We start from the raw sequence: 144179 nt of genomic DNA on the forward strand, positions 1-144179 counted from the left end.
GTTTTTTCATTCTCTAACAAAATAACTACAGAAAGAGATTACTCAGCAAGGCAGCAAAATCCACCATAGGAGCTGGTCCAAAGCAGTCCATCTTTACTGAGGTCTGCTGCAGTGGCTGATGGGTTCTCCGAGTTCTCCGAGTAAAATGTGTTCTGCAATTTCACAATATGTGAAATGCCTGCTGCTCCCTGTCCTTTTTATTTTCAACATGGCCATAAACCAACAATGTGTTACATTAAGAATATGTACAAATGTTTATAACACAGTGAATAATAAAAATTACGTGTCATAATGCTGTTAACCCAGGGGCTTCTATGCTGTAGCAAAAGTTCTGTTTATCCAAGTTCTTAAAAACCAGTGTCTGTTTTTCTTTTTACTTGTTATCTTAGATTTGCACTTAGGTGGGGAAAAAGCGAAAAAAGAATTCAGTATTATTACTTTTCAGACCAGTGGTTAAGAAAACAAGTATTTCATGTAGAAATAGGTTAGCAGATTAGAGCTGATCTGCTGTGAGAAAGATTTCTGTGGTTTTCTTTTTAAAGCCTTATGTAACTTACTTTTCACTGTACTTTAAACACTGAAACCTTTGCAGACAGAAACAGGAGGTAAAGTCCTGCTGCAACTCTATCGTGTTAACTTTGCAGTAGTTGTTTTTTGAAAGCTCACTTTTCCATGAAATTAACAAATACCATTGCAAAATAGACTACTCTGTGCCTTGAAGTGGATTTGTAAGCTTTCTTCCTCAAGAACAAGAACAGAGATAGTACAGAGATATTGTGCTACATTTTATTCATGCTGAGATTGTAGATATGTAAAAGGCTGCATTAATATTTACAAGGTTTGTTCTATGTCACCATCAGAACTGTAGCTGAAGATAATCTTTGTCTGGCTGTCTTGCACTCTGAACTTTTTTTTTTCTAAGATCTCCATCTGAAAATCTCTCTGCCAGATTTGGAGTTGTCAGATTCATTATCCTCAAAATCTGTGTTAACTTTCAGAATTGTTTCTCTTTCTGCAGACACAGAAGCTGTGTTCGGCACAGATGCCGGCCTTCTCCAAGAGGTGGCCTCTTCATCCCCAGTGACACCAGCTCCTGCTGCTACCATGGGACCAGACAGCAGCTTCCTCAACAGTGGACGGGTCCACGTCATCCTGTGGGGAAGCTTGGCAGCTGTAACAACACTCTTATTCCTCACCTTCCTCATCTTCCTCTGCTCTAGCTGCAACAGGTATGACTCAGGGGCTTAGGAAGCAATAACATTTCTCAAGTAATTGCATGGACTGAAATAGCTGCACTGGTAACTAATTAGTGAGAAACAGTGAGAACAGAAGTGAAGAAGTACCTAATTATCACATTGTAGTAAGTTAATGCAAAGTAGTCACTTGCATTTTTGGAGAGCTAAGTTAATTCACACTACCCTTTTCCATGATGTGCCCACAGGTGTGTCTGTGGGTTGGCTTCCCGTAGTGTTTTACCCTCGGGGTAATTTATCTGGGAGCTCATGCTTGACAGTATATTTGTTTTCAAGCAAATCTGAATTTGAGCAGTTCTTACTGTTTTCTGCTGCAGAGGAGCAATCTAAAAATGTATTTTCATTGTGAAGGAGTAATGCTGTAATGCTTGCTAGGTGCTTTCTCATACCCTGGGGAGACTGACTGTAATGATGTGCTGGGAAAGGGGAGCAGTGGTAGTACTAGCCCTTCTCTAAGTACCATCTATCCTGTGCCTCGCTTACAGATTCCCTTGACATATCTTGGCTTTCTGCATTCTTCTGGATATCAGCTCACACAACGCACAGAAAGATCTATCTAAAAATATTTTTTAAGTTAATGCTTAAGTCAAAACCTTGATAGGGTGAGAGATAATGGCATCACATTTTACCAAAGGAGGTTCAGGTGGGATGTTAGGAAAAATTTCTTCTCAGAGGAAGTACCTTGCTCTGTTTTCTCATTTCACAATCAGGTAGAATTTTAACTGTTGCTAATGTGGGAAGTATGGTACATTGTAGGCTTAAAAGTATCACAGATTTAATTTCATCAGTATTTTCTCCCCTTTTTACTTGCCTTTTCACCTAGGGGGGGAGCATTATTATATCAAGTTTATCATTTATTTACAGTATTTCAAAATAAGAACCTATAAGAAAGAAGGGGGTGGACTCTTTATCAGGGTCTGTTGTGATAGAACAAGGGGAAATGGTTTCAAATGAAAACAGGGAAAATTTAGATTGGATGTAGGGAAGAGGATTTTTAAAGTGAGGATGGTGAGGTACTGGAACAGGTGGCTGCCCCATCCCTGGATTCAAGGTCAGGCTGGACAGGGCTCTGAGCACTTCATCTGGCTGTTCATTGCAGGGAAGTTGAACCAGAAGACCTTTAAAGGACCTTTCGAACTCCAAGAATTCTATGGTTCTGTTTCCAAAGTTACAGAAACTGGAAACTCAATCCAGACCTTGAGTACTGCAGAGTTCCTGTTGAAGCAGAATTCATCTAAAAGTGAAGTTCAAGGCCTCTGCTACTATGCAATTTGTAGGCTGCTTGAACTGCTCATGCTCTCGTGCTTATTAATTGTAGCTGACATCCTGAGTAGAAGTAGGATGAATTTTGTGGGTTTCTTCTACTTCTTTAGAAGACAGGCATGTTTTACTCATGCATTTTAGTGAACCTCACAGGTCATCTGTTGTCAAAAGACATGTATCATGCATCTCTGAATGTTTCAGATATAATTCAATTGATGATAATAATATTGTGATTACTATCAGCAACTCTTCAGTGTGACCTTACATTAAACAAGAAAAAAGTTTGTGTGTGCTCACTGTACCTCCTCAGAATATGTTTGCCACCACCCTGTCTTGCTGATGACCTAATGTTGAAGCCATACCTGTCCCTGTAATCATCTTTAGTTATTTAATTTGTAACAATGTTGTGAATCAGCAGCTGTGTTCAGCTCCCTGCAGCTGAGTAAAAGCTATTAATGATTGACTTTTGAAGATCAGTGTAATCTGTAGTAACGTGTTGTATTTCTTCGCTAAGGGAAAAGAAGTCCAAACATCAGAATGGAGATCATGAAAATCTGATGAGTGTGGTAAGTGTTTGTTTCTGGCAGCCTATGTCTTCCTTGGGGTTGGTTTGCATCAGGCTCCTTGCAAAATACTGCAGGTTGGAAAACAGATCAGGAGTTTGGAGGCTGTTGAGTAAGGGAAATTTAGAAGTTTTGGAACAATAAAAGAAGGGCAACTTAAGTCAATCTCAATTTTTTGTTGTTATTCCAGATCTCCTGCTTTCCTTTTGCTCAGGTTGCAGTGCAAGTGTGGTTTACTCATTTGTCAGCCACTGTCTTCTAACTGTTTAAGTGGTGGTGATTTCTGTTCACGCAGAGTTTGGAAGGGAGATCACCTTGGGCGTACTTGCATCGGTTTGTTTTAACATCTGTAAACATATAAATAACTCTTGGAGAACAGTGTGCGTGAGTCGACCTTCCTGGCAATAAAACATGCAAGTCAGCACTCCTGAGATGAGAACGAAATTCATTATGTATCTGTTCTTGGAAACGAGTGTTCTCGCACATCAATGCAACCTACCTGCTTTGTGTTGCAGCCTTCCGAGAAGGAGGTGTTCAGCCACTCCATCACCAGCTCCGCCACGGAGCCGCCGCCCAGCAGTGAGCAGAACGGCGTGCTCAGCAACGGCGATGGTGAGCAGCACTGCTGTGGTGGGCGGGATGGCCACAAAGTGCTCTGCCACACTGTGAGCTCCCGCCTCAGCCGCGCTCCAGAACTTTTGCAATTTGTAATCGTGTCTTAGGTTTCCAGCCACCTGCTTTCCTTGGGTGTAGTCCTGTTGTTTGCCTGAATACCCTTTGTTTCCCCTTGGCTCCCTGGGGGATCTGGCACGAACGCGGCTGCTGCGAAGCTACAGGTGCAGATAGACCCAGTCACCAGACACAGCCTGCTGGGTTCCCATCTCAGCCAGCTGTGGAGCTGGGATGCGACCAGAGGTGTGGCTGGACCTTGGTGCTTTAGAAGTGCTCCTAATGTCTGTGGAAATATTTCAGGTCCTCCTTCAGGGACTACAGGTTTGGGTCATAGACCCGTGCTGTAGGAGGCTGTCACTTGTGTTTTTGTATTTTAGGAAACAAGTACAGTTTCTTTTTTTTCTTATTCTTTGTTTCGCTGAACACTCAAAAAAATTCACACTCATTGGAAGTCACATATCACTGGAAAATACTTTGCTCAGCTGTGCCTAAAAATAAATGTGCTCTTGGTTCAGCACTGGTGAGAGCCAATGGCTTGCTGTGGCAGGTGCGCTGTGTCCCTTACTTGCAGCTCACTGTGAAGCTGGAGGGTAAGCTATTAAATCTTTAACCCCACGAGACAAATAACCAAAGGAGTTTCTAAACATTGCCATTGCATTTCACTGCAGTTCCCATGGCTTGTTGCTTTGTTTACATCTCTCAGTGACTCTTTGTGCAGAGCAGAGCCCTGTGCAGGGAAGCATTCCTGCCTACCAGCAATCACCATACATTCAGCTGTTGGAATCTACCGCTAAGAGTTGTGCTGTCAGCTGTCAGGCAGATTCTAGACTGTTAGGTAACATTCAGCTTACGATGTGTATAGCAACCCTTTCACATAACAGGAACCGATTTACTTTATTTTATTATTTATGTATCATTTCTGTTAATATTTCTTTCTTTTGCTGTTTGTGCCTTTTGAGGAGAAGGAGCACCATCAAACACGTTATTTCTTTTGCCCAACCTGCCAGCACTGTGTTGGTGATGCTTATCTACCCTTATCTACCAACCCTTCTACAGAGCACAGGTATCCCCAAGGGCCAGATGGCAAAAACATGCTGCACTTTCTCCAGGCTGGTTTCTGCTGTTCCTCAGGAAGCTTGCAGGGAGCATGGGGAGTGAACTGGACACCTTGCATGTGTCTTACTCCTCCCCAGGTCTGCACAGGAGGCAGGTGAATGGAGAAGGATGTTTTCCTTTTCTTCTCACATTTCCCATTCATGTAGCAATTACTCACACCTTAAGTTTTTTCCCGGGTTCTGTTGTCAGATTATGGCTCCCAGGGGAGTTGGCTGTGTGAGTCTGCATGCCAAGAGCACAAAATAAAGAAGCATACTCATCAACCACCAAATCAATGGCACTGATTGCTTCAGTAACACTTGGTGTCATAATGTCAAACACTCTAAAGGAAATAGAAGACTGGGTTGATTTTTCCAAGAGGATGACATAGGAACTGTACTGTAAAGCTATTCAGAAGTGATCTTTGAAAGAAATAGTGTAAAGTAGCATTCCCTGTACTATCTGGAATGTGCTCGTATGTGCGTGTGTATTTATACATCTGTGAACACAGGCAAATGTCTTATGTGAGCACTGTAAGATGAGAAGTCCCTAAATTTCAGTCCTCAGTGCCCTATTTGTGACAGAGACATGTGGCCCATTCTGTGACTTAAACACATTCTACCAACACTACTCTGTGAAGTCTGATCTTCTCTTGTGCATATGGCTGGCTCATTAGTAGGTTGTCAGCCTACATTCTGTGCTGCAAGACTAGAAGAAGTTTGGCACAGCCAAATACATAACTTGCTCTCAATGTTGTGAGCCATGAGGCTGACTTCAGCAAGGTTGAGTGAGGTGTGGGTCAGATGAGAATTTAGCCAGCATATCAACAAGGTGAGGCTGGGTAGGGAGAGGGCAGCAAAAAAGTATTTGTTGACTGCAAAATAAGGAAGTGGAAAGAGGAAAATATCTTCAAGATATTTTAAATGCAATTGGTTTGAGGCCTCCTGCCAGTGTTCCCCTTTGGAGATGACTCAGCAGTCTAAGCATTCAATAGAACCAAGTACGAGCCAGCTGAACATACCTGTGCCAACCCACCCCTTCTTACTGTGAATGCTGCTATGTAAAGTGATGAAAGGGTGCACAGAGCATTTAAGGTGTTGTCAGAATAATGCTTTAACAGTGGAGTGCAGAAATGTCCATAAACTAAAACTTGTGGTGAACTAAAAACATGATGACTTTTTCAGGCATTACTATCATTTATCCTTTTTAATGAGAGATAAAACTGAAGTAATGTGGAGAGTACAAAACCAGATTTGCCTTTCTTAGTCATGCAGTTGTTTTAAATACTTCTTTAATCATTTTCTGTAGTGCTCTCAGAGGACAGTACAACTGCCTGTATCCAGCCTTACGAAGAAGTACAAACATCTATTTCTGATCTGCTAGAACAGGATAGTCTTGGGAAATCCTTAAAATGTCACCAGAGCCGGGAACTACCCAGTATTCCCCCTAACAATACCATGGAGACCATCATCTCAGCTAGAAACGCCGAAAATGATCAAGGTCTTGGAATGGAAGGGCCTTACGAAGTCTTGAAAGACAGCTCCTCTCAAGAGAACATAGTTGAAGACTGTTTGTATGAAACCGTGAAGGAAATCAAAGATGTTGGAGCAGCAGCCAACATGGAAAGAAGCTGCAACAGAAAGTCAGCGGCTTCAGTGATGGTTACCGAAGGTCAGGATCAGATTCCTGAGTGCAGAATTGAATCAGCAGAATATGCATCTGTTGACCGAAATAAAAAAAGTCGCCAGAGTGCTAATTCAGAAAGCCCTCTGGACAGCACACCAGATGTAGAGGATGAGCTTCCTCCTCCAGTGCCCATGAAACTTCTTGATGAAAATGAGAATGTGCAAGAGAACGAAGTGGATGAAGGAGAAGGGACAGAAGGAGCAAGTAAACCAGAGAAGGTAAGTACCACTTGACCATGTCCAACTGCTAGACAATAGCTAGAGAACTTGCAGGGCTGAGGAATTTTTTTTAAATAGCAAAAAAATGCCAAGAAATAAAAAAACACTTAACATGAGGCAAGACTAAAATAGGAAAATGGGGAAATGCATAGCACAGCTTCTGTATTAAAGGCATGTGTTTATTTTATAGGAACCTATAAGCAGGACACTCACAGTATGCTTTTCATAAAGCTTTTCCCAAATATTATCTAGAAATTACGTAGAAAGCCTCTGCTTCATTATTTAATGGTATTATATTTGTGGGTACTATTACAGTAGTAGGTGGTATCCGTAGGTATAGTATAGTTAGGTAGGTATAGTAGGTATCCGGTGCCTTTGTTAACAGCTGTATGTTGTTCAGACTCTCAGCCTTGTTTTGTGTTGATTTTTTGTTGTTTTTTTTTTTCTAGTAGAAGCTAAATCTGCAGAAAGGGGATTGAGGGATTGAGACATTTTTGGTAGATGCTGTAGCTTTAGATGTGCCTCTTGTGTTGGGCCACATCAGCCTCGCTGTGTGACTGCTGTGCCACTCAGTGCCACTCATCTGCTCTCCCTCTGTATGAAATGATAGGGACAGCAAAAGAGACGAAGAGAGACTGCAGTAGTAGACTTGTAAAACGTAAAATCTGCTTTCAGTCTTGTAGCTGCTATTCAGCAATTCCTATGTACAAAGGATCACAGGAGAGAAGTGCTAAATTAAATATCCCATTAAGCCAACCATAAAGGCTGCAGAAACTCTCTAAACCCATAGATTTTGTACTTGTCAAGTTCTGTTTGTCACACATAATAACTCTTACCTCAGCCAAACATTATGTTCTCTTAGAGCTCATTCTTGCTCCCAGCCTTAATGGCAGACCCCTTGAAAAACAGCAATGATGTTTTCAGTGATCTTACCCATTTTCCTTTTTCACCAGAATCACTGCTAAGAATCCTTTCAAATAATCACAGAGTTGTCACAAATTGTTGAGTTTGCATTTTTCGGGACTGGTTTAGAAAATTTGTAACTGTTAAAAAAAAAAAAAGTTATTTTAGCAGGTTAATATAGTTCTGGATTCTGATATTGATGAACCTTTCCAAAAATCCTTGAGATTTGATGTGATGTTTAAACGTAAACATTTACCTGAAAAATGGTAGGAGAGCTGAGGTGTTATTACTTGCTTCTCGTTGTCCGTGTGGTCGACATACTTCAGTAATGCAGGCAGAGGGCAGAAAAATACGTGTTTAATACATGTTAGAATGCCCCCTCCCTGGAAGCATTCAAGGCAAGGCTCGATGAGGCTTTGAGCAGCCTGGTGCAGAGGGAGGTGTCCCTGCCTATAGCAGGGGGTTGGAACTACGTGGTCTTAAAGGTCCTTTCAACCCAAACCATTCTTTGATTCTGTGTTTAACCGTATAGTGTATAGAACCCCAGAGAGCCAGTGTGAATACAGAGAAGACTTAAGATCTGAACATTGTTCATTCAGGCTCTTCAGTGTGCGTTCTTACAAATAACAAGCTCGTTAAGTAGTAAATTAATACAGTGTGTTGCTCATAATCCACCAACACTCCCCTCTGTCGAATTCAGGTCGTATGCAATTTCTAATTAATTTTTTAGAGAAACAGCTCTCAGAACCAGTGACGTTTTCCTTTCTAGGTGTGAAAAGTTTCCAGAAAATCATTGTATTTCCCCATCAGTGATACAAAGGAGGCATGTTTGCTGCTCGGGAGCTCCCAGCACACTGTGTATACAATGTCGGTGTCTGCGATGACTGGGAATTGATTAAAATGGTTCAGGTTTTGAAGGATTAATCAAGAGATGGCACATACAGTTCCCTAAGTGCCAGAAAAAAGGTGTTTGTCTAATTAAAATTTATTCAGAGCTAATGTCATCCTGAGTTAAGCCTTGGCAGCATCAGCTCATTGGTGAGCCCTCTGCTAGGTGCATGCATTATGCATTGAGGCGTGTGCCTGTCCTGTCCTTGAGAGCTACAGCTGCAGCAGAGTTGGAAATGGTAATTGATTGAATATATAAATGTCATTATTGTTGGCATTGTATGTGGAGGTGGGTGCAGGAGTGCTTTGCTATTGTGGTGATAATTTTTCCCTCTCTTCTGCTTCTTCAAGCGATGCACTGCGATGCCTGTGTTTTCTGATGTGGCAACCAGGAACAAGATGTTCATGGAAATAAGCTTTATGTTTGTAATTACTTTAGTTAGATGGACTTCACAGCTGTGTCTTTATGACTGGACTACAGCATAGGCATCCAACCTTCTGGTTTGCCTGGTCTGCATCGAGTGAAGAGGAATTGCACTGGGCCACGTAATACAAACATTGCTCCAAAAGTAATGCCTCCTGTTTATTTCCATGAAAACTACAACAGCCACAAAGAGTACAATAACAGTGTTTGATAGAGCAGATTCTTATCTACAAAACTGTTTTTTCCACATAGTCACCACCATTAGCTATCCATTTTCACCAGTGATGAACAAGAGCCTGCATGCTGTGCTTGTGAAAATCAGCAGAGGTGACCCACTGTCACCACTACTGAAACCACTCACTTCCTCACTGTGCTCACATCCGCAGTTTGGTCTGTACAAACATTCAGCAAGCATCAGTGAATGTCAGTGAGTGTGATTTTTTCCACATGGAGGTATTCATTGCCACACTTCTGTTTAATTCATACTTCCATGCAGATGCCATTGTGTCAGACTGCCCCTCTGCTGCCATCAGTTGCGTGGCAACAGCATGTAATGGAATATTGGTGGGAAGGTTCATCATCTACTGCCACACCACCAGCATCCGCCTCTGACATTGTGGGCCATTATTTTTGCATAGGAGGCTTTATTTTTGCACCATCCTGGGGCATGCCTGGCCTAGATGATCTTAGTGGTTTTTTCCGACCTTAATGATTTCATGATTTGATGATTCTTGCTTCTTGCTTTGGAAGAGAACTCAGTGTCCCAAACCAGAGACCACTCTAGCATAATGTTCATGATCTGCATGAAGAGGAACCCCATGCAAATGGCAGTCCATGGTGCTTTTTCCTTTTCCAGGAGGTGTGCTCCTGATAGTGCTAAATGATCCAGCCCTGCCGGGGCCCAAAGGAGCTCACTGCTTGCTCAGGGCTCTCCTGTGTGGGACTGCCAGGCAGTGGTTGGTTGAAGGATGACAGATCAGTGCCAGGGCTGGGTGAGGAACAAATGACATTTCATTCTGTGAGTTGGTTGTTGGCTGTGGCACAGACAATACCATTGGAAGGTTTTGGAGAAGAAAGGCAAATGTAGTAGCGCAGTGCCTCTCACAGGACTTTGCAAACTAGAAAAACTTGGGTGTGGTTCTTCTATTAAAACTGGAGGGACAGAATACTTTTTCTAAAGTTCTTTTTAATCAGAAAAAGCAGCACAGATCTCTCTTTTCTCCCAAGTCTCTCCAGAGTGAGCAAATACAGGAAGAGTGGTAGAAATGCTCTGTGTGCGTTTGGCTGCTGCCCGTCTGATTTCAGACCAGCACAGCATGAGGATGGGCAAAGCATCTCGTGCTAATGCACCACAGGAGAATGGTGTCCTTGTTCTGGTGCCTCAGTCAGGAACATAGCCAAGCCAACAGGCACAAAATCCAGTGCTGTCGAGGAACTAAAGGAAAAGGGATGGAGAACAAGGATGTCTTGTGTTTGCATTGAGGTTTCAAATGTGATTTATAATATTGCTAGGTACAAACTGTTCAGGAGCGGGTATTTTTTTCAGTTTCCAACATGGTGATATCCTTCAAGACCAGTGTCATGGGTTCTGTGCTTAGAAGAAAGAATGCTACTCAGTATGAAAACAAGGGCTGTCAGCACGTGGGGGTATTTCTCAGGACTGGATGGGAAATTGCAGAAGTGCCCACAGATGCTCTAATAAAAAAATGACTTCACTGCAGAATTTTGCTCACACACATTTGTTTTAGTGGATAACAGTGATAATATTCAGCTACTCCTCTGGACAGAAAACATCCTACAAGTAAGAAAGAATAAGCCAAGTTGCTGTAGTGTAGCAGATCCAGTAAGGGATTTGGCTATGCCAAAATGAATTCGAACTTCTCCTTTTATTTTTTGTTTTATCAGTGAGTAAACAAAGCCCAGATTGAGGAGCAGGTCCATCAGCCAGCAGGTCAGCAGCCAGGAGCCCCAGGGTTGACTTCAAAGTCTTCGTCAGACCTATCTCTGGGGCTTGAAGCTTGGAATTGATTAAAAGTAAAAGCACCAAGAAAGGTGGAAGTAGGAAGGAATTTGCTGTAAGGAACGTGTAGGGAAAAAGTTTTGTGTAACTTGTATACATTTCTGGAAGCAATGTTTCTGTGACCATGCTAAAATGGTGGAACTCTATTTCTCAATCTTGGTCTGCACTGGAAGGCATCTGATATTCAAGGTGGAGAATGTGCATAAAACTCCAAAACGTGGCCTGTTGCAAATAGTGCTGAAGGCTCCCTCCCAGCCACCATGAGCAGGAGGTCCACCAGGTGTGCTGTGGTGGGGAGGAATCCCAGATCTGCTGGAAGGTGGCCAGGGTAGAGGACCTCAGACATGTTTTGTAATAGTCAGATGGTTTTTCCAGTGTTTCATGTTTCTTTGTTTCTTTCTTCCTTTTTTTTCCCTGTGCATTCCACTTTGGATTCTTGAAGTTACACGAAGCCTCTGTTCTTAGGTCACTTTGGCACATGAGCTGGACCAGGCAGACCTCAGAGAATGTAGCTTCCCCTTTCAAACCGAGTTGAAGCAGGTTGTGTTCACATGTGTGGCTCTGAGGCCGAGGGCACCTCTGAGCAGCAGCTGCATGGTGGAGGGATTGGACTGCCTTGCGGTGCTTCCAGAGCTACTGAAGGAAGGGCACTTACCACAAGGAAGGCACCAGTTCATGTAGTCCTTTTGTATTCTGGGAACATACCTGAAGATGTACCGTAGCTCACTTTTAATTGCTCAGAAACCTTTGCAGACTCTTTCTTGCTTCATTGGAAGTCTGAAGGCAGGGATACAGCGCAGCAGAGTTTGTTTTAAGCATTACATTATATTTGCTCTTTTCAGGTCAGCGTAAGAGCAGATACATTAAAAAGCTCTACTAACCTCAGGGCTGTTATCTCCAGAGATGTACGCTGGAAATTAGCTCCGTGAAATGGAACTAGTGAGCAAATGACCATAAAATACAATGTATTGATTGTAGTGTGAGGGTTTTATTGTAGGTATCACACTGTTGACTGGTAATGAGCCTTTTTTTCTTTCTCCTTTTTTTTTACAGAGGCTTAGTTCGATGTCTTATAAGTCTCGAGAGGAAGATCCATCTCTTACAGAAGACGAAGTAGGTTTCTTGGATAAAATTCAATAATGAGCTACAGACCTTTTTTCAGGCAGAAATTAGCATAAGCTCTGCATGATTAAGCAGAATCTGTGGTGAAAATTGTCTAAAGGGAAAATGGAAGCCTAAGTTTTTCTGTATAGAATTCACACTGCCACATTCCTGAAATCAGAAGCATTATAGCATGTGGTTTTATCAGGCCAATAGGTTGATAAAAAGAATCAGAAAATAATAGGAGTCCCAACTAGCTGATGGTTAGGGCAGCAATTTGGTTTGGATTCCGAGTTTAACATGTGCCCCACCTTTCTCCTGCAAAGTGTTCAGGGCTCTGAAGCACATATATTATTTTAAGTGTTTATCGGTCAAATTAATTGAAGAGATTGAAACAAAGATGAAAAAATGAAACAAAAATTGCATAATATGTAATCATATCCAGTGCTCCCTTACAGTTTACCAGTTTACAAGTGTGTTCTCTGGACATAAAGCAAACACGGCCCCGGCGGTGAGCTGGGCGATCTGGTGCTTGTTGCTGGGGAGGCACTCCCACATAGGGATGAGCACACTGCTCCTTCTGGCTTCATGCCATTCAGTGCTGAAAAGGGGATGAAATACAAATGGGCAGAAAAGTACTGTTTTGAGTTTGGTTAGCTAGCTGCTACTATTAAAATACAAGAGGCAAGATCTGAGAGCATCCTTCTGCGTTCCAGCAGCTAACGCTGATCACCCATCTGATGCTGACTCCTCATTTAGCCAAAGTTGGTTCCAGGACCATAGGAGGGCTTTCAGGAGCTGACAAAGCTGGTCCTTTTCGTCTTGGATCTGATTTGCCTTCGTTTCTGGAAGGAAAGAATCGCTGCATAAATGCATGCAAGACAAGCAGTTTTGTAAGAAAGGATATGTTTCTATTGGCAGGTCTAGTAAATAGTCAACATGCTGGTGGTGGGAGGGGTCAGACTGACACACAGGTTTTACTACGTGTAAGTACTCAGCGGGCATCTCCTTTTCCCAGATCTCAGCCATGTACTCTTCGGTGAGCAAGCCAGGACAGGCCATCAGGGCAATGGATTCTCCTTACACCTGTATACAAGAAATCACATCTCAGAGGTCCCCGTCTGTTTGCAGCGGCCTCTATGCGAGCGTGAAGGACTTTGAGAACACCCTCAGTACTACCAGTGTGCCTCAGTCGGCGGGCAGGCCCAACGGGGAGCTGGAGCCCGACTACGAAGCTATCCAGGCAGTGAGCCAAGACGAAGACAGGACCTTGTCTGTGCCTCACACAAACCACATTGCTCTGTCGGGAGAGAATGACTATGAGAGCATAGGGGACTTGCAGCACCACAGGGATGTCACCAGACTTTAACTACTCCGGCATCTGGGTTTCAGCCTTTGTGTTGTGTGCTGGTGTTTCAAAGGAGCATGCGAAACAAGGAGAGGGAAACGCTTCTCATTTTGAGGAGCAAAGCTAAGTGCAGAACAGGTGTGAAGAAGCCATGTACGTTTCAAGCCAGCGAGTGATATCTGTGGGTGATTCTGGGCGGTGGACAGAAGCTTACAGGAAGGTTAATTTATATTGTTGGCTTTTTATTGTTAGTTCCTAGACGGCCAGAATTCAGGAAGGGGCGCTGTGTTTGTCATCCTGATAGGGTTACGTACCAAAAAGACTGCCTTTACGCAAAGCTAGCTTTTCATTTTATTTTGTGTCAGTTGCTTCAATGTGTTCTTCGAGAATCGTTTTTCATCCACGTTCGGGAATCCACTGAGCAACTTGCAGACCACCATGCCTCAGTCAGGTGGACTCTGAGGGCTGGGAAAGGTGTGTCAGCATCTCTTGGGGAGCTCTAATTCAGCCTGGTAGGACCGTGAGGGTTGAGGTGGGGTCAGAATTCCCATTCCATTGTCATTGCAACTAAAGTGTAACAGTAGCAACAGTTACTCCAAGTCACAAGGGTCATAATGCAAATGTACTTGAATTAATTCCATAGACTTTTTCCCCCTCCCTGCCTTCCTCCCTTCCTTCCTTCCTCCCTTCCTCACTTCCTTCCTTCCTCCTTTCTTTCCTTCCTCCCTTCTTTCCTTCCTTCCTTCCTTCCTTTTTTCACATCAGGGGCTGTAGAATGTGTACTTGCAGTATTTGAGATGTGTACTGGTATTTTTAGGATTTCCTGTTTAATTATTTGTGAAATACTGTTTTAAAATGGCAAGCAGCACCCTTAGCATTCTCGCTCTATCCCCCCAACATGCAAACATGTACCTGCACATGCACATGCAAGGCATTGGTCATGTTGCAGAAGGTTGTACAAATGAATATTACCATAATGTTTAGTCTCACTTTAATAGTGTTGACTCATCTTTTGAAAAATTTTGCCCTTTTTTTAAAGACTTAAACTATTTTAGTATGTTTGACTAGTGCATTATATAGGAAAATTTCTGTACAGTGTTGAGTGGATGATGTTCTTCATTTTTACAGCACATTTTCATCTTCAAAGCTTTTGTAGGTTAACTTACCGCTTTATATAATGAGAGGAATCCTTTCTTTGGGTTTTATTTGTTTTTGCTTTATATCTTTTTCCTATTTTAGAAGTACATAAAAGAACAAATCCTATTTTTTTTTTTTTTTTTTTTACATCTTCTTAAGCAGGGTTGTGGAGCACGCCTTGCTATTTTTAAGCTCAAAATAATGGAGTCTGTATAAAAGAACACTGACAGAAGGCCAAAAAGAAGGCAGGAGAGTGTATTTTGTGTGGGTTAGCCACTGGTCATCCTTGTTCCTCACTAGGAGGAGCAGGAGAGTCAGAATTGGTAGGACCAAGAACTTCTTGGGGTTCTGACAAGCAGTTGGAAAGCCACAGTCTTTCCAGAGATATGAAGTTTCTCTGTAACTGCTGAAAACAAAGTACGGTGCTGAGATGAAATAAGCAGGTACTGGACTGATACTCTTGTTTTCTTCAAGAATAGTACAATGAACGGTACAGTAGTACAAGAATAGCCCAACAGTAGAGAATGTACATTATATTATATGCATCTGTACACAGTTATGTGTACATTTTTGTGTGTCCCTGTGTATGCTCACATACACAGGTGCTTTGTAAACAGGCATAAACTGTGGTCCGGACTGGGTAGCCTTCACATAACGTTCACATAGGTACTATTGGCATGTGCTTGAAGGGTAGTTTATTTTAATGCAAGATAAACAGTATTTAAACAGGGATTGTCTCATTCTGTATCAGCCTAGCATGTGTTTAGCATGGGTTCAGTTGGTACTGAGGTTTGATGCATGAGATTGAGTCCTTCTCAGACCACTGGCCAGTGCACAGTGCTTGGTACTATAAAGGGCAAACACAGCTCTAGATACACACGCTTCCTAGAAGTAAGCTTACAGCTGGATGAGGTGCAGTGGTTTATGAACACTGACTGTACTGAGCATGGCTTTGAGGAGCAGTGCAGTTGGATGCCCACAGAAAAACACGGACATCATGGAGCCCATCCTCACACACAGTGAGGTGACACACCTGGGCCAGGCTTTTCTTTAGAGTGAGGCCATGCAGTCCAGTCTGCATCTGACTTGTTCTTGGTTGTGCTGCTGTGCTTCCACAGCTGCAGCCTTTGCTTTCACCTCACTGCAGTGCTTTTTAAAGCTGACTTTGGTCTTCCTTTCCTGTCAATGTTCCCTTGAATGTGAATTTGTGAAGTTCACTTTTGACTGTTCTGTCCTTCTGCTTCACATTGTTTCAGGCTAAAGAGAAAATGCCTCGCATTTCAGAAGATCTGTGCCGATTTTGGAGACTCTTTGGAGACTTGGCTCCGTGTTTCCTCTTTGCTCCATGCTCTCTGTATGTTGTCCTCAGTCTGACACCTACAGCATAGTGGGAGCCATACCCCACTCTGTGGTTTCCACACACATCTCAGGATGCAGTTATCCTTTAAGGACTATCGTACTTGTTATATGAATTACTGCTTTTGAAGAAATAGTAGCAACGTGAGGTTTGTCAGGTTCACAGATGCAATTTCATCAGCAGTTTAAAGATAAAAAAAATAATAGCAATTAACGGTAGCAAAGAAAAACTTGGAGGTCTTGCTTGCAGAATTTTAAGCTGCAAAAGAGAAAATAAAGCATAAAGCATCACCCTTAAAGTAAGCCTCACCAATATCAGTGAGTCCAAGGAAAAAGGGCCTGCCTGCTCATATTCATTCTCTTTCAGAGCAGAACCAGGACTGCTGGATGGGAAGAAGGGCAGTGAGGCTCAGCCCGTTCTTTCCTTTCTTTCCCCTGTTGGGAAATGCTTTGTCTGCTTCCCCACTCAGACTCCAACTTCAGGCAGGTGACGTGATAATACAACCACTGTTCTTTACAGCATTCAGCCCCAGCTGCCATCCCTGATCTGTTTGTGATCAGGATTCAGGCTCTGGCCAGGCCAGTTTCCTCTGAACTCCCCACAGGAGGACTTGCTTACAGCCCCGCAGACCCTCAGCCCGCTCAGGCTCGCGCTCTGGGCTGCTGCATGCATGGCTGCCCTCACTCCCAGACCCAATGAGCCATGAAGGGAATTACCTCCTGAACAAGGGCAAGTAAGGACTTACATCCCTGCAATCTCCATTATGTGGTCTAATGCTAAAGAAAAATTATTTTAGAATTTAGTTCAAGGTTCTGAAATGAATAGTTACATCACTTGACAAAAAAACCGTTGTTTTCGTTTCCTCTCGCCGGAAGTAAGATCTGCTCTTTGGCTGCTGTTGCCATATTTCTTTTTCACTAGTATACTGCATGGAAAGATTTTCCTAGCAGCAGTCTTCAAATACGTGAATTTTACTGGAAAGAAAGGGGAGTTTCTTCTACTTATCTCTTCATTGCCATTTGTTTCACTTTCGTCATATTCCCAAATAAAGTCAACATGCCGAATGAAGTATTTGTTACGTGATGATCTTTTCTGGGACAGCTTCACAGGTGATTTCTTTACCTCCATTTGTTAGCATAACTGTTCAAGAAACTCAACTTTTCTGTAGTAAAACCAAGTAAAGCCGCAATGTCAGTGTACTTACACTACTGAAAAGATCACTTCTGATTCCCTTCTGGGGACAGGTAGAAATAAGACGTGCAGTTTGGATGAACTTCCCTGAACCTGTCTCCTGTGGGACTTCCAGCCACACGCTGAAGCCAGCAGTCCCTTTCTACAATGACGAGTTCAGAATCGCTTTCTCAGTCACAGTGAAACATTTGTTTAAGGATACCTGTGCACGGGCACGAACATAATTGCAGCAGTTAGATCAGCTATAGTGCCTTTTTTACCAAGTACTTCCATACTCTTTTTCCACACTGTGTCTGACACAAAACCAAAAAGAGTGTTTCCTCCATTTTTTTGTGGGGGAAACAGCTTTGGAAACAGTTGGAAACAGCTTTACAGTCACATCAAATGCACTGGACCTCAATTAGCCTCAGTTTAGCAATAGCCTCTCACAAACTTCCTCTAGCAAGCCCAGCAATGTAGCTACGATAATTACCTTTGCAATAAGAATGATCAGTCTTCTTTTGAAGAAGCGATGTTGTTCAACAGTAAGTATTCAGGGAGATGTGGTCTGTGTCCATATCAACTGTGAACAATTGGCAGCTTCAGTCTTTGTACTGGCATCAATTACAGGCTTGCTGGTATGCAGCAGGCCTTGCAGGGTGGGGGAACTGCAGAGAGGAACGGGTGCTGGGGCTCGGGTCCATCAGTCACACAAAGCTGGGCCATCCCACAAAGCGGCTGGCTGAGGGTCAGCTGCCTTGTTCTGTAGGCTCTCGTGTACTGTGCCTCCAGGGAGAACCCATCTTGCCAGGATTCCTCTGGGCTCTGTCCTTCTCCATGGCTCCCTGAACAGCTCCTCTCGCTTGTCTTGATCAAAATTCTGTATACACGGTGCTCTCTGTTCAACCTTTCAATGGTGCTTTTATACAATGCTGGATAAATAGGTTCAATGTGCTTTCTGAAAGCTGACATGTAAAGCTGTGACACAGAGTGTTCTCTCTAGCATTTTCTACTTCACAGAACTTAGTGTTAACTGTGTTGCTTTGCAAATGGTTGTCAGTGCTTCCCTGTTTCTCGCTCACCTTGCGCAGAACTGTCATGCATAGCAAGCCCAGGTTGGGTGGTAGAGTACAAAAGCAGCCGCTCAGGTGGAGCACCTTGGCCTAAGAGCAGTTAGATATGTGGCAGTGTGCAGTGTGAGGCTGGAAACAGCACAGATCCCAGCTGAAGGGCTTTATTCTCTCAGCATGTATATAAATTTGTTTGCACAATAAATATAAGAATTCTATTTCAGCAACAATCAATTTAATTTGGACCAAATGCCAAACAGGGATTTCTGCTCTTTGGTACTTAATAGCAGGTATTTCAGAACAGTGTTATTTATTTAGGTTGGGACATGCCTTAATAAGGCTGCTGTATGCTTCACAAGTAACTTGGTGAGTGTGTAGTCTATGGAGAATTAGAATGCTGAAAGGTATTCAATCTGATGGCTGCTTCTGGGGTGACATACTGAAGACTTCCAAAAGCAAATCTCTTCCCAGGAGCAGGGTGCATAATTGCTATTAATATGTTTTTCTGCGCTTGTGCTGAAGTTGATTTGCAGCGTATCTTCTGAGATGATCCAGGCTGAAGACAATGCCAGAAATTATCTCAGCCTCAAAAATTAAAACAAATAAAGAAACAACAGAAAAGTATTTTTCTATCCCTTGCTACTCAGCCAGATACCAACTTGTTGAGGATTATGCTGAGAACAAGCGCTGTGGATGGAGCATCACAGAGATGAAAGCAGTGAGTTCCTTTTCTTCAAGGAGAGAGAACCCCATTTTGTTGAGTGAATATGAAAGATCCCATGCTCAGCATTCTTATACCCTCAACAAAAAGCATTAAACAAATCAGTTGCCTACTTCCCATCAGTTGCATTAGGATATCATGTACCCTACACTGCTCTTCCATATGGACGACAGAAGGATGAAAGCTTTTTTCTGATGCAAAGTTCTTGTAGTTGACTTGATTAAACTTACTTTATGTGTAAGCCATAGATCAGCAAGAGAGAGTCTTCACAACGTAGATACATTTCACCTAACTCTATATGATTAGTTGTAGGCAGAATCACTACAGCATCTTCAGGGTCTACACTTGCTTTGACCTGCTCATATATCTGGCTTGAGCGCTGCAATTTGCTTAGCAAAGGTATGAGTTATCACTGTATTATGTATCCATTAGCTTGCCTGATGTTTGGACGACATAAATCTTACCATTCTGATTTGCCAAGCTGTGAGGTTTGGTTTCTGGAAGTCTTCAGTTTCAAACTGGCCAGAAGGACAGTGACACAATGGGGCTTTGGGCAACCTATTCTCATGGATGGTGTCTCTGCCCACGGCAGGGGCTTGGAATGAGGTGGTCTTTATGGGCCCTTCCAAACCAAACATTCTGTCATTCTGTGATAGCAAAGTGCTGAAAAATAAAGATGTTTGTGTAAAGGTAAACATGCTCACTGTTAACTGCATAGTAGCTTGTCAACTATATGTGCTACTCCTTTGCTGCACGCATTTCTAAATATCAGCTTTCATTTGTGATGTTTGTTCATTGTTATAAAAACAGTCTGATAGATTTTCATTATCTAATTTTAACTAGAATATTTGTTATACAGAATATAAAATGAGATCTTTGTTCGGTCTAAAAGGCAGCTGTGTAATTTCTTATAGTTTATGACAATGAATCAACATGCTTAATGTATTTACAAAGTACATAAGTAAGATGTGACTTTAAAATGCTTTGTTTTGGATTTCAGAATGCCTCCCTTTCACTTCATGATAATGTTACCAACTTTGTAATTTTAACCTCGTAACATTGGAGAAGTGTTTTAAAAGCTTACAAATCTTGTTACTTCAAAAAAGGAAAAAAAGCACTGGTGTTCAGCCTTCTGAATGTTATGAAGAGATGCTCTGATTTTAACTTTGAGCGTAGTTTGCATTTTATTTACGTAACTGCTCCTCCCTGCCTTGCTTAGCTGTCTCTGTCAGTTTTCTCTTTTGTCCTTGATGAAATATGGTACCTGGCCACTGTCCAGTGGGCACAGAGGCTGCGTTGCTTCTCAATGCTGCAAGGGATCTTCCTGATGTGCTGCTGGGATGTAGAAGCCTGGACTCGCGCTCTGAAGTCATGCATTTTGGGGCAACCACATCCTGTTTTGCAGACTTCTGTGGAGGTCTTCACTTTCTTTCAAGTTCAGCCGAAGTTGTGCAGCTTGCAAGCACTCAGCTGACGGGTAAAGATGTACAGTAAGAGGTGAATTACTGCAGCATTTAAATGCATTAGTAAAAAACACCTAGGAGCACAATAACCTCCTTTCTCACCTGTGTGAGGACAACATAACTTGGTCTTTACCTCTGACTCTACTGGAGAATGGCCACAGAACAAAGCTCCTCTGGATATCCTACCAGCAGGCTGTTCCAAGCAGCTATTGCTGACTGTGAATGAGCATTTGGATCACCCGTGGCTCCCCATGTACCACCTTCATGCTTTCCGGTAGGCCTGTGGTGATGACACCTGAGGAGTGATGACAACTCTGTGGTGATGACAAGGAGGAATAGTCCTTGGCTTGACAGGCCTGAGCCTTGGAGCTGAATGTGTGCTCAGAGTGAGCCTGCAAACCCAGGGAAGAGCATTTAGTGGCAGGGCAGGGCAGGTATTTCCTAGTGTAGCAGCTTGGAAGAGGTCAAAGGAAAAATAGCTGAGCGTCATTTGTGCTGCATCCATCTTGCAGACAACCTATTCATAAAAGTAGAAGAGATTGCAGTGAAGTTGCCAAGAGTCACATAAGGGATGGGTGGAATTGCTCTCTCAGTATTCCCCCAACTCAGAGGCAGTGTCAGGTCCTCTGTGCCCCTGATCTTTCAGCAAGCCTCCAGGCAGCATAAACAAAACGAAAATAAACTGTATATGCATGTGCTTTTGTCCCATGATAATCCCCAGTGGGCAAATGTAGGTGGCACTCATCTAAGTACCATCAACCATGTGCAGATTTGGACTTCCACAGATGCTTTCTCAGCCAAAAAAAAAAAAGTGAAAACTGAATGATTTCACTGAAAAATAATTTGTATGAAATGAAGGTGCAGGATTAGAACCTAAAAGTTTGGGAGATGTTTGGTTTGGTGCTAGCTACTTTTCTTTGTATTTTCAGTGAAATGAATTTTCTTTGTGGACTGATATGACCTCCATAGGAACAACAGAAAACACAGAGTTTGGTCTGCAGGTATTTATCTCCAATAGCTGTTACTAAAAGCCCGCCTCAGTAGAATTCACTTAAAATTGGGTGCTATAGGAGCTTCAGCACACAGTGTATGGAACATTGCCTACTTAGAAGATAGTGGATAAGTATTTGCAATTACAGGCACTTGTTTATTTTAACCATTGTTTTATAATGGAAAAAGTATTTGTTAGCAGAGTGGTTTTCTAGCAATATTCTCTCAAGGAAAGTTCTAGCAGCAGATTGTGCTTTCAGGACAGCTATTTGATTTTCTGGTCACTGAAGAAGAACTTCAGACATCCTCTAACCAGCATGACCTTCTGAACAGAGAGGATTAGATCTGGCTCTGGCTCTCACAGAGCAGATACAGTTAAATAAGCTGTGCAGTTCAGCTCTGAAGGTAGCAAGAGCAGTTCAATGAAATGACTGTAATATATAAACCTGGAGTCAGTGCATGCAGACTTCCAAGCTGGCACTGCTGAGCCTTGTTTGCTACATGATTGGTTATTTGGCTTGCTACCTTTTTGAAATCAATATGGTTTTATTAACTGCACTGCAGACACCAAAATGCTGTAGTACTGCAGAATGTGTGCTCCATAAATTGCAGCTTGACCGTAATTGCAGGGCTTATGCTACTGTCAGAGCAGCTCAGAGCCAACACTAAGTTGCATTTTGTAAAGTGATAAATGCCGTGACGTTCCCTTCGATGTTTTGTAGGAGTACACACAAGTTGATGTAATTTAGTCATACCCTTATTCAAAGAATCTTCATCTGATACTTCTAGCCAACCCAGCTTTTGGCTGCCGAAAGCACAGTAGGTTATTATGGTTATTTACAGTAAATGTAGATGAGTTTTATGTAAATATGTCAGGAGAAAAAAATATGTTACTGAAACGTATGAGGCCGTTATCTAAAAGTCAGAACATAGGTCAATGATATAAAATGCAGCTTTCATTTATGTACAGCAGTATCCTAATATTTGCTTCTTTACATGGGGGAAAAAGAAATTTAAGATTCTGGCCTGCGTACTCTGAAAGCATTTCAAATTGGCTCTGCTATTTTCTCCGGTTAATGTATTTACAAATGCCTTTTGAATGGATTGGAAATCCTTGTCGATTATGTTGAATGAGAAATGCTACATTGCAGTGAAATCAGTTGAATTAAAAAATCCTGGGAAAACAGATTGGACTGAAATCTATATAAAAATCCAGTCACCAGATGGAATAAAACACAATAAATAAGATTTGTCTTTTTTTATTATTATTATTCTGTGCCTCTTTTTTTGCTGTTGTTCGTTTGTCTGTTTTCTTAACAAATGCTTTATTTAGTCCTTGCAGACACTTGCTTTTCTGCCTCCTAAAGTCTGCATTATTTGATAGACTGTCGCTTGTTCTGATTTCATTATCTCAGGAGAACTTTTAAGTGTTCTTTGTGTTATGCAGCACCGTCCTGCCCCCAAAGCCACAATCCTGTCAACATTCAAGCAGGCACTGTGCAAATTTTAAATTGCCTTTAGAATAAAGCAGAAGCTCCTTCAAATAAGGTGGTACTGTGCTCTTTAATGAAGGTTAAAACATTGGTCTTGAGCCTGTGAAAGTTACATAGCTCTCAGCATTTTCAAAGAGCAGCAATTACCAGCTTAATGGGTTATTTTCTGAACTAGCTATGGCCTTCAGTTCCTTTTTCTTGGCTGAAGATGCTCTCCAGGTAACATTCCAGCCATTAGCAGTGCTGCTCCGTCAATAGCAATACTCTCCTTTGTGCAGAAATACTTGCAGAGCATCCTGAACCATTTCAGAGACAGCTGAACCAAGTCTGCAGCTGAATACATAACACAAGTCTGTGTTCTGCACCTAAACAACACAAGGAAGTATCTTCTTTGAAGTATTTCACTGGAGCCGAGGCTTCTTCATACACTCGAGAATGAGGTTCAAGTGGTGCACAGCCTGCTGGGACTCAATGTCCCCTACGGGTTGGGCCCTTACCCTCAGTATCTTCAATTACAGATGAGAGAAGAGCAGCTTTACCCAATTAATGCCACCCAATACCGATGAGTGAGCTCCAGGAAGATTCACCGTGCAGCCAGTGGTTAGTTATACTGAGATGGGAGGCTGAAAAATTGCACTCACACAGGAAAAGTGTCTGATCACTGTCAAGATAATGGTTCTTTAACCTGTGTTGGTACATCTTAATATTGAAAGATACAAGCTTGTAGGTTAAATAGAAGACTTGTGAAAATCAGGAAAATGTGAAAAATTCAGTATCTGAGAGTTTAATAAGCTGCTTTTTAGTGAACGTTTTTTTCATGAACCAAGAAGCTGCAGAATACATAACCTGATGCAATCCTTTGATGAAATAACTTGCTGAACACCTGATACCTAAAGAATGCATACATGATTCTGTAAAGAGAACTGTATTACACACATGTATTTCTCTTGACAAGAATTAACATGTATATATAATATATATCTGTATGAGTGCATATATGTATACACACACGTGTATATATATAAATTCCAATTGCTCTCAGCTATAAAATAGCTACATTACAATGGCTAGCTTCAGGTTTGAAGACAACTGTGTAAAACTTTAAATGTGTCTGGTTTAAATGCTGAGCAATTCCAGCTAACCCTGTAGCTATGCAAACATTTGGGAAAGGAAAGTAGGAGCCGTCTTTGTTCTCCACTCATCTTTGACATTGCTGAAACCAAGCAGGAGTATGCTGCAGTGACACCTGGTGTTTAAAATAGAATTATTCCCTGTGAAGTGTGACAGTCAATTTGCTTTTAATTGGATACACTCAAACACTCATAGTTCACCCCGTGTTCCTGTATTGAACTAGAAAATGTTGGAGCTGAAGAGTGACTTGACATTACTTCATATAAAAAGCATCTGACAGATTTGTTTCAAAAGCCAAAAATTGCAGGAGCATGATCTTTCTTGAATGGCTGTTCTTCCTAGCACTTCAGCTGACGAGGTACTTTATCACTACTTCTCAGCTGATTATTTCACAAAAGGGGCTGACCCTTACTATAACTCACACAACTGGAATTTCCACGCAGCCTTTGTGGAAGGGCTGATAGACAAGAACAGAGAACTGCCAGTTCAGACTGAAACCGGGAACTCCGCATCTGTTGCAATGCCAGAAAGGGTATCAGAGCCACGACAGATGCTTCTGAAGTAGTCCTGCCAAAGAGCTCACTGACCAAAGTAGTGGAGACCTGTGCATTTACAGATGCGACTGATGTGGAATGCAAATCACATTAACAGTTAAGGTAATTCAGGATTATTAGGATAAAATAAGATCATAGCAATGGTAAGGAGCGTTATTATCAAAGGAATGCCATGAGAGGAAGAAAAATTAAAGATCTAGCAGCAGTGTGTATAGAGTGCTTGACAATTTCTATTATGTACAAGTTTGTGTGATTTGCTTTGAGCCGCACATACAAGCTCCACATTTATGTAGCTAATCTTTGAAATCTGGCAAGGACAAAGCCCTCAGGCTAGCATTGTATTTTTCACTTGTCATACAAATTCTGTAAGGGTTTGTCTGAACTGCAAAAGCCATATTTCCCATACTGGGAAATGATGAGACATGAAGTGTGTACCTTGTATCCCAAGTCAAGCAGCAGAGCACCAAGATTTCTCTAGCACACACTCCAAGGCAAGCACTCCAGCTAGCATTCAGAGCTCTTTTTCCTCTCTCGCCTGCAGCTTATTTCTAGTAGCAAAGGACAAAATAGAAAGGAGCTGCCTCCTTGAGATTGAGCCAAGGTGGCATCCGGTACCTCAGCTTTTGCCATGTCACCTTTAGCAGCAGGCCCGTCTTTTCCCTAATTAAACTGACAGAAGCTGTTCCTGTTGCCATTGATTCCATTAGAGTCATTTAGATTAAATTCCAGTTGAGCTTTGTCTCTGCATGCACAATGTCTCAGTGTCCCTACCAGGCTACCTGTCTCTGCTTCCGCTTTCTGCGGGGTTCCTTCTTGTGTTTGAGTTTGGCCAGGAGCACCTTGTTCACTAGGCAGGCCTCCTGGCAGTTTTGCCTGATTTCTTGTGCTTGGGAAGCACAGCTTGGAGCAGGTGATTCTAGAACACTAATCAGCTTTCTCAGACCCATCTTCCCTGCAGGCCCTTATCCCATGGCATCTATCAAGCAGATCCCATTCAGCCACCTCACCAAATAAGGGGATTCCTGTGGAAAAGAAGTACTGTGATTTTCCTGCCAGCGTCCTTAATTGCATGATCAGGTTTGTTAAGTTTGTTTGTTTGTTTGTTTCATTGGGGTATTTTTTGTTTTAGTTTTAGGTTGTCTTTGTTTTTGTTTTTGTTTTTTTTTTCCATAAAAACAGATTCAGTGAGTTTTGAGCATAAAAATAGCAAGAAATGGTACGAAGTAGGTGAAGGTAGCTGTAAATCTGAGATGTCTTTCCCTCCAAATTTTGCAGCCTACATACCACTTAAAGGTTTGCTACATGACTAGAAGATGGTAATTGCCTCATGTCTGTGACATATCTTTAGGGGACAGTGCAAGGAGCACTAAATGGAAAAGGGGGAAGACAAGGATCCTATCCTTAGTAGTCTGCAACTAAAATATTCTTTGGGCAATTGAGTGGGAAAAGTCTCTCATGGCACATCATTGCCCAAGGTTTGTTTGCACAGTTTCCAAATCTCAGCTAGGTCTTCTTGGGTTCATGTACAGGGCTTTCCAATGGATTTGGTGTCAGAGCCTCCTAGCTCAGCCTGCCTTTCCCACACGTTGACATTGACACAGCGTAATGTGCTCTGAGCTGCCCCGGCCTTGGCCAGCACCAAGCCCCACTCAGGAAACATCCTTGGAGCCAAGCAAGCCTGTGCAGAAGGAGTTAGTGTGTTTCTGGACCAGCACTGTGGTTAGGCCATAAATTAGGTAATTACCACACACAAAGGAGATAATTATGTGATTTTATTTGTTTATGTAAGTGTGTGTTTGTGTGTGTGTCAATGGGGAGAGTCCAGAGAATCACACATTTGATATCATGTAGCATTCCTTTTCAAAGCTCTCCTTATGTACCTTTCACTTTGAATAGCACTGAAAGCCAGGCAAGACAAATAATGCCATCTGAAGTGCAGTTAATTCACCTGTTCCTCTGTAAAAAACCTTGTCAAAAAAGGAAAAGGAATGAGGATGCTATCATACCACACAGGGGTTCTTGCTACTGCTACACTGATTCATCACAGTTTGGAGCAGGTGAGTGAGCAACAGGGATTTTCTTCAGCCAGAATTTCCCTACATCTGCTTGATTTTTATGTATGTATTCATTTATGTTTTCTTAAGCGCACATATACTGGGTGGGGCTGCTAACTTGACTGCTCCTGCTCTTAGCTTGAGAGATCCAGTTTGGTAGATCTGGGGCATGTCAGGCTGGAGGCTAAAGCAAAGTAAGGACTATCAGCATATCAGAAAATCACACAGAATTTGGAAATGTAATCCAGATCTACTGCTCCTTAGCAGCTGCTTGGTTAGCTCTAAAAAGCCCTCCACAGGGTCCAGATCTTCAGATGCTCTTCCCAAGTGCACCCTGAAGGTGGAATTTTCCTTGTCATGTTGGTTTCAGGGTCTCCAGGTAGCTCTCCTCATATATTGGATAGGTAGCTTAGATGTCTAACTCATTAACTGCCATGAGTTTAGGTGGCTTTAGTGTACTTTATGTTTACACCACATGCACCTGTGCACCTTTTCATTTAGTAATAGAGCTAGTGAACAACTTATGGTCCTACCCATATTATTGTGAGCAGTATTTATGCTGCAGGGATGTACCCTTCAGTCCACCAAGCATAAGAGATAGCACAAGTCCCAGAGATAATTCTGGACCAGCATGGCCATGCAGGGAGACTGCCGTGTCTCCTGACCCAAAGGGGAAGAAGGTGGGTGCTGCAGGGTATAAGACAATGTTTGTGCCTGATAGGATGAAAAGCTAGGAGGGGAGGAGAAAGGAAGGATAACAGAACATGGGCATGATTCATTCTTATTTCTAAGATTCTAGAGCTGAATCCATGATTAAAACTTCAGTCTTGCTGTGTTCTGGCAGATAGGCAGGACACTCTTCACATCTCCGAGCTCTGGGTGTTTGGGTATGAAGTGCAGAACACTGACTTCAGTATTCAATAGCCTTGGCAAGTGTTAAGAGGAAGACTTTGGCATAAGGTTAAGAAACTCAAAAAGCAGGGAAAGAACTGCCGCCAAAAGCTGTAAGTTTCACACTCAATTTCTCTTTGAAACTTTGTTTCTATTGCTGTTTATTAAAGCTGCTATTCCTACACCTGGAAAAGCAGAGACAAACGAAAGGGAGATGAGGCTCTTAACCTTGAACAACTTCTTGTGTTCCCATCCCTAGGTTTTTGGTGGTATATTTATAATTGAAGTAAGTATTCACCATGCTTCCCAACTTGAATTTGGTTTGGGCAATAACAAAGGCTTTTTGGAGATGGTCTTAATCTAGAAAGTGAGAACACTCAGTGTCTGTTAAAAATAAACACTGTTCTGATTGTTTGTTGAAGTTTGAGGTTTTTTTTTTTTTGTTGGTGGTGGGTTTTTTTGTTTGTCTTCTGTGGTGCTATTTTGAGTTCTAGCACATCTATTGTATGCAGGCTGAAGAGCACACTCTGGTTGTTTACAACAATTTTCCTTGCATTGCCAGGCTTTTCTTCCATGAAGCACAATTTTACAGCCAAATTTAAAGAAACAAGCCACAACGTAAATAAAAGGAACATGTGTGCAAAGTGTTGGCTCAGTACTCCTCAGGTCTCATCTCTAGCTCTAATGCTATCACGAGAACAGGAAACATAACGAACTTCAGGTTGGATTCAAAAACTTCAGTATCTACTGGCATTCGATGTTAAAAGATTTATTGTGTTATTTGAGAAAATCTGGAATTGAAAAGATTTATCTAATTTCAGTGTTGCTGGGTAGGATCTGGTGGTTGGCCAGATTTCATTCTGGCTCTTCTGAGCTCACTGTGGTCACAGCTGCTGCTGCCACTGAGATGACTAAGAGTGCTGCCTGTAGGGCCGAAGGAGACTGGTTGCAATAGCAAAAAACATTGATTTTCTGGTCAAATCTGTGAACTAAGAGTGGATGGAAGTGCTTTGTTCCACTGTATTTCACGTGCCCTACAAATGGTCTGTCTGGCTCATTTGATGTACACCTGGAACTCGCTGACGTTTTTTTGTTGAACTTTAGTGGGAGATTATTAAGCGGCACATTGTCTCATGGTGACAGGGGTCCACCAGAGAAACAAGGGAAAAGTTAAGTAACAGGGAGTGCCCTATGTCATCCTCAGTGAAGGCTCAGTAGGTGGAGACAGCACAGCACCAGAGCCTCTCCTCAGCAGTGTAACCCATCACACACCTCAGGCACTCCCACTGGCCCAGCGGTCTCCTCATCTGACAGCACTTCTGCAAGAAAAACAAGATTTAAGAACCATTATCTGAAGGAAAAAAAGAAAGTGCATTTCTACAAGGTTTCCCAGTTTCACAAAAGAGAACAATGCAGGTGCAGAAGATAAGAATCTGCCAGGGCTACCAGCACAGGCATCAGTAAACCAATTGCTTGTGGTGATGGAACTCCTGTGTATCCCACAGGTGGTCTCCAGGGACTGAACAGGGCATATCATGTAGATATACACATCTTAAGCTTCTGTTTTCTATCTGTTTCATGACTACAGCTCTAGAGGATAAAGGTTTTCATGTGGCTTGCAAGTTTCCTATTGGGATGGACACCGTTGTCTTTAAGGTACGAGCTGCCCCTTGGATCGACACACAGGCTTCTTCCAGAGCAGTTGCTGAATGCTTGGAAGACACTGCTGCCAGAATGGCCTCCCGTCTGATCTGAAATGTTTTGGCTGGCCCTAAAAATGGTGGAGTAACTCAAATGGCATTTTGGTAAACTGTGATCAGGAAAGTGGTCACAGAAGGGAATATCCCTTTCTATTTGTGCTGCGATTTACTTTCTACGTACATTTTCCACTTCCATACAAAGCTAAAGAAAATGCTTTGCTTTGAGAGAGGATGAAACTTTCCAAGAGGGAACTGCAGTAAATTGCTCGAGGAAGCAACTGGCTTGCCAACCTGACAATATCAAATGGGAAAGAGAAATAGATTCCTCCCCTTCTTTCTTCTTTACTACTAAGTCTAAAAAAGAGAAATTTCTAACCACGGTGAGACGTTGATTTTAAAGGTCTGTCACTGAATCATTTTCCAGTGTTTTCAGCTGTAAGAGCTGCTTAACTAGCAGTGACATAGCAAAAGAACTTTATTTCTCCAGGTACTTAACACTTGGGGTGGTCGAAGAATACAGTAGAACTGAGACTAATTTGCTGTGAATGCTAGTGCACTAGACCATGAGGTTGGGTGTCAGTAGAAAGCTGCATGTGACGTGCAGATTATAGGCTATTTTTTACTGTCAAACTCAATCCTTCATTTAAATGAATATGTTGTCAGAACCCTAATTATTTCTGTTAGAAACGCTGCAGCTTGTTAAGAAAGGGGCATAAAAGTCCTTCTCTGTAAATTCTTGATCATCGCATTACAATTCTGAGCCATTTATGAAATATTCCATCATTTAATTTACAGCTTGTGTCTCTCCATGTGGGCTCTGATTACAGAATCATCAATTATTATACAGTATTAGCCCCGTGATGAACCAAGTGCTTTTTTTTTTTTTTTTTTTTTTTTTTCCGCCTTCCCCAAAATAATGCCATTAGTTTCTTCCTCATTATCTCCTTTTCCTTCTAATTGCTGACAGGCAAACTGGAAAACCTTTTACTCAATCATCTTACTCTTCCTCAACAGTGAGAATTTCAGGCAGACTCTGTAACAATCCTTCTGCCTTCATCTAGTGCTATCAAGTTGCACCGACAGGTTTTTCAATGTGGCATTACCAGTAAAATGTTTTGTGCCTCATCCCTGATTGTAGTTCTGTATGGAATTAAATCAACAGAATAATTTCAACAAGTCCAGCCCTTTGGTGCATGTCTAGAATCATAGAATGGCTCCATATCTAATACTAGACCAGGCTGCCCAGCTGGCCTTGGGAATGCAGGTAAAGATAGTGAGTAGATCTACAAAGATTTGCCTCAAAGAAGGGTCTGAAATGCCATGAATAAATTATATCCTTTGCCCTGTATTGATTGGGAGTAAAGCAGCCAAATCCTGAACAATTTCCCTCTAGAAAACTATGAACACTTACTTTTATTTTTTTTCCTCAGCATGACTTAATAACTTCTCTTAAATTTCTTTCGGTGGATCTAGGTTTTCTGTGAACTAAGAGCTCTGAACACTTCTGCTTTTAGTTTCTGAGCAAGTTATTTTAGTTCACTTTGTTACTTTAATATAGGATTCACTGTGCTCATTCATTTCCTGAATCCACAGACTGCTGTTCTCCTGGAGCAATCAAAAGAGAAGCCAACAGTTCCACCTGGCAGGAACACAAGGCTTTAGAGGTCTGCCTGTTTACAGAGATCTGAGTGTTTTTGAGAGGTTTACAATTTTCTCTCTAAAACTTTGAGATAAAATAATACACCTTGTCTTAGGGAATTTTGGGAAGGAGAAAGATGCTGATCACCTTTCACAGAGCAAATTTAATTTTTTTCTTGCCAGAATCCTGTTTTTTTACAGAGATTTGTGTTCAGTGATTGACAGAACTCGTGATAAACCTAAATACAAGATATTGTGAAGCCACATGGTATTTCTTAATAGCAGAAACGAAAATAAACCTGAAATTGCAAATATTCCCTCTTTGAAAAAGCATTATTCCTGGTTCTACATCTCTAAATTTTCTTCTAAATTTTCTAGATCTCTTCGATGGAAATAAATGAGCAACATAAAGCCTTTCCACAAGGAAAACTGTCCTCATAAAGTAGATGGTAAGAGCGGTGCCCTGCTCCAGCTGGAGAAAGGGAAATGCACAAATGCAAAATACACTGACCTGCACCATTGCTACCCATTAGAAAACCTTACGTGTATGAGTGTTTTGCAACAAATAGTTTAAAGTTGGGATGAGTTTACCTGTCACTGCTTTATTTTTAAATGCAAGCCATCCAGAACCACTGAGCTCTAACTACAGACCAGCACTTTAAAGTATCTTCATTTCAAAAAAGAAAGACATTCTAGAACTGGGGACAAGGAGGGCTTTAAAACCCAAATGTTCCAATGGTCAAGAGCTTCTGGAGAACATCAGAGACGAGAGGTATAAACAAAAGTTGCTGGAAGTGGCAGCATCTGCTGTTGTTCATACCCATGACTGTAACTGGAAAATTAGAAATTATGATGATGGCTGCTCTGTTTATAGATTTCACTGAATGTTCTTTGTGATTACATCATCACAAATAAATTCCCATCTCCTTCGGTTATCTCCTTCAGTTATCCCTCTGAGTAGCTCAGAAAATGTTGAGCTACATGTCAGGGGTAAGCAGAAACGCACTTTTTCTTTTATGTTACAGCAGAATTGAGAGAAACCTTTACAAAAAACAATACTGAAAAAATGATTTGAAGAGAAATGATCCAAGTTGAGAAAGCGTTCTTGTCACACATACATCAGTCAGGCTTAACAGCTCGGTGAAGTCTGTGAGTGTTGCCTGCCAGAAGCTGAAGAGGTTAATTGAAGAACTGGTTTGAAAAAATAAATGGTGTGGCTGATCTGATACATCTAAAGCACTGAAACCAAATGGGAGATATGGCTACAACAGGGCACGTAACTGGGATCTCCCTCCTTTAATACCACTTGCCTCTTCCTGTTCAATCAAAGAACAACTTCTGTCAGTCATTCCTCGAGAAAGAAAGCTCAATTTGCTTCTACCCAGAAGAGGGAGGTAACATACAGATATTTGCAATGTATTTGCCTAAAAGAAAATCAAAGAGGTAAAGGAAAGCTGCATTCAAGGATTAAACACATGAACAAATGTGTTTGTGTATCTCAAAGAAGCAACATATGAAGGAAGACTTTTGAATTAAAATATTTTTGAAAGGGATGGAGAATCAGGCAGCAATGGAAAGCAGAACTACCAAGGTATTATCCATTCAAAGGCAAGAACGTGCATGAAAATGACTACTAAATCCATTGTCACAAATGTCTTTGAGATCAGTGAAGCGAAGATATTTAGTGAGTTGGCACTGCTCAAAACCTACTAATCTCCATGAACAGACTGAGATTCAAAGCAAACCAGAGAGCAACCCTTTGTTAATCATAATAAAGAATTTGCTGTATTCAAATGAAGTTACAGCAAAGTGGATGCGTGCCAGTGCAACACCAGTGTTCCAAGAGAAAGGCAAGCTAGGAAATTATAGACCTTTCATCTCAATGCCTGCAATTTGCAAAATAAAGAATACAACAGAGGAGTAAGTTTGCAAAATGCATGTGGCAAATGCAGTATCATTCTCTGTAATCTAGTTGCAGAAAACTAGTAGGGATAGATGGTGTTGGTTAACTAATCTTTTTTAAACAACTGTGCAGCGCTTTTGTCATTAAACTTAAAATACTCAAATAATAATTCATATGGCACCTAATGCTCTGTGGTAGAAGAGGTTAATTCTCTGCCAAAAGCAAAATATCTTTTTCTGCAAGGTGCACTTTCTGATACTGTAAAAAAGAGGTAATCTAGATCCCAAACATTAAAGTCTGGGTTTGCAGCCAACCAAATTTCCGAGCAGAAGGGCGGTGTGACCACAGACATCGAAGTACAGAATAAAAAGGATCCAAATATTTTATCGGAAGCTGTATCCAGACATCTTCAGGATATTTAGCCATGTCATGAGTAACTTGCGGCCTCCCATTGAGGGGCATGATGCCCATTTGGTTACCTACTTCTCCTCTGTCCCAGTAAACTCTACCAAAGAGTTGTGTTCAAGGGAAAAATATAGCAGAAAATAAACATTAGAAACGAAATTTTTTGTTTCATCAGCTCTGCTTTCCCTAAGTGCCTTACAGCTCCTCTCTTTCCATCTGCTTGACCCCTCTTAGCCTCCTTTGAGGCTTCCTCTTTTGCTGTCCTTCCTCTGTGACTATAGACAGACATCTTTCCTTTCTGTGTCCTCCATCTCTACATTGTATTTTATTCTTTTTTTCTGCTTTGAGATTGTTTATCTAAGTAACGTGTTCCAAATGATTAACTCAGCCAAAGCAGTAGATGCTTCATTAAGTTGTAGCTCAAGAAAGACTCATTATCTCTCCATCTACATCAGACTTGTTTCCACTTTCTGACCCACCAGAGGCAGGTGGCCTGCGGGGCTGCTGGGCACAGCCTTTCCTCCAGCCCAGCCTCCCTCTGTGCCTCCCACAGCAGAGCCTGCAGCAGCAGCTCATTCAAATTCTAACCAAAAAAAAAAAAAAAAAAAAAGTTTATACACAAATAAGTTTGTACTGTAAACACTGAAAAAGAACTCTTTGTATCTATAACACTTTCCGTACCCGCAAGGTTTCCTTCTTGCCCACACAAATCACTCATTACAATGCAACACACCACTAACAGAGGAAGCCAGCAAAGCAGGATCCTTCTGGTGCTTCTAAACAGAATGTTGCACTTGAAAATGTAATCAGAAAAACTCTACACAAATGCTTCAGAATTCAGTGTTTTCATTGTATGAGACTGACCCTCCCAGGACTAAGCCAAAGCCCCCAGCAGCCAGGGAAATCAGTGAGACGCAGCACGGCTGTGTTGGACTGCAGCACTGTGGGAGCTGAACTTGCCACAGCTGTGGCCGTGCCGTGCCCTCAGGAAGTGTATCTCCCCGAAACCCACAGCATGTTCCATGTCATGTGTTTACATGCGTTTTATGTCCGTAAAGCACCTCACTACGAGGCTACAAAATGCCCCAATCTAAATGAGATCGTAAGCTGAGCTTCCCAGTTTTAGCTTGAAAATCACAAGACGTGCGCGAGCTGAGCTTTGGTCATTGTTTGTATTTGCTGACTGCTGAACTGTTTGTTTATATCGACTTCCCAAACTTTTTTTTTTTTTCCTCGCAGAGAAGGGTTACAAAGGTTCTATTTGGGTGGTTTACTGAAGGAAGCTGAAAGTCTTACACAACCCTGGCTCCATTAACTGGGGCTTTCAGATGTTTATTTATAACCAATTATAAAACCGACTCCGGCCAACAACTGAGCAGCGGTTCGCCGAGGCGCGGTGCGTTGGGGCCAGGGCGCATCTCGGCCCTCACCGCCGCCATAGCGTAGGAAATGCGCAGATACGTCGCGGGGGCCTGCACCGAGGGAGGGGGGTAGGGCGGGCACAGCCGCCTCTGAGGGAGCCCAGGGCCCGGCTCCAAGGCGGGCACACCCGCTCCGGATGCCCGGCCGCCGCCTCTGCCCGCGGCAGGGGTCTGCCCGGCAGCCGCCGCCATCCCGCGGCGCCGCCGCCTGCCCTCAGCGCGTCCCACACAGCGCGCGCGGCGGGCGGGAATGGCGGAGCGCGCTGACAGGGCCGCACAAGTTGACGGGCCGCGCTCTGCCGGCGGGAGGAGGAATCTGAGGCAAAAGCCGAACAGGATCGCGGGCGGGAGCATGGATCGAGGGCTGCGGGGGCTCGCCGGGCCGTCGGGCGGCCAGGGACAGCGGTACGGGCGGCGGGGAGGGGACACGCGTGGGAAAGGCTGCGCCTCGACGCGGGGCGTGCGGCGGCGGGAGGCTGCGGGCTGATGGCCGAGCGAGGCGGCCGCGTCCGCGCCTCGCAGCCCAGTGAGGAGGGGTGGGTGGGTTTTGAATGGAGGAGAGGGGCAGGGAAATCCAAAGCCAAAAATCTGGAGTGCCGCTATCAAAGAAAAGGGTCCATCTTCAATATTAAACATTGATGTGAATAAAACGATACTATCTTAATATAGTAATCAGTGCGATCAAAATTAAAATGTGTCTGTTGCTTAATGTGTGGGGTGGAGTATTTTCATTGGTGACATTGAGTGACAGCTATGTAATGACATACTTTCCTTGGTTCCACCAGATTCACTGTGGAGTTTCCATGTAAAAAGTGAGTCTGTAAGTACTGCTTTGTGCCGTCCTGTAATATTTTAGGTTGGATATCAGGGAAAACTTCTTTACAGAAGGGGTTGTTAAGCACTGGAATAGGCTCTCCAGGGAGGTGGTTGAGTCACCATCCCTGTGTGTGTTTAAAAACCATTTGGATGGTGCTCAGGGACATGATTTAGCAGAGGGTTGTTACAGTTAGGTATGGTTAGGTTGTGGCTGGACTTGATGATCTTGAAGATCTTTTCCAACCTGAGCAATTCTATGATTCTAGTCATGTTTTCATGAGTGCTCGATCTCATTTGTTCTTTCTGAAAGGAGCAGCTAGTTATTTTCTTTGTAATTGCTACCTCTGCAAATTCAGCGTTGACTGAGGATCAAGCTAACTTCTTTGACACTTCACTGAGAAAGAGGAAGTTGATGTCCCAATCTTGCAATTTTTAACATGTTTAATTTAACCTACCTGTGAAGTTCCAACTAGATTACGACAATGACAACACTTACTTAAAATAACATTTGAATACTACCATCATTCCTTTTCTATATGCATCCTTTATATTCTGGTACAATTTTAGGAATCATCATTCACACGTTGCTGTTGTGCCTGGGTGAGCACAGACCACTTTAAACTCCCCCAAAAGATTTTTGTGTAAAATGCATATCCAGATAGAGACATTTCTTTCTTGTATGTCACAGACATTTGCATGCAAGGCCTATATTTTCCATGTTTCTATTCTCATTGTGGATAGGGATAGGTTTTTTTTATTGCTTTTGTCCTGTGCTGATTTTGTTAAGAAAAAGTGTTTTCTTCTTTTTTTTTTTTTTTTTTTCCTTTCCTTTGATGGTCTGTCTGGACTAGTTAAGAAGGAAAACATTAGTCTCATAATTTTTTTTCAGCTTGGTGGCTGCCCTGTTTTTTTTGGGTTTTTTTTTGGTTTTTTTTTGTTTTTTTTCTGGGAAACAAAGCCTTTTGAGAGATATAAAAGTGTAAGTTTTGTGAAATTACTTGTTGGAATAGTTAATTACAAAAACATTGGTGAGGGAGTTTAAAGAAGCCATACCTTTCTCATCAATATTCATTCCCTCACAGTCCAAGGATGGAACATCCAGAATTCCTTTCCAGACCGGTAAGATTTATTCAGAACTCATAAATGTTTCAGAGCAGTAACCGAGAGGAGCGATGCTTAATAGCTGATGGATTTTGCTGCTTCATTCCAATGCATGGCTGGCATTGGAACCTCCTTCAAGCAAAAAGCATAGCCCTGTCTGCGGGGTGGAATTTTACTGCACAACAGCCAGACACAGAAGTGACCTTGTGCTCCCCACTCAATTGATGATTGGGGCAGAGGGATGTCACAGAAGCGATGATTGTGCTCATTGAAAAGGGGGTCAGAAGGTTGCCACCTCTCCTTTCAAGCAGCATCTGGTAGAAAATTTTCCGCCTAATATTGTCAATCATTCCCTTGTTCTTGAAGGTGGCTGACTGTCCTCCCAGCTGGAGTGAGAACTTCAGTGATCACTATAAAGCAAAACAAATGCAAAGTTTAGAAAGGGGGTGTGGAGAAGGCAGGTTCCCAAAGAAAGAAGTTGGCAGGGTCTCAAATGCCTGGGATTATGAGAGAAGTGGAATGCACGTGATTAGTGCACGTGCTGGTCTGAATACTAAGGCTCAAACAAATAGATTTGTTGCACACTAAAAAATGAGAAGTGACTACTTGAGCAGGTTGTGTTTTGAAAAATGTGATTAAGTGAGCAGAAAATTGAGGGCTTCTTAGCACCAATTGGTGCTAGGCTTTTTTAAAGGCAAGGGAGCGAAGCATAGCATTGGTCTGGGGAGGAGGTGGGAGCAGAGGGGATCTTGCCTCTAGTGATAAGAAAAAGCTGGCATTAACAGACAAAACTATTCAGAGACTAAAGAAAATAAACCAAGAAATGCATTCTTTCTTTATGGCTGGGGGGGGGGGGGAGGGGGGCAGCAGGGGGAGGGCGGAAGAAGAAGAAATCAGAATGCCAAGGTGAGGATTACAGGCAGTCCAGCAAAATACACTGTGGAATGTCTGCACACTGCTGCTGTCAGCCCTGCTCAAGCGCACCCTTTACCAGTGTCTGTGTGCAGCAAGTAGTGCTTGGTGCTGCTGGCTGATGGCCCTGATGGAAACAGGTCTGAGACCAACAGATGAGGTGGTCACAGAACAGTGCCTTCCTGAAGCCTTGAGGAGGAACTTGTGGTTTTCCAAGCAGAATAGACTCCCCAGCTTTGTGTCAGGCAAGCTTTGCTTGCAGTCACGATCAGGGTATAAAGCAGCAGAAGCTGAATAAAGCAAAATGTCAAATATTTTAGTAAATAATTATATAAGAAGAATACTTAGGTAAAAGGTGGACTCTATAAAATGTATGTTAAAAGTATATATAATAAGAAAACTCCACCGGACTTTGATCAGTATAGACTATTTGTGTGGGTGCCAGGGAAAACCAGAATTTTCCTGTGGCTAGTGCATAGGGCTGCCCACTGGATTTGCTGGAAGAAATTAAATGACTATTATTCAATACAGCCTGAAAGCTGACGCTTGTAATTGACTTCTGCAGATAATTCTAGAATAACTTCTGGAGGAAAGATACCTGTTGATGGAACTGTTTTTCATGGCTTTCTGTGGTGAGATACTCATTACTTCCTTTGGAAATGTGAACCGATTGCTAAGATTTGACGCACAGAAGCATCTGAAACATTTCTTATGTTTTGGAAAGCTGTATACATGAAGAGAGTGTCAATGTGCACATTAACTTTTAATAAGCTAGGAAATCATTGACATGTAAACAGTTACTGCTACAGCCAGAGCCTGCAGTTCTGTCAGAAGCATATTATGCTGTAGTCCAGTCAGCAGATTACTGTTTAGTTAAGTGTTACCATATTGTCCTGTGTATCACGAGGATTTTACTAGGTGGCAGGATGTGGCTATGGGCCAGAATTGTTCAGCAGTTCATCTCAAGTGCTAAGACTGAGTCTGAGGGGAAAAAAATGTAATGGGCAATAGTGGATTATGGTTTGTGTTTGCCTCTTTCCTGTCTCTGAATGTAGCAGGGTAAAGATATTGCAGAGTCCCGTATCTAGAGCTCGCTGTCCTTTGAAAAACTTTCTTCAGAAGTTAACTCCTGTGGGAAGTGCTGAAAGGGCAATTCAGGTTCAGCTTCAGTTCTATTCATGCTGCAAGTCAGACAGACTGGAAGAAATTGAACATTTCAGTCATTTCTATCGTTTGTATCAAGTACTGGAAGAGAAGTTATTCCTACTACCGCTCCAACCTGGCACGCCTGGGAAGTGCTAGAAGTCTTTTAACCGATCTGTTACAGAGTTGTCAACGCTGGCTTCTTGTCTCATGTGCTAACCCAGCAGGAGTAAAAAGCATTAGCAGCTCAGCTGACTGATCAAAAGTCAGTGTTCTTTTGAGCCCCTTCTTGGGATTGCCCTGCCTGTCTGCCCAGTGAACTCTGGACTTCCTTTTCCCTCCTAATCCCTAAAGTATTTTCCCTCCTCTTCCCCCACGGGGATTTGGTGACACTTTTCCCCTTTACCCCGCCCCGTGTTTCCAGGGTTTGTCTGCATTCCTGCTGTGCCTTGAGAGAGCTGCAGGACCATCGCCTATAGAGTCCTGAGAGGAGGAGGTGGTGTGCTGGACGATGGAGCAACCTCTGCACAAGGAGAAACACCACATCTGGCAGGCTGGCAGGCAGGCCTGGTCTTTGCTGTGTATCCCTAAGGACTTTTCTCTCTTCTGCCACTATGCTCCCAAAACAGAACCTGGTTAGTAACTGTAGAAACAACTGTTGCAGAACAAACAGCTGAAAGGCTGATTGTTGGTTAACAATCCTTTGTGCTCATGCACTGAAACATCTCAGCGAGAGGCATCAGGTCAGCCTTGCCTTGGAGGTAAGCTGACCAGAGGTCTGAGTGCAAAGTGCACATACAGGCTGACCTGTGAGGTTTCACTGAAGTTAACAGAGATGTTTGTGCAAGCCTAGCTATATAATCACCGCTTTTTACATGAGATTCTATGGGCTCTGTGCTATTACTTGGGGTGTTCCTGCTAGCACATGTCATCCAATTTTGAGATAATGCATTTGGTTTATCTATCATCTCTTATTTTTTATTCTGCTTTTGCTACAATTAAAAGATACAGACCTTGGAAAAACTCAGTGAAGTCTTTCAGGATCCACCCTAGTACATACCAGGTAGGAACAAGACCTTCAGTAACACAGTAATAGTTTAGATAACTGAACATAGGCCACTGCAGAAGATCAAAATTAGATTATGGTGCTATTCAAATGATTTGAGGATCTTTGAAATACTTTGAATACTGTGAGGTAATGGAATGATTCTTTCTCTAGAGACCTATGCCTTTGAGGCACAAGCATGAAGGCACTGAGAGTGCCATTTAAAATCATGGTGGAATCTACAATTTAAGGCAAACCTTAAGCGTAATTTTCATTGTATCTTCAACACAGAAATAAAGCTCTGAAGTGTTGGCCCTGTTTTTTTTTTTTTTTCTCCACAATTCTGTCCTTCCATCGTTACCCTCATAAAACCAGGGCAGACCCTCTCAACAGATGCCACGTCTGCTGTGACAGCTGCAGCCACACGTGAAGCTTCAGGAGGACGAATTGCCACTGGGGCTGGTGGCAGCACACCACAGCTGTGTGCTGTTCTGCAGCAAGGTCGGCTGAGCCGGCACTGCGCAGCCAATAAGGTTGGAAAGCCCAGAAGTGTGGGAAAGCCCACCCTTTGCAACGTGTGGGGAAATGCTATGGGAAAACCAGGTACAGTAGGATTTGCTAGTGAATCTGTTACAGATCTTGTCCAGCAATACATTGTCTCTGGAAACCTGGGAAAGAGGCTGTTTTGTGAAGCCAGGTGGAGAAAATTGAAACAACTTCCCTAGTTAGACAGGAAAAGCATTTTCATTATTTCTGTAAGAATGGTAACTGTATTATCTATAATTTCCTGCCTGCACTGTGTGTCGTATTCCAAAGTGAATAAAAATCATTGTGTTAATTTGTCACTGTCAAAAGTAGTCGTGGAGGCTGAGTTCCATGCTGGTACATTATTTGTGCATGTGGCATGTGAATGTTTCTGTACAGCAAAATGCATGTGGGGACGGGTACTAAACACAGCAAATGGAATTACTGTAATTTGCTTGTAAATGGGAGAGAATATATATATGTAGATATATGTGGCTCAGAAATAGCAAGCAAAGAAGACTTCAAAACTTAGTCCAAGAAGAAATGGTGAGGAAAAGGATGAAACAATTCTAATCATAATTTAATAGGGTACGTCAGTAAGTGGTAGAGAAGCCTGTAGGAAACGTCAGTAGTTACTGCAATGTCACGAAACTCTCCGTTTTGAAACATTTCTTTCTAAAGTCTCTTTCGTGTCCCAAGGTTCAGTTCCTGCATTTCAGACGCGCGTGGGGAGAAGTGCGCTCCCGTCACCGCCGCCCAGGCCCGAGCCGCCCCAGCTCCGTCCCACACACCGAGGGCTGCCGCTCCCCCCGGCTGCGGGCGGTGCCGGGGCCGGGCCGGGCCGCAGCAGGTGGGCGGCGGGCGGCTGCGGCGGTACGCACGGGAACCCGCCCGCGGCTCCGGGCAGCGCGGCCCCGCGGACGGCGGGAATCCAGTCCGGGTTTTGGTGCCGGGGACCGGCGGCGGCGAGGAAGGGCCGGCGGGAGCGGAGCCCGCACCGCGCCCGACAGCCGGGCCGGCCGGGCAGGACAGGGCGGCGGGCGGGAGCAGGTGGGCGAGCTGCGGGGCGGCCGCGCCGGCTCCGGGCCCGCCTCGCCGCGCCCCGGGCCCCCATGGCCGCGGCGCGCCCGCCGCACACACCCACCGCCGCCCCCCGGTGAGCGCCGCCGCCGCCGCCCCTTCGGCTCTGCGCTGCCGCTGCGCGCCCGCGGCGGGGCCGCCGCCCGCAGCCTGCGCTGAGCGGGCCGGGCCGGGCGGGGCACGATGCAGGCGCGGCGCCTGGCCAAGCGCTCCAGCATGGGCAGCCGGCGGCTGAGCGCGGGGCCGGCGGCCGCGCAGGCGGACGGGGCTCGGCCCCCCAAGCCCGAGAGCGCCTGGAGGCCGCCCCGGCGGGAGGGCTCGGCCGCCGCGGTGGAGGAGGAGGACGAAGACGAGGACGTGGTGGTGGAGGTGGAAGAAGAGGAGGAGGAGGAGGAAGGCGGCTTGGGGAGCCCACCACCGGCGCTGAGCGCCCACGGCAAGGGCCCCCTCCGGGCGAGCCTCAAGGTGCGTCCGGGCGGGCCGGGCCGGAGCGCGCGCTCCCCGCTGCCGGCGGGCGGGAGGGCGGTGGGAGGCGGCGGTGGCCGTGGGGCGGGCAGGGCCCGTGCCCCGGGGCGGGATGCGGCGGGAGCTGCCCCTCCGCCCGCGTCCGGCGCTCAACAAGTCCCGCACAAAGCGGCAGCGGTGCGTGGGCTCCCGGAGCGGGGCCGGAAGGGCGACGGGCTGCGGGCGTCCCTGGGAGGGAACGCGGCGGGAGGGCGGCGGCGGAGGGGGCTGAGCCCGGCCGTGTGCTGTGCTGCTCCCGGCGGAGGGTTGCCGCCGCGCGTGTGGGCTGCGCGGTGTGCGGCGCTGGGGGTCGGGGCCGGCTGGGACTTCGGGAGGGGGATAACGAAAAGTTGGACGGGCCGGAGGGCAGCGCAGGCCCCGTTCACAGCCGGTCCCGGTGTACGCGGTCGGGCTGTTTGGGGAGCGCCCTGCTGAACGCCCTCACGCTGGGATCCCGCGGGCTTTGGTTCAGGTATTTTGTTAGGAGTTCTTTGCTGTGGGGGGGTTTTCTCTTGGGATAACGCAGGTAGAACAGTTAGGTCCATGTGCAGGTCTGTAGAGGATTCACGTGGTAGGAATACAGGGAGGATCACAAATAATTGTGCTTGAGAGTTGAAGCTGTATCCATCTGAATTTTTGTTTTTTTTAAATTCTCTATAGAGTGTCTTACTTAGCAGGAGGGGAGGAGCGATAGAGTGGCTGTGCTGTATTATCCTGTGGTCTCCCCTATAACCCCAGGAGAAGCACAGCTAAGGAGAGAAGCGGCTACCACACGGTCCTAGCAGGATTGGTACAGCCAGACACAGTGACTGCCTGGGTTCCATGAGCCAGTGCCTCAGTGATGGGTGTGATCCTGGCCTCTGGGCTGCTCAGTGCTGCGGAGCCCTCAGTGCTTCGCTTGGTAGCCAGGCATGATGGCACGCATGCGGCGTGCTGCTGCTTACCAGGGCTCTTGGCTGCCATGGCACTGAGTGCTGGAGAGTGTTTGGGGAGGGCAGCTTGGGCTGGCTGCATGCATGGTTCCCTTTGCCAGTCCACAGCACACTGTTAGTATCTGTCTATCAGTATACATTAAGGCAGCTGATATTTGTCTCGCTTAATTCAGTCTGTATGTTCGTACAAGAGTGTTATACTTGTGTGTATTTACCTCCCTGGAAAGTTAATCTGCTTCATAGATGAGATTGCTGCTGTTGGTATACACAACAAACTCTGAGGTCCTTGGCAGTGCTGTGTGGCTCCCTAAGTTAGGTATGCACTCACTTACGGCTTTGGAAGAGTATTTCTACCTCTCCTGACCCACTTCATTTCTTCTTTCAGCACTTACACTTCTAAGTACTGTAAACTAAGAAAAATACAATAACAGGTAAAGAAATTAAGTTGTCTTTATTTCCACGCATTTCTTTAGGGGTTGATAGGATAGGCGTGCATAAAACTCAGGGTCTTGCAAGTAAGTTTGGAGTGACAGATTAAAAGTGGGAGAAGCAGACCAGAAGTGAACGCAGGGAACTGATCATGGGACTGTGAGAGGGTAATGGCCTGGCACGACACACCCACAGTTAGACAGAGTTGGGTCCCTGGCAAATGGAGAGCTGGCATAGGGTGAGGGGTATCTGCCTCCTGAGTTGGCCTTTGGAGGTCAGCTTCTAAAGACTGATCTTGGATTTCTGCTGTCCTGGAAAGAGACAATAAATGAGAGAGAGGGAATAAGGGGAGGGAGAGATCGCTTCTTTATGTCAGCATAGCCACAAGGGGAAGAGGCTGGGCACTGGAGAGGGCTCCCTTTTTTCTCCTTTCCTGTTTCCCTGCTGCTCCAGCATGATGCTGGGAGAGGTGTGAGCATGCTTTACCAGGCTAGCGGTGGCTGGCAGGAGGACAGCCCAGGAAACCTTCTGAGCCTGTAGGGCCATGTCAAAATTGCCAAGATTGCTGATCCTGCCAGAACCAATTCATTCATGTGGGTCAGAAAACAAGCAAGACCAAGGTGCTGTCTGCGCCAACTCATCTTGTATGTGAAACTCTATGTAGTCCACGTTTTGTGCCTTGGCTGCATCTAGATCTCCAGCCTTTTGAGATTAGATGAGAAAGAAAAGTCTTCTAACTTTGGAAGAAGTTAGTTGCCCCTTATTTACATGCTTTGTTTTATTTCATTGAATTCTCTCACCTTCTTTTCTCTACCATCTTTCTAAAGCCAGGTTTGAATTCATTGTCATCCTTTAAATCAAACGTCCACGTTTACTCTTTAAACAGATTATAGGCTCACCTCAGGCAGAACAAACCTACTTGTTGCTTGATTATTCGAGTGCTATTTAATTTAGCTTTCCTGTGTGCATGCCAACATATTTGAACTGGCAATTTACAAAAAGCAATTTGTCATTAAATAGTGACTTCACTTTCTGGTGGATAGGTCTCAAAAGCACTTTGGGAGCTTGCATGCTAACCTAAGAATGAACAGTTTTCTCTGGGACTAGTATTGGTAGTAACAATTGCTTCTGTAGAAATATCTGTGTAATACAGAACTCGCATCGTGGCCTGGGAGCAGGCTCCTGCTATGCTGGGCTGCACAGGGCAAGCACAGTGCTGCTCTGTTTGCTGCTGTGGGGTTGAAGAGAGAAAAAAATGGGTACTGATAGGCTGTGGAGGATAAGCAAATTAAGACAATACAGATTTATTAACACCAGCAGCTCCATTGTGTTTTTCTAAGTATAGACTTTGACTGAAAGCCTGGCTGGTGACTGGGTGGAAACTGCCCAGGTAGACTTGGCTTTTTCCTCTTTATTACAAATAGAAAAGCTTGTGTGTAGTATGGATTAGTGGAGGCAGGGATGAGAGTGGTGCAATTGTAAGGTGGTATTCTTTTTCTTCAATCTCCCATAATGAAGAATAAACGGGAGCAATTTGCTGGGAATTTTTGTTTGTTTTTTTGTTGTTTCTTGGACACTGACCAAGGGTAATCACTTTGCCTTTAAAAGGAATTGTGTGAGCAAAGTGTAACTATGTGTGATGAATGAGGTGTGCTGGAGCCACTGGCAGCTCTAATCCATGTTTGTGGGACCATTCTCAGCCCCCAGTGAGGTTGGTTGGAGTGACCATGAGTTCCTGTCAGGGACACAGCGTTTACTGCTGGTGGATGTGTGCTGCTTGCGCTTTGTGTCTGCAAACTCAATACTGAAAAAGTGCTTTTCGTGATGTGGTCCTCAGTATGTGTAATGCATCCCATGAGAAGTATGGCCGCATAGACTTATGCCCTACCAGAGGGCCCTGGATGGACTGGATCAATGGGCCAGGATAAACTGTATGAGTTTCAGTATGGCCTAGAAGGTGGCCAAGAAGGCCCAGGTGGCCAAGAAGGCCAATGGCATCCTGGCTTGTATCAGGAATGGTGTGGTGAGCAGGACTAGGGAAGTAATCCTGTGCCTATACTCACCTCTGGTGAGGCCTTACCTAGAGTACTGTGTTCAGTTTGGGGCACCTCAATACAGAAAGGACATTGAGGTGCTGGAGCAGATCCAAAGAAGGGCAATAAGGCTTGTGAAGGGCTTGGAGAACATGCCCTACGAGGAGAGACTGAAGGAACTGGGGCTGTTTAGTCTGGGAAAAAGGAGACTGGTGGGAGACGTTATTGCTCTCTTCCAGTACCTGAAAAGTGGTTACAGCGAGAGGGGGTTGGTCTCTTCTCACTGGTGTCAGGTGGCAGGATGAGGGGAAATGGCCTGAAGTTGCTCCAGGGTAAGTTTAGGTTGGATATCAGGAAACACTTCTTTACAGAAGGGGTTGTTAAGCACTGGAATACGCTCCCCTGGGAGGGGGCTGATCACCATCCCTGGATGTGTTTAAAAACCGTTTGGATGTGGTGCTCAGGGACATGATTTAGCAGAGGGTTGTTAGTGATAGGGTAGTATGGTTAGGTTGCGGTCGGACTTGATCTTGAAGGTCTTTTCCAACCTGAGCAATTCTATGATTCTACCAGTTTCTGCACTGCTCAGCCCTCTGTAAGCATTGCTGTGGGTCGAGCATGGATGGTGTTTGTTACTTTTTCTCCGCAGTAAGAAAGTGCCCACTAGCTTTCTCTTCATTAACCTTGAGTATTCATAATACTTTCAAGTGATTTATTGAATGACTTAACTAAAAATAGCAAGCAGCTTGACTATTCCTTGAGGTCAGCCAGAAGGAGACTGAGGACTAAAAGAGAAACTGTTATTAGTGTTTGTATTTATTTGTAAAGACTGAACAGGAAATAGAAAGTGAATAAAAAGAGTGTGAATAAAGAGTATGTGTTGCGTTCTGTGGTGCTCAGCTTAGAGTTCCTGGTCTGGTGGTGACATCTAACTGCAGAGCGTTGCAGAGCAGAGCATATAAGCATTGAGCAGTGCCAGTGCTGATGAACAATCTGCAATTTGATCACTTTCACCTTTTGGGCACTTTGCCAGACTTTCTAGTCTGAAGTGGTGGCTGTGGTGACGTTTTCCTCATTGTATGAGAAAGTACATGTGTGGGTGGTATTTGTTGTTTGACAACAAAACTAACGAAGACAGGAAACTGAACAACTTCTGTTGCTCGAACTTGGGATAAAAATACACATCTTTTCATTGCTGTTTTTGCCAAAGATAAGAGTCAAACTTCCCTAAAACCCTGACTCCGATGAAGCTGATGGAAAAACCCTGCTAGTTTAAACAGACTTGGAATTAGAGCCCAATTACATAACCACGGGTGTGCATCCATTAGTCTCTCAAAACCTCTCTCCATCAGTCCCACTGATCTTTATGTACGGCTTCAATCTACCAGAGGCACTTACCATCACTGGACACAGAATCGGAGCAGGTAAAACGCCTCAGTGATTGGATACTGAAGTGTGAAATTACACAGCTCATCGTTTTACCATCTTGAATGTATTTTTTAACGGAGTGGATAAAAACTTACTTGTACTTTAGATAGGCAATGCAATTATGACAAGCAGTCATGAGATGGGCTGGTTACTTAGGAAATTTTCTGCTTCAGCAGATCAAGTGGTAAACGCCTGCATCATACTGACAGAGAGAATGTTGTATGGAAACCTTCAGTGAACTGGGCTTTCTGAATTTGGTGAGCTAAACATTTGAGCCAACTTGATCCTTTATACATACATGCCTACGCCTTTGAAATGGCCAGAACAGTCTTTGAATTGAAAATGTTTTTGAAAACCTATTTTATAACAAGTCTCTTCTTTATGTAATTGTGTCTAATGTAAGTGCTACCTAAGGAAAGAAACAGAACCAGCTTTTTTATAGCCCACTGTGGTGCAGTTGTTGCTCTGACAATCCAGGTGAGCAGTGGTGCCTCGCTAGCTCATGGTTCGCTGCTGCACAGGGCTCATCTGGCACAGAGCTAGATGGGAAAAGTAGGACAGTAAATAATGGTGAAACTGAGGCTGCTAGGGATTTGCTTATGGGTGTGTGGCCAGGTGTTGTAGACATCTGTCCTTCTTTTCTCAGGGCATGAGAGAAGTGGCTTCTTCTGCCCATTTTCTTCCCAATGCTTCCTTTGGGATGAGGCTCTGGGTTTTACCTACAGCTTGCCATGTCAAGCTGACCTGTTTCATCAGTATGAAAAAGGGTAAAGAATCCCTATTCCTTCTGGCCTTCCTTCTTCCAGCTCCCTGTGATGCACTGGACTCATTATAGAACTTGTTGCATGCTGCAGTGGGCTGCCGGAACTTGCCTGAACTGCTTGCGTAAAGCTGGCAACCAGTACAGCATCCTGATAGTGCGAGGGAAGAGGTGATAATGTCCCAGCTAGTACATGAAGGAGGAAAAAGAAAGGGAGGGAAGGAAGCAAGCCTTCCTCCTTTTGGGAACAGCATCAGTTTGGCTGGTTGATCTTTGCACAGAACTTCGGGATTCATTCTTCATGTTCTTAGTGAAGGCTCTTCTCCTATGAGGCATGTTCAGTCCATCCAATTTGCCAGAGGATTTGTGTCTAGAGACACTGAGGAAGCAGAGGTCACTGCATGTTTTCACTTGTGTTATTCCTTTGCCTGCAGGGGTACAGAGATGAAACTGATACCACTTTGCTGTGTAGTCAGACCCAAAAATAAGCTTCTCTGCTGGCACCCCTCCTACTCTGAACAGGAAAACTGTTAATGTTTTTGTCTGGAGCCAAACATAGCTCTGAGAGAACATCTGAACTGGTGGCAACACTCCTTATGTGCTCATCTCCTCTGGAGGGCCGTGCTGTCCACGTCCTGACTTGAAACAAGTTAGGGAAAACAAGAATGTGTGTATAATGTAAATGTGTCCTCCAGGCTGTAAGCTCTGGGGATCAGCTCTGACCCTTGAAGCTTTTATCCTCAGTGCCTGATTTCATTCAGAAATTGGATACATCTGTGAACTACCATTGTCTGATTTCACCAAAACATCATCATTTAAAAAAAAGGCAGAGGTCCTTATTTTCCACTGTGATGCTTAGGCAAATGGATTACATTTTTGCACCCTTTTAAGAGATCTGTAATCTCAAGTCTCTTATTTCTGCTGGCTGCTCCCAAACTCGGGCAGTCGATTTTGGCCTTGGAAACCTCACACCTCTTTGTATCTGATCTGCAAGAGATCTTGAAAGTAAAGCTGATTTCTTTTTTCATTAGAGACACTGTGGACACATCTTGGTCCACGCAAAGAGCTTTCAGATGCAGACAGATCAGATGAGTGTTCTTACTTAGGAGCCAGTGAGGCGGCATTTCCAACATCTTACTGTTGCATGTGGGAAGTTCTCTGCTGCCTCTCAGATGCCTGGATTGTGGGAGTTCTATTTGCTTAACCCTGAATGAGATTATAGGAGAAGTGATGGTGTTTCTGCATTCTGCTTGCAATCACTGCCATTCTTACTGATATCAAACCAGGAGAAAATGGAAAGAAACAGACCTTCTTGTACATCTTCAGTAGCGTTCTTCAAGTTGTTGAAATCAAAAAGATAAAACATTAACATAGATTATTAATATGTCTTTCACTTACACTTACAAAATTTGTTGAGTGCAGAGCAGGTGGATATTTCTGCCCATAACAGAGTCCATACACAAGGCTGTATTAAAGTAACCTAGAGCTGTAGTGTGCAGCATCTTAATGTAGACAGAATCAAAATGAGGGTCAGCAAAGACAGCGGATACTTTTTCATTAGCTTCTTTATATCTCCTACAACAGAAGAAAATGGTAATTTCAGGGAAGATACATGTTCATAGGAAGACTGTAGAAAATACCCTGATGTGAGATTTCAAAGCTTCAGCCACTGCAGTATCAACTCCTGATGTGATGGCACTCAGTAATTGCAGCTCGTGATTACAGTTAGCAATATAACAGAAGTAACAGCCAAAATTGCCTGTAGTTTAATGAATTTACCTGCTGCCTTGTGTTATCACACTTGTTTTTAACTGTTTTTTCAGGCTTTCCCAGAGCTGGGCAGACAGACATGGGTGTGCCCTGTTCTTCTCCTTTTCTGCTCGGCTGCCCTCCCCTGTCCTCTTCCTGAAGCTCATAGTGTCTCGCAGGGACCTCCGACTCGCAGGGCCAGGCACGTATGCCACCTCGAGAAACGTGATAATTGTCTTAGTTAATTTTAAACCCTCCGTTTGGGAAACCAATAATTGGAAAAGCAATTATGGCTTCCCATTTTGGGCCAACCTGCTCCTTCTTAATTCGTGTCTGGTGGAAACCTGAGCGGTCAATGGTGGGCGTGTTTTGCAGAGTGTAACGTGAAGTAGCAGGATTGCTGAATGAGAAGTGAACCTGTTTTGCAAATACAGTCCTCTGCTTTCCTCCTGCTTGAGGCCTTCCCTTTGTTCCTGTGATCAAGGAGGAAAAGGCTCCAATATCTCTGAATAATTTTTGTTTAGAACTGGATGTGGTGTATGGGAAGGGCCGTGGTTGTTTTCCATAGTATCTCCTATAATCTTATTGGCATCCCTCTCTCCAAGTTTAATAGCACACTTCCTGCGTCAGTTATTGCAGGATTTCAGATGTCACAAATTGATGCCTGTTCTGTATGGGACAGAATGGGTGCCTGGGTGAATGCTAGATTTTAAATGTGGAATGTGCTTGTAAGTGTGTACAAGTACATGTCTAAGCCCACGTGCAAGTGAACATTTCTGGCATTCATCTGGATGTTTGCTGATGGACAAACATCTCAGATTGGGTTCTACACTTGCAGATGAATTAGGTTTAGCTAGATAACGTGTGTGTGTCTACTGTAACAGTGAAGTGATGGAAACTTCTTGGTGACTCCAGTTCTTGCTGCCTAGCACCATACTGTGCATCTGTACAGCAAATATTCAGATTCGATTTTTAATGTTTAGAAAATAAGTACTTTGGACACTTTCTATATTCAGACAAATGATGAAGATATGGACTTTGTTCTAGCTAGGTTGAAAACAAATACTACGATCACATTGATATATTGGAGAGAACAGGTACAGTGACCTTAAGATGCTACATCTTAGGTGTTAGAGAGCAGTGGTTTACAAATGCTTGGAGTGATTAGATTAACACGGTTTGTGTATAATGAGCAACCGCTGGTGAAGCAAGTAATTAAATGCAAAGTATGCTCCAAAATGTAATGATACATTGAAATTCAGGGCAGATTATTTCCAAGCATCATTACAAGAATGTCTTATCTCTTTGTATTCCTGTATGAATAGAGGTTTCTGGCTAAATGAAAATTCAGTCCGCACAACGTGTTCTTTCCTTGTGGTGAGAACGCAGTCTCAGAATGGCAAAAATGAGATCCTTCTTACATAAAGAATGCTGCTAAAATAACTCAAACTGCAAATACTGTATGAAGTAGTAAGAATAAACCTAAACCTTTGTCCTCACAGGGATTCAATTTAAATATTTTTTACTTGTATGATGTTATCTTGGTAATAAGTTCAGTGTTTCTCATTGCTGCTATTCTGTTTGCTGTCAACTCTGCTCCTGATTTCTTTCTTGTTCAGAAAAATGGATAGGCTTATTGTTGTCCCTAGAACATAGCCTGCTGCTCAGGCTGTGCTTGAAAATAGTCTTGCAGGTATTGATCTCTTATTTTAGATGAACGTGTATCATGTCAAATGTATTCATTTCATTGTTACTAATTGGCATGCATTTACACCTTCCATGTTAGGCTGAAATATATTGATTCCTCCTTTCTCTCCTCTGTTGAGCTGTGTATTTGTTCAGTTGTGAGTCAAAAATGGTAGAGCCTTGTATTAAAAAAAAATCCTGTGACTTTGGTTTTTTCACCAGATGGCAGCTATAGTGGCGGTCCATAACATGTAGCATGCTTGTATCTATTTCAGAATGTGGAAGAGGTGGCCACAAAGCTGGAATAGAAAAATAGCTTGTGAAATGCAACAGAGCTATGTGGCAGGTTGGTGGCACTAAACCAACTTGTGGCTATCAGTGCTTTTCCTGGGAATTAGGAGAGGGCTTTCTGGTAGAATGACACCAACAGGTCTCATAGGCAATGAGATGGCATTCCAAAATCCCCATCTTGAACCATGCTTTCTTTAGAAGCTGTACAGTGTTACTACTGTATGTAAACCAAGGATCTCAACATTGAGTTGAAATCATTTATATGTTGACAATACAAATTTATCCAGAACTGGGGCAGTGAGCATTGATGTGTGGTGTTGATGTGATTGGTGGCTTTTTTTAAAAGAACTTCTCACCCATCTTTTCTGGAAAGCAGCCAGGATGGCTTGCAAGGGATCTTTGTTTTAGAATGAAGTGGCACTGGGGCCAAGTCTGACTATGGTGGCCTGTAGTTGAAATACTGCAAGTGCGACTTTGAGTTGAGGGAGAAAAGGAAGTTTGTATGAAAATGATAATAGTGTCAAGAATCTTAAGTTATAGTGATGCTGATTTTTTTTTATTTGAGCAGCTATTTTCCCAAAGCACATTTCCACTCGCTTTTTTTTTTTTTTTTAATCCAGAGGTTTGAATGAAGTCAATTTTTGTACACTCTTCATCCTCATAAAATATTTCAAAATGTTTTTTTAGAGGCACTTTTATTTTGTTGTAATATGAGCTATTTCATCTGTCGGGAAAAAAGTAAGTAAACACAAAATGGCACAAATTGGCAATAGTGCATGGCTATTTTATTTACCCCAGCCTCTAGGATGCAAACTATGCACAGAGGGATCTTGCTCAGGTGTCTTGGTCCTTGGGGAGTCCTGGCAGACCCAAGAGGACAAGTTGGTGTTAGCAGTTGTCTCCCAGAAGAGGAGAATGACAGAAGGTCGGGCAAATGCAGTCACCTTCCACTGGCACAGATCAGTGCAGCTTCACTGTGGGTTGAATGCTGTGCCATTGGGATGAGCAATGCTGCGTGCTGAGCGGCTACTTTCTTTTTGTTCCGTCTCACTCTGCTCACCTCCTTGTTGGTAGATTAGCCCCTGGATTGTTTGTAGAACTGGCAGGAAAGTGTCTTATGTGATGTGGCAATTCTGATTGTTTTTTCTGTTGCTGTGCAGACCCTTGAAAGGCTATTAAGAATAAGATCTGTGCTCCTGGTATGCCCACCTGAATCAACAGGTACGGCACAAGAAAACAGGATCTGAAAGGACATGTTTGAGAGTCAGTTACAACCTTTACAGGGCCATTTCTGTACATTTGAGTCACATGCAGGTAAACTGTGATATTCTTGGAATGCTAATACTTGTCAGCTTATAGAACAGACATCAAGGCCAGTCTGAATGGGGCTGTGAGCAACCTGGTCAAAGGGAGGTGTCCCAATAGCAGGGAGTTGGAACTAGGTGATCTTAAAGGGCCCTTCCAACCCAGACGGTTCTATGATTCTATGGTCTTAATGCCTTTTAAATGTTAGTGACTTATTTGAAAATAACTATCTTCAGTTTTTGATCAGCAATACACGAGAAGCGAAGGAAGGTGCTGAAAAGCCCCTTGAGATTGTACTCAGGATGTGAATTTGTAGTCTGTCAGATTTAAGGCTGTTGGTTTGATTCTAAGTATACCTCTTCTTATTCCTGCGCTTGCAGATCCCTTGGCTAGGTGGTTCAATACTCAAGCTGTTTGATTAACACATTTATTGCTATTCAGGGAAAAATCCAAGATCAAATTGAACTGAAATTGGAAGAGACTGAAGTTTGACTGCATTGTGGTCATCGTATCAGGGATATGGCTTTGGGCAGATTAATAATGGTCTGCAGATATGTTAAGGTATAAACTATTGAAAAAATTGTAATCTGCACGTCCTTTATAGTGAATAGAGAAAAAGTTATCTAAAACTCCTCAAAAATAGCACTGATATGGAGTGTGCTTGAATTTGGGCAGGAATTCCATAGCAGTGCATTAACTTGATCAGGGCACGTGAAATTCAGGACTGGCAACTTGGTGGTGACAAGGTACTACCAAACATAGGCTTCCATAGGCAGGCCAAGGTGACTTTTGAAAAAATAAAAAATGTAATGTGCTGATGGAAACACTAAAAATAGTAACAGTGTGATAATCATTTAAATGTAGGATTAAATTACTTGAGTTAAAGAATAATTTAGAAGAAATTTAAGCTTGAAATAAGAACTTTAACCAAAATATGTGTCATGGTCTTGGCAACTTCAAAGCAGAAAGTAAAACTTTTTCTGCTTTTGGTTTAGGAAAGCTTCTGGCTAGAAACCAAAGCAAAATGTTGCTTTCAGTTTTCATAAGATTACCAAACTCTGGCTGAAGCAGCACCTGCCTCTGGTTTGCCTGAGCATAGCTAGAGTACAGCGCCATTGCAGACCTTGGAGAAGGGGAATACTTCAGATTAATCAAGGGCAGAGACTTTGTAACCCTGTCATTGTCTCTGAAGAAGTTCCTGGAAATGTTCCTGCTGTTAGATGTTGAAAACTTGAAGGACTGTGTGAGAGGGCCAGCACTTCTTGAAAAGGAACAGAAAGAGTAGAATCGGGTTAGGGCCAAGTGGGTGCAAGTACCAGATCTGAGCTCCAGGAAGGAGGACAGGTGACATTCAACTGTCATTTCCAAGTGTATCAAAAGTCTCATGTGCCCACAGTGGTAGGAGGGAAATTGTCAAAGGGAGGTGACAGTAACTGCCGATAGAAAACAAGGGTAGATTAAAATTTGCAGATCTTTTATAACTTGTATTTCTGTAACTGAACTTCCAAGCAATGTCAGTTGCCTGAGGGCAGGTTGCAAAGCACTTGGCTCAAAGCAAGCTGAAGGTTACGGATGGCTTGAAGGGAAAAATATGCAAAGAGTTGCATAGAAAAGCAATGACTGTAACATAAAGTGGTTTGAACGTGTGGTAATTAATTGTGTATGGAAAAAATTATGGAGGTATTTATCAGCAGTTGATACTGGAGGCAGTAAGGTGGCAAGTACTGAGGTATGTTGGCAAGAAAAAGCAAACCATTAGCTGGCACCATAGTCATGTAGTTTAACTACTTCCTAGCTAATGAGAGAGAAATGCTAAGTATCAGAAGTATTATCTGTGAGACTGCCTGCTTGCATTAGACATTCCACTAAGTTTTTGCTGCAGTGTATTGTAGCTTTACAGAACTGCCAAAAGCGTTGAAATGGTTCAAAGGCTGCTGGATTCACGGGGAAAAAAATTTCTGATAAGATAGAGCAGATAACTTATCTGGAAAAATACGTTAGAAATTGGTAATGCTATCTCACAGCTATGAATGATCATGAATTAGAACATGAAAAGTGGGTAGCCCCAATGGTTTATCAATGGATTTACCAAACAGTGAGAAACTTGATCAGTCAAATTACTGTGGCACATGATGCTCTCACATTAACTTGCTCATATATATGGCTAGGTTGCCATAAAAAGGTCATGTACTCTTCCACAAAGGGCAGAAGTTTCAAGTGGAACTGGCTCTTGTAGACGTGGATGAATTAAAGGAAAAAAAGCTGTCTGCAGAGCAGAGGAGTTACCAGACAGTAGCCACTGAATTCAAGTCCAGACTTGTTATCATCACCTGTTTTTAAAGGAGAAAAGATACCTTATTAGAAACCACGAGGGGGAAGTTTAGAAAGATGCTTTTTTTTTTTTTTTTTTTTTTTTTTTTTTTTCCCAATTATCTGTTGAAGGCAGAAAGAATAAGCACTAGATGTGGTCTTCTGCCATTTCTGGCTATTTAACCAATGGACCTGATCTGTTCATCTGCGGGTGGACCTTCTGCAACCTTCTGAACATTTGAATCTGTGGTCATTTTTCACTTTCACACACTTGGATGGATCTCGCTATTAATGATGACATATTGAAATATGAAAACCCAACCATTATTTGAATGTATTTGAGCTGAATATGAATATCATATCATATCATATCATAGAATGGCCTGGATTGAGAAGGACCACAATGATCATCTAGTTTCAGCCCTCCTGCTATATGCGTAACAGTTTGGTATGTATCACAGTAAAAGTGATTCTGTTCTTAATGTTTTTGACTCTATTTGTCTAACCGTTAATTTAGTCATGTCTGCAACCTTTTGTGATCACTATGACTAAATTTAATGATGTGTGACAATATATTTGTTGAAAATGAATAAAATGTCATAGTCCCATTGAGAACAAATTATTTTCTTCTTTGGTAAAATGATGAATATATTGGGTAGAAAAAAAAAAACAACAAAAAACTAAAAACAAAGCAAAATCATCCTGTTGGATAGAGTGAATAGAGAAACTGAATGCCTTCTTTGCTTCAGTCTTCACTACCAAGGCCAGCACACAGGAATCCCTGACTCAGGAGACCAGAGAGAAAGTCTGGAGAAAAGAAGGCTTTTCCTTATTTGAGGAGGACTGGGTTAGATTGGTTTTGGCAAACGTGGCACCCACAAGTCAATGGACCCTTCTGGGATGCACCCACAAGTGTTGAGGGAGCTGCTGAACATCACTGCTTGGCCATTCCTGATAATATTTGAAAAGTCATGGTGATCAGGAGGGATGATTGAGAAAGTAAGCAGATGTCACCTCAGTCTTCAAAGGGGCAAGAAGTGCCTGGGAAACTGGAGGCCATTCAGCCTCATCTCCATCCCTTGAAAAGTAGTGGAGCAACTCATCCTGGAGGCCATCTCTAAGCATGTGGAAGACAAGAAGGCTTCTAGAAGTAGTCAGCATGGATTCACGAAAGGGAAATCATGCTTAACCAACTGGATTAGCTTCTATGGGACGACTGGCTGAATGGATGAGGGGAGAGCAGTGGATGTTGTCTGCCTGGACTTCAACAAGACTTTTGTCTCTGTTTCCCATCATACCATCAAACTCACTAAGTGGGAGCTAGATAAATGGACTGTGAAGTGGATTGGAAACTGACAGTGCCATGTCTTAGAGGTTTGTAAGAAGGGGCACGATCTGTTTGGAGGTGTGCAGCTAGCAGTGTCAGTACTGAGTCCAGTATTGTTTAACTTGTGTATCTCTGACTTGGATGAAGGGATACAGGGCCCTTCTCAGGAAATGGGCTTATGATATAAAACCAGGAGGGGTAGCTAATATCCTGGAGTGCTCCACAGCCTTTGGGAGGGTCCTGTCAGGCTGGAGAGATGGGCAGAGAAGAACCTCTTGAAATTCAACGAAGGTCCTGCACCTGTGGAAGAATAATCTTATGCAGTGGTACAAGCTGGGGGCTGACCTATGGGGAAGTAGCTTAGCAGAGAAGGACAGGGGATCCTGGTGAAGTACAAGTTGAATGTGAGCCAGCATTGTGCACTATTGGCCAAGAAGGCCAACGGTGTCCTGGGTTGCCTTAGGAAGTGCACTGCCAGCAGGTAGAGGGTGATGATTCTTCCCTTCTGGTCAGCCCTAATGAGGCATCACCTGGAGTAGCGTCCAGTCCTGGGCTTTCCAATACAGAGGAGACTTCGAGTTCCTGGAGCGTGTCCAGGGAAGGGCTACTAAAATACTGAAGGGACATCTCACATGAGGAGAGCTGGACCTGTTCAGCCTGGAGGAGAGAGGACATGGGGGATCTCCGCAATGTGTATAAGTATCTGAAGGGAGGTGTCAGGATAGGATCAAACTCTTCTCTGTGGTGCCCAAATGATACAGGACAAGAGGCAATGGGCACAAACTGAAACACAGGAATTTCCATCTGAATTCAAGTAAAACCTTCATTTCTTTGAGGGTGACAGAGCATTGGAATAGATTACTCAGACGAATTGAGGAGTCTCCTCCCCTGGAGATATTCAAAAGCTGCCTGGACACAATCCTGGGTAATGTGCTCTAGTGCCTTGCTTGAGCTAGAAGGTTGAACCAGTGACCTCCAGAGCTCACTTCCAACTTCAGCCATTCTGTGGTTCAGACTGGAATTGGAGAGTAGAGAAAGGAGTCTGCCTTTGCCTTGGAAGATGATAAAACAGCAGAATTCAAATTTTTATACACGCCTTCATTTGGCTTTGCATAATCTCTAGGCTGGATATTGGAACCTAGGTGATCTCAGTCATTTCTTGTCTTCAGTGCATCACTTATTTCAGGTCTATCTCCATGAAAACAGAAGGTTACTCAGTATCTGAAAATCTTCAGGCCCTCAGAAAAGACGTTTCTGTAAATCTAAGAACTTTTCCAAAAATACTCATTAGATCATAATTAGATTAATATTGTTTATATGTCTTCTTTTAATTCTGTGATCACATGCTGATTGTTTTGTCTTCCAGGCAAATTTTCTTGGTAATGTGTCATTGTTCGTGTGTGAAGAAGTGTAAAATGACTAATTCTTTGTACTGTTTACATTCACAAAGTAACAATTTCAGTTTTGTATTTGAAGCAAGTGCCAAAAGTCCTTCCATGGAAACATAAGAATGAGACATGTTAAATCATTGGTCCCAAATATGACGTATACTTCGCATCATAACAAAACAAAATTACCTTTTTATACCTGCCAAGATCTGAAAGCTATAAATAGATTTGTGGGGAGGAGATACATATATATTTGTATACGTAGGTATTAATTACATATACGTTTATTAATTTTTTGAACAATGACAAGAAGGAGTAAGGTGGCAGAGTTTACATAGGAAAGGATTCCTGCTTATCTGTGCTGTTGGTATCTGATGGTAATGCATCCTGGATTTCACCGCTGTAATATCCATAGTAATAGTAACAGGTGTCTAAAAATCCACTTTGCAAGTCTTGAAGACTTCTGGACACCATGCATGTGCTTTGGAAGTACATCTATTCCAGCCAGGTTGTTCTGTCTTCTGGTGGCCATTTGGCTTCAGGGGAGGGGACTGCCACCCAGGTCTAGCCCTGGAACTTCTGGCAAGCTAGTGGTTGAAACTCCTGATGTTAAAAGCACATAAATGACTTCAGAAGCTCCTTTATTTCTTGGTTGCCTTTTAGAAAGACATCTGTGTAAATTCTGACATTTAATGGGATTTTAGGATGAGAGCAGTCAGAATTTCTTTTGAATAGTTACACAGCACAAATGTGTGCGCATTCAGTGTAAGTTGTGCGTACTGTGGCTTATGTTGTTTCAAGTCCAATACCTTTTTTATTTAACATTAAGACTTACTGGTTCCTTTGCCAAATGGTCAATAATTGCTTATTTTCCCGGGCTGTCTTTAACACTATGGAGAAATTAATAGCAGTTCCAGAATTTATGAATAGCAAAGAAATAGTATTCTCTGATTCAAAGAGCTAATTAAAATGTCTGTGGATATTGGGTCCTCACCACCACTTTTTAGAAAAATAGGAGAAAAATTTAATAACTACTCTTAATTTTGCAGGCAACCAGCATCAAGCGTGAAATGACCTTCCCTGCATTTCAACAGGAGGATGTAAAAACTGACATCAGTCAAAAACTGCCAGACCAACAGTTTCTCCTGTTCACCACGAAGGAGGAAGATCTAAAAACAGCAGAGACCAAAAAACCAAGCAGAGTTCATGAATATGAAAAGGAAAACACTCGTTCTGTTTGTCTTCTGGAACAGAAGCGCAAGGTTGTTTCTTCAAACATTGATGTGCCTCCAGCAAGGTAAGGGAAGTTAGTTTTGGTTTGGTTTTGTTGTTGATTGTTGGGGTTTTTTATGCTTTTCATGTGTATTTTTTTCTTCCTGGTGGGATATTGAAGGCAGCTTTGCCAAGTGTACTGTGAACTGTTAAAACTGGTATTTATGTTTAAGCAGCCCAAAGTTGATCTTGACTGTTCTACTTGAGAGATCTGCTAGAAGAAAGTAGCAAACAGTAGAAGGAGCTGAGACTGCCAGAAATGTAGGACTTGCAGTGATTTTGCTATTATCTCGTGCTGCAACTGAGATAAGCCCAGAAGAGGATGTACCTTAACAGGGGGAGATTGTTGACCCATCTTCAGCTTTGCCTGATAAATAATCTTCTAAATGTGACATAGGGTCATACCTACAGCTACCTATTACTCACAGGAATGTTCAGTGACTTATTCTAGAAATTGAATTTGTAGTATCATATTTTCCGCCATCTGCTTACGTGGGGTTAAGCTGAGTCATGATGTGGTCTGTGAAATGAATTAACAGAAAAAAAGTGGTGAGGAAAAGCCAGTGCAGGAAAATCAAATCTGTATGAAATGGGAAATTAGGGATTTTGTTGTTGCTTTTTTAATTCTTATTCCTTGGATTTCGTGTGGATACACATAAATTATTGTGACTGCAGTGCTACACTTCTAATTATAAAATACTTACAGGGAAATATTTTGAGAAAAAATATTTGTTCTTTTATGTTTGTTATGCATTATCTATATAGCAGCAAGAAATTCAAGATTTATTTATATATATATATATATTTTTTTTTTTTCTGACATTTAGGTGGAATAATAGTAAGAGAAAAAGAAACAAAGAATTTTGTACTAGCTAGCGATTAAAAAGAAGGGGATAGAAAAACAACGTGTAGAACTTTGAACTTTTTGGGAAGGAATTCTCTTCTTGGAGAAAAGGAATGACTCGTCTAGGCAAGGGCTAGAAAAAGAAAAATATCCAGTAACTCTGAACAGATTCTTTTGAAACAGTGGTGAAAAATTGATACCAAATTGGGTGTTCTGTATTGCAAGATAACAAGTGCATGAGAGTTTTTCCTGTTTGTGATTATATGTTGGCATCGGTTTATCTGCAAATACATTTTTTTAATATTCCTAGTAAATACACTTGCATATGATATACAGTGAAGTTCCTAGCATGTTTATTTTCTAGAATGTCACTTATTAAGTAGTCAAACTGTATGTTTTGTTGGTTTTTTGATTGCTTTCTAAAAACGAACATAAAGCTGCATGTTTTGTCATGTCACCCAGAAGAGAAATCATCTTACTCTTCTGGCTCACTTGGATGACAATTGTGAAAACCACGAAGTTCACAACCACTTCGACAGAACTGTCAAAGGAACATTTACTAGGCATTTACAAGGCATTTACTAGGCACATATCTAGTAAACAGCTATGCCTTAAATAGGATGCTTATTTTTTTTCACTCATAATCAGCCCTGTAATAATGACTGAGTGCCCACGTATCTCAGAACAAATGTAATGATCAGAAGATTCAGGTCGAAAGGCACCATAGGAAGTGACCTGGTGCAGTGCCCTGCTCAAAGCATATGTTAGCACATCCATTTTAAAATTTGCGAAATAAAGGTTCGGGCTTTAGGAGATTTTTATTTGACTTGATTGAGATAATCCATCTCAAAGAGTCAAGCTCTTCTTTCCTGTAACTTCGAGATCATCTTTCTTCTGAGGGATGAACATTTCTTCCCCAGCAATACGGAAAAGAGAATGAATAAGCATCTTTAATACCCCCTTAAAACTAATTATGGCACTAGTTGTGAGCACAGGATACTAGGATGATAAGAAGCATATTTGTTTGCAAAAGTGTCCTGTAAAATTGTTCATCGTTCCTGTATTTTGTTGTACGCACATCTGATCTTATGTACTTCAGAGAATTTTTTGCATGTTTTCATACGTGCAAGTGAAGCTGCTGTATTAGGAGACTTAAGGAAGAAAGCAGGCAACAAATCTAGAATCTGAATTCAGTAGTGATAAGTATCTTGGTCACTCCTGCTGCATGTTTGATTTTCCGATGGAATGGGAGATGGCTTTTTGTCCTGTTTGTCAACAACACACAGGCAGGGTGCAAAAACCTTTGCTTGGAGATCTTACTAAATACTTGTTGTTGTAATGAGGGGAATGCCCAATCCCACTTTGGTAGGGACTGTTGAATCTGTAAAAGTCATGTTGTCTAGGGTACAAAAGAATGTAAGGCCAGGCATTTGACATTCTCCTAGCTCTTTACAATAATATGATGTTTACAAAAGTGTGGGAGAAGTCAGGAGGTGAATATAATCTTCAGTTTCATGTGGCTGTATACACCATCTTGAGAACACTTAACACTAGCTAAAACTTAGCTAGTGTTTTGAAGTGCTATGAAAATGCAGTTCGCTCTCTGTTCTGTTCTAAAATTTTGATGGAGCTGAGGAGATTATCAGCTTTGCTGATAATGCCGAATTGAAGAGGAAGGTTGAACTTTACTAAACCCTGAGCAATATCAAAGTGGTTTAGAGACAAGTTTATGCAACTGCAAAATCTTCATTAGCAGGAACGTGTGAGTATCTTCGTAAGAGCTACGGAACAGTGTCTGCAAGAGGATTGGTAACATGGGAAGGTATCCTTCACTTTGACCACTTAATGAAACAAAGTCCATCCCATCTCATCTGTTCTTAAGGATACTAGAGAATGTGAATGAAAATCTTTGTGAGGCTCTGTATCCAAATATCCAAAAGCTCAAAAAAATATTGCTGTGATAAATGCTGCTTCTCAGACTCAGCTGCAGTAGTGCTGCAGTGCTCTGATTATTGCTCACAGACTACAGTCTTAGAAGCATGTGAAAATATTTTATCATGGTCTCTGGCATTTCAGGTGCTTCATTTTAAGGTGAGCTGAAATTACTGTAGATGGAAATACAGAGGGGAGACATTTGGGTCGCTATGTATGGAAAATGGGAATCCAGTGAAGAATGTGGATAGTAGAATTTTGGTTTTTGAGGACGGGTAGATCCATAATATTTAGCAGCCCAGCAGTAATGTAGTTTTCTGGAGGATGGAAGGTGTGGGTTCAGGCTCTTCTGTTGTGTTTGGAGCAGTGCCATGGACTCATCCAGGGAGGTGTCCTGAACATCGCATTCCTGGCATACTCAAAGTGCTGCATGGGGCAGATCTTTAAAGTAATAGTGTTAGGCTAAATGTACCAATATTTTATTACATACTGGAGAATTTTAATACTGAAATGCACATTAGCTTTTAAAGATGATTGTTTACATTTTCTGGTTCATCTTGCATTATACATGCAGACCTTTCTGCTTCTTTCTTCTGCTCTATTGGAAGTTTCTGCTAGATTAAAGTAGAAGATTTTTAAAAATAATAGCTGTTTTTTCAAATGTTGGAATACAAAAATGAGATGTGAACTTAAAAGCATGAAGTCTTTCCTTTTTCAGATCTCTTCATTCTGTTGTTGTACACAAATACTACACAAGGTGTATAGCACTAATTTTTCAAACTCAGGTGAGTCCAGTAAAACTGTTAGCTTAGCAAATTAGCTGTTTAATATAAAGCAAGGAACTCAAATTTCCTTATCACTTTTCAAAGTTTAAATTTATCATCAGTTTTAGTGCTTAGAGTACTGGTCTTGGAGAAGGCGGTCTGATAACTCCACTACAAACTGCAGTTATCTCCTGAGAACTGAGATTTTATCTATAGAGCAGAGGGAAATACATTTTTGTTGACCTGCAGTTCAACTACAAGCGATCAAACATAGAACAGATCCCTGGGATCTGAGTAGTGAAAAGTCATTTTGTAATAAGAGTGGTGCCACGCAGGGAATAATAGCGTTGCATTGTAGGCAGAAGGAAGCCCAGCTCTGCTGGTGTTCCGAGCAGCTGTATCTGCAGAGGTCAGCTGCAATCAAAGATGATGTCCCCAGCAGGCAGCAGTGTAGAAGTTAGCAGAGCCTTTTCACTCATTTGTATTTTCATCAGTTATGCACCAGAATGCACACTTAATCCCAAAGCAAGTCTGCAAGAAAGAGAAGCAGCCTGGACCGGTGGCAGCACAGCTGGGAGGAGTTGGGGCCTGGGCAGTGACTGCTGCTCAGTTCTGTAGAGGCTGCATGTGCTGCAGGGATTGACTAGAAGGTGAGCAGCACACAGCAAGGGGTAAAGTTTCCTACTTTCACGTGAAACATAAGGGTAAACATGTAGAAGTGGTGGTGGGGTTAAAACTTCATTTAAACAGATGTGATTTGACCAGCTGCATCCAGAAGCCCTTCATAACATCTCTGCGTTTCCTGCAAAGGTAACGTCAAAGCTTTTGACACTGTCTCCCACGGTATTCTTCTGCAGAAGCTTGGCTTGGACAGGTACACTCTTGGCTGGGTAAGAAACTGGCTGGAAGGCTGGGCCCAGAGTTGAATGGAGTTAAATCCAGCTGGTGACCTGTCACGAGTGGTGTTCCCCAGGGGTCGGTGCTGGGGCCTGTCCTCTTCAATATCTTTATTGATGACCTGGATGAGGGCATCAAGTGCACCCTCAGTAAGTTTGCAGATGACACCAAGATGGCTAGAAGTGTCGGTCTGCTGAGGGGTAGCGAGGCCCTACAAAGGGATCTGGACAGGCTGGAGAGCTGTGCTGAAACCAGTGGGATGAGGTTCAACAAGGCCAAATGCCGGGTCCTGCACTTTAGCCAGCAACAACAGGCTTGGGGCTTGGGGCAGAGTCGCTGGAAGACTGTGTAGAGGAAATGGACCTGGGGGGAATGATTGATGCTTGGCTGAACACGAGCCAGCAGTGTGCCCAGGTGGCCAAGAAGGCCAATGGCATCCTGGTTTGTATCAGAAACTGTGTTGCCAGCAGGAACAGGGCAGTGATTGTCCCCAAGTACTCAGCTCTGGTGAGGCTGCACCTCCAGTACTGTGTCCAGTTTTGGGCTCCTCACTGCAAGAAAGACATTGAGGCCCTGGAGCGGGTTTAAAGAAGGGTGACAAAGCTGGTGAGGGGTCTGGAACACAGGGCTTATGAGGAGCAGGTGAAGGAGCTGGAATTGTTCAGTCTGGAGAAGAGGAGGCTCAGGGGAGGCCTTACTGCTCTCTGTAATTACCTGTAGTGAGCTGGGGGTCGGCCTCTTCTCTCGTGTAACTGGAGATAGAACTAGAGGGACTGGCTTCAAGGTGTGCCAGGGGAGATTCGGGCTGGACATTAGGAATTACTACTTCTCTGAAAGAGTAAGGCACTGGAATGGGCTGCCCAGGGAGATGGTGTAGTCACTGAGCCTGGAGGTGTTCAAGGAACGTTTGGACATTGTGTTGACGGACATGGTTTAGTGAGAACTGTTGGTGATGGTTGGACTGGATGATCTTGTAGGTCTTTTCCAACCTTGGTGATTCTATCTTTTCTGGTGTGATGGAAGGGAGCAACTTGAAATGTCTGAAAGGGGTAGAGAATCAAGGAAGGAAATGAACAGGCATCACTCCTACCCTTCTGGAGGGTGGCAGTGTTTTAATAATTTTGTTAACTTCTTACTAAATGATGTCAAAAATATTATGAAATATGTATTATCCACTTGCCATATCCTTCACCCAATCCCTCCAGTACCATATCTCCTCTGAAAATAAAAAAGGAAGAAACCCGAATTTTCCAACTGTTGAATTTTCTCTACATTGTTTGTGCTCTTAATGGAAAAGCCAGAGCTAAACCTCAGTTGCGTAAGTACTTACGATAGTGAGAAAATAGCTATTGTGCAATAAAAACCTCTAGTTCCTTGGCCTTTCTTGTTCACTGTTTAGTAGTGCCATTTACAGTGACAATCATATGTGCTGGATCTTCCTATCTTGTGTTTCTTTTTTTTTTTTTTTTTTTTTTTTTAAGAAGGAGTTGTTACAAAATAAATTTTTATTCATGTAGCTATACATTATCTGCTAATTAGTTCATAATTTATTGGAAAAACATGTGATAGAATTGAAATAAAGTAAATGAAATGTCTTTAAAAATTCTTTCCCTCATTGCCATTTTATGCACTTCTAAGAGAGGCATGGAAAACTACAGGAAAATAAATGGTAGCCGTGTTTTCTAGCCATGATTGTAAGGAAACAGCTTAGGCAGTGCTGTGTTTTTGTCCCAGAATGATTTTCTTGCCTGGTATCTCCAGGAACATAGCTTTGGGCAACCTTCTGGTCAGGGGGTTTGCTGTTGATCCCTGCGGCCTGCTGGGCATGGCTGGTGATGCAGCATGCATTTCAATGGGAACATCTGCATGTTTTCCAAGCCAAAACTCTCCAGGAGCCTGACTTTTGAGATCAAAAGCAGTATCTGCATAACTCTGATATCCTCAGGAGGAGGACTTTGTGATGCACTTGCAGGAGGAAGAGCCCAGTGATCACATTGTGTGCTGTTTTGTTTGCTCAGAGATGTTTATTCAGATGCAGTCTTCACACTCTGTTTTAGAAAAGTCCAGCTTCACTGAGGAAGAGCTCCCTTTTTTATTTGCTACGTAATGTTGGCAGAACAGATCGATCATGCAATTTCAGAGGGAGTCAACTATTTGTTGGCTGATGGTGCTTTTCAGGCAAATGGCTGAAAACAGAAGGCCAAGAAACCAGGCTGTGCTGCAAATTTATTGTAAGTTTCTGCAAACTTCCTTCCAGCTCAAAATCTCTTCATTTAGACATTTTTCGATTTTTTTTCCAACTACCCTTTGGACTGAATGTTCTCATCTCTTTAAGTTCTATTTTCTGTGCATTCATCATAGTTGGAAACTTTGAAACCCATTGTTTTTCATGTAATGAAAATTACACCCAAAGTAATTCCGATGTTTCAGAGCTTCTGTAATAATGTTGGTAGTTGGCAATACCATGTGTTTAAAATCAGCTTCTCCAAATATCCGCACCAGCTAATTATTGAAGTATTAAATTGTTGCTTTGTTTTGCTAGGCTTCTTTAGTTAAATTTGTGTGCAGCTTGATTGGATTTCACCCAAGCAGTCATTAGAGCTTGATTATGTTTAATATTGATGGTGTACTGCTTGTCATGGTCTGCTGCAAAAAAGATGTGCCTTCTAGGATCCCATTGTTAAGGGGGAAAAGATGTTTAGACAAAAAGCAGTCATGTTCTTCATGTGCTTCTTGATGCTGCTTTCCAGTACTAGATTTTCTTTACCTTACTGTCGCACTGTATGTGTATATTAAACTCTAGGGGCCTTTGAAAATGCATGTGTAACAGAATGTAGCAGAAGTTGAATTGAAAAATATAGATTAAATTGCAAGTAAAAACTCTGTAGGTGCTTACTACAGTTACAACAGAGCCAAACCGTAACTCCCAAAGTTACCTTACTCATTTAACTGAGATCTTCCAGATCCCTTGCCTCGGTGTTCATTGCCATGATAGATGAACCAGCTGCTTGTGATGCTGAAACAGTAAAGGGGAAAATGTCCATTGATGTATTTGTGACTGCATTTGAGCTGTGGAAATCTGACCTATCATGTGATGAGATGTGTCAGGTCTCGGTGACGCTGAGGAGCAGAGGACATGATCAGGGGGACTATCCCATTCAAAGGGTGGCTGACCCTGGGGTGGCTGAGCTTGTTACCAATACTGTTGACACACTCACATGTCAAAATTCATAAGTCCTCGCTGCCATATGTCAGGGAGGATAGTTTGCTGAAAAAATTACTTACATGTATCATCCATTGCTGAAGAAGAGTTTACTCTGTGTACATAATGTATCTCTACTTTTCCCTTCCATTGGATATTTTTGTCAGTCCTGTTTTGTTGTGTTGTATTGCATGTATATCCATCCAACAGCTCCAAGATCTCCTGTACATGGCTTTATGACTATAATGATAATGGTTTCAGCTGGTAATGAAACTGGTTATGTGACTAGTGCAATTGACCTTCATGACCAATCTTAGATATATGCTAGCTAGCCTTTCTAGCAGAATTTATTCTTGCTAAAGTGTGAGTTTTAGAGGAGATTAAATTACTCTGAGATTTGTTTTTTTCAGTAATGTCTAAATCACAGTGAATATTAATCTCATGAATAAATCAGACTGCTTTTTCTGTTCTTTACTAAAGATCTTCTGCATTGGGTAGTGAATTTTACACAACTTGGTATAATGCCAGGTATGTATGTTTGTGGTATCTCAGCCTGTTTTGCTGTACTTGATCCTGTGAGAGCAGAATGTTATTTGCTACTGATCAAGCAAGCAAGAAAGTGAAGTAAAGCTACTTCTCAGGAATACATTCCTTTCTGCTTGGTGGGTTTTTTTGTAGCAACAAGTCATCCCATAGACTTCTTCGTTGTTCCTCTGTCTCTAAAATGTAATTGGTGCACCTTTTCTTCTGAAGGATGCAACAGTATTCTCATTAGGAGAGGAATTTAGCCATTTGGGATTTTGGCCAGTGTTATTATCCCTTTTATTTTGGTAAAAAATAAACACAGGTAGAATTGTTTGTGCAGTTGGTGATGGTCTGTTAAGCTTTCCCGCTGCCTGTTATTGGAGTCGGTATTATTTTAGGTGATCGCTGTTTTCATAAGGAGACCAAAAAGATTTTGCTTGTGTCCTGATACATATATCCACACACATTTACTATATGTGTATGTATATGCATATGTGTATTTCAGTCTCTCTAGAAAATTCTGTTTTCAAAGAAATGAATAGTTGTCTCCATCCGTAGAAATGTCTTTAAAACCTTATTTCACTGGTATTCAAGACAAAGGGCTGAATTATTTCATCTGTGCGACCAAAAGTTGCCAATGGACAGTGATCTCATTATCAAGCAGATTTCAATGAATTCTTCTAATGTGACACATAGGAAAAATGTGTCCTTAATCTACAACGAGCACTGGGCACTGGTTCTTGAGGAGCTGCATTCAGCAGTCGTTGCTGCTCTATCTGCTAGCTACCACTGTGAATGGACATCTTGTTCTCAGCTCTTCAGTTCCCTTAAAAAATGGAGTATAATTTCAAAACACTCTTAAACAGCAGGCAATATTCAGTAAGGGTAATTTCTTTGTGGTTTGTGTTAGCTGTGGAGCAAAAAAAATTCCTGTTGAAATGCCATCTGTGCTGAGAAAAAGAAAAAAGTCAATGGATATGTGGTTTTTAACTTGTCTATCTGTGAGACGTGCAAGAATGGGTTCCCGTGCATGTGGTTGTGTAGAAGCATATTTGCAATTTTATTTAAAAGCTATAAAGTTAAGGTATTCTGGCTTACATATGATCTTCAGTACTGTATCATTCAGGTCAGGAAGGACATGGAGTTGCCTTTCTGAGAGAAGTTCTAACACTGATAATTATTTTTCAAATATTTTTAGAAAGTTCTGTTTAACTCCTCTAGCCTCATCTCCATGATAGCATTAATTTTACACATTACAAAAATTAGGTAAAAAGTGTGACCTTTCTATACTTACAGTAATGTGCTTTCATTATGTACAAGGCTTTTTTGGTACTTTGTTCATATTCCTGTGATTATTACTCTATTGTAAAGCTTATTTAACACTACTGATTTTATTCTGTACATAAAGAGTATCTTTGGTTTGCATAGATGAAAGGTTATTTTTAAGGTGACTTTTACTAATTTCTGTACCAAATATTTTTCTGATTCCTTTTATATAGAGATTTTATATGCATCTGGTACTTATTTTACCTGCTACTAGTAGAGTTTTTGCGATAACAGGAGTGTGAAAGGCTGGAGCACTTAACCTAAGTGCTGATATTTCAACATGATTAGGATATGTATGTATGTATATATGTATGTCCCCAATGGGGAGAGGCTGAGAGCTGGGGCTCTTAAGCCTGGAGAAGAGAGAAGGTACCCAGGTACCTTATAGAGTTTACAGTATCTGAAGGGGTCCTACAGGAAAGCTTGGGAGGTACTTTTTATAAGGGCATGTAGCAATAGGATGAGGGGAAATGGTTTTAAACTGGAGGAGGGTGGATTTAGACTAGATATTAGGAATAAATTCTTTACTGTCAGGGTGGTGAGACCCTGGAACAGGCTGCCCGGTGAGGTTATGGATGCTTTCTCCATGGAAGCATTCAAAGCCAGGCTGGATGGGGCTTTGAGCAACTGGTCTGGAGGGAGGTATCCCTGTCTATAGCAGGGGGTTGGAACTAGGTGATCTTAAAGGTCCCTTCCAACCCAAACCATTCTATGATTCTATGATTTTATTTGAAACAGAACCACATCTTTCTGTGGTTTCAGCAGTCTGCTGAATATAAACTGAATACATCCAACTCATCCCTTTTACTCCTTGATAGTTTTGGAAAAATGTGAGAACAGTAGTGTTGTTAGATACACAAGGTTCTGCATGAAGTACTTGTTATTTTGGTTAGTTGCTAGTCTTTCCAAGCAGTGTATTTGGCCTAATGGTTGACCATGCACAGAATATACATTGCAGGCATTCTGCACCATACTGTTGCTTCCATATGGAAAGCACAGTGAATGCATACGTCTTGCAAGCTTGCAAGTCAGTGTCTTCGGTATTTTTAGCACATACCAGATGACCATTCTACAGTTTTCCTGTGACAGTAAGAACTAGTTGCTGTTCCTCAGGTGCACAAGACAAGCTCATTAAGTAGGAAGTTCCATGATTTTGCAGCTGCCTTTCTTTTAAGTTCCGCTGTAGAAACTCTTGCTGTTGATGCTATGCTAAGCCTGCCACATCTACCAACATGCTTTAGACCTGTTCAGTGAACAACACAGGTACTATCTTTGGTAAGACAGGAGGAAGCTTTGGGTGAAACACAAACTTATGTTTTGACTGATCCCAGTGAAAAGTACGTCCTATAGTCCTTTGCTGTTCCACCATGCAGTGGAAGTGGGTGAAATGAGTTGAGACATCTTGTTCAAAACATTCCCAAGCAAATGTATGTTTACACTTTCCATAGAACTGATGTTTAGAAAAACAACTCATTTTGGGATAAAACATTCACTGTTGGTGGCTGTGTGTGAAATTGTTTGTTTGATAATCACATCTTCAAAACAGCTCCCTAAGGAGCTGAAGTAAGAAGTATAGAATAACATTGCCAGAAAACAGTAGCAGTGTTTCTTTTTTTATTTATGCATCATCATATGCTGGATGTCTGGCAGTTGCACTTGCTTCTATCAAGGAGCATAGCAGACATTCAGTTGTAGTTGGGCTCCTGACCTTTGTTATCCACCAGCAGCAGAGGTAGCGTCATTGTGGTTTGCTGAGCTGTTTCCAATATGATTTTATCTGGAACATTCAGAAAGAGCCATTTCCTTGAGCACTGGTAAACATCCAGCTGGTGGTGGTGGCCTGCTCGTAGTTCAAACCTCTGTCTCTTACCACACACCTCCTCTTCAGGGGCACTGGACTTGCTGTGTTTCTGCAGTGCTTTAGTGGGTCCGAGCAGCAGTCGTTTACTGTTTGTAGTGAAATAAAACCTGTGTTCAGACGATGCTTTCCCATTAAAACAAAAACACCTTGATTGCTTTGTAGACTTAATTTTGTATACAAAGGACATTCTTGTTGCCTGCTCAAAAATTTAAGTTCCTTGCTTTGTCTGCCTGTTTTTTCTTCCTAATTTCATAGAATCATAAAATCACAGAGTATCCTCAGTTGAAGGAACCAGCAAGGGTTATTGAGTCCATCTCTGGGCTCTATACAGGACTACTGAAAATCCCAACCCTGTGTCTGAGAGCAGTGTCCAAATGCTCCCTGAACTCTGGCACTCAGGCCGTGCCCACTGCCCTGTGCAGCCCACTCCATGCCCACATGCAGCCCCTGTCCCTGACCCCCACCTCCCCTGACGCAGCTCCATGCCGTTCCCTCGGGCCCTGTCGCTGTCACACAGAGCAGAGCTCAGCGCTGCCCCTCCACTCCCTGTGAGGAGCTGCAGCCGCCATCAGGCCTCCCATCAGCTCCTCTGCTCTGCGCTGAGCACACACAGGGACCTCAGCTGCTCCTCATACGCCTTTCCCTCTTGACTCGTCACCATCTTTGTAGTTGTCCTTTGGACAGTCTCTAATACTTTTATATCTTTATACTGTGGTACCCAAACGTGGACCCAGTGCAGGTGAGACCACACCAGTGCAGAGTAGTTTTGTTGTCTGGTGCTTTCAATAATAACAATAATAGTAAAAATCTAACCTACCCAACCCCTTAAGACATGGTGTGAAAGCCTTGTGGTTGCACGTATTTGTGTTTTGCGGTATGTATTTTGTGATGCTGTTAACAGAAATTATAACAAAGGAAGATATAGTACTATCTCTTGCCAGTCCCTGGTGCAAATATATGCAGTATTTTTTTCATTTTATTGTGTTTTAATCTGAGTAAGAAGATTGGAGAGGAAATCGATGTTGTATATTTAATACTGATCTTACAAAAATAAACCGGTTATGTAGTATGCTTTTATCATTAACAGTAAAGCAGTACAGAAACAAGCTTTCAATTATGTTTCAAATTAAGACATAATGTGTGGCATTAATAAACATGGCTTGTATTGATCTTACAGATAGAAGATTTGAATTACATTATGCAGCAAATGTTGTTAGTAATCCAAGTTGGGTTTTTTTTTTTTCCTTGTTTCATTTTTTTGGCAACCTGTTGTGCAGACAACCAAACTGTTCTCAGTATTAATTAAGTTAGCTTGTCACTGTTATGGCAGAGGATCCAGAGAGGCAGCTTATGTACATTGCAGAGCTGCATTGACAAGTCAGGGAAGGATGTATCTGCTTTGATACATCCTGAAGAGGCAGCGGTTGTCCTGTTTGGTGTGGTGGTACTGCCCTGCACTGCTGGGGCTTCTTGCTGTGTGAGAGGGAGTTGTGGTCATTTCTAGTCTCAGTGTGTCTATGGCATTCCCCTGCGGTGGAAGGGGCTGCTCAGGAGCAGCTGGGGAAGTACTGACTCCACTGGCTCTGCTGATGTGATTTGTTAGCATCCTTTGGTGCCACATGTGCCTTTTGAACCTCTGTTGGCTTTAGCGGTACTTGTATCGTGTGGTCCTAGGAGTATGCTTTTCTAATGTATTTGATATCAAGTAAACAAGAAATACAGAGAACAAAATCTTTAGTCAGACATCAAAACTGAAACCAATTCTTTCTTCAGTCCATCCTTACGTCAAGTTGCAAATATTGAACTATTATGTTTCTGCTTCTTAAATTAAAGCTTGTCCAAGCTAAATCTGTCCCTTGATATCATGCTGACTTACTAAGTGTCTGGCCTAGAACTGCCCTCCTACTTTCAAAACCGCGTGTTGACTCACTGCCTTACAGCTTCCCACGTACCCATCTATCGCTACATGCTATGTTCCTCCCACTTGTTCTCCCCTTCCTGCTCCTGTTGTGGGTTTGCCTCTGCTCCAACCATCCTGTAAAAAACAAGTGAAGCTCCAAACCTCAGTTGCACTTCTAAAACCTTTCTTTCAGCTCCAGTGAGGAATATGCATTTTTCTTCCTCTCTGTCTCTAGCATTGTTGAAAAGATGCAGTTCCAAATATTCTGAGATTACTCTCTGTAATGCTTTTATGATATGTTACATAAGCAATGCTTAGGATAAATTATATTGTGCTGAACTAAGGAGAATTGCATTGTTAAAAGCTCTTAGTCTTATGTGATGCACTGAGTATGCGTGTGTGCATGGAAAATATCCAGATAACCTTTCTTGCCCTAATGCACTGGAAAGGAAGGCTGCAAATAACTGTGAGATCGTGGAGGGAAAGAAGTAGCTGGGAGAAAAAGCAAGCCTGGCTAACTAAATATCTGAAACTAGTAATTATTTTTCGCTGCTATTTCTTTGAAATTGCCAATATTTGTTATATAAACTGATTATGTCCAATCTTTGTTTCTGGAGGGAAAATTCACTTTTTTTAGGTAGTGAGCAACAGATCTCGTGAACTAGGTTTTCTTAGCTTTATTTCTTAGCATTTCATCATGCTGACAAAAACATGATGTTTTCATCAATGTACATGTGTCAATGATCCATGTACATGCTAGCATATGTGTTTGTGAAATGCTTACTCACCAACAGGGTAGTTAAAACTTGGTGAGTAATGCTTGTGGTGAGACCCTGAACAAAGTAAGCACTGAGAGACAAATTGTTACTGAGTTCTTTAAGTACTGCAGCATAAATAAAATATTTGTCTTCAAAGTCTGTGTTTCCAGTTCAAACTAATTAAATAAAGAAGAAAAGGTAAAGGAAAAAAAGAAGCCAACCACAAGCCAAAAAGCAAGTGAAAGGTAGAAAACAAAAAGCTTGGAGAGCAACCGTTAATAATAGCTCGCAAATTACCTCTGTTCTGAAGACAGTTTTGTCAATATGTATTGCTAATTTTAACATTTTTTTCCTGTTTTTACTATACCTGAGCCCAAAACATGCATGGTTATCTCTAGACCATTATGGGAGTCCAAGTGCAGGAGGTCAGAGACCCTGTTTTGCTGGTTCTGCACAAATATAATAGAATAAGTGGATACCTGATATGGCAATTGTATTTCAGAAAAGAGTTAGAAGAATTGGGAGGCAGAATGTGTCTTGATGGGAAAACAGGATGTACTGTCTTTACCTTATGGCCTTGCCTTGTTTACAGAATTGCTGTAGTTTTAATTTAAAAATATTTGAACAGATTTTAACAACCTTAAACTCATACCATGTTCTGTTTAAAAAATATGTTCAATACTTCTCCAAACTCTATCTTTCGGGAGATGCATGACTGCATGTTTTCTTTCTGGTGTGTTGCCAGATTTCCAGTATCATCATCTGTGCCAAATAATTGCTCACTTATTATAGAAGAAGCTTAAATATTGTCTCAGAGATATGCTTAGGAGATACCAGTATGATAGATATTGGCATACTCTGATGTATAGCTCTGGAACAACAAAATCAAAGCAGGAAACTCCTCCACAGGTCATGTATGTGTTCCCTGGCCTGCTAAGAATTAATAAAGCTGAAAATAAACGGCGATGCCAGGAGTACGCCTTCCAACATGGACATCCCATCTCATGGGGACATGAATTCTGGCTTTCTGTCTGGGGCAAGGGGTGGGTGGAGGTCCCCCCGAGGAGCTGGCTGATGGGGTTCAGTGAGGAAGGGCCAAACCCCAGTTAGCAGATATTTGTGGTGGCACAGCCTGTGAGAACGTCACGAGCAGAAACTTGGGATGCCTGTGGCTTTGGTGTTATGCGTGAGGAATTTGAGGATCATGCCCTTTAAGCGTCAACTTGTGGCTTTATTTATTTGCTTTCTCTGTCTCTGCTCTCCGGTTTCAATATAGAAGGTAAAATAGTCCTCCCTGGTGAAGAAGATCACACAAACTCCACGGTTGGTCATGTTGAGTAACTCCATGTTATAAGAGTATATGATAAATAGGTGACACTGCTGGCATTGCCAAATGGGAATAGAAGTAATAGGTTCTGAAAACTGAATCCAGCATTTGTTTTCTGGGAAAGAGAGCGTAATATTTTCCACATTAGCACACTGTATGGGCTCAGGGTTGGACCTAACCCAATCTGTTGTAGTTCATGTGTGGCTGGGAGCCCAGAAATGCCAGCTCTGTTCACGAAGGATGGCACTAAAGCTAGTTTAGATAGAGAAGGCACACCCGTTGTTCACTTGCAAAAGCCAAAGTCTCATCGGCACTGCCAGCTCCACAATTTAAACTGAGCTGTCTCTTTTTGATAATGTGTTTATGTTGAGGTGTTGTGTTGAGTTTAGAGGGAGGCAAGCCTCTTTTAGTTTTCACTCCGCTAATTTCTGTCTGTAACCAGAGATTGCTATCAGTGCTTAATGCGCTTCAGCTGCTTCTCCTGCCTCTGCCTACTTCCCTGCATGCTCCCCAACACGCGCGGTCTCTGTGTGGCATGGTACTGTCAGAGCCCAGCAGGCACACTGAGGGTGCTCAGTGCTCTGAACTCTGTGTTACAGAAGGTAGAAGGGAGATGCACGGCTTCGTGCTCAAAAGGAAGAGGAAGTGTGGGGCTGTTGGCAGCTGTCCATGCGTGCAGCTTTGCAGCTTTGAAACCTTGGTGGCTGCTCGCTGTTGCACTGGGGAGGTTTTGACAAACTCCAGATTGCAAAGTAGTGGTGATGAAGCATTAATTTTTTATAAGTAAATGACACATATAAATATATATACGTGTAAAGAATGCGAATTTGAAATGACTGAGGTTTGCATGCGTCTCAGAGGTTGTTTCTCTTTCCTTATCCCAAATATACTTTGTTTTCTTTGGGAGTAATGTTCAGGTTAAATCTCTGTAAAAATGGAACAGTGTTTCCGTCTGAATATTTCGAGTATGTTGTTCAGCTGAAACTTCCGGCATCCAGAAGCTAGACACTTAAAGAATGGCCATTTTGCTGACCATATTTGATAAGAAATGTTTCCTGCATGCTTTCCCTTGTCCATGTGTGTGTGCTGTTATGAACTTAGGTGCTGCAGTGCTTGTGGTTTTTTTGCCAGGTGATTCAAATGAGAACCTTTTGCTTAACAGCTGAACTTCTTTAGGCATTCCCAGGAAAAGAACAGGAAAAAATAAAAGTATTACTCAGGTATTGATAGCTTCAAAAGTTCTTATGTCCGCTTCACTGTGTCCAAGATAGCAACTCTCCTTTTAATATCAAACAGTAATGCTTAATGCAGTGTTTTTATTCAGTGCTGCATAGGTACTAACACATTTTAAAATAAGAGAGAACACTAAGCAAACCTGCTTTAAAGATGTGTAGAAAGGGATATAACAGGAGGAAGTAGCTGCATAGCATGGCAGGGACTCTCTGAAGGTTAGAAGTAGACTTTATAGCCCTCTCTCCCAGCAGCCAGTCTCATTTATTTTATACCCCTTTTATGCTTTCTTGTCTGTCAAAATCCCTCTTCAAAATTGATGTGAAAAATAGGGAAAAACCTCCAAAGAAACCAAAGCAAAATACCTCCTATTCCATTTTGAAACATATTCCTTTCTTATCAAAAATGTTTCATTGCTGCCTTGTATTTCTAACGGATAAAATAAGTTCTTGGCTTCTCTTACATGTTAAAATGTTTTTCATGTGCTCATACTTGGATTCTAATGATAGTAGAAGTAGGTGTTTTTAAAATATCTTTTTTTTTTTTTTTTCTGTTGTTCCCCAACAGTAGGTGGTTAAGTTAAACCATCCAGGCTTTGTCTTTTAAATGTGTTGAGCCCAGAGTTGCACTTGTTTGGGACATTTCAAAGCAAGGCCCATGCATGTCATGAGCCTGACAAGCTGGGAATTGCCCACTTTCTGGAGGTCCTGGGGTGAGTGAGCTGGCTGGATAGACACAAGGGTGATGTTAGCATTGGAAGTGAATTGTGGCAGTCAGTCCTGGCACAAATAACAGCTTTAGGTTATTGCTGTTTTCTGATCAATCCTTGTTCAAGTAATGATGAGGTGCTAAAAATGTTAAATTTTAATTGTAGTCTGAGGTTGAAGAACTGAGATTTGCATTTATATTTTTTTCAGTCCTGTTTAAAGGAGATTTTGCAGGTTGATCTTCAAACAAAATGCTGTGTTTCACTGCAGAAAAGATGTAAAAGAAAAAAAAATAATCAGTCATTCTTTGTTGTAGCTTACTTACAAAGAGCTCAGTGTCTCTGATACCAATGCTTACTTTATCTACCCAAGTATAATCTCACTTTCCCAATATACAGAAGCAAATAAATGAAGGACTAATCGTTGACAACCCTGTCCATGGCAGGTGGGTTGAAACTAGATGGTCTTTAAATCCAGATTGTTTTATGATTCTGTGATGTTCAGACAAGAAAGAACGTATTCCAGAGCCTGTTGCTCCCCGTGGTGCAGACCATGGTGATATTCCAGGCAAGTCCTGCAGCAAGCCCTCTGTGAGCAGAGGTGCTCAGAGCACCCACACCACGGCAGGCACTCATCAGCCACAGCCTAATCTTTATTTAGTGTGACTCGACAAGCTAGGCATCCCACATGGAAATGCTTTACGGACTCAAACCTTGATTAAGCGACCGCATGCTTCAGCGAAGGAAAATCTTTCATTTAATATCTGATGCAGTGATCTGAAACACTGCATTTGTGACCTTCTAGGCTGTTGTTTATATCTAGTAGCTAGAATTAATTGAAGTTCTGACTAAAGGAGCTCCCCAAAAGTAGTACTGCCTTATTTTATTGAAATAGGAAGAGCTGTATTTAACCGAAGTCAACCCCTCTTTTACAGCAGTCATTAGGGACAGCAGAGTTAGCACTCTCTTCATTATGCTGGTGCTGTAGGATAAGCGTTTTTAGAACAGTCTGTAACTTGGCTTTACATTAAGACTTTTTTTTTTTTTTTTTTTTTTTTTTAAATAATGACATTATTTCACAATTTGGTGAATTAGTAATTTTCCCTGTTTAACCAGACCAGTGCAAGTTTTGTATTGGCTTTGTTTCTTGTTTTCTGCTTGCAAAACTTTATAATGCTTCACTAGCAAATAAAATAGAAAGTGCATGAGCAGAGAAACTAAGTAGTGGGCGTGGAAGCATAATTTTGTATTCTTGTGTAACTTCTGAAGTCTGGGGTTAGCCTGAGGGCCCTTCTTTTCCGCCCACTAGCACTTAGGATCTCTGCTGGCATTTCCATGTCTGTTCTCTCCCTGCCCTTCTCCACTGCTGATTTTGCTCTTTGGGTGGCTGTTGCCTCCCCATCTCACCACTGGAATTTTCCCTTCCACTGGATAGCCTTGCTTCTCCTTGAAACACTTTGCTCCTTTCCTCTCTTGCTTTACTGCGGCACTCTCTCATTTTCCAGTTTTCAGCTCTGTCTAAAGTATTTTTAAAAGTCTATGACATTTCTTCTGACTATCTTAGCTCTGTAATTTATTGTGTATTCTCCACATGCTTTCCTTATGCCAAGCTCTTAGATTGTTTGCCGTAGTTAACACAACCTGCTTTGTTTCAAAGGTCTTCTGATCTTCCTCAAAGCTTCTGCCCAGTGTTACACCATGGGCAGACAACTTCTGTCCACTTTTCAGACGTGGACCTTCTTCTGCAGCTGGTGCAGAAATGCTGCTTCTTCCCATTGTACATTAAGGTCCCTGTGTTGAGAGGTTGTTGGCTCTGCTCCTGTGTTCTGCAGATAAGAGATGTAAATTAATACATACCATTAAGAAAAAAGCCTCAATCTTGCATGCAATTATAGTGTTTCTATGAGTTTTTCTAAACCAATCTTTAAAAAGTTGTAAAGAATTTAAGTTTACTTTCTGCATAAATTGTAGTAATATCATTACTACAGTAACATCTCTCTTACATTCCATGCAGAATTAATTATTTAAAAAAAACAACTATTAACAATAAATAATCAAAGTGAGCCTATCACTGGGAATCATTTTATGCATTTTTTTGAGAATGCAGAAATACAAGTCCTCTATGTGAGTAGAGTATTTTCATGCTGTAACTCTTCATTTATGTATTTTCTGCTCAGAGAAGCTGCCTGATCGCTGAAGACTGTATGCATATGGAAAGAAAAGTGGGGAAAAGCTTAGCTAATAAGTTATTTTTGTAAACTACAAATCTAAGTGGAGGTATTACAGATGCATTTTGTTAGCATCTTATGTGTCAAAGTAATAGCATAGGGAAATAAAGCAGTCTTTGCTTCATCTGAGCTTTCTCTTTCTGCTTAGCCTTTTTCCAAATTAATCTGAAGCATCCAGTTTTGGGGAGAGAGGTTCTGGCTTGGTAGCACGATGAAAAGAATAAGGAATAAAGGCCAAGTGTGTATTCTGTGCTGTGATAGAGTGAAGCCGCAGAATTGGGATCTGGGGGCTGATTGCCAAAGAGTCTGACGTTAAAATGGGAGATTTCAAAGCAGTTCTTTACAGTACGAACTCTATTTACATGATCCAAAATCTGCACTTGGAGCAGAAGAGATGTTTTGGCTTGTTTTCCTCTGCTGCTTGTTTTCTGACATCTCAAGCGTAGCACCGTGCAAATGTTTACATAGTAGGAGACAGGATTCCTTGGAGGGGAAGGAGATTCAGGAGGGAGCTGACGTGTTTGCACCCATTGCTTCACTGCCTTTCATTTTCTCTGATACCACCATCTCTGCCTCAGGCTACCAGCCAGTGTTCGGTGCTGTCAGGTGCAGCAGGAGCTGTGTGAAGGAGCGGTGCATCTCTCACCAGAGCGCTTGCAATTTCCAGAGGCCATTTTTCAATGGACTGAGAGGGAGTGAGGGAGGAGTGATGTACTACTTCCGAATTACAATCTTCTTCAGTCTGCTGGGCTCCAAACAAAATGCTTCCTTGCCTCCTACCTGCTTTTCTGCTGTCAGTCCCAGGGAAAGGCCTCTTCTCGGGGGATAAGGTGCACCAGCTTCTGCTTCACTTGTCTCCAAGCCCCAAAGTCTGACTTTTTCCTCCAGCTTCTGCAGGAGTCTGGAGCTCTTTGCCACCTCCTCGTACCATCTGCCAACCTCCTTTCTCCTGCCAGGATTTCTGCGTGCTCTTCGGAACCCCTCAGACATGCAGAACTGCTGTCTGCGCAGCAGGGCCTGATGTTGCAGGCCACCTGTGCTGCCGTGTGGCATTGCACCTTAGCTGGAGTGTGTGATACTGAGCTCCTGAATGGATCTTCATGTCCATGTCCTTAATGTGCCACTGCTGTCAAATTTACTGTTTCTGTGTCTTGTCTGTATTTGCTCTCATTTTGTATTTTTTCTGTTCACCTAAAGAGCTATAGAATCTCTCTCTGAGAGCCCTGTTTGAATTCGCCTGCCTGACATGAGCAGGAGCCCACTGTATGCTTCTTTCCTACACACTGTTAGCAGTCCGTATGAATCCCAGAAAATGAACTATGGCAAATCCATTAGTCTCTGGGGGCTGGTTTCTGTCACTCTTGGCAGTAGACAGAAACCTGTTCCCTTGACTTTGGCCAGGCTGCAAGGCAAGAGGTGATGCCACACATTCCAGCTACATTACTTAGCTTTGGGTATGTTATGTCAGGTTGTTTTTACAAAAGTTTTTAAAATCCCTTTGTGTCACGTCCTGTTGGTTTCACAGTATGAGTACCTGCCCTTCGTAAGTAGGCAGGAAAGAATATGTCTCAAAAATGTAGAAATGGCAGAAAGTATAATTTTGCTATCTGTTTTATCCAGAATAAATGGTGAGAAAGTTTAAAACTTCTCTTAGAATTTATCTCTTTTGTGAAACACCCATTCTCATATAGAGGGCTTGTAAGATATGCCATTATTACAGTACATATGTCTATCTGTGTGTGTGTGTAAATATATGTATATATACACACACAGAGGCATATGGTGCATGTAGATAGATCTAACGCAGCTTTTACTCAGTAGAGGCTTATTTGCAAGACCAGTAAGACAGGAGCCTGAGGGCTGGCTCCAGTTCTGTTCTGTGCAGCAGTACTGCCCGCACCTAGCAGTGGGATGTACTTTCTACTGCCATCAGAAACGTTATAAACTTCTGCAGCAAAGGAACTGTATTTCATTGAAGAGCATGAAATAGACCTAAATAGGTTTGTTAATGAAAATGTTTGCTTTATTGCTGAAATTACTGAAGCTTGTTAGGGCCCTTATCTGGCCCTTTCTTTTTATGGATAACTAACAAGGCACCTTGAGTTTCTGCAGATTTGTATCAGAACTGTTCACTGAGCTCTTCATTCACATACATTACTTCCATCTGTGGTCTTCTTAATAATTAGTTTGTCTGTTGAGTTATCCCATATTGATACTTTCTGACAGCATCTGGTGGCTAGCTGAAACTTAGGGAAATGACAAATTTCAGCAGCGTGGCTGAATGAACATCTTTCTCAAGCAAGTCTGTGCTAAGCACTTGTGAGCCCTGGTTTTGAGACTGTATTCCCGAGAAAAAGGTCACCAAGACAAATGCTGGATGAATATGAAGAAAAAGCATCAAGCAGTCCTTTGAAAAGTGCTTGTGGATTTTGTTCAAAGGCACGTATCTTAATACTCTGTTTTTCAGTATTTTTTGAACTAGTCTGATCCAAATGCAGTTTCATTCTGTCCTAGATAGAAATATAAGTTCTGTTGTGTCTGTGCTGGAGCTGTGACAGTCTAACAGAACAAACACTGGATTTAGTGGCAGGTCCTTCCACTTCTTTCTTCTACCTAGAATAATCTGTATATAACGATTTCCGTTGGCAAAAGCTATGTGAAAAAGCAGCAGAAAACCTGTATAGGGAGGAGGAAAGTGAGTGTGAGCACGTATGTGCGCACGCGGCTTTGCAAGCATGATGTCATCCTCATTTGCACTGCTAGGGGATGAGCTCATCGGGGAGGGGTCTTGCAGATTTACAGCTGTGCCAATTCATCTCTGTTTGGATTAACATTCTCCAAGCTCTCTCCTTGAACTAAACAACAGGCATTGCGTTATGAATTATTTAAAGACCTATGAGAGCTTCTACTAAATAAAAATGGAGTGGCGGTGAAAAACAAAAGAGTGAACTCTGTGTTTTGCTTTCACTCTGTTGTTGGAAAATGGCAAGACTACCATTCCCAAGTGGATATGTGGGTTGTAGTGTACCCATTCCATATTTTTTTCTCTCTCCAGTCCTGTTCCGTAGATTTTTGAGCTACTAGTTTTCAGCAGCAGTCTGAGTTTTGTTTTTGTGGATGGTGGATGATGTTGACCCAATAAACACAGAGAGATACCTATTGCTTGTCCAGGTACTGCGTAGCATTGTTAAGGCTGTATTATTCCACTGTATAGCTGAGCTTTCCAAGCATGGACTGCTAGAAAAACACCATGCTCTCCTATTTCTATAAGCCATGTTTAGGTTCTTTTGTTTTTCTTTTCAATTATCCATCAGAAAATATCTGAGAATGTTATAGCTTTGTTCTGCATTGTTTTTGGAATTTGACTGTGTGAAGTGTTAATTAGGATTTTCCATATACAAATATAGAAAGGAATTTAAAAGTTGTGCCTCTGATTTGAAAGAAGAACCAGTCTGGCCTCGTGTGCAGGACTCACACCATTTTGCAAGCGGGTCAGAGCAGCTGCTCGAGTCAGGTAAGTGACCTCTGAGCTGCTGCTGCTGCCATCCTTTGCCCCTGCCTAGCTGCAGCATAGGGGAGTGGGCACAGTGGTACATTTACCTTCAGTGAAATCATCAGGAATGCCTGAGTGACTTTTTTTTGTTTTTTAAGATTAAGATACTAGATTGAGATCTGCAGTACAAATAGAGTAACAAGCTGTGCCAGGCATCCATAAAGTACTCTGAGACCTTGCTAAGAAGCAGAATGCAGTATAAATGTTATTCTGGGTTTTCAGAGGCACCTCTTGTGTTTTTCTCCAGGCCGTCACTGATGGAGATGAGGGACTTTGTTTCAAAAACCCCAATTGCTGTTATCTGTAAAAGCTTCATGGCTTTGTTCATTCCTGTTGTAAGATACTTGAGTTACTTCCTTTTGATGAGCACATCAGCAAGTAATACAAACAAGGGGAAATTAAAAAAAATAAATAGAGATTGAGTTCCAGTTTCAATGCCTGGTTACTCCTGTATTAGCCCCTTCTTTCTGATTTTGACTGTGAGCAGAGCATGGCTGAATACCTGGACAGGGTTTTTCGGTCAACAGCCGGTACCTGTATAAAGATTGTTGGTGAAATGCAGGGGACTTCTTGTTCTGAAGAACTTCCGTGCACATCTAGGCACTCAAGTTAAAATTTAAATTTTTGGTATGGAGACTTGGAGGGAGATTTAGTGCTGCTTTCGTGCTAGATCTGATATGGATACAAACGTAGCTTTTAGAACTGCAACCAGAAAGCATTTCCAATTACAGTGGCTAAGAAGCACATGGAATCTATAGGCAGTGTGACTGCAAATGGCTTGCGGGAAAGTGAGGATGTTTGGTGCTCTCAACTGCATCCTTTTTGTTCCCAGGAAACTGAATTAATTTAGCTGGAGGCAACATGTTAATACATTTAAAAAACAAAAGAAATACAGGCACGGGTGTTGAGAATTTGTTCCCAAACAGTTCTGAATATTGTTACTTTCTGTTATTTGCTTTGTTTTGTTTTGAGATGGTTTTCACTACAGGTGTGGTGAAGATGAGGCTGAACAAAGGGGATGAAGGCTGGGGCTGCAGGCATGAGGTGCAGCAGGTGCACGTGGGTGAAGAACTGTCCATCCTGTATCTCTCCAATCTGTTTATGCTTTCACTGGGTACCTGGGGAGATTATGAGGGGAAGAAGCTTAGTTCCTGAATCCCAGATCAGCTTAAGTGTGGGTTTAGTACAGTACATGAGCAACAGGGCTTGCTCCCCTACTGCTGGCAATGCAGGTGCCTTAGCATGGATTTCTGGGCACAGAAAGTACAACTTCTTACTCTACAGGAGTATCCTACCTCTTGGGATCCATGCTACTTGTTTTGGAGCTAACTTGGTGAACTGTATACTTCCATTGTGTTGTGCTGTGTTTTCACTTGTGCTCCTGGTGAGTTACTGAGTATTTCAAGAGTTTATATTTTGAAACCTGTTGTTGAGAAGTGTCCCATCGTGTACATTTTTATGCAGCCATTTTCAGCCCACAGTTTCCAGAATGAGTTTAAAGGAAATGGGAACATTTTTCATGGTTTGGAAATGTAGGACATTTTATCCAATTAGCTATTGTTTAATCCTGCACTCCATGTCCGCAGATAAATAAATAGATAAATGCATCAAAGCACCTCACTCCCTTCAATAGGACTGAATCCACAATGCATGTGCTTTATAATCCTCTCGTAAATGCCAAATAGGCATTTTCTGGGTGGATCCAAGTTCTGTTCTAGAGGGGAAAAAAAAGAGAAAAAAAAAAAAAGTTTTGGTAAGATTGTTGGCAGGAATTTAATTTTACAGGACAAAATCTTTCATATAACAGAATAAAAAGTAAAATATCTGAAAAAAATATGTTGTTTTCATTAATCCACCGTTTGATTTTTCCAGTCTGAGGACTTCTCAAAGCATATCATGAAGTGTAGTAGTGGTTGCCCTGCTTTTTGGTTGTATCCACAAGGCTGGGACTCAGCTAGCTGTGCATCCAACTACTGATTTTCTCACTTCTGGCTTAAAAAATACACAGGGAAAAAGGTCACTCTGGCTAAAGGAGCAAAATATTTGCAGAAACTTCTTGCTGAGTCCTTTGTGTTCTCAGCTGGGAATTTCTCCAGTGGAAATTTAATGGAAATTAAAGCAAGTAGCAACTCACCAGAGCTGTCAGCTGATTTCTGAGTACAGCAGGTATTTATTTTCTCTTTTCACCAATAGTCTTGTCACCACTATAAGTGAATTTTAAAAAGTGTTACATAATGAATTGCTACGGCACATTAGCAAGCTGTGCTCAGCTTCTTAAAGTTATCTTGTCAAATTACATCTTAACAAAAAGATAGAGGAGACAATACAACTTCATAAAATATTTCTGGAGTGTAATAGAGAGGAAAAAAACCCAACATTTTGTCATGTGGACTTCTTATTTATTAATGCAGAAGATTGTGAGCTACTAGAAATTTCAGCTGGTGAATTGTCCCAACAATATAACATGGAAAAATGCAGACTGTAAGTGTGATGAAATCCTTCGATTTGTACATAGCACTTCGCTCTGTGCTATCTGACATAGCTTGAAGATGCACAGTTTCCATCTAATAAAAAAGCAGTGACAATTACAACCTCTACAGGGCTGGGCTTGCCAGTTCCTTAAGCATGAGTATTGTATTTCATTTGATTAATTTATGTAACTTCACAAATGAAATAGAAAATGGATTTCAATCAATTTAGCGGTTAATTTAGTTTTAACATACTGCAGTTAAAAGTTTGTGATTGAAATAGTAAAGGCTCAAGGTGTTCATTTTTTACAAACTTCTGTTCACAGAAGTTGAAGTCCATCTACCTGGACTTGGGCAAAGCATCTGACACTGTCCTGCATGGCATCCTGGTCGCTAAATTAGAGAAAAGTGGATTTGATGGATTAACCACTCACTTGATAAGGAATTGGCTGGATGGTTGCACTCAGAGAGTTGTGTTCAGTGGCTCAGTGTCCAAATGGAGACCAGTGACAAGTGGTGTTCCTCAGGGATCAGTGTGGGGACCAGTGTTGTTTAACATCTTTGTGGGCAGTATGGGCAGTGGGACACAAAGATGATCAGAGGGCTGGAGCACCTTCCCTTTGAGGACAGGCTGAGAGAGCTTGGGCTCTTAAACCTGGAGAAATGAAGGCACCAAGTGGACTTTATAGCAGTACCTTAATGGGGCCTACAGGAAAGCTGGGGAGGGACTTTTTATAAGGTAGAGGCAGCACAAGGGGAACACATGACCTTAAACTTGCAGAGGGTAGATTTAGACTAGATATTAAGAAGAAATTCTTTACTGTGAAGATGATGAAACTCTGGAACAGGCTGTGGATGCCCCCTCCCTGGAGGTGTTCAATGCCAGGCTGGATGGCGCTTTAGTCTAGTGGGAGGTGTCCCTGCTGATAGCAGGGGATTGGAACGAGGTGATCTGAAAGGTCCCTTCCAAGTCAAACCATTCTGTAATTCTGTGAAGCTGAGGTGAGGCTTAAAATGTACTTCAGTCCTTCAGTTAGGAAAAGATAAATACGGACACATTTTTTCCTTACAATTCAGTTTGTATCAGACCTCCACTGATGGATATTGTTAGACATAATCTCTTTCATAGATATCTCTCTTGCAGTTTTGAAGGAAATGCTCCATTTTACAATTTACTTCTTACTAACTCCCAAACCTACCCATAACTGCTGAGAAACACTGGCTGTTGCCTTTTGCATTTTTTGTGGTGTTGGAGAACATGTTATGTATGTTGTTGAAAGTGTTCCATGGTGTGTCTGGTAGCATACTGAGCACAGCCCTCGCACACTGGGTGATGCTCTCAGCTGTAAGCTACTTGGGAAAGTTATTGGGAAGGGAACTTTTAAAACATGGCGTGCTTCTCCAACCCTGGTGAGTCCTCTGTGATTTATATTTTTGAAATAATGTTAGTTGGAAAAAAAAATCAGTGGAAAAAGCAGCTGCTTATTCTTGAGGAATAAAAATGAGATAAATGTCTGTTTTTGCTTACTTTCTGGTTACTGCATTTTCTGTGTACAAAATCTCATCTGTTCTGCCACGGCAGTAATAGTTCAGTAAGATTGTGCCAGACATACTGGCTTCCTTGTATAGCTCAGATGCCCTCAAGGCTAAAATGTGAAATCAGTTTTACTTCTGTGCATCTCTGATTCAGGAGCCATGTGAGAGGCTGCTGATTGCATTGTGTGATTGCAACAACTGTTTTCTGTGTTTGTTTGTTTATTGGTTATTTTTCCTACCATCCTCTGCCTGAGTGTTTTCTGAAAAATTCATCTTTCCAAGTTGTTACGTTGCACGCCCCGAATTGCTGTCTTTTTCTGGTTGTTTTTTGAGAAATGTGATTGTTTTTTAAACACGCATCAACAAAATTTTGTTTTGCTTTAGATTTTCCTGAAACGTTTCGTAAAGATGCTGATTTTGGCAAGTCTTCCACCATTGAATGACTCAAGGACTCCTATGTGCTCCTCTGAGGCTGGGTACCAGCTGAGCATCTTCTGCTGGAGCTGGCAGTGCACGGCCCGGCCCACCATACGTTGCATAGTGCTGCAGTTGTCTTCTCTCATATTGACAGACAAACATTTAAATGTGTCTCAAATCTGTTGCTTGGGAGTGAAGTATACTGGAGGAGGTGTGAATCACAGAAGTTGGCAAAAGTTTTTTTCTCATGTTTTGGGTATGTTTTGTTGTGTGTTTGTAGCTAGCACTATCCATTTGCAACTCGTTGTTGGAACAGGCTGCCCAGAGAGGGTGTAGATACCCCATCTCCAGAAGCATCCAGGGCCAGGTTGGATGGGATCCTGAACAGCCTGAGCTAGTGGATGGCAGCCCTACCCATGGCAGGGGCACTGTAGCTAGATTATGTTTAGGGTCTCCTATAGCCTAAGCCATCCAATGATTCTGTGATTCAAATTATCTTCCTTTGGCTAAGATATGTGTGTTGTTGAGATGTGTGTCATATAGATGTGATTAAACTGTGGACAAGCCGTGGCATTTTATCCACAGACAGCTCCATCACCAGGCTCAGATACAGCGACCAGCCCAGCACCCTCCAGCAGCACCCATCCCAGTGATGGGCAGTCAGCATGAAGGACCAGCAAACCTGGGACAGAAGAGCTTTCTTGTCCTCCACACACAGGATCCTCAGAGTTATCTTAAGAGTAGGGAAAGCCTTCAGATGCCAGGCTATGCGACCAGTGCTCACACTGGGGATGTGCTGCTTCCAGCAGGTGGGCACTTTGTGTTATTTATGGTGGTGCAGCTCCTGCCATGGTTTGTGGCTGTGACGGAGCACCCCCTTGGCCTGTTATGCAGTGGGGAGAGCAGGCATATGATAAGAGTTGCTATTGGAAGCTGTCCTTGGTTTATTTTCAGTTCTTCAAAACATTACCTTTGCCACAAAGAAAGGGAAAAAAAAATCAGCCCCAAAGCTTGTGTTATTATTTTAATGGTTAGCTTGTAAAATGTTTGTGGAGGTTGGGACATGTATGCTTGCTTCAAAGTGATTTATCCTGCTATTCATGTTGCAGTTTGTAGCTGTAGCTGAATACTTTTTGTGAGCGAATCCTGTTTATGGATCGTATACAGACACAAATGAGTGACTTTCAGGCATTGTAAATTAATGACTCTTTATGATATTCCTTTAAATTGAAGGACAAATACACATTTGATTCATGGTTACATATTTAATATTAAATTAATGGATCAGAAATTCACCCATAAGGTTCCATGCAGGAGGCTGGCAGGCTGGATATGGAAAAAACAGCAGTAGTTGTGAATGGTAGAATGTTTTTCTGATTCCCTGTGCCACTTTCCAAGCTTCTTCTCATGAATGTTGTCTTAACCTCTTTTATTTGTCTGTATTATGAGTCCCAAAGTTCTTGAAGTCCCAAGTCTGAGGCTGTGTTTTCCTTTCTTACTTACTGTGTGATGCCTGGAGCATCCTGATTTTTTTTCAGTTTGGTTTCTTTGTCTGCTCCCTGTGGTCAGTGCTATTCAGATCATGCAAACTGGGAAGTGAGATGTGTCTACTCGTGAAGCTCCAGCCGCAGTCACTGAGGCTATATAAGAGCAGCATCCTTTCCTGTAGAAAGGGTTTGGGATAATTTACAAAATACTGGACAGCATCAGCACTGGGGTGGAAGAGTGTTGTGCTGTGTGGTCACAGTTTCCATCTGCAAGCTGTTCTCATCCAACTCTCGTGTCAGTCTTCTGCTCCCATAGTTGGCTTCCAGGGCTTGTTCCCAGGATGAGAACCCAGCTCCCGAGTTCCTGAGCCAACAGCTTTGGCACGAGCTGGAGGAAGAATTTCACAAGCCAGAGATGGCACAGCCTGAAGGGATCAACCTGCGCTTCCTCATTCGCAAAGAAAGATGCTGGCCTACATTTACTCATCTGCTCAGATCTGCTGTGTGAACAGCAAAGACCTGTTGTGTATGTGATGGAGAACAACCCCACTGCACAGGGAGCTGTGTACTGGGCACACCACTTCTTCCATGCCTCCAGAGTCAGGCAACTGAAGGGAAAAGGGGCTTCTTGAGTGGGAATCAGGATAGATGCTGTTCTCAGGAAGGGTTCCCTACATCCATCTCTTTTTTAATGGAAAGTTTTCTAAGGACTCTGTGCCTCAGTAAGGCAAAGAAAAGGAGGCATCAGTGACCTGCAGAGCAGTGCTTGGGAAGGAAGAGAAGCAAGGTTCTCAGAGTATGAGAAGATGTTGTGGAGAGAGGGACAAAATACAGCTAAACTGTATTGAAAAGCCAACGGGTGAGGGTAGAAAGCAGGCTGTGGTCAGGCTTTGCCAGCAGTCCTGCTGGGGACTTACAGCTGCATTGGAGTTTTTTATTCTGTACTGAGAAGTACAGAGGAGAAGGAATGAACTCAGCTGTCTTAACTTTTCTGAAAATAAAATATAAAAAAAATCAAATTATGGAAATTCCAAAGATAGATTATTCCTTATATAATGCTAAATTGCTGAAGCACCCTTACGCTCTGCAGAGATATTGTGTAGCTGCAGAGCTGCAGGTCACACAAAATGCAGATAATACAGCTACAGGATAGTGATGTAATCTGTCTCTGGAAATGATCAGGTTTGTGTCTTATTAAAACTTGCTGTCAGGTGAACATCATTTCCAGATAGTTATCCATGGAGAAATAACTCATTCTCCATTAGGGTCATATCTCCTTTGCCCTGAATAGCTCCCAGGACAGGGAGGAGGAGGAGGTTGAGTTTGTTGCAAGTGCTGCAGGGAGCATGAGGTCAAAGTAGAGGATAACCTCGACTGAGAGCTTTTCACTCCTCTTCATCTATTTTATGACAAGATTTATCAATGTTTTTTTTTTACTTTAATCTTTCTGAATTTTTGTTAAATTGCGGCAGAATTTTTGGTGGGTGTACGAGTCAGGTGTTATAGGGGAAGTCCAACGTGCAGGTAAAAGGGGACCTTTGGAAGATGCCCTGGAGCAGGGCATCACAAATCAGAAGGACAGATGTCAGGAGGAGCTAAAGAGGAGACGATGTTTGAAATTATGGAAATTATGGAGTGTCTGCCTAGCAGCATGCAAAGCAGTATGTTGCACATTCACAGATCCTTTCTGTTTTCCAAGCCTACGTTTCAAGTGGATATGAAGTTTGATCTTAACTGTTAACATTTCTCCTCTCAGTCTTCTCTGTGTTCTGGAGAAGGAGGTAGTGTTCACCATGTTGTGGATGAGAATTACTTAAACACTTCTAGGGAAAAGTTTAAATGTCAGTGCCTATATGGTTTTAAATACTCCCATTCTTTTTCATAGGGCTTTGAATGCTCAGCCACTTGTAGGTTTGTTATGTGAAGATGAAGAAGTAATGCCAACGCTAACAGTCTGATAATAGGAAAAAAAAGAGATGAAAAATGTCTAACAGAGGCAAAGAACACATTTCTCTATATGGATACAGGAAGACAAAATCTGTAATGGAATATTTGGTATTTAAAAGTAGAAATAAGGATTAATAGTATCAACTGTAACTTGGACATTTCAGAGCTCCATATTAAATATGACATCGGTAAATGATGACGTGTGGCTGTAATTTTGTGTAGAACACAGCTTCTGTAGAACAGTACAGAGGGATATATGAAGATGGTGTTAACACCATGTGTTAACATCACAGTTAAATGTCTGTTATGATTTCTTTACGCGAAGGTTACTGTTGTTCATTTAGCTCTCAGTATCAGGAGTAACTTTATGAACTTGAGACTGGGTAGCATGAGCATAATATCACTCACAGCAAATGGCTGGCAACTTTACATCATGGTTATTGTTACTTTTGCTATTTGTTACAGCAGCATTTTTCCAGACAAAAGCAAACAAGCAAAAAACAACAACAACAAAAACCAACTTACTCTGGTATGTAATTTAAAAATCTACAGGAACAAATTTGATATTGCTCACTTTGTAGAACAGTGTTATGACTTCATATATGTGTTAACAAGGGAAATGTTTTCACCTAACAAAAAGAACTGGAGAACAAGGCAGACCTGGTACTAGGCAAGGGCTGGATGTTGTATCCTTAATTTGTTTTTGATATCTGTAGGTCACAGTTCAGTCAATTTCCCATAATGGGGGAAAAAAAAAAAAGGATGAATTTAGGATGAGAATGCAAAAGGTGAATGTAGAGTTAAACCAAATTTGTTCTTCTGATACTGTATGTCAGTTCCATTGTTTTAAATGGAAGGCATTCAAATAATTAAAAAATAAAGCACAGTGAAGGTTCAGTGTTAAAAGGACCTTGGAGAATCATTTTGATCAGGAGTGCTCATAAATCTTGCTGATATCTCTTCAGTTTTGTGTGTTCGTGGTTGTTTATCAGGTAAAAAAATTAATTGTAGTTCTGCATCCATTTTTGTTTCCATAACATCACTACACTTCTTAGAGTTGGCTCTTCCTTCAAAATACACGTATTGGTTGTGGTCATCTTTTCTTATAATGATGTCTTATCATACATATTCAGAAAGAATGTCAAAGCAGAAATTTGCAGATTGGATTTGCCCGGATCTGCCACTGTCCTGGTGGGATCATGGATGGTAATCACTGCTGCCAGCTTTTTTGAGTTTGCTGTCACTTGGAAGCTGTGTTTTCGGAGTTGCCAGTTGCAGATTATTGAAGATAAACTCTTCCCCTCTTCTCAAACAGTGTGTTATCCATCCACCTGCTTCACTGTGCAACCTCTGATTTTTGATCATTCGATATAATGGTGTTGTGGTAGTCTCAATTACAGGGGTAGATTCCAGCATCAGGTCCAATTTGCTCTTTTTGACATGTGTCCATAGGATGTTTTGAAAGCACAACCCTGGGTTGTGATTTTTGACTACGAGGGGCATTTAACAAATAGCCCTAACAAGAACATCATTTCTAAAAGTGAGATGGAGGAAGGACAGATGTGGGAAATACAGATGGATGCCACTCTAAGAAAAAAAAGAAAAGGGAACCAGGCAGTGTGTAACAGAAACAGAATCACAGAACAGTAGGGGTTAGAAGGGACCCAGGACCACATCTAGGCTGCTTTTGGAGATCTCCAAGGCAGAGACTCCACACCAGGTAACTTGAGCCAGTGCTCCATCACCCTCTCAGTAAAGCAGTGCTTCCTCATGTTCGTATGAGGCCTCCTTTGTTGCAGGTTGTGCTCATTGCCTCTTGTTCTGGCATGAGGTACCACTGAAAAGAGTTTGGCTCCATCCTCTTTGTGTCCTCCCTTCAAGTGTTTATACAGGCAGATGAAATCTCCCCTGAGCTTCCTCTTTTCCAGGATGAACAGTTCCAAATTATAGCCAAGCTTTAATGTGTCAAAAATTAGCCAACTCCAACAGATTGGAAAAGCAGTTGTAAACCAAGAAGAACAAGACAGGTGTCCCCCATCTCCTTGAATGCCTGTCAGATTTTAGTTGTTCTGTAATGCCTGTTTTCATACCCACAATTTTAAAAATATCTTTAGTTATTATCAGTGCAGTAAAGAAAAAATATTTTAAGTTGTGGGATATGAGAAGGCTGATCTCAAGTCCACTGATCTCAGCTGTGGTGAGAAGATGACCAGGTGTGAGTTTGTGCTATGGAACAAAGTAAGTTGTTAAGTGAGGTCTTTGAAAGGGTCAACCTATTGCTTTAAAGACAAGAGGAAAGATTGGCTAAATACATGTCGGCGTATAAAAGAAGAGATGTTTGTGTGCTGTTTGTTTCCTGAGAGACCAAAAACCACGTGCCCTTGTTGAGACACACTGTGTTGGCCGGACCTGACGATATGATGTTAATACTTCATCAATTCACCACGTGAAGTTTGATTTGCGAGTGCATTTTAACCAAACAACTGGAACCTCTCATCTGCTGTAAATATGAGGCTTAATGGTAAAGTACATGTGACCTGGAATGAGATTATACACTGGGAAGGAATTACGGAGTGTGGAGTATGTGCAGCATGATTTTACTTACTGCAGAATGTATTTTTAATATGGGGAGGTTTTTGGTTTTTTTAATACCTATTTCAGTCTGTAATCTAGCATTCTTTTTCCTAACTCATAAGGACCTAATTCTTCTTTAGCTTTTGTGCACATCATTAACTAGACAGAAAATTAGCTTCCCTCTCTCCTGACACATCATGGTATAGAATCAATGAACGTGGTTGAACTCCTTGTGCTCAGCAGTAGAGCATATCCTGATCTGTGGCTTGATGAACATTGGCATGAAGGAAAACTGAAGTTGCTCTGTACGCTCACCTCAAAAAGAGAATGTATCGGAGAAAATTAAGTAACAATGAGCAAAAGTTGCACTTGCAGCTTCTGCTCTCCCTGTCTGGTAATGGGAAAACAATATAAATCAGAAAAGTAACCAAACCAAACCTGACAAAAGGTAATGTTCATCTAGTAACGTGACTAGATTGCAGGGCTCCTTGACATGGGATATGAATGAAGCCCAGGCAGGAGGGCAGCTTGCAGAGGAGGCAGATAATGCAGAAAAGAAGCATCCAGATCTATAGGTGAATGCAAATGCATTGGAAGATACGGAGTATTTTGTTTGTGGTTTTTGAATCTGTTAACAGATTGTAAGGAAAGTTATAATTCCTGGAATGGTTATTACAATAAGATCTCTATTGCATCTTCCTTTGAATCGGTCAGTACTGGCTGCAGAGTACTGAACCAAATGGCCCCAAATATAAATGTGGGGTTATGTATGCCTGGTATTTGCAGCTTGTACCTTCCTGGCCTTCCTGAAAAATATGTGGAAGAGCTCTTATCTCAGTAATAGGCTGTTCTAGATAAAGAAGTTTTCTGCTTTTAATTTTTATGGAAATGTTCCTGGCAGCCTCTCAAAAGGGAGAAAAAAGTACAATATTACCTACTAATTCCAACTTATTTTACTGTAAGTAACTGATGAAAGAAATGGCAGTGGAGTTATAGTGCTTGTTACAAATGACTGAGCTATCACTGTGAGTCCAACCGTAGACAGGGAAGCACTCCTGTCCTTGCAGAAGGTGTGGGTAAGACCATACCAGGAACACCTGGAACAGCTCTGTTCATGGAGAATGTGCTCTTATCAACGGGGAGCACAGTTGGTCCAAGGACATATCAGTGAAAGGAAGGCAGAAATGGAGAGGACAAGATGAGCTAGTTTTATGCCTGTCTTGTTCTATAACTGGTTGCTAATGGATTGAGGACAAAACTCAACCAGTTCTGAGGTGTGTCTCTGGATTGCTTCTGTAGCAAGGATGGTCCTGGAAGCTTTATGGTGCTGTGACTTGTTGACTTATGGCTTAGAAACTACAGTTTAATGTTGAAGTATAATGTTTTACCTTACCAGGAAGCAGAGGGACATCCCAGACGTATTTCTGTCTCTGCTCTTCAGATCTTGTTCAGTGCACTGGCAGCAGTAGACAGCCTTGCAGCAGTGGCTTCTTTCCAATTCTGTTTACTTTCAGATGAAAAAAAAAAAAAAGAAAAAAAAAAAGAATCACATGGATAATAAAAAGGACTAAACACGTAAATATTAACAGTGAAGAGTAACTGACTCTTACCCCATGAAACTGATTGGATTTGGTGAGCTAAGTGCTCTCCATCCTGTTCGTTTTAGTCGTTGGTGAGCAGAAATGAGGATAAATGGACTGGAGACTTGCAGGCTTTGTAAAGTCTTTTGTAAACATATATTATTTTAGAAAAGATGTATGTTGGTGCATGAAGGTAGTTAAATAATTCTTTAAGGTTGACGAAGAGCAACTTTTTATAGATAAATTGTGCTAAGCAAGTAGCTGGTATGTTTGCTCCATATGGATGTGCTGGGGCTGTATATTGGCATTGATAGCACAAAACATTTTGGGAATGTTACAATTAAATTCATTTAAAATGAGAATCATGCTGCTGACTATTGATAGGGGGTAAAGAAAGATGAACAAGATGTTTCTGGTGTGGTATTTTGCATTTGCCTTTGGGAAAGGCAAAATTCCCACAGCAGGAGCCTCAGGGGTGCTGTAGCCAGTGGTCCAGCAGCTCTTCCCACAGAGTGCATCATTACTCAGAAGTGCAAAATTTACTATCCTGTAAGCAGTACCATTGAAATGATCCCATTTATGAAAGTGGATATGCCTTTGAACAAGCTTGAACAGCAGCAATAAGCAAAGGCAGAGAAGGGATGAACATGAATAGATTGGATAATATCTGGAATAACTGGTCTGTTGCTTCAAGGCACTATTAAGAAGTGATTTGTAGAGGCTGATTTACTTACTGCACCAGCAAGTGGCCTTTTAACATAGAGGTGATGGAACAGAAAATCTTCCCAGAAAATCTTCAAAGATTGTGGATGACTGGAAGGGAAAACAGTTCTCTGCAGGATTCTGTTATTCCTTTCTGAATTTAATTTTTGCTTTGCACTCATCGCCTATGAAGTGATTGCTGTTTATTTGATTACTCTGTTTTGAAGTGGCCAATTTCTGCGTCATATTCCTACTTCAGCTTCTGTTGTTGCCCTCAGGGCTCTTCGGCAAGATGAGTTTTCCTGTTAAATCAGGGTTGCTTGAAAAGTAAAAATTATTCATTGGATCAACATTTTCAATATATAAAATTGTGCCAACTACAGTTTATCTTCCATTGTTGAATTTGGCTTTCTTAATACTCTACATAAATAGAATTAAATTGTTAAAATTGTCAACCTTACCAACAGTCAGTAATTACAAGGAAACTCAAGGGAAATACTCAAAAGGAATGAAGACAAGAAAGCTAGATGTGGAGTTGAAATGTCTCTACACCAGTGTACGCAGCTTGGAAAACAATCAGGAAGAGCTGGAAGCCACTGTGCTACTAGAAAACCATGCCATTATTGCCATCACTGAAACCTGGTGGGATGAATCCCCTTACTAGGGTATGGTTTTCAATGGCTACAAGCTGTTCAGAATGGACAGGAAAGGAAGGAGTAGGGGGTGAGGGAGCTTTGCCCTATACATTGGGAAAAAGTAGAATGTGAAGAGCTATTGAAAGGATGGCCACGAGCAAGTCAAAAGCCTATGGGTATTAGAGACAAAGGGGACTGCTGACCTGTCAGCCCCACCTCTGTGCTGGGATCGTGGAGCAGATCCTCCTGGAAGCTGTGCTAAGGCACATGGAAGAGAAGGAGGTGACACCAGAGAGCCAGCATGGCTTCACAAGGGCAAGTCACGCCTGACCAACATTGTTGCTATTAATGATGGCGTGACTGTGTCAGTGGACAAGGGGAGAGCCACTGATGCCATCTGTCTGGACTTCAGTAAGGCCTTTGACATGGTTCCCCACATCATCTTTCTCTCTAGGTTGGAAAGATGTGGATTTGGTGGGTGGACTGTTTGATGGATGAGGAATTGATTGCAAGGTAGTACCCAGAGACAGATGGTCAATGTATCAGTGTCCAGATGGAGATCTGTGATGAGTGATGTCCTTCAGGGGTCAGTACTGAGACTGATGCTCTTTAATATATTCAGCAGTGATATCGACAGGGGCATTGAATGTACCCTCAGCAAGTTTGTAGGTGACACCAAGTTGTGTGGTACCGTCAACATGCTCAAGGGATGGAATCCCATTCAGGGAGACCTAGACAGGTACAAGCAGTGGGTTTTCAGTGAAGTTTAGTGATGCCAAATGCAAGATCTTGCACCTTGGTCATGGCAACTCCCACTACCAATACAAGCTGAGGAATAAAAAGATTGAGCACAGCCCTGACACGAGGCTGCTGGTGGGTGGGAAACTGGACATGAGCCAGCAATTTGCCTTCACAGGCCAGAAAGCCAACTGTATCCTGGGCTGCGTCAAAAGAAGGGTGGCCAACAGGGCAAGGGGCAACTGCTCTGATGGGGCTTCAGCTGGAGTACTGCGTCCAGATGTGGAGTCCTCAGCACAGGAGAGATGTGGACCTGTTGGAATGCAGCCAGAGGATGGCCACAAAAATGATCAGAAGGATGGAACACATCCCCACGTAAGGACAGACTGAGAGAGCTGGGGCTGTTCAGCCTGGAGAGGAGAAGGCTCTGGGGAGACCTGGGAGCTGCCTTTCTGTATCTAAAGGGGGGATGTAAGAAAGAAGAGGGCAGACTCTTTGGCAGGGTCTGTTGTGATAGGGCAAGGGAAAACACTTTCAAACTAGAGGAGAGGAGATTCAGATTGGATATAAGGAAAAACTTCTACAGTGAGGTTGGTGAGGCACTTGAACAGGTTGCCCTGTGGTGAGAGGTGGTGGATGCCCCGTCCCTGGCGACATTCAAGGTCAGGTTGAATGGAGCTCTGAGCAACCTGATTGAGCTATAGGTGTCTCTGTTCATTGCAGGAGAGCTGGACCAGAAGGTCTTTAAAGACCTCTTACAACTCAAACAATTTCTATGATTCTACAATTCTGTAATTACAGTAGTGTTCCACTGCCCACTTCATCACACTGATGCTCCACATGGTGTAGATCAGATGAGGAGACCTAGAGTTCAGTCCTGCTCCCATCTGAACGCGTTGCAAACTTCAGCTAACTTTAAGAAGTCAGAGGAGGCTCTTAGGAGGCAGTGATAAAAAGGACTTGTATTAGAGATATTTTCCCCCTGCTACAAGGAGGGGTATATCAGCTGCTCATGGAATTGAGAGCTCATGGTTGCACGGTTATCTACATCTCTGAAATGGTTGTTGAAAGTGATAGGTTGTTTTCTGTTAAGTTTTAGCTCTGTTAAGGATAGCTAGAAAGGATAACTAGAAAAATATCTGAGTTTAGAGTCGTTTATTTCTTTTTTCTTTTTTCTTTTTTCTTTTTTTTGCAGAGCCATAGGGAAAGTGATTGCATTGTCTGATGTGAGGAAACATGAAAGACTTCAGGAAACGCTCTGTTACCAATCTCTTTCCCTGCAGTTCTCCTGTTAAACAGATTTTCTGTTCCAAAATGCTGAAAATCACTTTGCGAAAAATGCCTCCCATATGGTACAACTGATTTGCAGGCACTTTATTGTCATTAAACCATTATGGTCCAGATAGAAAGTCAGTATCTGCTCTACTGATAACTCAATAAAATCTGCTCAGCCTCTAACAGACCAGCCAGGCTTCCAAGGATGCTTTGAATAATTGAATCCCAGGGTCTATCAGATCAGCCTGAGGGGGGTGGAGTGCTTTGAGGTGGCCTTTGATGCCTTTTTCTTTTCTCCTTGAGAATTTCGAGTATGCTTTTCAGAAGAAAATTTCCTGTATCTGTGTAATAAGGACTTGGATCATAATTAGTTTCTAGTAGCTGTTAGAATCCTAAAGAATTGCTTGTGTATAAGCAGAACAGCCAAGAAAGACACAGAAATAGGAGCTAGCCTGCAAATATTGCAAAGTTAGTGTGAAGAAGGATAATTGCATGTGTGGCCAATACAAGCATAAGCAGAAGTTCCTAGCTTCTAATTAGTGTGTCATATTGCTGTGTTTGTGCTTCAGATATCAAACAGCAGTTCTCTTTTCAGACGTGTAAATAGTAATTCTCCCTTATGTTTGAAGAAGTATCACTGTAGCACTGTAGTTATTTAATACATTCTCTGAAAATATTTCTGTTTTGCTTCATTTTTTACCACTGAGTGCTCGGGACCTCTGACTGTTTCTGTGAATCATTCTTTGGATAATAATCTCCCTTTTTTATAAAGCAGGTTAATTTTTAGTTTTCATAATCAACAAAACAATCAGAAACATCAGCAGCTAGCAAAATCAGTTTATTTATTTATCTGTACTGTCAGAAGTTTGAGTTCATCAAGGGTAACCAAGTATTATTGTAAATACAAGCTATTGCAAGGGTTAATAGCATTTTCAGCGCAGTGTGGTAGATCTCTAGCTGTTTCAGATATGTGAAGCTGCAGCCACATGCGTTGTTTCTCTTGCTGCTTCCTTGTTAGCATATTGCCTTTGTCATTAATGATGAAGAAACTTAAATTTGTTTTGATTGTACTCAAATGTAATGTAGGATTTTCCCTCCTTTCAGAACTTCTGCTGTTCCTAGTACACTGATTACAACAATTTGTTATATGATGAACTATATTTTTGCACTGCAAAAGGCTTTTTAACAACTTCTTTATCTGTCAGTATTGATACAGCGCTCGGTGTGACCACCTCAATGTCATGTACTTATAATCAGGTGGTGGAGGTAATAATTAAAGGTGGCTCTGTGTATGAACATTTAGAAGAGCACTATGGGAGGGAGAGAGCAGTTCTAATATACTGAACTATTTTTTCTGACTGTGACAGGTACTCATGCATATTCATATAGTATTTCACCAACAGAAGTGGTGACCCACTCCCGTCAGCTGGGTTTTGGATGGAGAGCAGTGGTGTCCAGCTAATGGCATAGTAGCATTCATTAGTAGAGTTCAGTCCCATGAGGAATCGTGGATCCTTGGGAGAGTCAGCTGTGGGATGTGACAGTGGGATGCTGGATGTTGTATCAGCCTCCTGATTCTCTGGCTGATAGCTGCCTTCAGGGGCATTTTGAGAGGACCAGTCAAAAAACACAAAAGCAAAAGGAAGTACCTCCCTCAGAGGCTCAGGTGGATCAGCTCAGCATTAAAACCCAAATGAGGGCTTGCAAGGGACTGCAGATGCTGCATGGGGTTGTGGTGGTGCTGCAGGAGGTTCTGCCAGAAGTCTCATGCGGAGCTGACCCTGGCCATCAGTGAGAGGCAGGTGGTTTGGGACACTTGCCTGGCCCTGGGCTTGCCCTCTTCTGTTCATCTTTTGGATCTTAAGTTCACATTGCTCTGAGAAAGATGGAGTTTCTTAAACGACTTTCAAAAAAGTGGTGGATTCATCAGCAAGACAGACTGAAGGTGTTAATGGGCAAGGATAGCATCTAAATTTAAGTTGAGCTCGTTTATTAAAGAAAAGGACTATTTTAAGATGATTTTACAACTGATTTAGGTTTCATTGTACTTAATAGTTGTTTAAACAATGCCAGAGATTATAACTTCAGTCTGCAGAAATTCACATTAGCTATAGTGGAATAAATGGTTTGTGAACAATCGTTTTGTAATGGAGCAGTTCTCCTTCCAGCTGAGAACACTGTTGAACAGCTGTGTGCAGATTCAGCTTTCCAGCACAGAAAGCTGGAAAAGAGTGGGGCAGTCTCAAGATTTCAACTCAGCGTGATGCTGACTGAATGCAGATGGCTTAAGTGGTTCCTGTCTTCAGTTCTGTGCTTTGCCTGTGTCTTGAAGGCTGCTGCTATTCCTCCAGCAGTGCTGGCTGAATGACGCATGCAATGTCTGTTTACATTTATTAGCCAAACTGTAGAAGTGCGTTTGGGAGCGGATTCACATCAGGCACCACTTGTAGCTGCTGCAGTTGTTGTGGCTGGGAAGTAAGAGCGCATCATTGCTAGGCTGCTGAGAGCATCTGAAGAGCAGGAAGTAGTGAAAATGGCTGGAATTCAAAATGGGTTGTAGGTAGTGAGGTTGTATTTACTTGGGCCTTCCATATTGAAATGTTACATTCATCAGGTAAAAGAAAAGCGTTCCTGTAACTGTAAGGGCATTCAGAAATGGAGGGAGGTCTCGTGGCTATTCCTGGCCTTTGCTTACATGTGAAAATGTTCATCTTGTGCACAGATGCACTTGCTTACAATTTGGGGCATCACTGACACCAGGCCAGAGCAAAGGGTGGATTTTGAAAGCGACAGTGTGAGTCACCGAGAGAAGACAAATGCAGCAACACAGAAGAACCAGAAAAAGTTAAATGTATAGAATATGTGGAGTAACTTTGTGTTTGGGATTAGCTCTGGGTCTGGAGACTCCGAAATCCTGACACCACTGGCAAATACTTGCAGCAAGTGCTGTTGCGTGATTTTGCAATTCTGCAGAGGCCCGGAGAGAAGCACGTTAATCCTGTTGCCACACACAGGGCAGTCTTGTTGGAAATCAGTGTCACTAGGGGTTGGCTTTCCCAGCATGTCAAGAACCTGTGGTAGTTTCTTCCTCATCTATTGCAGAAGTGCAGTATCTCCATGTCATCTCTGAGGAAAAGTCTGCTGGGTGCAGAGGAATTCAGCATTCTAAGTGACACTGCAGGCAAGAGGAAGTGAAGGGTGATGGGTTCAGGTGTTCGTTGGTCACAGAAGGCATCTGAAACCTTTTCTTGTATTTGATGATGGCTGCTGTGGTCTTTGCAAAAACATTGGCTGAATGAAAGGGGGGATTTCTGTGGCTGTAACAAGAATGGAGCAGGATCAATCATCAGCGTCCAGTTCTAGGCACTGGTGTGTTAGGAAAGACAGTCATGAAGAGCTATGTTCTCTGGCATGGAAGGGTTCGTGGACATCCACAGGGTTCCATGCATCATCCAGAAAGCAGCTAGGCACTGTTTTGTGGAGCAAGTTGAGATTTACTCGGTGGAATATCAGGAGGTTTGGATCATAGCATAATTTCCTGTAAATGAGCCCTTTGCTTGATTTGAGATTGCTGCACACAGGTCGGTGGATAAAGTCAGCATCTGAAGTGTCAGACAGCTCTGTGTGCCATCTCAGCGTACCCCAGCTGGAAGCAAGTGGGAACAGTGGGTGGGGTTCCTGAAAGGGGACTGCAGCCCCGTCCTGCTCCTTTGGGTGACCAAGCTGCCTGGATTCCCCTGTCCTAAGGCAGTGGGGAGCCAAAGTCTGCTGAACCTGCTGGTTTGGCACTTTCGTTTGGATGCGTTGACATGGGCTGTCTGGTTTTCTGCCGATGTAATAAGCTGAATTAGTTCAGGTGCTGAGGCTGCTGGCCAGGCAAGGACCACCCTTTGCAGCATCACTTCTGCAGTCACTGTTAGCTCATGGCTGGTGGTGTTTGAATAGATGCTGTAAAACCAAAGGCCAGCGCAGGTGGAGAGAGCATGGGTTGCGTGTGTGGGTTTGAAATAATGAATAGTCTGATTAGGAAAAACTTAGGATTAGAGAAAGTATTGGAGAGCTAAGAGCATTGGGATGGAGCAACAAAGAAAAAACATCATCCCTCCACTCTGGTTCCTGCGGAGAGCAGCTTTTAGCATGTGAATAGCTGCAGTTCTGAGAAAAGGGAACAGAGTCAAACTAATGGAGGATCACAGTAATCCTGACAACTTTCTCTGAAGACATATTCTCTTCTCTACTGCTTTTTCCATTAACAGTGAGCTGGTTTGCATAAAGTAGGTGCTTAATGTGTTCAGGTTGATGGAGGAGGAAATCTTGCAGTATCTTGCTTGCTTTGGTCGCTGTGCTTTGCTGTCCTAGGGTTTGGTTTGGTGTTCAATGGCCAGAATGCTAACGATTGAAATAGTTGCTGATGTGCCTCCTGCCTTCCCTTTGCTGTCTTCTAGAAAATCTCCAGAAGAATTGGACATGGATAAAGTGACAGCAGCCATGGTACTGACCAGTTTATCCACCAGCCCTTTGGTTCGCAGCCCTCCCATCCGGCCCAACGGTAAGCCTTGTTGTGCTGAAAAACCCACACCTGGGAATGGAGGACAGCTGGTGCAGGGGGGCAGGGAGCTGAAAGGAGAAGAGTGGCTCTGCTTGCTGGCATAACGGTCTGCTAGCAGCACTGGGAGCTGGTTGGCAGGAGTTGTAGTGCAGTGGAGGAGAAGGCAAGAGAGGCTGGAAAGTAGTAATGCTGGGATAGCACCAAGATGCAGGCCATGAGTAAAGGATGGGTAGAAAGGAGAAGGAAGTGTTTCCTTCCCAGTGAGCTGCTCCGTGAGGTGGGAGGTGCCCTCTGACCAGGAAGGAGAGGAGAGGGAACAGGTGCCACGGAGCCTTCTGTCCTCACTGAGGCTCTGCCTGTCTGAACAGTGTGTCTGCAGTTGCTCGTACACAGTACACGTACCAGCAGTTGCTCCTGCCCATACAGCACTGAGATGGGCTGTTCCTCAGCTCTGTGATGAGCTGAGGAGTCTGTGGGCTGCAGCCCTTGTCTAACATCTGTGTGGTACCGGCCTGCAATGGCAGGGCTCTGCTTAAGGCTGGGGTCTGCAGTTCCTGCCCAGTTTATCTGTGCTCTCTACAGCTCTGGGGCCTGCTGTCAGACCCATAACCCCTTACAAGGCTGCTTAATTCATGGTGTAACACGAGGCACCCAGATAAAAACTCACAAGAAGTACGTGATCATAGTAGAAAGGCTAAGGAATTGTGATTAATCTATGAAAGCTTGGCTGGAGGTACAAGAGGTGGTTAAAACAGATACATTTTAAGGACTAATCTTAAATGAGGACCCCTCATTAGGATGTATCAGCATTGTTTGTATGACGCTGGCTTTTCTTATTCACTTGCAGCTTTTAAAATAGATGCTGACTGTACTCCTGCTGTAAATGAGTGCTAAGAGGAATACTTACAGATTGTAGTTAATAGGAATGTACTCTTTGCAGGTCTCACTGTTGCCGGGGATGACCCTCTGAAAGGCATTATACTTAGCAGACTTTGTAAGGGCAGGTAGTGACAGGATGAGGGGAAATGTCTTCAACTGGAAGAGGAGAGATTTAAACTAGATATTCAGAGGGCATTCTTTACTGTGACTGTAGTGAGATGCTGGAACAGGTTGCCCAGTGAGCTTGTGGATGCCCCCAGCTTGGAAGCATTCAAGGCCAGGCTGATGGGGCTGTGAGCAGCCTGGTCTGTAGGGAGGTGTCCCTGGCTATAGCAGGCGGTTGGAACTAGGTGATCTTAGGGGTCTCTTCCAACTTCAACCATTCCATGACTCTAAGATTCTATGATTAAGTGTAATCTTTGAGGAATGCCCCAGTTTTAAAGGAATTTATATGAGCGTTATGGGTTGTTTCTTTTTTTTCCCCATTTCTTTGCAGAAAATGTAAGCTTTGTCCATTTAGCTCAGTAGCTGGAAGTGTAGCTGTGAGAAGCCATGGATGCCATCTGTGTTGTGGCATGCACCTTCCAGGTGTTTAAAACCAGCACTGTTTATTGCTCATCACTGCTGTGATGAGCCGTGAGGAGGCTCTGATGGTGGCAGCCCTGTGGGATCAGAGCAGCTGGGGCACACTGGGGTCCCGTTAGCAACCCTGTCATGGTCTGGTGTTGCTTGTGGGGCAGAGCGGTGTCAGTCACCTCTGGCAGGCCGAGCAGGTGGCAGCTCCCAAAGTGCACGTTAGCTGGCATGGCTTGGTTGGGAAGATCTTCCAAAGAAGCCTCTTTGAATTACTAAGAACTAAATGGTAGCTGATAGATGCATTTGATACTTCTTTATGCAGGCGGAGTGCTTGATTTGATATTCTTCACATAGACTGTTTGCATCTTGCCTGAAATCTGGGAAGCCTGAAAAAGCGATACAGATATTTTCAGTAGTCAGAGAAGATTTTGAAGCTGTTGTTGAGCACGTTCTCCCTGAATATCTTAATATTTCCCAAGTGGAAGCTTACTAAAGATTTCAATAAAAATGCAAAGATTGGATAATTTAAAACTCACTTGGTATGGCAAGGCTGGGCTCTGCTCTTAGCAGTATGAGGTACAAACCTAGTAATGATGAATTCCTTGTACATCCTTTCCCCTCACAAAAGAGGCAATAAGCAGCAGTAATTACAGGAGCATTTCTTTTAATATAAATTCTTTAGAATTTTGCCTGGAAGTAAAACAAAATAATGATATTGGCATTAATGTGAAAATCCAATCTTTGCTGGAATTACTGGGTGTGATTGCCCACAAAAATTGGATCAGAGTTTGGCCCTTGTTTCTCTGCAGCTGAGTAATGCTTGGTCTGGTTCTCTTTCACGCAACTCCAGCAATGTGAAAAGAGCACCAAAGTAAGAGTAAGTTGCATTTATTTATATATTGATCTCCTTTACATTGGCAGATTTGTTGGTATTAACGAGAACCAGTGTTTGTTTTCTTTTTTTCCTGTTGTCAGCCTTATTCATATTTCACACACTACTTTTAAGGCGTTCTCTTGATCTAAATCTCTTTCTCAGTAAGGTGAGGAGGAGCTAGAAACACTGAGAATACAAAGTTCCACTGTAAATGTGTCAGAAAGTAGTAGTTGAGAGAGTGCTGTTTCCTTTGTTTATTTGAACAAATGGAAATTTTAAACTATGCGAAGTTCACAAGTTGATACCAGATGTATTTCTTGGCTTTGGCCAGCAGCTCAAGTACAGATACTTACAAGAAGCAAAGCCTACCTCGATTACAGTCATGTGAAAGCTCAGAAGTCTGTAGCTGTGAGTCAAAACATTACCTTTTCGTATGGTAACTTATTAGCTACAGGAAATGTATATGTCCTTTTGCAAACAGGATTTATTTTTTCAGGAAAAGTGGGGTTTGTCATCAGTGCCCTCTGTCAGTAAGTGCATGGATTTGGCTACTGACTGTGCAAGGAAGTATTCTTACATGTGTGCTTACGTGATGAAGCACCAAATTCAGTTTTATGAGCAGCTGATGTTAATGATTAAAGGTTTCATCCAAAACCAACTGAACCAGGTGTAACAGTCATTTGTTTAAGTGAGATTGGGGTAAGGCTTTGGTAGCAGTTGGCAGATGTTATTTTTTCTTGCTGATGTCATTAGTTAAATTTAACTGTAAGAAATTGGAAAGGAATGAAGGAGTGACTTCTGCAGAACTCTTAAAAGCAGGCAGAGACTTGAAAAGACTCCGTCTTGCACTTAGAATGAATAATGTTTCTTCAACAGCTAAAATCTTACATCGTTGCCAGCTCTGAAGTTGGGTATTGCACAATGCTCAGACACCTGTGGTGCCACTGGGTAAACTCCTGATGCCTGAGTTCTGGGGAAAGCTCACCAAACCATCCATGCACACGTGTGCATAGATGCTTCCTGAAGCTTCCTATGGTGTCTGGCATTGCACTGCTGGATGTGCTCAGTCCACACATTTGCTGGTGACCCCAGCGTTTCTCTCCTGCCAGAGGCCCTTTAGGGGCTAAGAAGAGTGACATGCCAGCATTTAGCTCCTGAGGACCTCAGCACGTGAAATACAGCTCAAATCATGCCTCGGACTGCAAAGGCAGTGCTTTACTCCCACCTGCCACGTCGTGGAGTGACCTGTGGGCTTGGGGGTCTCTTACAACCTAATGCCAAGGTAGCTGCTGCAGTGAGGGAGGGCTACCTGCAGCAGATAGGTGAAAAAGCAATCCAAAAACACAAAAGCCACATCTGAAACCCCACGCCTGTATTAAAAAAGGCAAATCCTTCTGAGGATATGTACCACCTCCATTACACTGGAGTCAAAATAGATGGAGGTGCGCACACTGGCAGATAACAAGAAGGCAGTGAGAGTGCAATTATGGTCTCCTGTGGTGTTTCAGTAGTTGGATGATGATTCTGTTTTCACAGATGCAGTCGGTGTCCTGGGGCTCACAACTTGTGTCCTCCTCCTGGGGTCTCTCTCCTCTTTGTGGTGCAGTGGTTTGGAGCTTGCCCTTACGTCCCACTGCAGTTGTGTGTTCGTGGTTAATAGTTGGGAATGTATTTGAATGTTTTTCCTTGATTGTGCATGCAGTATCTGAGTGCTTGTTGCTGTTTACGCTCTAAAGCAGGTTATTTGCCCAGAATTTGTTTAAAAACAAAAATGCTTTTTTTTCTAAACTACAAAATCAAGTGTGGAATCTGGATGTTGACAAATGTAATCTGCGTGCTGTGGGATAGATGTAATTGTCCCCTCTGCGTCCAAGGCTTTCACTTTTCTTTATTTCTTTATCCAGTTAATTGCTACCATTGTATTTAAGCATCAGATAAAAGAACTCCTTAGCCCTAAGGTGATACTGTTGTAATGACAGCTTTTGTTGTTCTTGACAGAATCCCTAAACGGATCTTGGAAAGAAGGAGGATTTGTGCCTTCTAGTACCAGCAGCAGTGGATACTGGAGCTGGAATGCTCCCAGTGACCAGTCCAACCCATCCACCCCATCTCCACCTCTGTCAGCTGACAGCTTTAAAGCTTTTCGAACACCTTCCCAGCCAGATGATGGCATTGATGAAGCTGAAACAAGCAACCTTCTCTTTGATGAACCCATCCCTAGGAAGAGGAAGGTTAGCCTCCTGTTAAATTCCATGCCCATAGGCAAATACAGTGTCAGTAGACTTACTGTGTTGTGAGAAAGGAACACCTCACCTACAGAGAGCTCTGTATGCATGCATTCCCTCCTTGGCATTCAGTGAACATAGGTACTGAGCCTAGTCACTGTGCCTAGCTCAGCCTAGTCACCTGCTGCACGTGCCATCAGCACCACATATTTGCTAGCAGATGGTGAGGTTCTGCTGATCCTCCTGCTCAGAAAACAGTGATTTCCAGAATGTGTTGCCTCTGGCCAATCAAGGGATTCTTCCCAGTTCGGCAGATTCTTTGTGTGAAGGATGCAACAGGTAGCCTTTACGTGTCATCACAAAGGCTGCACGTGGCCTTGATATTTCTTGTTCCATGGAAGTGCTGTTTGTCTGACAGTGTGTCAAATACCTTAATACTGTGATGCTTTCACTGCACAAACATATGGGGTGACAAAAGGAGAGGGAGGTCAAACCTGATGGCTTTTGATACAGCATTGGCAGTGGCCAAATTCATCCTTGGTAGGAGTCTGCAAAAGCAGACTAAATAAAACACTGAGTAAAAAAAAAAAAAAAAAAAAAAAAAGTCCAAAAAACCGAAAAGGCACCTTTATGCTAGCAAGCAGGCTGCTCTTGGAGAGAAAAAGAAAACAAAGACATGGCACTGGTCCAGGTTCTCTTCCCTCCCAACACAACAGGACAGGTTTTGCATAGCAAGATGGGAAAGGACTTTATGCAAGGGGGAGAGAAAGAATCTATTCTTCCATAGTGACACTGGTTCTGAGTCAGTCTGGGGCAGTTAATTGCTTCACCACCAGCAGGAGGAAGTTCTAATGATTGTTTAAACGTGTTCAGATTTATCTTGTTGCTCCAGAAGTTGCTTATTTGCTGACCAACGCTGTTCTGCCCTTGTTTGTGGGAGAGGGGTGGTTAAATGTTTTTGCTTTTTTCTGAAAGGGAAAGAAAATATTTTGGAGGACACATTTATTAAAATAAATCAGAAGTTGGAGCTGGTTGTTAAACTAAAGCAGACAGTTTTGGATTGTGTGAGACAGGAGGAGTAGGAATGCAGAAGCGTGCTGCTTTGCCTTTTACTTGTCAATTGAAGTGATGCTTATTATCATCACTGCTATTGTTGGGCCATGATTAGACAGATGGTTTTACAGCTGCCATCTTTATTGTTATGTAAGTTGCCTGTGAGTATTTCTATTTATGTACTCACCACAGATACATTCCACTGTCTCTTCCTGTTCCCATGGATTTTGTTCTGAATGGCAAATGTTTATCTTTGATAAATAATAACATTACCTGCCAAACTTTGTTACAGTTTAACTGCATTTCCTGCACTTTTTTTTTTAATTCTGATCCCCGCATGGTACTTTATCTGAGTACATCTTCACACGTTTAGAAAGTGAAATGAAAATGTTCTGGTTAATTCTTACTTAGGGCTTCAAAATCAAAAGGAATAAGTGTGGAAATAGTAATTGATAACCTTACTTCGACTCATGAAAGTTTTTTCCATTGCGTGTTTCAAAATGTCACATTAACAACCACATTCCAGTAAGAATCACAAAATCATAGAATGGCTTAGGTTGGAAGGGACCATCCAGTTCCAATCCTGTGCCTTGGGCAGGGCTGCCACCCACCAGCTCAGGCTGCCCAGGACCCCATCCAGCCTGACCTCACACGCCTCCAACGATGGAACATCCACAGCTCTGGGCAGCTGTGCCAGTACATCACCACCTTCTGAATAAACAATTTCCTCCTAACATCTCACCTGAATTTTCCTTCTTTTGGTTTAAAGCCTTTACTTGCTTAAAAGTTCCCATTACGGTAGTAGTCCCCATAATTCCCCACCAGATCTTCTATCCGTTATTTTCTTAAATAAAAGTTAAAGTCTGATGATGCAGTTGGACTCGTCAGAAATGGCAGCACGGTTTATGTTCTGTATTTCTGCCCTGCGATATTTCATTTGGTTATACTAAAATTTGCACATTCCCAGCATGGACAGTAAAGCTAAAAATGCAGTAGAGATAGATTGTTTTTGCCATCTAATCAGAGAGAGCTGTTGAACCGCTCTGTGTTCATAAAGATGCGCCTGGTGTTGGGGATGCCATAGGGGAGCTCCTGTGAGGTACGTGGGAAGTGTAGTCTTCATGTTGTCATGTGGCTGGTGGAGATTTGTTGTTTCTTAAGCTGATTACTGCAATCAGCTTTTGCTTTGACAGGCCAGCAGCTGAGATTTTTTTGAAGTCCTGCTCTGTTATCTTTATAGCAAATGCTGAAATTTATCATGTACTCCAGTGCAATTCCAGATGATCCAAAGCGAACCAATCACGAGGCTGATTTCTGTTGAAGACACAAAGGAAGCATGTGCTCGTCTCTAAGGATATGCTTGTTTTTTTAATTGAATGTTATCTGGACATAATTACTTAATCCTACGTGTAGCTTTTGAAATAATGCATTCTGTAGTATTAGAGAAAATGATTTTTGGGAAGCCCAAATTATTTAGGCATTAACATTTTAAATCAGAAATGTATAAAATTGGTTTCACTTGAGGGACTTGAAACTGGAATGGGCAAATTAACAACAAGCCGTGCCAGAGAGCAGGGGGAGGTAAAGCTTGGGCACAGGCCACTCCTTTCTCTGCACTTTGTAGAACCCAGTGGGATTGTGCTGTTAGCTGAGACATGGCACTGTTAGAAATGGGGAGTTAGAGGCTGTAGGCATTCAGCGATTGATTCGGCTTACAAATAAGACTGTTTTATAAGTCTGTGTTTGGTTTGGGTTGCTTTCTCCTTCTTCTGTCCTCCTTGTGACTAAGAATACATTGCTCTCTTGTTTCAGAACTCAATGAAGGTGATGTTCAAATGCCTGTGGAAAAACTGTGGAAAGGTACTGAGCACAGCTGCAGGGATTCAGAAACACATACGGACCATCCACCTCGGGTAAGAGACCGCTGCCTTCAGAAATCAAAGGGATTTGCTGTGCTTTGCCTGGGAGATGACTGAATTATCCCTGTCTTTTCTAAGATCCGAAGGTTTCTGGAGTAGTTGAGGAGCAATGTGTAGAGGTGAACAGAAACTTCTTCCGAAAGCAAAGCACTTTCTTTTCCAAGCTTTAGTGAACTTTGCTAGAAGGTCGCAAGAAGCTGTGATCACACTGTGCTTCCCCCAGCGGCAGCACAGCTCAGAAACATTTGATGGAGAATTGTTTCCAGTAATGCCTGCTCTCTGCTTGTCATGTCCAGTCTGCAGCTGGGTGAAAGATGGCAGGTTTCATGGTGCTGCATGAGTACTTTCCAGTTTTGTTTCACATTGAATTGCATTCTGAGTCAAAGCAATTAAGAAAACCGAAAATGAAACCAAGCTGCTAATTCCATGTGTGTTTATTTGGACTAGAAGCAAAAGCTAATGAATCTTGTATGACATGAGGTTTTTTGAGAGCTTTAGTTTTCAACTAAAATCTCCTGTGCAATTCACTGAGTGACCTAGCTGTTTAATATATTAATTACATGGAGACCCAGTGCTACCTCACAGTGTTAGTGAGCAGGCAGTCTGGGAGACAGTCTGGACATCATGGCAATGGAAGGGGGAAGGGTGTCCAGGTGTTGCCTTACATGCATATGTAATTGAATCTTTTTTCTCATTTCCCTTCTTTGTGGTCCTCACCTGAGGGTTATGCGGATGTATGTGTTGTGTAAGTCTGTGTTACCCAGTGCTTATAAATTAAAAGTGACTGCGAGTTGTAGTCTGGCATGGAGCTCTGGGGGGTTGTGCAACAGTGCTAGTAACTGGTGTTGGGCTCAAGTTCCAAAGACTGAAGCTGTCAGAAAAAATCTCTTTCAAAATGCAGTTATATTCTTTTTGCTTCGTCCTTTGTATTGCTGGGACATCTTTTGAATGGCATGGGGCAGGGAGAAGAAAACAGCAGAGCTTCCTATATGGAAGATTCAGGACAAAAAAAAATCACGTATGAGCTGTGAGGTTGAATTTTAACAACGTGAGTGTTGGGAATGTGCTAAAATAGTGGTTTGTTTGGGAGTTCCTGATAATGTGTAGACTGTCAGGAATAATTGCTTGTGACTGGGCTGCTTCATGCCCAGCATTTGTTGTTTAGCACACAGCAGGTGGGGCCAGGGGATGCAGGGACAGGCAAGCCTCTTGCAACTCCTCCCTCGGTAAGTCTGCAACTGAAGGTTAGGACCAGACAGTCCAGCATGGGCAAGCCAGCCCTTAAGTGTCCCTTCTGTGCCCATGTTGGAGTGAGTCGTATGGTGAGACTGTTACTGAGCAGCTATTCTATTAGGCCAAGGAAAGTTACAGAAAACCGTGTCCAAAACGATATTTGACTTAAGAAACTAGTGATAAGATAATAACTTATTTCCTGTTAGGTTAGCAGGGTTTATCTTGCCCATGCTTGCTACCTTTAAATGCCCTTTTGTGGCTGCTTTGTCATTTATGAAGTTAAAGTGCTTTGAGATTCTTGTTAACTTCAATAGTCAGCAATCGGAAGCAAGTACTGCTTGATATTTATGCTGAGGCATAGAAGTTAAACATCAAGTCCAAGGTCAAAGAATTAGAAGAAATAAAGTTTAAATTTCTGCTTCTTTTCCCTTCAGACTGGATAATTTTCTTTTCCTCCCTAGAGTCAGATCTCTGATAAGGTAGGAAGAGTTAAAACTGGAAATACTAATTAATTGACAGCATGAATATATTTGCTTATGCATCTAGAACTTAAAATACAGCTTAAGGCTCTTGCTTTCATTTAATCAGTTCCTTTTTCTTGATACAGACGCGTAGGAGAATCTGACTACAGTGACGGAGAGGAGGATTTTTACTACACAGAAATCAGGCTCAACACGGACTCAGTAGCTGATGGCCTAAGCAGCCTTTCACCAGTCTCTCCATCTTTAGCATCTCCTCCTTCCTTTCCCACCCAAGACGCAATCCGTCCTGAAACTTCCTGTGCCAAAACTGAGACTAAATTGATGACACCTCTGAGCCGCTCAGCTCCTACCAACCTCTACCTCGTACACACGGACCATGCTTACCAGGTAATGCTGCTGAGGGTGAGCTCCACTCACTGCACTGACTTCATTAATGTAGAAGAAGATGTCTGAATACTGTGTTTAGATTTTGAAAAGCCAAGCTTAGTTTTAGCGAGTCAGAGAGTTTCATAGAGCAAGAACAGTTAATGGGGCTTGTTTCATTTAAACCATATGTCCACTTCTGGGTTAGTTCTTGCTGCTCTCACCACAGCCAGTGGACTTTTGGGTACAATCTTCCAGTCGTGTGTAGAGTCATTGAATTGCTCAGGTTGGAAAAGATCTTCAAGATATCAGGTCCAACTGCAACCTAACCATACTATCCTCACTCTGACAACCCTCTGCTAAATCGTGTCCCTGAGCAGTACAGGTGCATGCTTCATGTTGAGAAGAGTTGCTCTGTGTATTCCACTGCCTACTCAGTTATTTCTCCAATGACCATAAGAAACGCCTAAGGTGACGTGTTCTCGTGTGATCTCCTGCATTGTAAACAATCTCTATCAGTCAGCTAAATCCCTCCCAGAGTGTTAGCTCTGCTAATACTGAACGTCTGGAAGCAAGTACCCGAAACATGCTAGGAACAATTCCTTTCCTCTGCTGTGTGCAGCATGAGATGTCAGTTTGCATATGTGAAGTAGAGCAGGAAAAATGAAAAGAACGTATGTGATACCCTCCCACTCTTAGAGATAATTCTTTACAAATGGGAAAACTCCAGTCGTATCCAAGGTGCTGTTCAAAAAGCTTCCAGCTAAGTTCAGACAGAAGGCATTAATTGGGAAAGTGCACTAAAATTTGGTATGTTTTGGTCTGGATGCCATATGAGAAAATACAAATTGAGACTTTGAAGTGGTGTGGTCCATGACCTGCGTATGCACTGGAGAACTGAACTCTTAAATTTGTCAGGCGCAGTAACTCTTGTATACAGCATTGTGCAGATAAAACCCTTCTGTTGTTTGTCTGGAACAGCATAGTTTGATCTCCCACGCACTTTGGAAAGCATGAGTGGAAGTCTGGGACCTCAGGTGGGAGCTGCATCAGGTAGTGCAGCAGCCTGGGCACTGATGAAGCCAGCTAAGAGAAGCCCTGCCTCTCCCATAGTGAGGTACCAGATCCTGGCCGCTCGCTTCATCTGGGATTTGTAGGGTTTTTTTTGCCATGTTCTTTCCTGCTGTATGAAGACTCACTCAATCCTCCTTTATATAGCAGAGAAAGGATATGTCAGCCCTTTCCAATTTTTTCCAGCCTTTGAATAACACACTTGATTAAGGAAATTCTGTTTGAAATGTTTCAACTGCTTGAATTGGATTTGGACTGATGTATTCCATGGTATCATACTGCATGTGCCTGAACCCTACAAGTGCCTCCTTGTCACGTTGCTCCATTTTGAGTACTTCATTTTATCAGTGAGGAGCGACCCTGTGCGTACTGCATAAGGCATTCTCTTGAACTGAGGTCCCTGTTCCAGTTCCCGTTCAGGTTTTCTTTGCCAAAGAAGCAGCTTATGTGGAGCAGATCAGTGGGATGCAGTGTTCAAGTCTCCAACCCAACCAGGGGAGACACCCCACCACGTGGAGTCACTGTATTTTTCCTGTTGCCTTTCAGTGAGGTTTTTCACTGAACTCAGCAGACATGTGCTTCCTCGGGGAGTTGATGTGTCTGTATTTAACCTCTTGGAACTGCAGCCTCAGCAGCATCGGGAGCATAGCTGCAATAGATGGAATCATTCAGTGGCCTTGGTTTCTTCTGCTTGGAGAGATTCCAGAGAATTGCTTCAGCAATTTGCTCCAAAGAATGTTTTTAATGGGAACAATCAGATAGCAGTTTGTCATCGCTCCTTCTCTTCAGAGTGGTTCAGGGAAGCAGTTAGGTGACTCCAGCAGCCTCAAACACAATCTCTATGTAGATAAATGCTTCGTGTTGCTAAGAAAGCTCATTTTTAAGAGCAAATTCTTTATAAATTTTAATCAACAAGTCTTTTATTTTTGGGGGGAGGATGAAAGCTTGAATCTCAGGAGTCAAGGGAAGCCTGTGTTGATAATTGTCGCACTCCTGCCAGAGTAAATGTGAGGTAATGTGAGGTTACAAATTTCCTGACTCTGTCAAGTGAACAGGGATGCAAAATGATGGAGGAAAGGAATTCCAGGGGGCACAAAGCCAAGTGAGAAAAACTGAGGGAAGACATAAGATGAAAAATACCAAACAATCCTAAACTGAGCTTGTTGAGGATTGCAAGCCGGGTATTACTGGGTGTTACAACCAGATGGAGGGAAGGTGAGAGTTCTTTGTACTGAAAGCGACCTTCAGATATTTGCTTTAGCTTCGGCTGTCATTGAATCCCAAGCTTCTTGTTTTTAATAAGAGCAGCTGTTCTAATTGGGATTAAACATTTGTCTGACGAATGAAAAATGGCCAATCCTTACTGTTAATGCTGTTGTCTGAAAGTCCTCTCCATCCAATCTTCAGTTACTTTAACCTGCTGTCACCAGTTTATATACTTCCTTGTTTATCACTGTGGGTAGGTTAATCATTTGTACTATTTTTTTTGCTGCCAACTGGCATTATTAAAACAGGGTTGTTTTTTTAATATGGTACTTGAGTTCATGTTTTTTCTACCATACCCAGGTTTTAAAGGTTTTGCATGGATTCTTGTGAGAGCTATCATCTTCCTCCAAACAGGGTTTTAACAAGAGCAGTATATAAACATGTTCCTTCCTTACTGGCTTATCTGTGATTATCCTTCTCAGCAACAGGGTAAAATGCTTGTCACTGTCAGCACCGTGAAGGTTTTTTCCACCTCTGAAGCTCTCCTGCAGATTTACAGTTTTAAGGAGTAAAAGATCCCTTGACGTGCTTTGGAAAATGAATGGTTCTTTTACTGGAATAATATTTTCTTTTCAAACAGGCCACTCCTCCAGTGAACATTCCAGGGTCAACTAAATTCACTCCCAATGGCAGTAGCTTTAGCATCTCTTGGCAGTCGCCTCCAGTTACCTTCACCGGCATCCCAGTAAGTGAATGACAAGAAAAAAGAAAAAAAAAAAAAAAGAAAGAAGGAAAAAAAAATATTGAAGAACTTTTTGTGTGTTCTCAGAGTATCTCATAACAGCAGTGATTTTGACAGAACAGGTACAGAAAAGAAATAAGTCAAGTTATGCCCCAGTTTGCTTGTGTGACTGACTGTAGCCCTCTTGCCAATCTCTTAAATGCAATACAGTGTTTTTTCTCTTTTTTTTTTTTTTTTTTTTTTTTTTTTTTTTTTTTTTTTTTGCCTTGGTGACCACAAGCAGAGAACTGGATTGATAGTATGTTTTTTAAAATACTTGTTTTTGAAAGAATTTTCGGGGAGGTGCAGAACCCGTCACTGCATGCTGCTTTTTCTGCCACTAAGAGATTGCTTATGAGGCTGGAGATAAAACTAACAAGGCAGTGGTTATGTTAACAGGGTAATTGGAACCAAGCAGCAGGGCTGTTATCTAAATGAACTCTGAAGATGAAGTATAGTTGAAAGGCAGCAGAAGGAAAGAAATAAAGTGGGAAGTCTGACCCCAGTAGGCTACAGGGATGTAGCCTCTACTGGCAGCAGAAAGTTCTGTAATTTTGCACAAAACAATGCATGTAATACATAAAGTATTTTTAATATTACTTTTAATATTAACATGTGGTGCAGCGTGACAACGTTTTAATGAAGTACTGGATGCAAAGTCAGCTCTGGCCCTTTCTTCACATAGATGGATAATGTACGAGGCCGTATTTTCTTACAGAACTGCAGAAATTTGTTGTTTGCTGAAACATAGGTTTCCAGTAGTCCAAACGTGAAGCAGTATAGGTGTGGATACTGTAGGGGGAGGTAAAAACCTTAATGAAAGCTTCAGAGGGATTAGGTGTCTAGTGCCTCGCATGGTGACTGCTAAGAATAAACGTAATCGCCGCCTTCAATAAAGGAAGATCTTTTATGTAACAAGGAGAAATAAATATATATCAAATTTATTCTGATTTTTATTAGAAAGCATTTTTTATTATAAATTAAGATTCCCTAATCATGAACTCACTTCATATGATAGTGTTTCATTTAATATTGTGCCTTCTGAATTTTTACAATGTATTGCATAACACACATTGCTCATTTAAAGATCCATATAGCTTTTTGTCCTACCACCAGTGAATATTAGACATGGTGATAACAGATGCTATTTCCCTCCCTTTTCTTCACCAAGTGAATCTCCAAAGCTTCTTAACGTCAACCTTTGGCAAATGTTGGAGATTTTCTCAGACTGTGGTATCCTGCAGGTCTGATAAAAAATGAAAGTGGCTGAATCAATTACACTGTGCTGTGCCAATGAATATTTATTAAGTTCTATCAAGGAACAACTCACAGTGAAAGACATCATGCTGTCAGCAATTTGAACAAGAGCGCCTCGACAGAGCGTGCTATCTGTGAAGTTCCTCGAGTATTTGATTTCACAACAATGGGGTTGATACACAGCAATTACAAAACTGGCTCCTTCTGCAGAGTAGCAGAAACTGGTGCCAGTAGTGTTGGGAATCTAAAAGTGCAATTATCCACACTGTAAATCAGACACATAAGCCGACAGGATTATACGTGTGTGTTGAGTTTGCTTGCTCAAGCAACAACGTTGAACCCTAGCTTTAGAGCTGACTCTTCTCAAGGGAATTCAAGAGATGCCAAATCGCTTTCACAGAATTGCGTGAAGATAGCAGTGATGTAGGTACGATTCAGAAATAATCCCAGTACAAAAACCTCGGGAAGCATTGATGATAGCAGAGTAATAAAGCACTCTGGGAACCATATGAACTGATTTATATGTGTCTGCTATGTAGGTCGTAGTAATGCCTCCTATTTATTTCCAGGGAACTCCAACAGATACAGAGAGCACCATGACACTATTTGATAGAGCACATTCTCAGCTAGAAAGGCATTTCTTTTGGAGCAGCCCTTGTAATATTTATAGGGCTGCCAGCCAAAAACAACCAACCAGTCCAACCTTTTAAGTTCATGCACACTTTCATATTCTGTCAGCAGTGAGATCATTTAAGAATTAAAGCCTTGCCTGTAGTGGGAAGTGATGTGTGGTAAGAGCAGATGTAAATACAAAGTGATGCTAAATAACTGCATATTAAATGAAAGTTGCATTTCGCTTGTGTTTTTTTAAGTAAATGACATATTGCCTTACAAAAGCAGGGCTGTGTTAATTCTCACCCTTGCAGTGAGTGCAACTGCTTTTGGAAAGCAGTAGTCATATAGTGGAGCTTCTCTGCCTCACACAAGGCTTACATACAACCAGCCTGTGACAGAGCCAGTGTAATACATGCTTTGCTCTGAGCACTGTGCATGCCTTTCTGTATGTATTTGGCCCCTGAGGTTAGGTGCATGTCCACAGCAAGCAAGGGAACTTAAGAGGGTAATTCCAAGCCATTACTTTCTGTCTTACCCATAATAGTTACAGGCAATTTTCTAAAATAGCTTTGGGCTACCTTTTTGGCTGGTGACAAACCACTGAGAAGTAAAAAATGGGTATGGATTTACAAAAGTATGTAGGCTACAAATTCTTTCATGTTACCAGCAGTGTGGGGATAGGATGAGTGTGTCGTGCATGCCAAGAGGGCTGTTGAACCAAGAAGGTTTACAGTGCATAGTAAAGGACTTAATTCAGTGCAGCTTGTTAGCAGCCGTGATCAGTAGGACTGTCTTGCACTCCCACTGAAACCTGGGGGGCTGCACTGTAACTGGCCTGCAGCAACCTCCCTTCTCCCAAGCTGTCCCTGCACAAGAGTCACAGGTTAGAGCAATGTAAAAAATCCCTTCATCTCACAAGAGATTATTAGTATTCATCTGAACACAGGCTGAGGTCTGTTTTTGTAATTATTTGAAACTGGAGAGTTTTAATAAGAGCCTTTCAGAGTCTTAAAAAGCATGAATGCATGCATTTGCTGTATTCCCCCAAACCTTAAGTGATGCTGCTCTGTACTCTGGCTTACTCTGCTTGGGTGACTAGACAGAGAAAAGCAACGTGGAGCTGATATCATGTACATATTTACACCTCCAGCTTCTTCAGACCTTTAAATTATTTGTGTTTGTATGCTGTTTACTGACCTCTCCTTGGTGTCTCAGCCACTGTGTATCACGAATTACTTTTTCTGGAAGCGGTTCTATCTGTGACAAACAGCAGCAGTTTGATTACCGTAGATTTAAAGGTGTGTTTCTATTGCATTCATATCTGCATGCAGTTCATAAGTGACCTTTTTGTCTGTATTGACAGGTCTCACCAACTCACAATCGTCCTGCCGGGAGTGGAGAGCAGAAGCAGTCCCACACAGTTCTTTCATCACCACCCAGAGTAGCGTTTGGATTGAGGTATGGGACCATTGGCTCCTGCTGACAGACCAGTAGCTTCAGACTCTGGGGGGTGTTTAGTGAACAAGATGTCGGTGGCCACAGAAAAAGAAGAACTACAGCACCAAGTGTGGTTGCAGTTGTCAGGTAGCTTCTTACTGGGACATTTCGGGATATCGTATCCATGCTTTTCATTAGCACCAAAAGTAAAGTTCAGGGGAAAAATGAGTTGTCGAGGAATGAAAAGGGCACAGACTGTGAAGGAGAACTGCAGGCCTTATGCCAGGTAGATCTGGAGTTCAGATGCACATCTAAACTCCCCTATAAAGCAGTGGTATGCAGATCCACAGTTCCAGTTGAAGCATCTTGAACTTCGTTGCTTTTTTCTCTGAAATGCTGCTGCATTAAAAAAAAAATCAAACTGCAATGCTGTATTTCTTCTAGTAAAGAAACTCTTCGTTTCTCACAGTCCTAAAAGGTGACTGAACCCTAAAAAGACAACAGAGAGCACTAGGAAGATTTTATGCTTTTCAGTTTCAGTGTGACTCTTGGATCATCACAAGTGCTATAAATGGAACTTGGGATGTTCCCAATTCATGGACTGTGCTTATTGTCAGTAATAAAAAAACTCATATATATGCAAGAGAATAATCACAAGGCAGCTCCTGTGTGCCATGCAGTATCTCATGCAGGTATTAAACAGTTGTGTTTGTACACTCATTTGACTTGAGGACTCTAGGTCTGGCAGCGCTGCTGTCATGAGCATTGGGTCCCTCCTTGTAGCATTGCTCCTCAGGTTTGCTATGTTTTGAGTAGAAAAGTTCCATTTTAACATTTATCTTAATCATTTTCTGCAATTCTCTTGTGAGCTTTAAGTAAGTATGGTGGTAGGATGGAATACATGACAATCACGGTGGCTTTAAAAGCAGGTACTGCCTGCCTTGCTGGTTTCAGGGAGGAAAAGAGCACACGTGAACACAGAATCACAGAATGGCCCAGGTTGGGAGGGACCTCAAGGATTGTGAATCTCCAACCCCCCTGCCACAGGCAGGGCCACCAACCTCCACATTTAATACTAGACCAGGGCCCCATCCAATCTGGCCTTGAACTCCTCCAGGGACGGGGCATCCACAGCCCCTCAGGGCTGCCTGTTCCAGCACCTCACCACTCTCATAGTAAAGAACATGTTGCAGCTGAGGGCTGAAACTTGTTTTTAATTGCCTGGATGTTGTTCAGTCTGTGAGCTCAGCAAACCACGCAGGAAGGATGTACAAACTTAGGAGCTGGCAGCTCTTCCTCTCTTTTGCATAGCTACTGCATGCCTACAGCCAAGGTCTGCTGCTGTGCACTGGGCAATGTATTTGTAGCGCAGCGCTACAGCAGAGAGCACCCGTGTGTGATGTGAGCCTGGCTGTGCTGTGGGATAGCTGTGGTTGTCCATTACACCTTGGCACTGCGTGTGGCTAAAGTAACACAAATGTAGACCAAGCTGAGCCTGGCTGAAGTATGGGCTGTGCACCAGCCTTGGAAGAGGGGAGCAGGCTCAGCAGCTACTGCAAAGGCTTCAGCCTTGCCGTGCATCTGCTTGCTTCATCGCTCTTGGTCAGCTCACATTTGCACCGCAGTCTCTTAGAAAGTGAGGCGTGCTCAGCTATCTGCACACCGCTGAACTCACTGTCCTGACCTGGGGAGGTGAGGCCAGGCTGCAAAACCGTAGTGTTAACGAGCTTCCCTTTCTGTCTGACAGGAAGCCGAGAGGGGAAGGGAAGAAGTGTCGGAAGGTCTATGGGATGGAGAACAGAGATATGTGGTGCACTGCCTGCCGGTGGAAGAAGGCCTGCCAAAGGTTCATCGACTGAAGAGCAAAGTTATGCAGAGGATTTAGGGATGGGGAAGGACAACGACAGGACCAGATTGCTACACCTGCACTGTATCACTTCCCGTTTCCCTCCAGTGATGTGGTGTTGGGATTTTTGTTTTATTATTTTTTGATTTGTTGGTTGTTTTGTTGTTTTTTTTTAACAAAGAGAGCTTTGTATTTCCAAGTGAAGCACTTGTAGCCAAGGAGAAGCACTAATTAAAACCTGTGTGGAGCAATAGAGCAAAAAAAAGTAAAAATAAAAAGCAAAACCAAGAACACGCAACAAAATTCTGTCTTACGAAGTATTGACACCGGAGCAGCTATCAGTGTTTTTCTGTGTTGGTTTTTTAAAAAAAAAAAAAAAAGGAAAAGTGAATTCCTTGCTAACTCTCTGAACTACTTGCTCCTTTGGGTTATTTTTAACCATTGCAGTCTCTTTGCTGCCAACATCTGTATTTGCTAAACTGGACATTTTTTCTTTTCCTGAAACGAAGATCTCTTTTTGAAAGCTTTCTAATAAACACTTCAGAGTCATATAAGCTACAGTTTACTCAACAAAAGCTGTAACTAAGACTGGAGACTGCTAAATAATTCTCCTGATACGAATGATCACGATGATACTATATTTTTGGAAAGGGGCTGTGGGAAGGAGTTGGGATTTTTGTTTGTTTCTTTCTAGGAGAAAAGAAAAGGTGGAATTTTCCTGAAGAACAAACTGCTCCTGGAAGGCTTTTAAACCATACACAGACCAGCAGAGTGGAAAGGAGTAACTCATGTACCAAACTGGATTTCGAGCCTTTGGAGGAAGAGAAGCAGCAATGGACAGTCACCAGCAGATCCGTCACTGCCAAAGTGGAGGGAAGAAATGCAATGACGGTTGATGGAAATCCGTAAGAATATAATGGGGGTCCGCTGGCTTTTCTTACTGCTCTTCCTGTTCATAGGGAGGAGCAACAGCTGGACCAGCACACGCGTTGCTGCGGTAGGCCTGTAAAGAGCTGGGAGATGCACTAGGATTCCATGTAGTACCTGTTCAGGGACACGGTCCAGTCCAGCAGTTCTGCTCTTGCTTCCTTTTCTCGTATTTGAGAGATGGTTAAGATAATGGTTTGCTCAGCTTTGTTTTTTTTTTTTTTCTACATATTAAAGTTGCTAAAATTTATTTTGCGCCAAAAAAAAAAAAAAAAAAAAAAAAAAAGGTAAAGAAAATACCACAAAGTCATCTCAGAAAAAGAAGTACAACAGCAAAGGAGCAACATATGTATGGTAAAGGTTCGTTTCTTAGCTCGTTTTGATAAACGAAGTAATGGGTTTCTATACTTGCAGATGTTGGAAAGATTGGATACTTCCATGTCTCTGTCCATTAGGAAGTATACACCTGAGTGTGGGAAGCTGTGTTCTGTCTCAACTTACGTGGAATTGCCATTAACTGACCATTATTTCAATGCAGAAATAAAATAAGGATTTGCTATGATATGAATGTATACCGCTAAATGACACTTGTCTGTTAAACAAAGCAAGACACCTTAAGGGGGAAAAAGAAAAGCGAAACTTGGCTGCTTATGGAGGCGTAGAGGCCCAACATTTCTGGTTTTCTTTTCTTCATACCATTTGAAATTAGACCAGATTTTTTTGTTGTTAATTATTTAATCTGCCTTCTCCTCTCTGAGATAAGGGACTCTTAATTATCCTGACAGCTTTCTAAAATCTGGTCCAGAGTTGACTTGATAGCTTTATTGAGCATGCACTGCTGCTTGTACCTGTGTGAAAGCACAGAACAACAGCGCAGGCATTGAGAACGTGCACTAGGAATTCAGCAAAGCAGTACTGAGAGGTGAAGGATATAATAGAAGCTACTGGAGGATGTCATCTGGGTTCTTTTTAAACAAGTTAATTGGGCAATCAGATGCATAATTTGAGCGTGCTATTTCTGCAGTTGTTTACAAATTGTGTAATTTACATGCACAAGCAGCAAGATATGCTTGCATGCACGCAATTTCTTGCTTATTTGCCTATTGTGTTCTGTAAGTCATTTAAGAAAACAACAGGAGGTAGGCTCAAAAACATATTGAAATATATACACGTATGTATGTGTGTATCTATGTATATACACACATACATGTATGTATAAGTAAAATCTGGAATCAGAAGGGAGGAGAAAGATTGGGCATCCGTAGCCACTGTTTTAACATTGTTTTTTTCCCAGCAAAATGTGGGTTTTTTTCTGCATGTTGTGTTGTTTTGGTTTTCTTAGTAAAACACCTCTGGGAATTCATAGCTCCAAATTTCATCTTTGAACACTTTGTGCATTTTTGTAGTAAGGCTTACTAGACCTGGGTCTTTCAGAGTTGCTTCTGCTAATTTGCCCCTATTTTTACAAGCACTGCTAGACTGATTATAAGGCATCTCATAATTCATTTGGCTATCGTAAGACCTTCAGTATTTGCTTATATATTTGTTCTTTCCCTCCTTTTGTGTTTTGCCTGTTTGCTTTGGAGAATTTTGTAAAAATAATGTATTAGAATGTATGTTATTTTCTTAATGTCATGGCATCATGAGAACCTTTCCTGAGGGCACTTTATGAATTATTGTAGTAAGATTATTCTTAATAGATTTCTGCACAGAAGATGGGTGGTGTTGTCAGCACAGATCGCTCTCTGGTACACATTTCATACAGATTATGTATAGGCACAAGAGCTGCAAGTCATCAGGTGTGATAGAGAAGTTTTGTTAAGCTGAGACCAGGAAATGCTTCAGCCACCACAAATTCTGCCAGGACAGAGTTAAACAATCCGTATTTTCACACTATTGGCAATCAGCAGAGTTTTTATTGAATGAGTTTGGTATCTTTAGGCTGTGGCATTTCTGGTGCTGCATCTCGCTTGTGGCCTAGGGTGGCACAGCCCTCGTGCTGCCTGAGGCCATCCCCCAGTGCTTCAGATCTCAAGTTCAGATTGATGCCTGACCTGGCATTACCAGGCACCATGCTTTGTGTCCAAGTTCTGCACAGTTCCTTTTAGAAAGAGTAAAATCTTTTGTTCCCCAGGGAGGAACTGGCTTGAAAGGCGGCTCGAACCTTGGCTCATTTCTCATCATTGGTACCCACCATTTTCTGTAATTTCTGTGTTTGTAGTTTTATAGGCCTTCATCTCTGACCTTCCAAAGAAGTCGGGAGGAGTGGCCAGAGTTTATCGTGAGGTGTTTGTGTGCTGTGGGTGCTTGGGTGTGTGTGTACTTATGGCAAGAGCTGGGACCTCTCCCTGAGGTGTAAGGATGGAAGGATCTGTGTTAGCAGTGTAGCTAAATACTGCTGTTGGTGCTGCTTGGAGAAACTGCCCATGTCAGTGTCCCAGTGGCTATCAGCAGCATAGCTCCCACATCTTTTCTTCAGCTCTCTTGCTTGAACAAAGCTACATCCCGTGTCATAGAATCATAGAATGGCCTGGGTTGAAAAGAACCACAATGATCATCCAGTTTCAATGCCCTGCTGTGTGCAAGGTCGCCAACCACCAGACCAGGCTGCCCAGAGCCACATCCAGCCTGGCCTTGAATGCCTCCAGGGATGGGGCATCCAAAGCCTCCTTGGGCAACCTGTTCCAGTGTGTCACCACCCTCTGTGTGAAAAACTTCATCTAATATCTAACCTAGACCTCCTTGTCTCAGTTTAAAACCATTCCCCCTTGTCCTATCACTATCCACCCTCATAAACAACCGTTCTCCCTATTTATACACTCCCTTCAAATATTGGAAGGCCACAATGAGGTCTCCCTGGAGCCTTTTTTTCTCCAAGCTGAACAAGCCCAGTTCCCTTAGTCTTTCTTCACAGGAGAGATAAATGATCCCATTTATTCCATCCCTAAACAACAACAAAAAAATCTGGAAAAAGAGGTATTCTAAGAAATGCAGTTTGAAAATGTGATTGTGTTCCACCTGCTTCCCTATGAAACAGCAGCTACTGGACATTACAAACTCTAGTCATCATCTTCATAACATTTGTTTCCATCCTGATGTGCCTGATTCTCTAGTGCCTTGCACAAGTGTAAGGGGTTACACAAGATGCAAAGTGAGCAAAAACTCTTCCACAAAGCAACGTGCAGCTTTGCACTTGCCTGTGATCAATACTGGTCAAGGCATGAGCTGAACCTACAGGGCCTGTGTGATGCAGCAGGGCAGAAGGCCAGTCCCTCGAGTTGCTTTGCCCACGTCAGTAGCCTGCTGTGATCATTTGCTGTCTGACAATGCATGGATTCCTCACACCATTCTGTCACCTGCATCACTCTCTTCGTTCCTTCTCCCCTTCAGCAGGATAACAGACAGGCAGACAGCAGAAGGCAAAGCTTTCCCAGAAAGTTCTTAGAGGACGTGCATTTAAGAGCGGATTCCTGCTCTGTCTTGTCTCAGACGTGGATTTCCTTGCCCCAGAACACTGGTTTTCATTTATCCCCACCCGCAGCACAGGCTGTGGTTTCCTGTCAGTGCTATGGGCTGGAAGCAGCTGGAGCCGCCCAGCCTAGGATGCAGGGCAGTCAGTCATGGCTGTTAGCGTGGCAATGCAATGTGATTCCTTCCATCCTTCCTCTGTAATTTTGTTGAAAAATCACCTCAGAACACGGACATGAAATGCAAAGATTGCTGGCTGTATGTAGAGATCCAGCAGGTTGCTGGAGAGGCTTGTTCCTGCTCAAATTGAAGTCTTCTGTAGGGGTGTGCTCTCCTTTTCTTAAAAGCATTTGAATCAGGATATGTTTGTGAAGTCTCACCTTTATCTTCTGTTTCCACATTATTGCATCTTCCCTTAGGTGATGGCACTGGAGTTGAGAGCTGCACCAAGCAGTGGGTTCAACCTGTGCCTGACAGGGGTTTGCAGGCGGGTGGCTGGGGGCTGCTGGAAAGCAGCAATGTGAGATTTTGGGCTACTGTACGCACATGACAGCTTTATGACACCCTTAGCAAAATAATTGGTAATGCATTAGCAAAAACCCGAGAACAAGGTCTGCTTCTGATGGCACCAAGCAACATAAAATCTTTGTTGGTCCTATTGGTCTTGTTTGTATTAGCAGCAAGAATTCATTGACAAGCCACTGTACTGCTTTTATAATACATAACTCCAAGAATATTTTTCCTTCATTGTTAATGGGAGATACCTAAAATGCTGTGAGATAAATGAATTAAGCAATGCCAATACTACTTCAGCTTCTAAATTACTTTGGACAGTACACAGTATTACACTGTCACAGTAGGGTTTCGAGATTAAATCCAAATTCTTGATGTGCGTCCTTGTAAGACATGGTCTCTGATGTGCTTACGTGTTCATTTTTAACATCTTTGCCAATGGGAAAGACCATGATTTCTAACTTGCATTTAAATCCAGTCCTGTTCAAAAATTTATGTTTGACCTCAGAGTCTTTATGCTGCCACGTTATACCCTACGGCCATTCGCGTACAGTGTGTAACGTGCAGGTAAACAGAACTTACTGAACTGTTTGTACACAATGCCTTGGGAACGCTAGCAAAAAAAGAGATGGTTAACACAGATTTCCTCAGGGACCACAGGAAGGCTGCAAAGGCAGGATGTAGCTCCATTTGAGTGGTAGATGGGTGAGAATTTGATGATTTCTTTTTTGTATTCTAGGCAGATTTAAAGAGCAATATGTCGCTACTTGAATCATTAAACTTGGAAGAACGCACTAATTGGTGAACGTGATTTCACTTAACACTATCGCTTATGAAGTTCTAAATACAAAACAGACATTTTAGCTGTTAGAAAAATGTAGGAAATGAGCTTGAACCATAATCTAAATATAGTACAAACCTATACATTTGTATAAATATTTTCAGAACATGCTGTAAATATAAAGGGTTCTTGTTTATATGATTGCTTGATTGAAGCGTACTTTGTTTATAATTGAACTACTTCCTACCAATTTATTTCAACAAGCAAAAAAAAAAAGAACGTGCTAACATTAAACCCCACAGGGTTTTTTGCATTGCAATAGGAATGTGAGAAAAAAGAAACGTTGTAACTGTATATTTTACCATATGAAAGCATTTCTGAGATAGGTAAGAGGTGTCTATTATTTGCCATCAAGTGGCAGGGAACTTACCTGAGCACATCAGGAAGAAGTGTGTGAGCTGCATGAAAGTGTTGTGTACAGTGCCACCCACCTGAATTGTGGTGCACACAGCACTCCTGGAGGCACAGGGCTCTGAGGACATCAGGAAATGAGGAAGTTCACCTAAAACACGAGGATATTGTGCTTTTAAGACACAAATGATGTTGTCCCTGTGTAATTTTCTAGTGCTAAAGATCATCAGTACTTTTACTGCAATGGAAATTGCAGCCTTATTAGTAAGGTGCAATACTTACAAAGGGCTAAACTGTGGAAGCAAGTGGTGTGTGGATACATCACTGCCAAATGTGCACTCTTGTAAAACTAGTTTCTTTAGCACTGGGATGTAAGTACCTCTCTAAAATTATCATGTTGGTATGATTTTATAACCATTGATTGTGAGTTATGAAACAGAATTTGGGATTTCAGAAGAACCAAAAGGAAGAGGGGAAGCTGTAAATTACATAGAATAGTGGTATGTTGTCTTACGTGGCAGAAGTAGCTGTGACACCTTTACAAAGCTGTACACATTTTGGATTACTGAAAAAAAAAATAATACCCTTGGTTACAAAAATAGTTCAACCTGAATGCAGTTTGGAAATTGCAGTAATGTCAAGAAAATACCTTCTTCTGAGTAAATTTTGCTTCATTTCTTGCCTATTATTATCAGGCTTTATTTGTTCACAATCAGTGCTCTGATTGTGAAGATATTCCCCAATTAGCAATACATGGCTTGAAATTGTGTTCATTTAAAAGTACCTTTTGAAATGGAGAGATTCTTCCTTTACTACCCTGTATAATAATGATTTGTGCTGTCTTGAGTAGACAGTCCATCAAGCAAATGGATTTGTACAAAAAGATTACTTTGTAGTTCTGTTATGGAAAGAATGGGAATGACCACATGGAAGGGCTGCTCACCTCATTCCTGGAGAATATCTTCTCTCCATCCGCACTGTGAGGTCCACAGAATACAGGGTGCCCAGTGTGGTGCATCCTGGGCTTTTGCTGTACACTAAAGACATACTGCTGTTTTTCCATTGCTTACTGCTTTTGTCATCTTCTCAGAATCCATCTTTTAGTGAAAGATTGGAACAGTTCCATCTGCTGAACAGGAGGGTTTTGTTCTTTTCTTCTGACTTCCTCCAGTAAGGGGCCAAAGGACAAGCTGAGATAGAGACATCAGCAACAGACTTGAGCCTGGAGGGAAGACATGAAACAAAATTGCTCAGAGAAAGAAAGTAGAAGGAATCTTGTGTGTTGGCTGTTTCTACATATGACTGATGCCTGTAGCTCCAGAATAAGGTCGCACAGAGGAAACCTTGTAGCACAATCCTCATTCAGATGCTGAAGCACTTTTTCCTCCCTCGTCATGCAAACAGTTCAGCAGGAATTACTTCTAATTAGTCTGAGGAGGAGAGGAAGAGCAGAAGGTGGTGTTGTAAGGAGGGCACCTTGTGAAGCCTGCATGAACCCTGCCTGTAGCCAGAGTCCTGCACTGCATCTCTCATCCTGCATGAGTCCAAAGCATCAGTTACAGATGTCTCTTTTGATTTCATTTACAAGTCTGGTAAGACATCTTGTTGCACAATAAGAGCAAAATGCACTGTAAGGAACTGAGCTTGATGCATTCCATTTTTTTCTCAGGAGAGCTCCATTAGCCCTGTGGATAACTTCAATGACCAGGACTGCTACTGTGGGTGGCAGCTGTAGAGAAGAGGCAGTGGATTTTCCTCCATGCAATTGTTCCCACTGGCACTGGGACTTACAGACCTGTGTGTCTGCCCTTCTGAGTGCTGGAAATGAGAAATGTGCAATTGGGCTTTGTGAGAGGGGTAGATGTGTACCTAGAGATGTGCTCACTGCTGCTAGGCCTTGGTGGCCTTTCCAGTGATACCAGAGTGACTGTAGGTTGGATGTGTCATTTCGGGGTGGATTTAAGAGCTGCTTAGCACGTGGTGTACAGTGTGCCATGCATCCCACTACTGCCGGGCATGGGAAGAAGGTTTCTCAGAGCAGGATCCAAGATGGCTGCCAGCCCATCATGGCCAGTCACGTAACCTGGGCCACCCGATGGGAAGTCACCCCATGCTCTGCAGAGAAATTAATGTTCTTCTTTTCAGAGAGTGAAATGGGACTGCCCTGGTTTTGCCTAGCATTGCCATTTCAAAGCGGGTTGGATGGGCTCCTGCCCTTGCCCCTGGACTCTTCTTTCTGCTGGGGCCTGGGGAGATCTATCCCAGGTTGTGCTGGCTTGGACCCCTCCTGAAAGCACAGCCCTGTATAAAATGCCTAAGGCTGCATCAGAGCGTTGCTTCATGGGTTGGTAGCTCTGCATTTCACGTGGCAGGCACGGTAACGGGGCCCTAGCCCCTCCTGCCTCAGCTGTGGGCTCAGTAGGGGCCTGGACACCAAACCCCTACAGCTGCACTGGCACCCGCTCACTCAGAGCTCCTGCAGTACTATTAGAATAGCATTGATTTTGATATGAAAATGATTTTGTAGGGAAAGAAACAGGAGTTATATCAATAATCCTATATCCCATGAGCCATAATGTTAAGCGTGGCATGATTTTGCTAAGCAGATACTGGAGGACTAATGGGACATGAAGAGCAACCTGTGGGGACCTCAGTCCTGCCCTGACCATAGGTACACCCTGGAGCCAAGCTGATGTTATTTGGGTTAAATGGGGAAGTGCTCTCTTTCTCTCTGTAGATCTCTGGGCCACAGAGAAGCAGGATACATTTCTTGTCCTGATAGTGGAACTTTCCTAAATAGAAAGACCCATCTCTTCTTGCAGATTTTTGGTCTCTGGAATACAGTGTCAGTAGGACGGTGGTGGGGAATGCTGGGGCCTGGTGGGGAAGGGTTCATGATGTACTTAGAGAAAATCAATTGCACTATGATTATTTACACTGTGTGAAAAAAAGCAATTATAATTCCTAGTCATCCGCTATTTATATTTTATATTTTAGAAGTGTTTCTAGCTATAAGTCCGTAGAAAAGCAAGAGCCCAGTTACCTGGTGTTAATGAATACAGAACTTCTCATACATGCTGCTTGCATAAGACAACAGTATCCATGCATCCTTCTGTCTCTTTTTAGTCATGAAAGGGAAGTACCTGCCTGCATATACTGGTTTTCCTTTGAGTCCTATCAAATATTGTTTTAGAGAGTATAAAGTAAATTGAAGTTCCTTTTCTGCTTTATTTTCAGATTCAGAGCATCTTCTCTTACAGTGTAAATTTACTTTTGTGGAGCTCTAATGTGCTCTGCATTGCACTTTATATATTTGTCACTTGTTGGGCCATTTATTTTTGATATACAAAACAATAAAATTTTTGTTACTCTAGTTTTACCTAGAAAATAACCATGAAACTAAGATGTTTTTATAAAAATGCAAGTTCCATAAAATGTAGCAAATGAACTATTTAGATTGGAAATGTTTTTAATGATAGCGCTGAGAAATATTATAGCCTCTGAAATGATTTACTATTTAGGAAATTCAATATATTTATGGATAACATGAGTATCTACTGGAGTATCAGTCAATGGAATATGAATAAACAGGAGACAAAGCTGAAGCCGTTGGATTTGCTCATATAAAAGACTTGTATTAGTTCAACTAACATGAGCCTGAGATGGCCCTTGGCTCTGCAGGGCTGCACTCATGCCAGTATGACTGACTACCATGAGAAGCCAAGATGCTGTTTCTGGTTGTTTTTTTCTGGCTTTATTCCCTCCAGCTTGGGGAACCAGCGTCCTAAAGACAATCTTCTTGTTCCTAAGTGCACTAATGAAGAACTCGTCTTCCCCAGAATTTTGTTGTCAAGCATGGGACCCTAACACTGTCCACATGTAGGTTAATATGAGTGCCAGTTTCACTGCTTTAAATGGAAACCAATTTCTCTGCCGCTGCACAGAATCTCTTGAAATTTTGTGGAGTATGCTGAAAGAAGAAGACATTTGCACTTTGTCCAAACTGTGTTTGCTCCAAATAACAGCTGGTACTGTGTGTTCCTGCGACACCCATCCTGCAGAGCCAAACCGTGAAGGGGACGAGGGCTGTGATGCCCCCTCCTTCACGTGGTGAAGCACTCTCCCTAGCTGTACACACAGGTTCTCTGTGGAGAGATGGAAATCCCCGTGAAAGCTCCTGGTCAGCCATGCAGCAGAGTCCCTGTCCCTCTTCAGAGCCTTGAGACGCTCTGCTTTCTCATTTCTGCACCCATAGGTGCCAGCAGAAGCGAATGGCTCAACCTCACAGTGTGAAGACAGTCCCAGCTTGAGTTGCGAATGCATCACCTTGCCGTTGTTTCACACAGCCTCACCTTCACCTACAAAAGATAAGCAGGGCCAAGGGACTCTGACGGATGGTGGTTCTTCAGGCAGCGCACACAGCTCTGCTGCCCAGCTGCTTTCTGCATTCTTGGATGTGTTTGAAGGAAAGTTGAAAAGAGAGGAGACTTTTGCAAGTAGCTGATGCTGGCAATCTCATTTGATCCTGCCAATCTGAGGCAGTGGCACAGATGTAGGTTCTTCCACTGCTGGCTGCTTGTACATGGCTAAACATCAGCCAGCAGACACAGTTTCTTAAGCTGAAACCCCTCTCAGAACAGGAAAATGCCACCATGAAGACCTTTGTTATCTCCCTCCCTGTCTTCTTGTTGCACTGGCAGCAGGAGAAAAGTGCAGAAATCATAGGAACCTGGCCATAACTCATCCAAATGCCTTTGCACTGCCACAGGCATTAGATGAAAAACTCGGGGCATCCAAAATTTCTCTAGGAATTTTGCCGTTACTTTCTTGGGGAAAAAAAGGATTTAAAGTCTTTGGGTCCACATCTGAGTTGATTTTGCATGCTGAATCAAGAGCACTTCCAACAAGCTTCAGATACATAGGCAGTTATCCGTAGTACAAGCGATGCTACTCGAACGTTTTGATTATTTTTCTTAAAACATTTGTGAAATTAGCAATGTGCACATTAGTATCTTTAAATCTATGAAGAAAATAACCTTAAATATTTTTTAAAAGCATGTGCTTTCACTTGAAACGTGAAAGAAGACTACTGAAAGTATGTAGTTTGCTAAGCACTGGCTCCTGAGTTTGTTAATGCACTAAACTTGCATTCGACAGAGTAACTTCTTCTAAGTAATAATTTCTTCTTGAATTATTTGAATAATTCAGGAGATGAACAGTTTGTTTCTGGTCACTGGGTTTTAGAAAGAAGAAATCTCGTCCTGCTGCACTTTTAAAATTCAGTATTTGTATGGAAAAAAATCTTGTTACTTTTCCATTTCCAACTGAATGATCAGCTCAAATAAGGATCTAAATCATCTCGTAACTTTTTTCTACAGTAAAAACTAAGAACATGAAAAACCGTGAACGCGAGGAATCGTGCACAAAGTCATAACTATGTTCAGAATTCTGATTGGTGAAAGTCTTTGTTAAAATTACGTTGTGTTGCACATCACCCTGATACAGGGAGAAAACAATTTTTCTTCTGAAAGAAAGAAAGAAGAGGGAAAAGGACAAATGGAAAACAAGATTAAATGACATCAGTTAAACCCAGGTTTCCTGCTTGTTTTTAGGTCAATCCCTCCCATTCTATCACTGTTATGGGATGCTCAGGACAACAGACATTCCTCATGGGAAGCAGCTCGGCTCCAAAGTGGGAAATCAAAGCTGTGAGAAAATTTGTAGAGTTTTCAAAAATATTAGCTATTGCCAAAAAAAGCATCAAAGCACTACTTGCTACTGAACGGGAACTTCAGTGTTTCAAAGGAATCACTTTTTAATCCAGATCATTGCTGTATTTACAAACAGATTTCTGTCGGTCTACTTGCTTGTCTCTTAGGGCTATGTATGTCCACACCTCAAAGCAGGGCACAACTAATACTCAAGATGGCCACAACCGAACTGGAATCTCTCGTAATTCCCAGTTACGTTACACATTTTTTGAAGAAACAGCAATCTTTGACTGAAAAACTACTGAAAACCATCTCAAAATAAGGCAACGAGAAAAAGAAACAGCTTTATTTGGGAAACACCACTGAGTTCCCAAGTTCCCATCAATCCACAAGATGCGTGCTTAGTTGCCCTCCTGTAGCTTTGTGAGATCGCATTTTTGTTGAAGGCAGGCGGTGATTAAACTACATAGCAAAGAGACTTCCTTTGATCTATGTAAATGAATGTATATGTATAAACTATGCATTTTCATCCAGCTGCAAACTGTATCTCTAAGCAGTTAATCTAGCCTTTTTCTCAATGTTAGCAACTCCCAAACTCCAGGAAAAGAAGGTGCTCCTCATCTTTTTTAGCATATAATTCTCTCCTGTCTTGCTTCTGTGCCTTACAAAGGCAAGATGTATGAGGGGAGAGCTGTGAGGCCCAAGGAGCACCGAGCAGGGCCATGGCTGAAGCTGGAACCTGTGACCGAGACCAGGCTGGGCCCAGCATGGTTGAGCAGAGGGCTGTGGCTGCTGCTCCAGCTCCAGCACGCCTTCCACAGTCGGGCAGCGGAGCGGGATCAGCAGCTGCTGCCTCACACAGGGTCAGTGGGAGTCTGCAGCAGTGCTGGAAGAAGCTATGCCTAGGAGGAGGCCACTGCAGACTGGGTTTACAGCCCTCGCTGTCCCCCTGTGAGAGCTTTTCTGGCCACCACAGCCCCAGGTCTGTCCTTACCTCTCCATGTCACACAGCACCCAGGAGCCTCCTCTGACTGCAGGTGTATGGCAGTGCTTGCAGTAGGCAGTTCTTCACTGTGAGCACTGCTGTGGCTTCAGGAGAGGAAGGGTCAGGCCCTGGTCTGAGCGTATCCCTGCCAGAAGGAATTAGGAGAAGTTGAAAACGGAGTCTTGTTCCTAATAAAATGAAGGAAAAAGGTGCTGCATGCAATGTTATTACTTCCATTTCAGTTTGTTGCTGTAGTATTCGTCAGCCCGGTCTGGTCAGTGAATTAAGTGTGTTTCTTATGGCTTATCTTGCAGGAAGAAAGACCAAAAAAAATAAAAATAAAATAAAAAATAAAATAAAATCCTTCTCTCATATGCAACCTATTCAAGTATTTGATACTAGTATGGCAGCAGTGGTATTTTTATCTATCCAGAGATGTGCATTCATTTAGGTTATGCTCGATTGAGAAATATTTTTGCAGTACGTATTTGTATTTGATGGGCTGCGGCCCTTCATTTTATATTCTTTACAAGAATTAGCACGGAAATGATGCTTCCCCATTTATTGAGCTACCTGACCATCCCAGCTGTCTGCATACAAAGTACTTCCAGAACTTTGGAGGATTTGGGATTTTGGTTTGGTTTAAACACTGTCCTTCTTTAAAAAACAAAACAAAAAAAAAATTAAAAAAAAATTAAAAAAAAAAAAAAAAAAAAAAAGCAGTGCTCAATAGAAAAGCATATTCCTTACCAGGGCTCCTGCAACGTGATGCAGAGAACCCAGTGACACGATGCAAACGCTTGAGGCCAGGTCTCCGCGGGTTCTCAGCAGCCACAGCTCCCATGGCTGCAGCACGTCCACCAGCAGAGGAGCTGCCCTCAGGAGGGGCGCGTGGAGCTGCAGGGTGCTCAGCGTGCTGCGGGGGCTCTCTGGAGCTGGCACATCCTCCTGCCAGGACGTGGCCTGTAACAGCAACAGAAGGACACTGCTGCATCTCTCTGCAACCCGGGATGTCCTGCGGGTCTGCTGCAGCTCCAGCTGCAGTCCCTCAGCTCAGAACTCTGAGCGCAGTGCTCGGGCTTTGGCATCACTTACGATCACAAAGGTAACTTTTTAAATGAGAAAGAGCTTCCAACTCTGGCACTAATGGAAATACTGAATACTTTTAACATATATATATACATATATATATATATATATATATATATGGAAAGTATTTGAAAAGAAAAAAAAAAAGTGTGGTTTTTTTTATACAACTTTTAGCCAAATAGAAGCATTCTGATTATTACTTCTGTGGACAGCTGTCCACCTGTAAATAAGTTCCTATGTTCAGGTACCTGAACTTGGAGAAAAAAAATAATAAAGACTGTTCACTGGCTATGCGCTTTGCTAGCTCTTGCTTCCTTTGTACATAAGAGGTAACTGTTTAAATGTTGGGTGGGGTTTTTTTTATTTAACTGCTGTTCCTCTAAAGAAAGAAGAAGAAAAAAAATCTTTTGACTTTGTTTTCTCTTTTCTGAGTCAATACAAAGATTTTGTAACTTTTTACTGCAGAAATGGATAAATCCGTGGTGCTATGTGAATCTGAGAGTCAAACCGGCCATAGCAGACACACAAGTTAGGATGCACTTTTCCTGTGGCACACGATGTATTTTCTCAGAACGGACTTTCAAAGGACCATCAGATGTTTACATTTCTTCTTGTTGCCCCAAATCGTTTTGGATATAGAAATAACCTCCAAAAATAGAGAAAGACGCGATGCGTTACCGATGTGATGAATCCTTACACCTAGGTTATCTACAACAGTTTGTACAAATACCATTTTAGAGATAGTTGAAATATTGGGCTTTCATACTTTGTAATGCTTGGATGTGACAATAAATATGCTGTTGCTATCTATCTAGTCTAACCTCATTGTAGGCCTGTAATTTCCCGTTTATGGTTATGTCATGAATTGCACTGGCTTGACTTCAGCCAAATACTGACTGTTCAGCTGAAATATTCCGACTGTTATGATGTCCACAAAACATTAATTAAATGCACTTGTAACCGACTACTGAGGAGTATGTCAAGTTATTCATGTAATAAAACCCATATGTATGACTTTTGCAACTTGTTTATGCGACTTCAGTTCTTTTACAGCCACGAACACCAGCACATCGACCAAGGGCCAATTTAAGTCCATGGCAGCCTTCACGTGGACTTCATTACAAACAGGACTGTCTCTCCTCCCTTGGATCAGAAGGCAGATAATACACCAGAGCATGATCTGAGACATACAAGACAGGAATGGGGACTTCAAGTTTTACACTTGCCTAGCAGTGGGGGCACTTCCCTGTGTACACCAAGAAACATTCCTGACAGCCTAAGCTTCAGGATAAGCCTTCTTTCTCATGGCAAACCTAACAAAGCTAACAGCTTCCAACTTGCAAGTTGGAGACCATCCCCCAAAAAAGGTAAAAATTTACACTGTTTCTGTCCAAACTCTCAACTTTCCTACTAGCTTTGTTAGGTCATATTTAAATTTTCCTAATGCATTCCTACCCTCTTCTGCAAAGCCAACTGCAATATAAATAGCAGAGCTATTAAATTTAATGAGTGGTTTAATCACTCTTCCGTTCATATTTTTCTCCCTTCAGGCAACACCTCACCACACACGCGGAGAAGCCGTTGTCCATCTCTAGTAAGGAAGATCTCTGAGCTCACCCGTTCTCCAAGGCAGCGAGAACAGCTCAGTGAAGTGCCTCCATCCTGCTGCCCACCGCTGCCAGTCGGGTTAGTCTGAACGGCCCCTCCTGAGCTGCTGGGAGAGCTGCTCCTTGAGAGCTTCTGCTGGAGCAGTCCATCAGCTTCGGAGATGCCTCCTGCCAAGCAGGTACCCAGAGCTGTCCAACCTGCACCATGGGAGACCTGTGACTTGGTGATTCCACAGCCAGCTCCTCTAGAAATAAAAAGGATTCTGAAGTCATAATTAGCAAGGAAGCGTTTAGTGCTATTTCAGATTAAATCCCACTAATTAAATGCCACTCTAAGAGATAATAATCTCTGCTGCCATTGATGTTTCTGAAGACAGGCACACTGACCACCACAGCTAGCTTCATGCAAATGACATGCTTTGTAATTCTGTACAAAGCAGAAGAATTAAAGAAAAGCTATTTCAGTTTAGTGTAAGCTTGAATCCCTTCACTCCCCACAGGTTGTGGCCCTTTTTGAGCTAATTCCAGACAGCTTTAATAAATAAGTGACTACCTCACCTGCATTTGGTTTAGAAATATTTCATATCTTCACATACTTTAGAAAATGTTGAGCCAGAACAATCCTCTCTCTGCACGCATTAATAGCTTTCTCTGAATTCATTTCTTTTATCTAAAATAATTCCCTAAATTCAAATTTGGGTTTCAAATACTTTGGCTGCAGGAAAACAGGTTTTCTTGAAATACTCTGTGCATTTTATATTTCAAATACTGTCATCATCTTTTTCTACACCAGTGCCTTTGAGACCTGTTCTCCAAATGTAGTGTTACAAGATCATTATGTTATGGTCTTGCTTCTTGTGTGAGATCCCAGTAGGAACTTGCTGCATTGAAAAAAAAAACATTTTAGCAGTGAAAGTGCTGCTTCAGGAACAGTAGTATTTGGTTCCCCTTAAATGAAGGCATTATTTTCTATTTTACACGCTTAAGCTGTCAGCTTTTCTCTTCTCCTCCCTCCCACTCTCTTACGGTGCCAAGAAAAATATTTCAGTTATAAATTTGGCCTTATTAGTTTGAAGTCTGAGCTGTGAGAGATCGTGTTTTTGCAGTAGAAAACTTCTTGCACTAAGCTACAGGCCTTTACTAAACTCCCTTACAAAATGGCTGCAGGGGTTGTTTTTCACCAAGAGCTGTTGAGGCAGAGCCTAGTACAGGGTTGAGTGAGAATGCCAAGTATTTTGTTTTTCAGAACGTTCTGACCAGGTGGGTAGATATCAGTAGCAGCTGAGGCAGATAGGTAGGGTAGGGAGAGCCTCGTATACCTTGTCTTCCTGTCCTCCTTGATGAATAGGGAACCACAGGTGAGCTTATTGTCCTCCTGTTCCCCTTTGAAAAATGAAAAACAGGTGGGTGATAGACCTTATATGGAAGCATACCTTAGCAACTACTTCGGGTAGGTTGTGAGCTTGAGATGCTCAGCCAAGGAGTGCCAGAAGAGATGTGACACACGTTGGAGAGAGGATACGTAACAGAATGGACTTCGCTGACACGGTGTGCAATTCCACCCTCGCCACAAGGGTGCGTGCATCCATTACTGCAGTAATGAATAAACTTTGCTGCTCCACAAAGATCGCTGCCTGACTGGAAATTGCTGATCTTTCAGCGTTTCTCACATAAACTACACTTATTCTTTTAGCTAATAGAAGTAAACACTACATTCAGTGTTTTGTTCTAAATTTAGCTTTGGAATGGAGAAAGAAAGAATCTGCACTTTCTTGTCTTACAACTTCCAGATGTTACCACCATGAACAGATAAAATCTATTTTTTCTCCCTCACAATCACTGGGGAAGGAGTTTTCAAACACATCAGTTTTAAGGCAAGGCAAATGTCTGAGCTTTGCCCTGTAGCCACTATAATACGGTGTCCCACTCTGAAGCAAGACTTATTTATTTGTGAAGCTGTCAAACAAAAGGACACCAATCAATCAAACAAATTAAGAACAACAGGAAAGCCAACCTTACGGATGGGGCAGGGAAAAAGGTAGGATGAATCACTACCAAGGTTTGGGTTAAACTACCAAGCTTGTTATTAACAAAGCTATAGCATAGCTTGAGGTGTCTAAATCTGACTGCAAGTCACTGATCCACCAAACTGAACTTGGTTTAGAAACCGATTTCCCCAAATTCCTTTCAAAAATGAAAACATGTAGAAAAAGGAAAAATAACTGCAAACCAATCCTTTTTATCAGAGATGAGATTAAAGATAAGAGCAGGCCAAGGCTGCTGCTGAACGCCGCCGAATGCCTGCCAGTCCCACCGCCGTAGGTGGGAACCGCACGTTCTGCGCCCGTCAGAACTTGAGGCCCGATCACCGCAGCTGTAAACTTGTATAGTGCTGACCTCCTGTGGCCTGCAATGAAGCTGCAGTTGGCAAAAGGCAGCGGCACGCCGAGCCTGGTGGGACAGCGGCTGGTGGGAGCCCTGAGAGCGCGGGGAGCAGAACCCCGAGAGCCTCCCCCGGCCCTTTTCATTTTCGTGTTTAACTCCTCAGAATGCAAAATCCTAATGGGAATTATAGAATGGTTAAGTTTGGAAAAGATCTCTAGGATCATCTAGTCCAACCGTCAACCCATCCCCACCACATCATTAAAACATATCCCTCAGAGCCTCGTATCCACATTGCTTGTACACCTCTGGGAATGATGACTCCACCACCCCCCTGGATAGCCCCTTTCAGTGCATTACCACTCTTTCTGTGAATAATTTTTTCTTAATATCCAACCCAACCTCCCATAGTGCAACTTAAAGCCACTATCCCTCATCCTATCACTGTGACCTGGGAGAAGAGGCCAACTCCCACCCTCTTTCAAGGAGCTGTAGAGAGCACCAGAGGCTTCCCTGAGCCTCCTGTTCTTCAGACTGAACAACCCCAGTTCCCTCAGCTGGCCCAATAAGCCTTGTACTCCAGACCCTTCACAGCTTCATTGCCCTTCTCTGGACACACTCCAGGGCCCCAGTGTCTTTTTTGTAGTGAGGGGCCCAAAACTGAACACAGTACTTGAGGTGCAGCCTCCCCACTGTCGATCACCTCCCTGGTTCTGCTAGCTGTGCTATTGCTGATTCAAGCCAGGATGCCGTTGGACTTTCGTGTCCATCTGGGCACACTAACTGGCTCAGCATCTCACACATTATTAAACACGACCAGTCTACCAGGCAGTTCTTAAACTTGGGGAAGAATTTGGCAAAATTCCCCACAAAAAAAAACAGCAGCAACTGCAGCAGCAATCTCCTCCCAGATTATTGCAGTCAGAGACACACCTGTGTCTTTTTGTCACTAGTACTGAGCTATCTTGTTCTGTGCAAGGCAAAAGAGAGTCCCTCTCTCTGTGGTTAAGTGCACCTGACTGACTGATAGGTGAATGTGCACGCCTCGTGCCTTGATGCTCCTCTCCTCATTGCCCCATTTCCCCCACTTGCTGTAACACAACCATCACAGTGAGCCATGTACACAGAGCATCTTCACTACTCTGCCTCCAACCATTCACCCGTATCACCCAAACCATTTCACCCACCTTACTTAGACTCCAGAGGACCAGAAAGTTGGTCAACAAGTGAAATCCCAGTTATTGTTATTGAAGTCCCTCAGTAGTGAGCCCATTTCAGGTCACAGTGCAGCTGCTACAAGCTTCACCAGGAGTGAGCTGTCAAAGCCCCAGAGCCACGAGGAGCAGAACAGGGTTCACTGCAGTCTTAACCCAGCCCTAACCTCTGTTACAGAAGGCACAGTGTCATGTTGGGACTCTGACTTGCTCCTCTATCCCTGCCTCCTGCCCTATCAATGCACCTGGCTCTGCCCCACAGCTGGTACAGGACCTCCCCTACCCACAAAGCAGCAAGACTCTCACCAACATTACCCATACAAGCAATGGTGTTTGGAATCCCACTACAGAAGCCAAATTCCCTCCTGCAGCCTTGCTTTTATTGGAGTCAGGAAGAGCGCTGCCTACACGGCCATCCTTCCAGAGCACCCTCAGAAATGGGAGCACACCAGAAATGTCTTCATCTGCCTACAGAGCTGGAACTGCAAACACAAACGTGGGAGTCATTCGAGCTAAACCTAAAATCTCACCCCAGAAGGAGCAGAGAACAAGCCACCCCCAGATATCGCTGCCAGGCAAGCAGAATGCTTTTTAGCCCTTTCCAGGACATCAACAAAGCTTTTAGACTATTAGAGCAGAAACAGGCTCTTCTTTTCACCTCTCCTTGTTTTTCTCCTGTTCTGCTCCTTGCAGGCTTCTTACTCTGCTGTGTATTGGTACCACTGCCATTATTTCCCTTCAAGCTGGAGGTATGCAGTCAGTAAAGTGGTGACTCACATAACCATGTCAAGCCTGAGCTTTTAGCTGGGGCAGAGTAGGCTCTTTGCAGTGCTCACGTGCTGGCATTTCTGTTAGAAGACTCAGATGATGTCCTCTGCATAAAGGGCAGGGTTCCTTCCTTCTGTTCACAGACCTCTTGACCTGGGAAAGCAAAGAGGATACAGAGTAAGGAATGGAGGGAGAAAAGGAAATGATTTTTACTTCCTTGGCTTTGGTAAAAATCAGAAATTTCCAAAAATACTCTGAAAATCCCACTCCTGGGCTCTATTCCCAGGCTACTTCTTTCTTGGGTTTTCTTTCTTCTAAAGGTTTATGTTCTCACGCAGCACGGTGGGCAGAAGTTCTGGTATTTCAATCTAAACATACGCTGTGTGCCTTGTTATGAGGAGTTCATTTTCAGAGCTCTCCCCCCTCCCCCCATCAGCTCTGATGCTTTCCAAGACAAAAAGTGCAATCTCTGAGTGAAGACGTTTCATATTTAGGGTCAGCCCTCAACAAAGATGCATCCTGCACAGCACTGCTACAAGCCGTGTGCAGGGAGGTAAACCTGCTGTTGAGTCAAGGCAAAGGAACTAGGAAGTTATCAGAGGAAAGTTAGATGAAAGTGGAAGGGAAATGAAGTAAGCAGGTGATAAAATAATTCTGTTATAGAGGGAGAAAGCCAGAAGGATCAAAGAATCTCTTTTATTTGCATTTTATCCTCATTTCTGTTCCTTGCAGTTTCCTACCTCTGCTGTATATTATTATCACCTCTACTATAAAACTTTCAGGTTGCTTGCAATTATCCCCCCTTTAATCTCACACTAGGCTCTTCCCCTTTGATCCAGTGCAGCACCATATGACTGATTGTGTGACTGGTGCATATGTATGTAAAGACATTTATTTTTTCCTGCTATTTTCCCCCTTCTGTCTCCAGCTTAAGTCTGTGAAGTCTAGGCAAAGTTTCATGTCTTTCTCAAACCCCTTTCCGATTATCACTTTTAGGGTAGGCACAGCTCCCAGTAAAAATGCTAGAAATGGAGAGTTCCACCTAACATCACCACTTGGTTTTTAAATAGAAGTTATAATTATAACTTTATACAATAAAAGAACACAAACTATAGAGAGAAAGAACTTACTAGGCCCCTCTCTACAAATTGATGGAAAATGTCTTCTTTACCTTCTCTGCAGAAGCTGAGTTCCCATCAAACAGCTACAATAAGCATCCCAACAGCTCAGGAGCAAAAGAGCCACGAAAAGGAGTAAAGAGAGCACTCCAACTAAAACTCTCATCATGGCCTCCACAAATCTTCCACAAGGCAACAAATCTTCCAGAAGAAAGCAAGCTTTTGTTTTCCTTAAGCACTAAGAACGACTACCTTTGTGTCCTCCACAGCATCAGTTCCACTTCAGATTCCCTAAATACTCTCTATCTGCTGGCCCCTTGACAGCCTCCAGCTAACAGTGTGGAGCTACTGCTTTTAAAAAGGAGGTGAACACTGCTTCCTCATCCACAGTTACAGAATCACACCTGTTCCTAGTACTGCCCTCTTTTCTGTCACCCTTCTTGTAAAGATAAGAGCTGTTCAAGATTCATAAAGAGAAACGGGTGATTTCATTTTATCTTCCTTAGTGTCAGTTGATGGAAAATGTCTTCTTTACCTTCTCTGCAAAAGCTGAGTTCCCGTCAAACAGCTACAATTAGCATCCCAACAGCTCAGGAACAAAAGAGAAGGAGTAAGCACAACCTTATCAATAACAATACCAATAACAACTGAACAAAGGGTCAAATGAACAAATGCATTTAGATTTCTCGTTTTATGCTTTGGCATAGGATTCATTGTTTCCCTGGGGTTAAAAGGGACCACTGTTGTTTATTGTTAATGCTGTTCTGCATCTAAGTAAATCCACTCATAGTAAGGCAAGTTGCAGCACCTCATTTTCTGATATTCGTAGATCACACTATGATCTGAAAACGTCTTTCCACTGCTAACCTTCACAGACAGCGTTGCAGCAACAAGGGATTTACATATGTTATTGATTCAAAACAGTGACCCCAACATCCTTCTGCCTGGCGTCAGTCACAAGTCCTGTTCTCTGCACACAGGCATGCCTCTGATGAAGTAGCACTGCTTCTCTTAAAACCTCAAACAATGACAAGTTTACTGGTGCCCCCACACTCTGCCCTGGTGATCAGTTTATCTTATCTCCCCAGAAATGTATCCAATCTATGTATCGCTGGAGGGTCTCACATCAATAGCAAGAAACGAGCTTGCTCTGCAGAACTGAGGAGCTCTGTGCTACAACACCTTTTGCAGCTGTGAGTCTCACCACCCACTCATCAGGCTGCCTTTTTCAACCATCTCTTTAGTAAGGCACATTACTCAGGTTCCTGAAATAATCACCCTGAGGCGTTATTTTCCATTTTTGTGGTCCTCCTTTGAACTTAAGCCAGCCTGTGCCTTCCCAAAACATTACAACCTTGGTAATAAATATATCTGATAAGAGTTCATGGAGTATTACCATCAGTGAGCCTGCAAATGGCCACAAGTGTTGGAGAACATAACATGAAGGAAATACAGAACAGACTGTGGAGGTGCTTTAAGGGCAGCTGGCCCTGTGGGCAGCACAGCTGGGCACAGCTGACACAACCTGACTCATGGGGCTGGGTGCCCACCTCAGAGACCTCTAAGGGAGGAAGGGGCAGGTTTTGGTGATTCAAGTCTCCTACAGTCTACGTAAAGGAACAAAGTAGTGGAGTTCCATTTTTGCTTAATTTGGGGTATTGGTGTTCCTTCTTCCTAAGTTGTAGGAGAGAAATATTCATTTTGTATGAGTTAGCATTAAATTCACAGTGGTGCTGCCCATCTTAGTAGATGGTGAGAAGTATAATGCTAGCTCACAACATCAACTAGTCGTTGTGAATGGGTTGTGGATGGGTTTACAGGGCTGTAACTAGAATGCATAGAGGTAATTACCTTGAGGTAATATCTATGCAAGTATATTTTTAAGTGCTGTGGTGATCTGTCTGACCCTCACAAAGGGAGACATGCAGTGGGTAATTTCTGACGCCGCTCCCATGAGGTCTGGTGTGAGCAACACAAAGCAGAAGGGCTCTCACAGGCTGCCCCGGCAGCTCAGGTTGCCTGGGCTGTCACAGCCTCACAGCAGCCTCCTACTGCCAGGAGCCCGGAGCTGTGGTGTGCAAGGAAATCCCTCCGGCTTGATCTCTTAGGATAAACTCTGGGAACTCTGATTCCCTGACTGCGGCATACTCTATCCTAAAGGGAGAGAAGGGAGCCATGAGACAGACTGAGCTCTGTCTGGCGTTTTGATGTTTTCTCTTCTGATCTTAAGGTGTGATCTGGAGCCTGTGTGGTGTGTGTTTCATCAGGAATCGAATTTCAGGAACAGATGCAGGGGCTTCTTCATAGCCTAGAGATTCGAGGCTGTGTGCAGTTTGTTCACATTCTTTTTTTTTTTCTCAGACACCCACTGCATATATGTAATCTAGAATTTCAGGCACACAAAAATACTGTTTTTTCACCATCTTGCTGATGAAATGTATCTTAACCACTCAGAAAACTGCATGGCTCTGATGGGAAGTGAATGGCACACTGCATGAAGGGGATATAAGCAAGCAGGGTGCAATTATCCAAAGTGCAAGCTGACAAGAGGATAAGGTCGTGCTACCTCTCAATTACTCCAGGTTACTTCTTAGGGTAAGTGAGAGTGTGCTGGCACCTACAATCCCTAAACCGCAAAAGGGGATTCTGCAGTGTGTGTTGTTCACCCAAAGACTTCCAAAGCTGTGTCAGCATGCAGCTATGAAGAAGGGGGAGAAGTGTACTTCAGAGGAAACGCTTGGTTACCACAGCTCTTCATCCAGACAGATGGGAAGAGTTATTAGATTCTCACCGTAGAGGTCAGAACTGCAGGCGTCACTGGGAAATTCAGTGCAGCTGTCTGAAGGCATAGACAAAGACAGTAATATTAAAGGAGAGGTACCTCTCACTGGGGTGTAGTCAGCAGTTAGAGAAAAATACAGAGTTTGTACATTGTGAAAGCAGCAATATTGAGGATTTTTGTTTCAATTCCTAACCCTAACACTTCCCTGCCATATGGTCTATTTCAAACCAAACTGGCCTCTTGGAACTTCTGAACGTGGTCCATCAACTTCGTCTCCTCTTCTGAGACTTCAGTTTTATTCTGAGTGCAGAACTTGTGGCTCTGCTGATTTCCTTCTTGCACAACTGAACAGTTCTTCTGCTTGTAAGGCAGATAGCAATAACTTGTTTGGTGGAGGTGAACACCAAGTTGGAAATGACACTTCTGTCAAGGAAAATTATGGTAAGGATTTGTCCAGTTTGGTATAGTCCTGTCTAGTAAACATTTGATTACTTTTTTTCCTGATCAAAACTTGGAAGAGTTGGGTCTGAGTAGCCATAATCTACATTAAGGTCCTCCATATAGGCTAATTGTCAAATATATTGAGCTTTACAGTTGCTTCAAAATTTAGTGCAAAACTCTTTTTATAGGAAAACAGAACTATTAAGAAGTTCATTTCTCTAGGAAAAAAAAAAAAGAAAGCACGTAAGATTTAATTAGTGAATCAATCATCTTAATTTAAACATGGTTTGCTGGAACACATTGAAAGAAACTAGGATGGGCTTGGTAGTAACCTGTGTATGCCTAAGCCTCCCTCCTGGCTGGGAGCTCTGCCTTTGTAGGAAGACCTCCTGGATGCAGAGGTTGCACCTTGCACAGATGAGAAATGTGGCACTGACATTTTATATCGAGTTGTTTCTGATTTGAAAACAGACATCTTCTTTGGTCTGTTCCTGTTAAAACACAACTCAATTTGGTGAATAAAATCTACATGAAAAGCAAAGCATGCTGTTAGGGGGAATAACTAACCCTAAGTGATCATCCAGGCTAACAGAAGTTGGATTATACGCCCAAGGCGCCTATCTTGCTTGTTGAGCT

General features: G+C 42.6%; 2 protein-coding genes across 2 annotated transcripts; both read left to right on the forward strand.

Moving 5' to 3' along the window:
• Window positions 1-1104: 1104 nt before the first annotated feature.
• Window positions 1105-13455, forward strand: PAG1 (phosphoprotein membrane anchor with glycosphingolipid microdomains 1; the record flags this gene model as incomplete). Its single annotated transcript, XM_079533659.1, has 6 exons — window positions 1105-1229; window positions 3031-3082; window positions 3595-3691; window positions 6155-6750; window positions 12039-12098; window positions 13105-13455. 6 exons carry the CDS (start codon window positions 1105-1107, stop codon window positions 13453-13455), a joined length of 1281 nt encoding a protein of 426 aa, XP_079389785.1.
• Window positions 13456-41337: 27882 nt separating this feature from the next.
• On the forward strand, window positions 41338-119359 carry ZNF704 (zinc finger protein 704; the record flags this gene model as incomplete). The annotated part of the gene is made up of 9 exons (XM_079533651.1): window positions 41338-41619; window positions 58346-58593; window positions 101426-101529; window positions 105857-106089; window positions 108949-109049; window positions 110896-111157; window positions 114051-114155; window positions 117427-117521; window positions 119248-119359. The coding sequence occupies 9 exons, from the start codon at window positions 41338-41340 to the stop codon at window positions 119357-119359; spliced, it is 1542 nt and encodes a 513-aa protein (XP_079389777.1).
• Window positions 119360-144179: the final 24820 nt, after the last annotated feature.

This window comes from Tetrao urogallus (genome assembly GCF_951394365.1).
Source record: "Tetrao urogallus genome assembly, chromosome: 3".
Classification (NCBI taxonomy): domain Eukaryota; kingdom Metazoa; phylum Chordata; class Aves; order Galliformes; family Phasianidae; genus Tetrao; species Tetrao urogallus.